The 140,770-nt window shown below is 39.0% G+C and overlaps 5 protein-coding genes and 1 long non-coding RNA gene across 7 annotated transcripts; 4 read left to right on the plus strand and 2 right to left on the minus strand.

Annotated features, from left to right (window-relative positions):
* The first annotated feature begins 3,755 nt into the window (after positions 1 to 3,755).
* LOC134302303 (uncharacterized) lies at positions 3,756 to 10,813 on the plus strand. The gene is made up of 3 exons (XR_010007514.1): positions 3,756 to 3,799; positions 5,215 to 5,382; positions 10,641 to 10,813. It is a non-coding gene; the product is annotated as an uncharacterized LOC134302303 (long non-coding RNA).
* A 4,869-nt stretch (positions 10,814 to 15,682) lies between these two features.
* Positions 15,683 to 28,674, plus strand: LOC134302672 (protein APCDD1-like). The gene is made up of 7 exons (XM_062987846.1): positions 15,683 to 15,749; positions 18,010 to 18,012; positions 21,127 to 21,310; positions 22,314 to 22,524; positions 23,137 to 23,451; positions 27,025 to 27,346; positions 27,806 to 28,674. Exons 1-7 carry the CDS (start codon positions 15,683 to 15,685, stop codon positions 28,267 to 28,269), a joined length of 1,566 nt encoding a protein of 521 aa, XP_062843916.1. The 3' UTR covers positions 28,270 to 28,674.
* A 2,409-nt stretch (positions 28,675 to 31,083) lies between these two features.
* Positions 31,084 to 44,907, minus strand: vapal (VAMP (vesicle-associated membrane protein)-associated protein A, like). Its single transcript, XM_062987422.1, has 6 exons — positions 44,779 to 44,907; positions 35,715 to 35,867; positions 34,899 to 35,002; positions 33,139 to 33,216; positions 32,607 to 32,789; positions 31,084 to 32,226 (listed from the first exon to the last, which is right to left on the minus strand). Exons 1-6 carry the CDS (start codon positions 44,834 to 44,836, stop codon positions 32,065 to 32,067), a joined length of 738 nt encoding a protein of 245 aa, XP_062843492.1. The 5' UTR covers positions 44,837 to 44,907; the 3' UTR covers positions 31,084 to 32,064.
* stk11 (serine/threonine kinase 11) lies at positions 44,897 to 70,648 on the plus strand. 2 transcript variants are annotated; one of them, XM_062987421.1, is made up of 11 exons: positions 44,897 to 44,908; positions 55,535 to 56,393; positions 59,351 to 59,434; positions 59,938 to 60,027; positions 61,122 to 61,254; positions 61,904 to 62,040; positions 62,641 to 62,768; positions 64,305 to 64,362; positions 66,438 to 66,634; positions 67,168 to 67,431; positions 69,880 to 70,648. In XM_062987421.1, exons 2-10 carry the CDS (start codon positions 56,110 to 56,112, stop codon positions 67,380 to 67,382), a joined length of 1,326 nt encoding a protein of 441 aa, XP_062843491.1. In that variant the 5' UTR covers positions 44,897 to 44,908; positions 55,535 to 56,109; the 3' UTR covers positions 67,383 to 67,431; positions 69,880 to 70,648. The 2 variants fall into 2 exon arrangements, with proteins under 2 accessions (XP_062843491.1, XP_062843490.1); XM_062987420.1 differs by lacking the exon at positions 44,897 to 44,908 and adding an exon at positions 53,725 to 53,845.
* Positions 70,649 to 74,949: 4,301 nt separating this feature from the next.
* Positions 74,950 to 86,534, minus strand: LOC134302697 (voltage-dependent calcium channel beta subunit-associated regulatory protein). Its single transcript, XM_062987876.1, has 9 exons — positions 86,486 to 86,534; positions 82,850 to 82,995; positions 82,398 to 82,459; positions 81,986 to 82,151; positions 80,713 to 80,881; positions 79,859 to 79,987; positions 79,287 to 79,524; positions 77,214 to 77,433; positions 74,950 to 76,848 (listed from the first exon to the last, which is right to left on the minus strand). The coding sequence occupies exons 1-9, from the start codon at positions 86,531 to 86,533 to the stop codon at positions 75,258 to 75,260; spliced, it is 2,769 nt and encodes a 922-aa protein (XP_062843946.1). The 5' UTR covers position 86,534; the 3' UTR covers positions 74,950 to 75,257.
* A 15,464-nt stretch (positions 86,535 to 101,998) lies between these two features.
* Positions 101,999 to 120,576, plus strand: LOC134302543 (midnolin-like). The gene is made up of 7 exons (XM_062987678.1): positions 101,999 to 102,566; positions 105,900 to 105,987; positions 106,104 to 106,166; positions 114,026 to 114,400; positions 114,961 to 115,081; positions 115,172 to 115,471; positions 117,601 to 120,576. Exons 1-7 carry the CDS (start codon positions 102,340 to 102,342, stop codon positions 117,861 to 117,863), a joined length of 1,437 nt encoding a protein of 478 aa, XP_062843748.1. The 5' UTR covers positions 101,999 to 102,339; the 3' UTR covers positions 117,864 to 120,576.
* The last annotated feature ends 20,194 nt before the right edge of the window (positions 120,577 to 140,770 follow it).

Raw genomic sequence — 140,770 nt, forward strand, 5'->3', positions numbered from 1 at the left:
ATGATCCTGTACTATGTGTAGCAGTTTCTTGGGCATTAAAAGTAAATAAATTTAATAGATTTTTTCTACATAGATCATAATGCTTTAATATATCATGCTCATGTTCTTCTCAAGCTGTCCAATCTAGCAGCTGCTTAAACAGGCTGGAGTGTTAATATCATCACTCCTGAGCCTCATCTGTCAGTGATAGGTGCCATCCGAGCCCGATGACATACCAGGCCTGAAATATGACATGTCTAATCCAGGCCTGCATTGTATTGGGTGTCCCCGACGGAGGTTTGATCCGAGCGCAGAGACAAGGCCGCGCTTGTGTGAATCCGTATCGGCCACAGAACCTCTCTTCAGCTCTTCTCAGATTCTATCAGCCCTCCCTGTCAGCGCCGGAGCCACAAGTAGCCCAAACACACTTTATACTTCAGTGCCACGCGTAGAGCGTGTTTAGAGATACAGAGCACAAAGAGCACTTCATAGCGATACACAGGAAATTCTATAGCCGCCGTATATTGACTTGTTTGTTTTTGGGGAGATGATTTGAAACATGCAGCTTTAAATCAGTTAAATAAGCTGAGTTTTTATAAAATCTGTGTTGTAAATGAGTCACTGAGGGATTGCAGTTAAACTCAAGTCTCCTGTGCCAATTCATACAGAAGGTAAGTATCCATGGGTGGTTTCAACCTAATTCATTTTTCATCTGTCTGCCTTTCGAGAAAGTTTTTATTAAATCCTGTCAGTCCCAATAAAACGTCATTTTGTTTGGCTGGGGATTTGCTCTATAAATGACCTTAAAAGAGATTTTAGTTACACTCATTCCTCTTTCCTTCTCTCTCTTTGAGGTTTTGGATGGCCACGCTGCTGTTTGTTCAACATCTGGCAATGATAATGCTGGAAAAGTTATTTTCTAAGCACTCTTACTAAGTGTGTTCTCTCTTTCAGTCATGTTTTGGCCTACAGCACATGGCCGTCCTTATCAACTGTTTGATGGTAAACTGGGGTCAATTCCTATATGTGCGCTGGCTCCGTTTTCAGGAGTTCTCACCGGCTTCTACTTGTGCATAAGTGTAACAATCTGCTGTACAAATGACATACAGATTGGAGGTTTTGTTGTTGTTGTTTGTGTGTTTGTGTGTTTGTTTTATACCCTTGGCTGCATCACCTAAGATTTAGTTCCCAACTACATTTGGAATTGACCTTGGCGCAGGTAGTGGTTTGGGTTTTCATGCCCAAGCAGCCACATCCTATTTTAAGATGAACATGCTTAATGCTTAGTATCAACTGATGTAAAGCATGGTACTATTGTACTATGGAGCCGTAAAATAAATATTTGAGTTAAAGTGAAACTTAAAGAGCTTTGAGCTCTTAGTCCAAAGGTTGAGAGTTTGAATCCTGGCTCACCTGCCATGCAGCCACTGTTGGGCCCTCAAGCAAGGGCCTTAATCCTCTTGGCTCCAGGGGCGCCATACAATACTACTAAACAAGCTGGGATATGCAGAAAAAGAATTTCATTGAACTGTACACATGTACAAATGACAAATAAAGGTGTTCTATTCTAAAACATGGCTGCATAAACCAGCTAATCACGCATTAAAGCAGCACTGTCCAGTTTAAGCTAGAAATAAATCAATATTTGCAGTTTTCTGTCAGCTTTTCAGCAGGGTGCTGTTGTTAATTAATGTTAGTTAGTGGAACTGTAATGTAAAGTGTTACTCACTATTGTTTTTACACTACAGGGCAAAAAAAATAGAACAGCATGTTCATCTTCTACATTTACTCAGTCTTTCTTCCAGAGGAAGATGCAAGCTGTTATATTTACGCCCACACCTCCTCCATAATCAAAAGCTGCCGCACCTGTGCTGTGTGGGAGAATAAAAGTGACAGTGGAAGATGGCGAGAGAGAAATGACTGAGGAGATCGTGTGGGAACGGCGATTCCGGCTGGCTGCAGCTCATCAGTAACACCATGTTTGACATGTCAGAGGGGCCCGGAGCAGGAATGAGTGACCCTGCGGTGCTCCAGATCTTCATTCATACACACTAACCCGTACCAGAGTCAATGATAACACTCCTTATATCATTACACACTCTTGTGTGTTTACACACCGCTGTGACAGATATGGACGTCCCTGGAGTGCCGAGGAAGTGGGCTGAGGAGGTGATTATTTGAAAAAGCCTGACAGTACTAAATCCTCGTGAAGGACTCCGTGATTGCTGCAAACGGTTTTCGGCTTGCTTTATTACCCATTGGGGCCAAAAATAGTCAAAGGTATGTGGACACCTAAACATCATATCCTATTATGAATTGTGGTGGAAAAAGCTTTAATAAAATACATCAGAGACTGGATTAGAGTAGAAAAGAGTTTTATTCTTTATGTAGAGAAGGATTGGACTGACAAAGTCCCACACTGAGACTGAGTGAGAGTGAATGTGATAAGATGGAAATGAAATCATCATTTTATACTTTTATACTCCCATCAGTGACCTTGTAGAACAGTGGAAGGTTCCATCATTAACAGTGATTTCTTAGCTTGAACCGGAACTGGTCTAAACCAGCTAGAACTGGGTTTTGTAGGCCATAAAAAGCATGTGTAACATTCCATTGTAGCAGTATTCTTAGAATATTGGAATATGACTACTTCCAATCATGCCCTAAATATATCTACACATTCTAGTGGAAATTAACAGTTTTTTTCAACAAGTTATATAACTCATTAAGTTAATTAAGTTTGATCTTTAGCTTGATCTTACCTTCTAATTAATTTGTTAACTGCCCAGATTTGCTTCTCAAAAACTCAGCCTTTTGTGGATGATGCTTTTGTACCAAACCATGATTACATCACCTGTTTAAAATCACATTATTAAGTTTTTTTTTTACTTCTTAACTAGCCCTAAATTGCCACCGCCCCAACTCTTTTTGGATTGTGTTGACTAGACAAAACATGACAAATCGTCAGTTCATTCTATCTGCACTGAAACAAAAGTCAAACTAAATGTAAGAAACGCTACATTTTTTTATTTGCATTTTCAGAATCAGAATCGGTCCTGGGTTCGATCCCCAGGTGGGCCGGTCCGGGTCCTTTCTGTGTGGAGTTTGCATGTTCTCCCCGTGTCTGACACTGAATTGCCCTGTAGGTGAATGGGTGAGTGTATGTGTGTATGTGTGTCTGCCCTGTGATGGACTGGCGCCCCGTCCAGGGTGTTACTGGTGTTAAACACCCCCACCACCACCACCACCACCACCACCACCACCCCCGCATCTCTGATTGGCGCAGTAAAGAAAGGGAGTAAGAACTAGAATCATAATGTTTATTTATTTGGCAAGTACCAGGTGTACAAAGGACCAGAATCTTTAATGTTGTGATGCTATTTAAATAACAACAGGTCATATTCAAAATGAATGTGTGTTTGTGTAGTGAGGAAGTAATGACATCTGGTCATGATTTATGTTTTATGTGATTTCAGGTGGACTCTGTGTGGGATTGTATCTATTGTTCCTAATTCAACTTGTATGTATAATTTTTCCTTGTGCAATCTTACAAATAAAACCACTAACGATTACAGACACAGAGACGTTACTTTAATCTCGTATAGCTCATAACGCTCATAACACACTGATTTACTGAGCTATTTTTGTTTTCATAGTTTAGAACATTCTAAATGGAATGCAGATGACTGGTCCCCCGCTGAGGCCTGCAGCTCAGAAAACATGTTGTTCAGATTTAACTTGAAACATCTTTTAAAAAACATGACCGTCCCCATGGTCTCCAGGGCATTGAGACTGATATAGATGGTTCCAGAAAGTGTCTGTAAGTCGGCATTTCGTGTCCTATTCCTAAATTGAACTTAACTGGATGAAATCTGTTACATATTTTGTATGATGTTCATCACATATGGAGTTTATTCACATTATTACTGTCATTCTTCACAGCAGGGGCTTCAGATTAGCTCAGTGAGCACGTGTTTACTCCTCCTCTGAGATAAATTCTCCATATCATTCATATCATTCTGCTTTTATTTATTATTATTTTTACTGTCTTCATCGTAGTAAATAACAATGTGCTTTTGAGCATACTGTGTCTCTCTGTGAGTATTTAAGCTCACTGTCTGGTGAAAAGAAGCGGTTGGTGACTTCAGTAATGTAAACAGGAGGTATTCGCTAGCCATTGAGGGGGTCATGTATTCAGCACTAATTGTGAATTAGAGTAGCCAATACACCTTCTGAATGTTTTAAGATTATTTATCTTGTACAATGAACAATATTCATCTGAATGTTAAATACTGTATATACAGAATAGAAAAAGACTATGGGTATCTGCTACCAACTTCTAAATAGATGTTCTCCAGATGTGTATTCTTATTGTGAGATCATGAATACTAAAACAAGCTCGCTCTCTCTCTCTCTCTCTCACTCACTATTTTACAATATCTGTGGTCAGGCCATCCTCTGAGATCTATGGCCTGCTGGCTGGAGAAAAACAGTCCAGTATCAGCAGAGAGCCATAAATCATCGAGTAATGAGATTTTATAAGGAGGGACTCAGCCGCTGAATAAACAGTAAGATTGAGAGAGAGAGAGAGAGAGAGAGAGGACCCAGAATTTGATGAGAACATTCAGATGGGATTTGTTCCTTTTTTCCACTTTCTTGAGATGTTTTCATTGTTAATGTTAATGCAGCGGTTCTGCCAACATGAAATTTATATGATGCCTTGATCCAAAGCGTGTGGGTAAAGCATGCTACATGTATCTACTAACACTAATTTCAGGTGAGGAAGTTGCCACTACTGGGCCCCTGAGCAAGGCGCTCAATCTTCAATTGCTCAAATTGTATTCAACTGTAAGTCACTTTGGATAAAAGTGTCTACTGAATGCCATAAATATAAATGTGAGGAATGAAAGAAGATAATAAAGACCAAAATAAAAAGAAAGCTATATCTATTTAAAACAAACTGAAGTATCAGTGGTTTATAAGTATTTATTCTCAATTTTCACTGCTTGGTTAACATCCAGTAGCTTATTAAATGAAATCAAACTTAATTTGGTTATTCCAGACTGACAACTTAAGTACATTTATTATGTCATTTTAAATCTTTACGGTTGGGTTAGCAGAGTTATTTAGCTAAATGTTCTTAAACTTCATTTCTAGTTTAAGCTTTTTGAAAATGTGGAGCAGATTTTTATTCAAGATCTCACTGTAATATTCTACAATTCATTATCCCATCAGTCCTGACGAGACTGCCTGTCCTTGCTGCTGAAAAGCATCTCTACATGAGGTTACCACCAACACGTTCCAGATGGTGCTATCTGGCTGATGTAACTTGGCTGATGTAACACTTGAAGCTCAGAATTCAGGCATTTAGTCTCATCACAGCTCAAGACTTCCCGGTCCCTGGTGAGAAGCCTTTAAAGTGTCATTTTGCAAATTATTTCAATAAGGAAATTCTTGTGACTTTTTCCACAAACATTTTATGTAACGTATTGAAGGTTCATCAGTAAAAATTACAGCTAACAATATTTGGTTGAATTGAGCCACTAAGTGAGAGTGAGAGTTGGTGTCACTGAAGCCATTTTAGCTAATTACCCTTCTAGCTTGTTGAAGTTTACAGGGACAGCTTGGCCTGGCAGTGATGTTTAAATTGTTTACATACTCACTTCTGAGAATGTTCAGTGGATTTGGAGAAGAAATTATTATTATTTTTTTATATCTCTCAGATCTTTCACTTATTTGAATGATTTTTTGACTATATTTGAATGTTCATGATATAATACTGTATCATGATGCTCCCACCTCCTTTCTGCACTGTTGGTATAATATTTTGGGATTATATGTGCAACCCTTGTTGTTCCAGATGTGCTAAATTATTGCTACAAAGTCTTCTGGTGTGGGTTGTGGAAACAGAACTGTTTCTCTGTTTCCACTGTTGTTCCTGCTACTTTCTGGTTATTCTACTATTTTTAGTGACTGCTGGGTTCTCTTCTGCTTTTCTGTTATAAGTTTGAGAGCTTGTTGGGAAATCCTGTGTGGCACACATATATAGAGACAGTTTGTGGTTCCATAAATGTTCATGTTATTGAACCAAGATTATTGAATTATTCAGTTAGTTTTACTGACTTTTGCTTTTCTTATTTCTATTATTGTTTAATAATTTAATAATTTCATTTATTTATTTAATGATTTAATAATAAGAACTTTATAAATCTTCTATACCCTTTGCTGCATAAATTCTTAGAAACAATTATTAACTTATAATTTAAAAGACATCTTTTTATATATAGAACAAATAGAAATTAATTGGCACGTTGCTGAGTGGGTGAGGATGCTACCATGGATCCTGAGGACCTAAATTGAAACTTTGTCTTCAGTCATGATCTGTGAGGAGTCCCAAAAGCATCGAAAAGGAATATTGGTTATTTTGGAAATCCTTTGGGTTTAACTAAGTGGGTGAGAGCTGCCCTGAAATGGATTAGTGCTCTGTCCAGGGTGCGTTCCTGCCCTCACCCAGTGTCTGTTCAATAGTCGGAATGAATCAGTATATAGAAATGAACTGTAAATTAAGTTTTTAAAATGTTTCAATCCAAAGCCATAAATGGTTTAAGGTGCCTGATGTAAGATTTGTGTAAACCGAGGACTTGATGGCAGCGATGATGAGGGAGCAAAATAATATTTGTTTTACACTAAATACACTCGAGTTTCCACTGGGGGCCCTGGTGGGGAGAAGCATGATCAAAATTTATTTTGTGGCTAAAAAACTAGTTCAGATCTTTTCTTTCTGGGAGGTTTTTGTGGAACATAAAAGTAAACTGCACTGGCATGAAGGGCTGTTTCTTATTTATGTACATAAACTAAAGTGGCTCAGCACTAGCTAGGCTCAACAGTATCTTCTCCAACATGGACAGTGTAGTCAGACACAGGAGAAGAGTGAGAGGACAGGGACAAAGAAAACGTTAAGACTGTAATATGATAAAGAGATTGCAAGAATGCTTGAGACAAGACAGGAATGAAAACGAGAGAGAGAGAGAGAGAGAGAGAGAGGACAGAAAGGAAGAGAGTCTAGGACAACTAGGCATTCACTTCACCACAGTCTGACTAAACACTTATGGAAGTAATTGTGGTTTTGGTTGTACTGAGAATCGATAGATTCCAGAGCCTCCACCACTTGACATGTACAAAGCGGCTTTGAAGCCCCTATCATACAAAACCGACCTTAAGGGGACACACACATTTAAATAGCTTCAAGCACAACAGAGGGTTCTGGTTGAAGAAATCTGGAATCTTAATCTGTGTTTAAAATGAGTTTCTTTGTTTAGAAAATAACTGATTATGTTTCAGAAAAAAAAGTATGTTGAGTTTGCAAATCTAAACTCTTCACGTTCAGCATGTTTAGCTCACAAATCTAAATTTTTTTTTATATGTTGGACACATTTGCATATTAAAACGTTTTTGCACTGAGCATGCTCACTTAAAAAACTGAACTTTTAACTTTTAAAATCACATAATACATCAGTTTTATGTTTACAAATCAATGTTTTACATTGCACTTACTTAGCTACCAAATTATTTTTCAAAAGTTCAAAATACTCACATAAAAATACTTATAAACACTTATTTTACATATTATAACACTTCAACATAAAAACACTTTACACATTAAAGCACTTTACAATGTAAACACTTTACACATCAAAACACATCAAAATAAAAACACTTATTTTTTATACATTAAAATGTAAAAAACAATTATACATCAAAACACAAAAATAAAAGCATGTCAAAATAAAAACACTTATTTTTATACATCAAAACTTTAAAAATAAAAACACTTATTTTTATATACATTAAAACACGTAACAATAAAAAAAATTCTACATCAAAACACAAAAATAAAAACACATCAAAATAAAAACACTTATTTTTATACATCAAAACGTTAAAAATAAAAACATTTATTTTTTTATACATTAAAACACGTAACAATAAAAAAAATTCTACATCAAAACACAAAAATAAAAACACATCAAAATAAAAACACTTATTTTTTGTACATCAAAACACATAAAAATAAAAACAAAATAAAAACACTTATTTTTTATCCATTAAAACACATCAAAATAAAAACACTTATTTTTTATACATTAAAACATGTAAAAATAAAAACACTTATTTTTTATACATTAAAACACGTAAAAATAAAAACTTATTTTTTATATTTTCCAAAATAAAATTACATAGAAAATTAATAAAATACATACAAAAAGAACGCTTTACACATCAAAGCACTTTACAATGAAACTCTTTAGTTTACACAGTAAAACTTGCACACTGAACATGATTATTTTACTAATTTACACTTTGTTTACACTGTTGATTTTTTAATATCCCATTGATTTAACCATTTTACACTGAGCATGCTCATTCACAAATCCATTTCACTGCGAGCCAGGGTTACCAGGGTTGAGACGGCCTAATACCTCACAAAGCACCCAGAGGAAACCCACACAGCCACATGCACAAACTGTGTAACACCCACTCTGTCAGCTGCCCAGCATTTAAGTCTTCTGCCAAATTTCTTCAGATGTTCCACAGATGACACATGTATAGAGAGAATACAGACCACCTACTGACCATCACACACACACACACACACACACACACACACACACACACACAGCTGGTTGCAGGTCCTCGCCTGTTCACCTGGCATTTGGATAATTGTGTGTAATTATTTGGATGCAGAAGGCAGATGAAGGGAAAGTGATCAGCAGTGCGTTTCCATATGGAAAACGTTTGAGTTATTACAGAGTTACAGTCACAGTCTTCATGTTCACCTTCATCATTACGTCTGAGACTTGCTATTAGCATTGTAAGATGTGTATGTGCTTTAAACCACTCAAAACATATTTAAAAATACATGGAAATCGCTCCTTATTGTTGAGTTTAGTGTTTCTGCCACACAAAATATATGCTTTTAACTTTGTGGAAACAGTTTGGGGAAGGTCCTGTTCCAGCATATCTGTGTCCCAGTGCTCAACTTTGTATGAGTTTAGTGTGAAAGAACTCCAATAAGCTGCACTGAGCCATGACCTCAATCCAATTAAACACTTTTGGAATGAATTAGAACATCATTTGTGAGTCTGGTCTTCTCAACCAGCATCAGTGACAGACACTCAGACACAAACATGCTCCAACATATTGTGGAGAGCCTTCGCAAACATGTGGAGCCTTGAAGAGCCACACTTACCTGACATGTCAAGTTTTCTCAGATTTTTAATCTCATTACGAATAATGCTTTCCATGTCTGTTTTACCACCACTGTATCCTGATCAGGGTCGCAGGGGGTCTGATTCATTGGGTGAAAGGCAGGAAACACCCTGGATAGGTTGCCAGTCCATCACGAGGCGTTTTCCTAATTTTCTACATTTCTTTTTTTATTTTGACCTCAACAGGAAACAGGGAAACCTGAAGCTTATTGCAGGCCCTGGCATCAAAGCGAGCTGTTTTACATGAATGGCATCACCTGTTAAATTGAGACCAGACAGCCGCTTAGATGCAGGTCCAAGGCCTGGGAAAATATTCCCATTAAACCACATCAAACTAAAGGGAATGAAAGATGCTTTGATTTAGTTTAACCATGGAGGTCTTATCCGTACAGGTCAGTCACGGTCAGGCATGGTGGGATTGTAGACACTATAGAGGGGTTGAATATTTGGCACAAGCTAAACTGTATGAAACACAGTGGCTGGTAAAGACGGCAAGAGGGTCAAACACGGGCATTTTTTCTTTTTCTCTTGGAGGGAAGTTTATAAAGGTATAAACAGCTACTAGAGGACTAGAGTATGTTTGAAAGTAAGAGTGATAAAACAGCAATGATTTTTAAATCCACTTTAACCAATTTTAAATGAAAAACATTACAAACACAAAAAAAATTAAAATTTTCTACATTATTATTATTAACTTTATTGTTTTGTTCATGAATATGTGCTTATAAGTGCTTTATCCAAATATCTGAACCATGCTCCAACAAATTAAGGACTGATGCATGATTGCACTGCATTACTTCTCCTTTTGTTTAAAGACACTAAACAAACCAGAGCACTAAATGATCAAACAGATAACTAAACTTAATAATGAGTAAAGCACAACACATTTTAGGTTTTTTTTTCCTTACCAATAAATGTAGTATTTCATCTTGACTGAATTGTTTCTGATATTTTGTCCACCTTCTTTATATTAAAAAGGACCGCCTTGTCCTGTCTTTCATCTTTCTAAATCTGGATGTGTTTAAATGATTTACAGCTGTGTGCAGATGTTGGCCATATCGCAACTCCGCTCTGGCAGGATGACAGCCAAACATTATTACGATCATCTCCTCCTCGAGTTTGGAAAATGTATTGTTTATCTGATAGCTTCTCCTCAAATTAAATACGTCGACCAATTTATTGTTATTGTTATTATTATATTGTAATGTAATGAATTATTATATTGTAATATATATAACTGAAGTAATTAAATACTGTTTTATGTGACATAAACCCATATCTCAAAAGATTTGGGTAACATCCAAAAAAAGCCCATTACATTTCTGCACCTGAAGAAAAAACCAGTAAGACATAATGGAAGGAGGATCCTTATGTGCAGGTGTTTTATTTTAGCAGGACTAAAGGACCTGTCAGGATAGAAAGGAAGATAAATGGTGCAAATGCTTGAAGAAAGCCTGCAGCCCCCAGCCAGGAAGTGGAAAATGGGAAGATCAGCTTTCAAGTCCAACAACAAAGCAACTATACAGTAGCTGAAGGACAGAAAGGTGAACAAGTCAAACATCAAAGCAACTGTACAATAAATGACTTAAATTAAATAAAACATCCGTCAACTCTCAGTTAATGATCAACTGTTAACCTGATTAGTCCTAATCATACCCTGAACAGCTTAAAGTCAGTGTTTTAGTAAGAATGGGCATTAATGGACATTAATAAAAAAAGATAAAGTGAAACGACAAAGAAGAATTCTTAATAAATGAAGGTATTTTTAAATAGAACTACATTGCATATCCTGGGGAGGGGGGTTACTAATACAAATTGAATACTGTACTAATGCAACTGTGATCATATGTAAAGTAAACATTCTACATATTTTGAAGTTAAAAATGAACTTACACTTGTAAGAAATTGAAGTACTAAAATGTACCTTGGCACGTCTCTGGGGTGGTCACTTCTGTTATGCAGTATTTTTAGTTCATATGTTTTAAATTTAGAGGTACATGTAAGATATATATTGTACAATAGTGTATAGATTTTTTAAAAATCTAGATTTTTTTGTATATAATGCATAACAATGTTGTATGAGGTATATGTTTAGATTGGTATAAAATATAATTATATATTATATTAAACACACCATACCAGTGTACAGTATATCAGCATTTTTGGTTATTTAAAGAAACCTTGTGGTAAACCCTTTTTAAACAAAACCGAATTCTGAAAGGGGAACCTCAGGCACTTTGATTACTGAACACAGACATGATTAACTCACCGTGACTTCTGTGCCTCTCTTCCCCTCCCTCGCTCTGGCTTCTCTCGTTTCTAAACTAAGCTGGTAAATCCCTCCTCTCTGCAGGAGCATTGTTCCGGATCCTGGCCTCGGCCCATCCGGTTTCCCAGAAAAAGAGAAAGAACTGAGGAGAGTGGGGATGAGAGCCGAGGGATGAAGTGAAGAAAAGGGTAAGGGGTGCAGCCACAGCGAGTTCCATGGTAACGTAGGGCACAAATCCCCCAAACAATGAGATTAATTAGAGACTCCATGGTTGACTGATGTTTCTTAATCATGATTTTATGAGAGGAACAGGGCTCTAGCATCTAATTTTAGAGGAGGCACAGTGTATAGTTACTTTATGACCATTACATCTACAATTTTGGCCTGACTAAATGTATGTGCAGTAAACCAGAGAGAGGTTTTAAATAATTGCGTAGTCCAGGTGTCTAAGAGTAACATAAACACTCTGTAAATTAACTAGCAAGTAATAAGTAATTGAGTTAATAATTAATTGAGTTAATACAATTCTTAATTCCTGAGTATTAGTCAGCCTAATAAACATTTGTGGTTTTATTTTATTATTTTTTAATCGACAATGCAAAACGACTCAGCAAATGAGAACATCCAGATTATGGGGTTATTATTACTCAATCATAATAAACCTAAAACCTTTATATGACCTACATTTTACTTGTTTCGGTAAATTTTATTGAGATTAAGTTTACTGGCAAAAGAATTCATATTGAAAGTATAAATAAGTCAAACATATTTGCCTGATTAATTAAATTATTCACTTAATATTTATACTATTTTATAATAAATGCATACAATCTAATTATTAAGAATTCTAAATTTCCAACACAGCAATTTAATAAGAGTTTAGTTACAGCTGTTGCTTCTAAAGCTGGTCCACTGGTAAAGAGCTCAAACTGGGATTAACAAACACTGATAAATAAATAAATGGTTATAGTCTTAACTGTACACCTACACAAACAGTAAGTGATGGATTGGGTGGAGGGAGGTGTCAGTAATTATAAATACACAATGCAGTAGGTGAAGCTTGAGAAATGGCCAAATGTATGTGATGTACACAACATATATGTGTGTGTAGGTAGGTATGTGTGTATGTATAAATGTATAACAACACACTTATATCAAACACATGCTGCACTATCCTTTAAGGAATTCACCCCAGAGAAATTTACTCTGGTACCTGCAGTGCAGTATTTGTTTGGGGTCTCAGGACATACGTTTGGGTCAGAGACTTCAGAGGTTGCATAAACCCCTATCCATGGTCCAGTGCTAGAGGTCACGCTCTAGAAAAACACAGATCAGGGGTTGAAAGTCAGGCCAGAGTGTCGCGTGTTTAGGTTTTCTAGGTTCCTGCTGAGCTGAACACCAGTGTCCAGGTGTTCTGAGTCTCATAGAAAACATATGGAAATGCGTCTAACACACACACACACACATACACACACTATCAACCCCATCCCAAATGATACACACATTCTTGGATGAACAAACCAAGACTCTGAAAGCGATTCAAAGAATTTTAAGCTTTTATTATTTAATAATGACAGTAAAATGCATTACATGCCCAAAATATGTGCACACATTACTACAAGCTTGTTGGACATCCAATCCAGGTCAATCCCTAGTGTTGAACGAAAAGGCCTAGCTCACTGTAGATGTTTATATTTAGTGGAGTTGAGCAATGGGTGTGGTTGTAACACTCAATAAATAGAGGGATGTCCACATACTTTTGGCCATAAAGCATATGAAGTGATTTATTAGTAAAAGTCTGAACATGAACTGTTTTAGAATGAGGTTAGCTCACACTGCAGTGAGGTCACTGAAAATCCAGATAATAATACACAGATCAGTCTTTTTCATTCAAGCCAAATGGGATTTCTTATCTAATCTTGTCTTTACTTAGTGAGCCCTGAAACCTCTGATTCCAACTGAACTATTCTCTGGAGAACGGGGAAGAAAAATCTGTGTGCAATTGGGGTGTGGATGCTATCTTTTTAACACTTGAAGTTTTCCCAAACAGAAAGCATTCGGTTAGAACAATGAAAGAAGAAAATCTGAGGTTGAAAGAAACAAATATTCATGAGGACACTGCTTTACAGCCTCTTTACTCTAAGTTTCGACAGTTTTACAGCTGTTAGTGCTCCAGAGTGAGTGAAGGACATGGCAAGAACGAGCAAAAGAGAGACCAAAAAAAATTTAATCACGTCCAGTTGTGGCCAAACCAAAAGATTAAAGACTTCTGAATTTACAAAAACTCAGAGTTTGGTTTTCCATGCGGTCACACAGCTATCAGAACTCCCACATTTTGTAGGATGTTGGCATTTTCTATGTAAACGAATCCGTGTTCAAATAAAAACCAACGACAACAAAACTCCAAAAACGTTATTTTAATATACAGTTCAATCAAATTTACATGCACTTCTGATATGAGGAGCATGAATTGTATATCATGGCAGGCTTGGGATTTGAATGATTTCTGCATGGTTTTTTCTGTGACTGAATAATTAGATGATTATAATAGGCTTAAAAGCTGCCCTGCGAGTAAGACGCTTCATTACTGCTTTTTCTTTATCCGTGTGATTAGCAACGTGCTTTATTTAATGCTCCAATTTTGGAGCAGAGGCTTCTTTCTTGCATTGCAGCTTTTAAGCCCATAACAATATGAAGTTCACTTGACTGTGGACAGTAAGACGTGTTTCAGCAGCTTTTAATTCATGACTGACATGTTTTTTTTTCAGGTTCTTAGATTGCATTTTACAACCCAGACAAATTCACTTTCTGGAAATTCCCTTTCATTTCAGCAATTTTTGCTGTGTGTTAAGACTTTACCTTGATCAGCTTTTTAAAAACCATGTTCAAGCATAAATTTGGTTGGACCTTTGACAATTTTTTTTGGTTTTCTAGCATGCATTAGATTTAGACTTGGCCACACCAGACACCAAAACACACTTGTGTATGTTGTGGTCCCAATTTTTGCACTATTTTACTTCTAAAATGCCTGTTAGCTCAGTCGTATTATTTAATACTCTTGCTCTGATTACAATGTATTAACAATAGATTGATTTTGTTCCACTGACATTACCACCTTATTTGCAATGATACAAAGAATTAAATATTGACCACATGCTATACACAGGAGTAAAAATATTGAAGCGATGTGCAGTGATGCATGTAAGACAAAGTAAGTGTTAAAGTGGCGCAGCTGGTAGAGTTGATGGAGCAAAAAATTTGGGTTCATAGGTCACCTCTCATCAAAGTATGTGAAGGGTTTTGCATGTTCTCCCGTCAACATGTTGTTCTTTTTTACTGTTTTACTGTCGCTGGGTAGCACTGTTGCCTCACACAGCAAGAAGGTCCTGGCTTCGATCCCCAGGTGGGGCAGACTGGGTCCTTTCTGTGTGGAGTTTGCATGTTCTCCCCGTGTCTGCGTGGGTTTCCTCAGGGAGCTCCGGTTTCCTCCCACAGTCCAAAAACATGCAAGTGAGTTGAATTGGAGATACAAAATTGTCCATGACTGTGTTTGATATTGAACTTGTGAACATTAATCTTGTTTAACGAGTAACTATTTTTGTCATGAATGTAACCAAAGTGTGTAAAACATGACGTAAAATCGTAATAAATAAATAAATTGATGTATATTTCTGAATGTAGATCAAAATGAAGCGGATAATGTGATAAAAATGAACGTACGTATGCATAAATATATAGAAAACGTGTATTGTGTTAAACAGGTTGCAAGACGTTAGCGTTCATTTAAACGACTTCGTTCGGAAGAATCGACTCAGTAATCGGTTCAGTGAATCGAATCCTGCACTACTAAACCGCAGAGCTCAGGAGCGATCCTGCACTAGCGCTGCTGAACTTGGAGTTGAGATGATTATTGGTTGAGTCTGAGCTCAGGTACAGTGTATTCACACCCCTCACTGAGTTAATGATGCTGTACAGAGGAAACGATCACATTAAGAGTATGAACAGAGGAGCAGAGGAAAGTTAAAGTGAGTTTAAAGCTGCGCGGATGGAGCCCAGAGTCGCTGTCTGAACTCGGACAGTTTCAGGAGGTTTTTTGGTTTTTAAACGTGTTTTATGTATAAAAGCATTGAGAGGAGGATTCAGTGACTGCATTCATTCTGCTACAATGTGCAACTGTGCGTCACTTTACTGGAGAATGGACTTTACTGTAATACTGCTTGTACTTACACTTGGTGAGTCTGATCTATTCAGTTATGTTCTGCATGCAAACCACAGTGTACTACAGACCAAATGCTCATGGGTCTCTGTCATGATGTGCATGTTTGTGTCCATATTTTGTATTAAATAATTTAATATATGTGTTACATATAGTATCAGGCTCTATAATAACTTGTTTGTGCATTTAATGCATCTATATCAAATGTATTGTTGGTATGCATGACATGCATGTCATGGCAGTCTTGGGAATTTCATTATTTCATCATTTTTTTAGTGACAAAATCACTAAATAATTAAAATTAGCAGCAGTTCTCAGTCTTTTCAGCCAGTAAGTTCATTTTATTGGCTCTAATATTTGGCCACCTCCAATCCTTAGAATAGCTGTCACAGTGTGAGAAGTTCCAAAGTGAATAAAAAGCCTAAACTAATAAAATAATGGCATGCAAACAACTTTAATTTCTTTCCTTTATTCAAGGAGTAAGATTTACCTACCTAGAACTGCACTTCAAAATAAAAAAAATAGTAAATAAAATATTGGGACTCCATCTGCAAGTTCCATGTGTGGTCCACAATTGTTGAGGCTAATACACCTGAAGTCTGTTATTAGGAAACTTGTCCTTATATATTTGGCTATATAATGTAAAAGCAGTGCGTGTACAGTTACATGTATGTATGGCTGATTTTATATCTGAATCCTAGCTGAATGTTATCATACACAGTTGTGTCAATCTTTTTGTAAGACATGAAATTTACAATAGCAGAAAGGTATTTCCTTTTATGAAACATATGTTTACATGAGATATTATTTAATATTTAATCAATTTTTCTGTAAAAAAAAACAACAAAAAAAAAACTATTTTTTCTGGAGTTGAAAGCTCTAATTTAGGTCTGCATGATGCTAACCTGGCACAGAGGAGAAAAACCCTAGATTACTGCCTTGCCCCTGACCTGTCCTGTCTGGTAGCACTGCCAGTTCAAATGGGGCCTAGAGATAAAAATCATCTTCTTAAATCCACTTAGCTCTTCAGTGTGTTTAAACGAATCTCAACGTTTAATTAAGTGGTGCATTATTGCAGCCTTTTCTGGCAGCCATAAAACCTCCAGCGTCAGGCCGGATTACAGCGTACTGTAAATTTATGGGGAAACCTCAGGATGAGGTCGAAGAGAAAAAAAACTGCAGCTTCAAGCACGGGCAGATGTTGTATTTTATGCTTAAACACACACCAGGACAGAAGCTGTAAGTGCATGAATAACAGCGTAATACTCCTCTAAAATGTTCAGTTAAAAGAGTAGTTCCTTAAAGATGCAGTTTGAACTTGACTGAATATTAAAATTACTTTGTAGTGATTTGCACTGATGCTTTTCTATAGGAGGACGGGTTTAGTCTCATCGTGTTAGACTTTGTCTCCTAACAATTACAATTCTGAAGATACTTGTAAAGACCTTAAAGTGAGGTGGAATTGTTAGAGTGAGACCAAACCCAGTTTGAGTTTGTTAACATATGTGGAAAATCCCATAATTTAATTAGATTTTTATGTTATTGTGAGTTTTTCCATTCTTTCTTATTGGTTGTTATTCTGGGCTTTTTGTAGAATAGTTTTGTAGAGTATTGCTCACGACCTCAGGGATCACGAAGAATTTCAGACATGCTGAAAAAATTAATGACTTAATAATTTATTGTTGACTGGAAAAATGGGGTTGCTGAGCTGTGCACACAAGTACTCATGCACCTGTAGAACCACAACAATTAGCATTCTCAGTTCCTAAACAATCAAAAAGTGTAACTAAAGTGCAGTTTGTAGAGGCTGGCGAACATATATATTTTTCACTTACACCTCAATTAAAATGCCTTTGAATAGATAAATCTCATGTATATGATCTGTATTAACCAGAGGCTAATAACACACTGTGCCTCGGACTTAGTGACAATAACTTGGTGAAAAACTTCATGCTGGTCTCCAATATCTTAGTTCTTACTCCAGATCTGGGAAATTCTGTGTGTCATCAATTTGCTTCCCAATTTCCCAATTCACTGATGGGATTTGGCCAAATGGAAATGTTCTTGGTGGTTGGAGAGTGGAGAACTGAGTTGGTTCTTTAAATGAGAGCTTGGGAAACAGTGGTTACAAAGCTTGGCTAACCAACCTTGAGTAACCAAGGCGGTTTGATTTATGAAATTATAAGCGTATTAGCATAAAATGGATTTGCAAATCCACTTTCTTCAGCAAAAGCAAAAAAAACATTAAAAAAAAATCAGACAGGCTCAGGCAGAAGCTGGTAGCTATTAAGAGGACAGTACAAACAAAAAACTGGCAGTTCACTAATGTACAGTAAATTCAAGTAAAGTTATGTCTAGTCATGTCCTCTTCATAGGTTAGGAACAGGCCAAAAGGTTTACAGGTCATAAATTCTTTGAATTCCTGTTGTAGGACATAAATACTGCTATAGGTCATAACTGCCCACCGTGGGACATAAATGTCAGCATGGGTCATAACTACTTGCTGTAGTTCAGTGCTCCTATGTTAGCTTTGGCGCTGTGTACCTTGCGTACAGCTGCGCAGAAGATACCGTTTAATTATCAGTTCTTTCCAGTGGCACTTGAGTACTATTTTTATGACATGCATGTGGAACCATCTGCAGTAAATCAGTATTATGTTCATCTGTCTAGGAGGGTTGGTCACAGGTCCAAATTCTTTTGGTTACAATTCAGGATTTGGGATGGAAGCCCTCTCTGCATATCGCATACCACCATTTGGAGCTCTCTATCTAAAAGCTTTGTAAATCCAAAACCCTTCTTAAAATGTGCAAAAAATTCAGAACTGAGACTGTGGGTCTAATTGACAAAAAGCCGTCAGCGTATTAACCCACTAATAGTAAAATCACCCAACAGCAGGTATGTCAGGTTGCCCTTTTACATTATCACATAGTGTTTACATAACACAAACCCTTCCGGGTTGCTTCTCCACAGTGGTTTCGGGTATCAGCGTTTGGAAGTATGCACTTGGCAGGCTTGATGAGTGTGATCGGTTGCAGGTGCAAATGGAGTCGGTATGTCCTCAAGGCTAAGAGGGAGAGAGAAAGAGAGAGAGAGAGAGAGGACATTCCAGCTGCAAAGATTAGAGAACACTGTGATATGAGATATAAGAAGAGTCTTCACGGGGTTTGCTCATCAATCATGTCAAGAATTCATTCATGCCTTTCTTCTTCAGCTACACAAAAGGGCATTTTGCCCTTGCTGGTCAAATTGCCCCGTACTTTCCCTCTAAACTGCATTTTTTAAAACTTTTTATTGGTGTCACATTTCAGTTTGTAATTGAGTGTCTTGTTAAACACTAGACTCACACTAGACTCTATCTTTAATGAGATTAAAATTTAGGGGAAACAAATTGCACCCCTTTCACACATTAGTGAACTTTTTAACTCGCTTTGGGACGCACCCACAAAAACACTGTGCATCTCATATGTAATCCCCGATGGCTAAACAATTGAACAGATTCCATGCCAAGCACACAGTATTTACATGTGGTTCTAGACCCACCCTGTCCCAGATCAGGATGAAGCGTTTGCTGGGAAGATGAGTGAATAAATGTAGAGTAACATTAGGGTTGATTTCAATGTGTTTACTCAACTAAATCTGTTAGATACAAATGGAACTACATTTATTAAAAAATGCGTACAGGGCGCCCAGGTGGCGCAGCGGGATATTCCGGTAGCACACCAGCACTGAGATTCTGAACTCCTCGGTTTGAAACTCCAGAAGTGTTGCCACCAGTTGGTTGGGCGCCATCTAGCGGGCATAATTGGCAGTGCCTGCAACAAACACGTTTCTGCTAGGGAGGGATGACCGGACTATGGGGGTGGGGTCTTCAAACGCTGTGTAAGGACCCAGATTAGCAGATAGAGAGGCGCCTGTGCAGAATGCATGGGTGAAAAAGGGTTCCGCTAAGGGCTGCATGCGTAAGTAAGGGAAGTTGGTAGTTTATGACCCCCTGCAGTCAATTGGTGTTCTGCCCAGGCTGTACATTCAGTGTATTATTTGTTTATTTAATTTGCTTCTTATTTAACTCCCTGCATGTGCTACGGACAGAGCAATATAGAGAAAAATATATAATATATAGAGAATATAGAGACAAATAATGAAATAACAAATAAAATGAATGCATATTAGCTGAGTATGTTTTGAGAGCGGCTATTATTAAATATAATTAAAAAAACATGCAGTATGGTCTGACATAAGAGTCAGAAAAGTAAATCCAGTACTTATTTACTAATGTGGTCAGTTACTAATAGCATGCAGAAATGCTGCTGCAGAGATACAGAGTTACTTGACTTTAAACAAAAAGACGTGTGGGTTAAAGAATAATCCCTTAATAGCAGGAAAGGCTGTGAGGTTCGAATAAAGAAGACTATTTTGAATAAACAGTTTATGAAAGAAAAGCCAGAGAAAACTGGACCAATGACATCATTAAGTCTGAATAAAACAGGGACGGAGCTCTAAGTTCTTCCATCACTTATTATTTCTGGGAGTTAAGTTCTGCATGAGCGGACACACTGACATCATTGTCTCAGATGTCCCTGTTTTTCTTGCTATTTGCTTTAACAATTGCCAAAACTAAGGACCATTAAGAATATTAAGTATTATTCGTGCATAGATTTTATTTTGGTAAGGGAAGGGGGTTAATTACGTCCAAATGAAAAGGTGCATTTTAAGGACTTTGTGCTCTGTATGTATAGCTTTATGTTTTGTTCCCTCACACCCTTTCTGTGACGTACTCAATCAATCATGTCTGGCACCAACAAACATGCGATGGTCAAAGTCACGTAGATCAGATTTTTTCCCTTTATCTAATGTTTGAGGTGAACTCTAACTGAAACCCATAACTCATGTCTGTGTGATTTCATGCCCTGCCTCGCAGCCACATGAACGGCCGCAGGGCAGTGACTTTTGACTTCTGACTTCATCCTTTGACTTTTCTAAAGATAAGTGGCCCAGACATGTAAACTCTATAACAAAAAGTCAAAAAGTATGTGGAAATCCTTTCTAATTAATGACTTTCTGTGTTAACATTCATGCCTGAGCTCACAAATGCACTTTTGAGTGGATAGCCAGAGATTCTCACAGACAAACCAGTGCAAAATGGGGGGAGGGCGATTCTGTATTAATGTTCATGGTTTTGCAATGGAATGTTGAACACGCTCATGCTCAGGTGTCCACTTACTGAAGTCCATGTAGTATGAAAATGTATGAGTTCATTAATAGACCACAAGTAGTCCAAAAAGTAGTATCATTTTTATAAGAGCAGCACATTCCTTAAACATGTTTTACTCATGGTAGCAAAAACCCGAGTGACATTAAATGCTAAGCATGTTTTTTTTATGTGTGTTTGTCAGGCTGGACAGAGAGCTCGTCTTTGTACGTGATGGATGGCCGATCTCCTCGTCTGGCTCTGGAAAAGAGTATGAGCTGGTCGTCCAAGAACACCCAGTGCCAGCACATGCTGAAGCATTTGCACAACGGAGCACGCATCGCAGTGCAGATGCCACCCAACATTGAGGGCCAGTGGGTCTCCACCAGGTGAGCGAATGACCTGAAATAAGATAGGACTTGGAAGCATGATGGTGGGAGTGCAAGACATAATCAGAACAAAACTGCAGATGATTTAAGTCAGGGTTGTTCATCTTTTTTTAAGCGACCCACAATTTGTCCATGATTTTTACCACAAAACAAAATATGGTTAATTAATAAAAATAGTGGCAATCTGGTCCCACTGTGGTTTACAAGATGTAGTGTAAAGCCTCCACAAGGGGGCATTCGTGAACAAATTTGTTTTGTGTTTGTGCCTGTCAAAATTTGTTTATTTAATTATGATTATTTTTCTCTGCGACCCATTTTTTAAGTTATTTTATGATTGTTTAGAGTTGGTCCTGGAGTCCCCGGCCCTGTAACATTTTCCTGCTCCCAGCACACCTGGAGGACTTAATAATTACCCTGGCAGAGGTGGCACAGTGCTTAAAATACTTAAAAAATTTTATTGAAAGTTGATTTGTCTGTCTAATTAAAATGTAATTCATTAGCTTATAAGCTAAGTCTGGTGTCTTGGAAGTGGTGAATACTTGAAAACCTGCAGAGCATTTTGCCTCCAGGACTGTATAATTTAGGCACATACATTAATCGAAGTGAATTTTACATTATGCAGTATATCAGAGATTAAAAAGTTTGATTTTTGAGAAAGCTAACAGTGTTCACTGAAGCTAAACGTTAAGCCCTCTTCTGTGGCGCTCCCTCCAGAGCCGTGCCCCAGAGCAAAAAGCAAACATCACTGACAAGCCAAACGGACGTCTCAGTGAGCTGGTAGGTGGTAGGCATGTTTGTTTGGGTTGTGGCTTTGAAGGAAACACAAAAGAAAGGAGCTTTTGCTTGTTTAGTATCAAAACAGCTTTAAACGGTTTACTTTATTTTTCAAAAAATTCCTAACGTCCCCAAACACAAAGAGCTTTTATTTATGTAATGCCATCTTATGATCTGAACGTACAACCTTTCACTCACACAAGTTCCTTCTTTTTTGTTAACCTGGCAGCTGTGAGGTGCGTCCTGGGCCCGAATTTATCACCCGCCTCTACCGCTTCCAGCACAACCACATGTTCCAGGCCCACCAGTTCTACTACGCAGACAACCACTGCACGGTGCCCACCTACACTCTGGTGATCTGGGGTCGGGTGCGTATGCGCCAGGCCTCATGGATCATCCGGGGTGGGACGGAGGCTGACTACCACATCCACCGCATCCAGGTGAGAGCTGGGATCATGTGTATGTACGACACTGAGATTATGTACGAGAGCATTAAAGCAGTATAACAGTTTGAATAATTAGAATTATACGAATTATAACGAATTATAATTGGGTGGTGTTTTGGGTTTATTCATAACAGTGCATTCTGCAGTACTTTATTCTTCAAATAGCAGGGTGATTGCCACAGTTTTTTGCAACATGAGGAAAAGATGAGATGAAAATTAAACTGTTTCTGCAAAACAGCAAACACTACATCTGGCACTGGTTTATTACCATCCTTACTGTGAAACATGGTGGTGGCAGCATCATGTTATTTGGTGTTTCTCAGCGTCAAGGACAAAGAGACTGGTACGGGTTGAGGGATGGATGAATGCAGCCCAATAATGAAAAAAAAAAAAAAAAAAAGTACATCTGTTTAGAGAGCTGAAGACGGCAGTTTAAATATTGAGTGCAGTTTGAGACAGTCTGCCATAACAAATGGAATCAACTGCCAACATCCAGGTGTACAAAATGTGAAGATGTATTCAAGAACACTTGCAAAATCATAAGCATATAGCATGATGTACGCTTATTAAACAGTGCTTATTGTGCTTATTCTACCAATAACCCAGGTTGTATGCCATTCGGCGGATGTAGCGGAGGAGCTGAGTAAGAGGATGGCTCAAAGCTGCGGGGCGACAGAATCCGTCTCACTGGAGCCCAACATCAGCTACGAGGTGTGCAGCGAGCAAAGCGGCTGCAACTGCTCACGCATTCTCAACTTCGCCATGCACGAGCTGCAGCTGCTGCGTGTGGAAAAGCAGTACATGAACAGGAACATCGAGCAGCCGGTAGAGGAGCTCTTCCTGGGTGATATCCACACTGAGCCCAGCCAGAGGATGTACCACAGACCCTCCAGCTATCAGCCACCGCTGCAGAATGCCAAGGTCAGTGTGTGTGACCCTCGCGATGGTCTTGTATCTGTCTTTAGAACTTCGCTTGTCTAAAATCAATGCTCCTCAAAACATTTCCAAAACTGTACATTTCATATGAATTCAGATCCTCATTTTAAACGGCTTCTCAAAAAATTTGACAGTGAAATCACTCCGCAGATTTGCCGATTTATTTTGTCTTGTCTCTATATCTTTATCCTCCAGCAAGTCCATGCTTGTCTAGCAGCTGTCTTATTCGGACATGTCTCAGAGTACCGGTCACTGCCCCGGAATTACCAGCTGTCTAAATAAGCCCAGCCTCATTTCAGATGATGTAGTGTCGTACACTCAATGCGGCCAGGCTGTGTTCTAATAATCTTAGTAATCATCATAAATGATATGTGATGTTATTGATAGTGTTGCACTAATACTGGTACCATGTATCCAACTGCTTTGTCTGAGCTGCAGTTCATCCATACTGTTGGTATTCCTCACAGGGAACACAATGTCCAAGCACTAAGCATTACAGTGTTAAGCCCCTCCACAACCTGGACATAACAGGCGGACCTGATTCTATCTGCCTGACCGATCTACATGTGGTATTTGCAGAATTCACAAATCCTTATGAAGTTTTCCAGCCAGTGCATTCCAGGACTGATTTCATGCATGCTTGGGGCAGTATCAGTAACCCCACATGAGCCAAAATTCCTTTTTTTTTAACATCTTTCACACTTTCTTTGTCTACAGAAAATAATTGCCATGTGTAGAAAGGACTTAAAGAAGATTTTTGAGCATTTTAGGTGATGCTTTAAATGCACAGTGTAACCAGCTTTAGTCACCAAAAGTACCAGGGTTCTGCAAAAAGTTTCCACATTTTTAAACTGTATTTATTAAGAATTTTAAAAACAAATAACATCACTTTTCTACACAGTCACCTTCCAATACATTTTTCCCAGCATCATACCAGCTTTTTAATGGCATCAGCAAAAAATGTTTTTGGTTGAGCGAGTAGCCACTGATGCACCGCTGCTTTCACATCATCATCACATGAAAATCTTCTTCCCCTTAAAGCTTCTTTGGGCATCCAAATATGTGGAAATCAGATGGTGCTAAATCCAGACTATAAGCGTCTCTCAGTCTCTCAAACACGACCGATTACTGCTTCTCCCACACTCACCGCTTCCAACCAAAATATAAAGGTGTGGAAACTTTTTGAAGATCTCTCGTATTGAGACACCTGAACATCGTGTCCATGGTGGCTTGTTAAAGTTACACTCCACACCAAAAATTGGGACATATTGGGTCAATACATAAATTGCAATCCAAACAGAACAGAAAACAGTGTTTTGTAACTACTCTGACCAACATTGAAGTAATAAAAGAACTCAAGAAATATATATTATCAAATATATATTATAAAATGTATTTATTTATTTTTTTAAATGAACACTTATTCTGAAAATAATGCCTAATTAGGACAGAGTAATTTAACTTTGGGACCTGAAACTAGCTTAAACTATTAAAAACAGCCTCTGACCATTCAAACCAGGTTTGTTCATAAGCTTACCACATGGTGCAGAATGATTTATCACTTTAAATTCACTTTCAGTATGAAAATTTGTAGTGATGTTGTAATCAAGAACGTTTTCATTTTTCAAGCTTTAAATTTCTGCTGAACAATAACACTTGACTGATTGATTGATTCGTTTGTTGGAAAAGTGGTAACTGTGATGACACTACATTAAAAGTCACACAGCCAAGGTTTGGTTATGGAGAATGCATGTCTAAATCCTTAATTTTATGTTCCCGTTAGCAATTGATGTGGCTGAAATAGCCAAACCCACTCATTTGAAAAAGGGGGGTCTACATACTTGAGCAACACAAAACAGAGAGCCCGCTTTAAAGAAAGATGTTCAGATAAACATAAGCTTTAAAAAATGGTTTTTCACAATCCAGTCACTCATAATTCCAAACAATAAGCCACAGTTTGGATTTATAGCAACGAGGAAAAGGAAAACCTTTGAAGCATGTGGCGCTGATTTCTATTGTAATCAAGCTCTGAGATTTTGTCTACACTTTGGCAAGGACAAACTGTAAATAACAGACGTTTAATGACTGTGCCGTCAGCAGTAAGAGCAACCATTCCTCATTTAGAGTCTTTATAGCTGTAATGACAATTCCATTCAAGAATCACAAATAGCACAGGCCCAGATTCGGACGTTTCCTCTGGATGCCAGAGTGCCAGTGTGTTCATTTGTGGTTATTGGGTGGATCAGAGTGGTATGGTCAGATGCCAGCAGCAGTCATGGCTGTTTTTCCTCTTTCTTATTCCTCTGCCACTACATTACATTCTCCCTTTCCAAAGTAGTTTAGTTCAGTCTGTGGTGGTGGTAGTGATGGGTCATTAATTGGCATATGTTTGTTAAAACTGGGATTATTCTATGTCAGTGTGTTGTAGACATGAAAAGAAAACGTTTACATACATGTGTAATGGATAATCACGTCTTGGCAGCTGGAACAGTTATGTACAGATCCAGAAAATCGCATCATAGATTTCTAGTCAGGAATGTCACCCTCAAAACCATTTCTAAGTCCCCATCTAAACAAACAACTGCCTGTAAGTCCAAAACACTTTAAGCAGTGTCTCTTTGCCAAGGATGAGTATAAAATCCAACCTGTCTGAGAGGACGTTGCAGATCTGCCATTAATAAGAAGCTGCTGTAAGTTTCATTGTACACTGTACACAGTCAAGACAGTTTTATAGCTATGGGCCTAGAATGTGCCATTTAAAAAAATCAGCATCTCATATTTTTTAATATCTTTTGTTCTTGAGGAGATGTTTGGACTGTAATGACCAGAACTACATTCAGAAGAAAAAAGATGAAGCATTTAAACTAAACAGCTCTGTACCTACTATCACTGCCAGGCCAATTATAAAAAGTTGTAAGGATATCATTGATATATATAATTAATATAATGTACCTGTTTTATGGATATGGTTAAAATGCCTAAACTCAGTAATCAGAAGGGGTGTCCACATACTTTTGGCCATGTAGCGTATATATTCCAGTTATCTTTGAAATCCCAGGATTCCCTTGACATATATGTCCCTCACACGTGTATATAACCTTTTAAACTCAACTGTATGATGTGGTGTTGAATGTGTATACATTTCATAAAGGCTGAAATGAACACATCTTGACCACACATGCGATTCCTCCTTGTGTTGAGTCTGCACTGGAGCCACAGAGACGTCTTGTTTGACCGGATTATGAAATAATTCCTTTTTCCACTGCCTTTTTATGTGGTTCATTAAATTGCAGTGCAGAAACGAAGATGTGTAGAATGGATGAACATCACTTGTTTGGTTAACAAACAATTTTGCTCTCATACTGGACAAACCACTTTGTTTAAAAAGGGGGCGGTCACTTCCAGTCAGGTTGTTTTTCCCTCAATACGTGCCTGAAGCCGACAGTAAATTAAATAGTCTTTGTGAAATCCCCAGTTTCTGTAAACTTGAGAAAGGAAAAGTGTCCTCATATTTTTGGAAAGTTTTAATTTATAACATGAATTGTCTTTCCCCTACAGAGCCACGAACAGAGCTGCACTGCCTGTCGGATAATCTCCCGGTCCGACGAGTTCCACCCTCCGATCCTTCCACCCCGTCCAGAGCTTACACTGGATCTGCACGGCCAGTGGGTATCGCAGAGGTGCGAAGTCCGGCCCGAGGCTCTCTTTCTTACCCGCCATTTCATCTTCCATGATAACAACAACACCTGGGAGGGACACTACTACCACTACTCAGACCCGGTTTGCAAGCACCCCACCTTCAGCATCTATGCCAGGGGGAGGTACAGCCACGGCACACACTCCACTCGTGTCATGGGGGGCACTGAGTTTGTTTTTAAAGGTAAGTGGGGGTACACAGACACCACAGCGACCTTGTCTTCAATGAGTCTGCCTCATTGGCTGCCTATCAACCTGTTGCGATTTTTGTTGCTTGTCCATCAGCCCACCATTAGATAACGTTTAATAAAGTCCTGGCTGTGACATGAACAAATGTTACAAAATAGTTACAAATTGTGTTTCGGCTTAATACTGAATAGTTCCCCTCCAGAATTATTGGCACTTATGAAATATGGTTGGGTTTTGAGTATAGTCTATAAATCAAAAATGTGTGTATACCAGCATGACTTTCACCATTCTAATGAAGTAGAAGAGTAGAAGAAAAACAATGTGCAAAACACCAGATGGACTAGAAATGTGTAGCTATACATAAACTGCCAATTAAAACAGGTACAAAGTTAATTGTACCTAATAAATTGCCAAATCTGTGCCTAATTAATATAAAATCCTTTTTTACATCTAGTGAACCACATGCATGTGAGGCCAATGGACCTGGGCACCACATCCCTGCTGAACGTCTTTAAAGGGGACGAATGTGGCGCTCAAGGCTCATGGCAGTTGGGAGTGGAGCAGGACGTCACGCTCACCAATGGCTGTATGGCGTTAGGGATCCGCCTCCCTCACACAGAGTACGAGCTCTTCCGAATGGAGCAGGACAATCACGGCAACTACCTGCTGTACAACGGCCAGAGGCCCAGCGATGGATCCAGCCCTGATCGGCCTGACAGGCGCACCACCTCCTACCAGACTCCGCTGGTTCAGTGCTCGGCTAACAGCCAAAGGTCAGAGGTCTACCCAGGGCACCATACAAGGCAACATAGGCAGCAGAAGCAGAGTAACGGCAGCAGCAGAGTTGGACATGTCTGCTGGATGAAAGCTGCGCTGCTTGTGGTAATAAAACTGCTGATGTTGCACTTCATGGATTGAGGGGGAAACTCTGTACATACGGATACAAGGACATTCAGAGAACTTAACAGACTCTGCTCATTTGGGAGGAAGTTTACTTGATGTACTCGGGCAGTCAGCTCATATTCTTGGCCCACAGTAAGAATGGATAATAAAACGGAGACAGAAAGAGTTCTGCCCTGTTTCAGAACTGGCGTCAAACTTCAGAAAACTGAAACTGCTGCACCACATTATTTGCACTTTAATAAAGCATGATTGAAAACGTACTTTTTAAATTACGTTTTTGGAAACCTGTATTTTCTACAGCAGCTCCAGACAATTTTTCCTGCTTCTTTTTTTACAACCTTCTTTTCTTTGTACTGAGGTGACTGATTCCTCTAGATAAATACATTGATGAAGATATTTTTATACAGTGTGTGGGGTTGTGTGAGTGCATTTTATTGGCAAAATAAACGATTTCAGGGCTGTGTTAAATAAAGAAATCGAAAAAGAACATGAAGTAGAATTTCACTTAAGAATTTTCTAATACCTGATTTCCTGATACTAATTCTGTCCTAGAGGTATTATAATATGCAGTATAATATTTTTTTTTAAAAGAGTAGCAATACCATTCGTCCTTCAACTTAAAAACAACAGGGTTTATTTAATATACACGATACACGCACGGTTTCGATGTTAATCTCTTATTGTGGCTAATTTCTAAATTATCCAGTCAACAGTAACAACCAGTCAACCAGTTTACTAAACTTTACCAACAAGGTCCAGCAGGTAACTTAAGATCTCTACAGAAACACTAAGCCATGATCTTAAGAAAATCCAGAAGGCTTACAATTTCCTCTTTGCCAAACTTTAAGGACCAAGACCGCCCCACCTGGGGATCGAACCCAGGACCTTCTTGCTGTGATGCGACTGTGCAGCCCACTTAGCCACCGTGCCACCCTGCCACCCTGCTTTAAGGTCAGAAAGGCACAAAAGGTCCTAAAGGTGAGACTTAATCAGCAGTTAATGAATAAAATGACCAGTTAATGCCTTCAAAGTATTCCTGCAAAATTGAATTGAGTTTGAGTCGTTGCTGCTAAAGGTAGACATTTATGAATGCATTAATATAACTTTTGTTTAATGATCTAAACTCATGTAGTGTGACTAATATGCAATAACAGGAGCAAGAGAAACGGGAGCTTTTTCACACATCAGTTTAAGTACAGATTAACCGAATATAACAATTTAATATCACCAACTACACCAGCAAACTGATGTGAAAATTACATAAAGCTGCTTCAGGTAAACACAGTGAAATATAATAATTCATTTGGTTAAGAAAAGCTTCTCTAAAGTCGTCCACGGTTTTACAAACAAAACAGTTCATGTGAACTGAGAGAACATAGCCAAGTAAATTGGTGCCATTGGTGGACTAATAAAGTGATGGTCTGGTGCAATCTGCTGGTAAAGCAGTAGAATTGCATGTCCATCATATAGACTGCACAGTTTTGCATTCAGGCATTTGCTCATTTAGTAAAACCAAATGCTGTCCTAAATTGTCCAAGTTGGATTTTTTTTTTCCTTCAAACTTTTTAAAGCGGTAACAGTGTTGACAGGTAACAGCTAAGTTTGGAGCTAGAATGCGACACACAGGCTGGAAAGTGTCTGTTCTAATTGTACTAATGCTTTATGATGTCTGTATGTGAGTGTAAAGATAAAACCAACAAGATTTTTCCATGGAGAAGATTTCAAAACAGCTGCAGCTTCATACATTCCACCAGTTCATATTTTCTTCTGCCAGTTACAGTTTGATTCAGGACTTCTTTGCCATGGTATGAATTGTCAGCTTAAAAAGCACACAGAGATTAATACATGTATTATAGGCTGTTACTGTTTAGGTTGTTTTGTGATTTGTTGAGGTACAGAGTATTATTTTGTTAATAAAGTTTATGTAGACCACAGCTGAAGTCCATGCATCAGTACCTATAAGTATTGTTGATAAGCAAAAATGTCATATTTGATTTTATTCCATCCATTCATTGTTTTTAGTTTTAAGTCAATAATGTAATTAAAGAGATAGTGTTACATTTTGTTATATTTATAGTGGAAAACATGTAATACCAGGGTGTAATTTACCACATAAAACCCAAACATACATGTAAGCCGGTAACATGTATTTATTACTTATTAGGTTTTTAATGTCATGTTTTACACACTTTGGTTACATTCATGACAGGAACGGTAGTTACTGCTTACACAAGATTCATCAGTTTGTCAAACACAGTCACAATTTTGTACCTCCAATTCACCTCACTTGCATGTCTTTGGACTGTGGGAGGAAACCCACGCAAGCTTCACACAGAAAGGACCTGGACCGCTCCACCTGGGAATAGAACTCAGGACCTTCTTGCTGTGAGCCACCAGTCGTTAACATTATGGTAAATGTTTTATGTTTACTCCAGGTTTACCATTCCTGTCTGCATGGTTGTGTAAAAAGTCTACACGTTGGACGCCCTACACCCTAGCCGGTGTGCTAAGCCTTTTCCAGCCTGTCTGTGTAGCCTCTTGCATTTGGGACTACATATGTGCATATGCATAAAATTTCCAACACTAAATTCATAAACTGTGTGGGTGAGGGGAAGGGAATGGAAAGCATTTACAAGTCTGTTTAGACGCCTAGCTGGCCAATAGCATCGCCGAGATCCAAGGTCCAAATAATGGCTAGAATATTTTACCCCAAGTGGACAGTAGAACTAAACTGTTAAAACTCTAAAAACATCCCTGTAAAACTCTGGTTGTATCCTAACAACATAATGGTTTGAATGTGTGTGGGGAAGTAAATTAAAACAGAACACGTTTTGTTTTTCCCACTTTATTTATTTCTTCAATGTTGAATAGCATGGGACAGAACAGGAGAGGTGTAGACTCAAACTTCAGTCAACATTTGCCTCGAGTAGGAATAAATGCTTTGTACTGAGGGAAAAATAAAGAACATTAATAATATTAAGAATATGATAACAGTAATAAAAGTCTGCATTGGTATCATTAGGGACAGGAGGGAAGAAAGACAAATATACAAAAGGAGGCATCTTTGTTCCCGGCCCAACTGTTGACGTTCCTGTGGAAATGGAGAGGAGGCATCGAGGGGTAGAAATAAATCTGCCGTCTTTCTGAGCACGCCGGGTGAAAATGATTCGTGATGTCTTTTTCGTGTCGTTTTGATGGAAGTTGCTTTTCCTTTTTTTTAAAAGGATTAAAATTACATTTACAATACAACTAACATTCCATTGTACGCTTAATAAAATGAGAGAGAGTGAAGTGTGGTGGTAGCAGGGGAACAAAAATATTTATTACACTGCTTTACTTAATATGTGGTTTTTCTTGCTTTTCTTTCCTGTGTGAGACAATTTATCACTCTAGTAAGCCACTGCTGTGTAATAAAGCTGTTCAGTGAATCGATATTCTGTCCATCGCACAAAGAAAAGAACATAACGGAAAAAAGAGAGAAAGATAGAGGAGAGAGTCTGTCTTCTGCTCCTGCTCGGCTTCTCTCTCTTCCTTAAATCTCTCTCTTTCTTTCTTTCTCTCTCTCTCTCTCTTTCTCTCTCTAGTTTGACTAACAGTGTGTGAAGCTGAGGACGTTATGATGCCGGACAGTTGGGTGTTTCTGCCACTGGCCCAGCTACCAATGATATGGCAAAGTCAACAGAAAGACTTTCTCCTTTCATCCAGGCCATGTGATCTCCCTCTCTTTCCCATTCTCTCTCTCTCTCTCTCTCTCTCTCTGGAACTGGTTGACAGGCAGGCAGACACGTCAGACTCCCTCACGTCGTCCATCTACAGGATGAACTTGCCGAGGAAGAATCCGATGAAGATGGCTGCTATGACGACCAGGAGCGATGGGAGGGAGCTGGTGGCCACATCTCGGCCCATCAGAGAGCTGGAATTGGAGGCCGTGTGCTCGGGCCGCTGAGCTTTCCTCAATCTCAAGCCATCGTCCTGGAAAAAAAGGTAAACAGAGAAACGATTCGAATAATTGATTTTTTTATGAATAACATTTACACATTTAAATGTATAAAATATTTGACAATACACCAGTTTTATTCTTTATTTAGTCATGCAAGAGGTGTGATGTTTTAATTTATAGCCTAGTGGTTAAAATACTGGACTAGTAATCAAAGATCACTGGTTCAAGCCCCACCACTGCCAGGTTCCCACTGTTAGGCCCTTATGCAAGGCCCTAACCCTCAATAGCTTAGACAACAGACTGTCACAGTACTGTAAGTCACTTTGGATAAAAGCGTCTCCTAAATGCTGAAAATGTAAATATAATATACATCACTCCACTCGTAGCTACGATCTACAGACTATAAAATTACCCTCAGCTGCCGGTTCTCATCCTGCAGCTTGCTCAGTTCACTCTGCAGCCGCTTGCACTCTTCCAGAACCTTCTTCATCTCTGTGTCATCCAGGGCAGCACTGCTCGGTTTGGGCACAGCTGATCCGTCCACCTTGGAGGAGGCCAGCATGGGCGCAGCCTTACTCACGGCATCCACGTCATTCTGAGATTGGTGTTAAACACAAGTTAGACATGTGACTTGACGTGTGGTACGATCCTACAGCTTTGCCACATATCTTAAGACTAATAGCCATATAATCTATATAATGATTTCATTCTGGAATAACTGTTTAATATTAAGATTCACTTTTCTGATTATGGAGGTGCTAGTACAAAATATAATACTACTGTAAACCAAGGTCACACTAGGTGTTTGATTTGCTAGGTATACTTCGCTTGATTAATGGCTCATCACAAAAAAGGTGTATGTAAGTGTGCATGTGGGTGCTAGTCTGCAGCTGTTAATATTAATGCCCATTCATTAAAATCTTCCAGAACATTTCTATACTCACCACTTCGTTTTCAGAAGGCAGCTCAAACACACATCTCAGTTTGGAATCCATGAGCTCTTCGGGTTTCGCTTCCTTCCACTGCAAAGATAAAACACAAGCATGCGATTCATCAGCTTTAAGAACTAGCAGCTGGAACCTTATCCCACAAACATAAACAAGCTGTTCAGGGACTGGAGTAGTAACGCTGGAGCACATCCAAGACACCGCATATTTACACATGCCAGCATATTTACACATGGGTGGCACAGTGGTCTAACACCCTAGCACACTACTGCGGGGTGTTTGAACATGCAAGTTTGAATCTCAGCAGAGCCGATGCAATCAGCAGGACCGGTCCGGGTGCCTGAGCATGGCTCTTTATGTGCAGTACGGCTCTGTGTGGGAACCCAACAATGGCAGCTGATAAGACGCGGCTGGAGACTGGACACGTGTCAGAGGGGACGCGCGGTGATCCAGCTCTCCTTGATCAGATCGGAGGTTGTGCAAGCAGCAGCGGATTCACAGTCGGGAATTGAAAATGACTCCATATGGAAGATTAAGGCGGAAAATACAGGAAAAAAGTCTTTGAGGTTAAAAGCAAGCCAGGAAAATGTCTCACACATTAGTGTAACACAGGTGCAGTGGCTGCTGGGAAAAGCACTCAGATTAAATCAACTAGTTTATGGCTGGTCTGGCTGAAATGTGGGTAAACGTTTTAGATTTTAGTTGAACAAATGAAGTGAAAACATGTGGAAAACTAGCGCCTGAGAACCCCAGTCCATGTTTATATTTCTCCTCTCATTCAAAGTGAAAAACATGGCAGAACAATCGCTGAACTAATAGCGTTTTCAAATAGTGTTTTTGCAAAGAAAACATGAGCTTTAAATACACGCCAACAATAAAACAAGAGTGAATGTGAGCTGCTTTTGCATGATTTACTGTACATTAATAGATAGAACTTATTTTATTGGCTATATTACTTTCTGAAAAGGTAATGCAACATTTTACTTTATAAACTGGTGAACTAATAAATCATAAAGTTATGTGACCAATACTTAAATATTTACATACAGACATTTAAGATGTAAAAAAAAAAAAAAACAAGAAGACTGCTTAATTGCTTAATATACACTATAAAATAAATGAATGATTTATTTCGGCTACTCCTGTTCGGGGTCGCCACAGTGGATCATACTTGATTTGGCACAGTTTTCAGGCCGGAAACGCTTCCTGATGCAACCCTCCTATTTATCTGGGCTTAGGTGCACTAATGTGTGCCCACAATGGCTAGGTTAATGTAACACCATGTGTCTTCTGTATATGTGAGCCCAGCCTGGGGTTTGAACCCCTGGAACTCAGGTACTGGGGGATTCTTATTAATGCCTGTGGTTTTGGGATGAAAAGCTAAGGCTAACATTTTAAGATCTGAAACAAGCGGAAATGGCAACATCTATGCCTTATTTGCACAGATTAGCTTTTTTTTCTCCAAAATGTATGTAAATAAGCTGATGAGTTAGATCAGGTGTATAGGAACCAGAAAAAAAGCAGAGCAGGGCAGGTCTTCACCAGAATCACCATTATGGAAAAGCTGACGGTGCAATAACAACATTGTCTTTGCTGCCCCCTACTGACCTAATTGAGCAATAGAATCAAACTGACCGCTCCAGTAACACATGATTACTGTACATGGGTGCAAAATATTGGAGGCTGCCGTGCTAACACTAAAAGTCTTTAAAAAGCTACTGTTTGATTAAACCAGGAGTGATCGGACAGACTCTTACCATGGTCTCTGTGTCTGAGACAGAAGCCGGTGCAAAGATGGTCTGCACCATGAATTTGTGTTTACTCTTCTCATTGGGATCGTAGTCAAACGGCTGCAGCATAACTGCAACAAGAAACCATAATTACAGAAAGGTGGGTCACATAAAAAATCAATACAAATTAAATAATAAGTAAAATCATAATTTAATAATTTAATACTTAAAGCAAATCTATAACAAAATTAATTGTGCAAAATGTCAAGGGGGTCTGAATACTTGAATCTATTGTGTGTGAGTTTTTATTTTAAAAACAATTTAACTTTAATAATAACTTTATTTCAGTGTTTCTCAAGCTGTGGTACTTGAAGCACCCCCAGGTGGGACTCCAGAGAACTTCCAACAATCGGTTTCAAAAAGTATAAGAAAGGTTTTATATTTCTATTTAAATAAAATTACGTGTAGGATGGGTAAATACTGAAGACAGTTCTCAACAGGATCACCCACTGCATTCAATGAACAGTAAAAGCTCACTGCTCATATAGGCAACTATATTAGCTACATACATGCTACTGTAGAAGTTTGGTGTGTGTGTGTGTGTGTGTGTGTGTGTGTGTACTAGGACTTTTAAGGAGTGGTACACAATAAATAAATAAAGTCTGAGAACACTGAGGGCACATGTTCACTCACCTACTTATACCCTCTGAAATGTACATTTTAAAATAAAAATGTATAAAATCCCTAAAAGCAGTTCTATTCATCATTTCATATGTTTATATATTCATCAGAAAATCACACAGGAGGTGAAAATCTTAACGCGAGGTGGTTGTTGAAGCTGACCTGAGATAGTGAGTGAGGCACCGGGGTCGATGGAACCGCTGTTGGGTCGTACGCAGTACCTGCGTGGCGCTGTGGTCTTCACTTTGAAACATACTCTTTTATCTGACGGATTTGTCAGCCTCAGGTTAGCCGTGACAACATCTGTAAACGGACCTAAAGAGAGAGTGAAGAAAGAAAGATTGATTTGAACAATTATTTACAGTCAATACCAAGGGGTATGGTTATTTGTCATGCTCTAGTATGGTTGCTTTTTCTTTCTTTTGTGTTACTTTTTTGTGTTGAATATAGTAAATATGGACACAGTTCCAATGTGTTTGTCTCTCTTGAGATGCAAGACAGACAATCGCTTGCCTGAACTCACTAATGCTAATCAGTTATGTGCACTAAAGGTACAGGTTACATAAACTACCCTGCGCTAGTGACTGCAAAGCTCAGCTGTTCAAGTGAGTGATTTTTTAATGTGAATGTAAATATCATCTCTCCTGGGGACAGTCGTAGCTCAGCGGTTAAGATACTAGACTAGTAATCAGAAGTTTGCCAATTTACTGGTGGGCCCCTGAGCAAGGCCCTTAACCCTTTAATGGTCTGCTCAAACAATACTTGGGTAAAAATAAGCTGATTGAAATAATCTTGTTTGGGCCGTATCTACGACGAGTGTTAAACTCAAAAATATTGGTAGATGGTTTTAAGAGAACAGCTTTTCTAACCTATATGTCAACCTGAAGCTAGTAGCTGAAAAATCATCAATTGTTTTGATAATTTCAACTGGTTGATAGAGGCTCATTAAAAATACTGTGTGTACTAGTAAAAATATTAATTGTTTGTCGTTGGCATAGTCCCAACACTAAATAATGCATATAAATAATCCTTAAAGGGTCAACCCTGTACTGCTTGACTTGTATTCAGTCAGAATTGTAAGTCTCTTTGGATAAAACTGTCTACTAAATGTAAATTTAATCATTTAAACCATAAACATGGAAGCCGTTTTTCAACAGTGGCGTCTGGAACAGCAATCTAAAGCTTTGTCCGCTTACTCCATCTGAGAAACCAACAGTGGGGGATAGAGAAATCCGAGAAAAAAAAGAGAGAGAAAGTTCAACTTGAACATGTTTACATTTCACTAAACATTGTTAGGCTGTTTCGTTCTCCTCCGCTCCTTTTTTGGTAAAATAAATGTCCCATTCTCTGCTTGATTCATGATAAATATAGACTAATTAACATGTTATGGATACTGTTGTATATACTGTATTAAGACAGCTTCATAGGTTGACACTTCTTTTAAAGATGCAAACTCTCAAATACGGACTCAGTAACGTACACTAAAACCACATGCTACACTTACTGTTCTGTTTCAGTGACTGCAAGGTTAAAAGTATAAATATTCCAGTGAATGACATTGTTACTCTGACCCTGATTACAAAGACATAGTTATAGACCCTACCATACACCATCTACTGTTCAGTAAGAACTAAGCAGCTCCATTGTTTCCTCACTACATGTTGGTTTACAGCTGGGCGTGACTGTTATGAAGCACTTTTGTTGAAATTCCAGCTGTGTAGCATTGTGCAAGAAAAATGAACTGAAAATCTTCCACGTCTTCAAAGCACCACAGAACCCCGTAATCCGTTGAAAAAAAATCCCTTAAATTGACTTTGGCCATCCAAAGTCCAGCTTTTAAAAGTGTTCCAACAGTAAATCCATCAGAACAGATAATATCTGTACTGTTCCCGACCACAAAAAGACAGGAGTGGCATTAAGGAAAAGCAATAAAAAGTCACATTATTGGGTCTGGAATCCACCCAACAACACTGAGTGCAAGGCAGCAATCAAATTCAGAGCAAAACAGATCGCAGTGTCACAAAGTCACCCGTTTATTTATTTATTTATTCATTCACCTACTTACTCAGTCAGCTAACTACTAATTTACCCACTTGGTCAATCACTCACCTTGTTACATTGCCTAGTAATTCACTCACTTCACTCACAGTCAGCCAGTCACCTGGTGTTTGTTTTGTTTTTTACAAAAATATTATATGGATATTTTGGATCATGCTCCAGTATAAAGGTAAAAATCTAACTATCATAACAAGACTAAACTAAACTTCCCTGCATCCAATGCTACAGTTCTTCAGGACTTCTTCAATTAAGAACTGGATTTAAAATGGATTTAAAAAGGAAAATCTTTATCGATTTTAAACATTTTTATTGCAAAGGCGTCGTGGCTTCCATTCACAGACAGATATGATAGTCCACGGCTTTGCTTACAGACATACAAGAAGAGACAGGGTTTCGTGAGACCACTCAGATCTTCTGACCCAGCGTGTCTCATATTAGCGTATTAGGCACTCCAAAATCGCTCCAAAACTATCAGATAAATTTAAAAGACTCTCGCCGGTCAGAGCAGGGGACTGAAGCAGTGATGGAAGAAGTTACAACCAGAAAAACTAGTTTGGGGGTAAAAATGCAAGAAGTGATAAATGTACTCATATTCGAGAAGCTGTGCAGCAACCAAACCTGCTGTCCTACTATGATGTTAACTCATGTTTAACTCGCACTAATACTGCACCTTGAACCGGTCAATGTCTTTATAATGAAATCTTAAATTTCAATTTAAGATGACTTAGCATAACTGTTGGGTAAAAGTTGATTTTTCATTCAATTTTTAATTCCAGTTTTATTAGCCACTTTATCCTGATAAGGGCACAATGCATGAATACCCTGGACAGGACATAAATCAATTGTAAGGCTTTTCCCAACCACCTCAGACATAGCCAGTCATATCTGTGTACATGCCCGGCCAGGCTAAAGGAAAGCTAAGATTCCAACCCAAATCTCGGCAGTGGTGGGCACCACCCCAGCGGCCATGTCTTCATTGATTTTAATTTAAAGCAACATTAAGTTAATGTGAAGCGGTTCAAACTGGCTAAATGATAAATACCTCAAACTACAAAATGCTTTTAAGCTAATGGCACATTTGAAGCAAATTTAAAAAGGATTCTCAATCATATTTTTATTTACTTTTCCAAATACTTCCAATTACCTTGACTCTAATGGCATCACACCTGTCTGATGCACTTTACATCCTGTTGGCTGAAAGCACCTCATCTCATCAGACAGACAATTATTTAAACAAATCCTACTTATCTTCAGCTTCTAAATAAATAGATGAATATACAAGATATAATTCTATGGAGCAACTGCATGTTTGTTTATTGGAGCTATTCCTAAATAAAATACAGACATGAAGCTGCATACAGACGTATAATAAACTGTCTATTCTTAAAGCACAGCTTCAATTACAAATGACAGTGTACTTAAGATAGTCAGAGGACTAGTCTACTAATGCCATATCTAATGGCCAGGGTGAAGATATTTCTGACCCCACATCTATCAGCAAAACCTTTACAAATGACTATAGATAAAAATATACTTCAGTGGCACCAATAATTATACTGTATCCATAACATAACAACAATCAAGATCAATCAAGAGTCACTATCAGCAAAATAAACTACCGATAATATGACAGCAGTGATACACACTTTTTTCCCCATTCCTTATTGTACCATCTTGGCTAAACAATTCTAATTGAGGACCACTGCTCTAGTACTCTATTTTAAATTGGTACTCTACAGATGTAAATGTGAATAATGTTGTTTCTCAATGAAATGATTTGGATATATTGTATAATATTCTGCCAACTTGGCAAGTCCATGTTTATTTAGCGCTGTTAAAGACGGCAGTAAAAGCGTGTTAAGCAAATAGAAACTCATACAGGATCAATCACAAGCCCATTCGATTAGGTACTGACCAAGCATAATTCTGCATAATTCATTTCTCTGGGAGCACTAAAAGGATTTACTGAACTTTTAACCCTTTTCCTCATTTCCGCCAGCCACTATGTTCAGTCCTAGATATTTTATCAGCTTGAGTTCCATCTGATGGGTTAAAACCACCAATTTAACTTAATAAATAAAAGGCATACAAGTGTGATGTTCTCCCTCCACCAGCCCCCTCAAACAGACTGGAGTTCAATCTCTGTCCATCTCTGTACTGGAAATTCAATCTCAAGAAAAAACTGCTAACGATGGATGGCATTACAAAAACAGTTTGTACTAGGAAGGCTGTGTCAGCTCGGTCCAGTTGTAAGAGCAGGCTATCTATCGCCTCCACTTTCACTCTGTACCAGTCTCCCAGGCCTTCCTGTCACTATAAATAACCCAGAGAGGAAAGGAGAGACAGCAGCCAGAGAGCAAAGGACAGAAAAATAGAATAAAAAAAGAGGGGGAAACAAAGACTGAGAGGTTAGGAACCCTGTATGTGTGCTGGATGTTTGCAGCTGAGACGATAGTCCTTCTAGTCCTTCATTAGGCTTTGGTGAGCACCAGTTCAGTTCTAAAGCTGGCTGGGTGCTGAAAGAATGGTGTAAATGTGAGCACCTGTGTGCCTGTGTGGGAGAATTCTACACTCCTGGTTAATGATACCAAGATCCATCAGTCAACTGGCACCTGCAGGCCAGAGTTTGGTAAGGTTTACTGCCAGGTCATAAGAGTATAGGTGGAAACCACAGCGCAGATCGAGTCGAGGTCGAGTGAGGGCTAGTAAATATATAACTTAAGGGAAGGAGGTGTTTACAGTGGCCAGATTTCAAAACCTCCCTGCATTTTTCTTAAGAGGGAGGGGTAGCGCTGGGTGATAGGAAAACATGATATAAGTCTTGTGTTATATTTGCTTTATGATATGCTTTGAGTACGCAGGGTGCATTCTCTTTTAAAAATGTCCATTTAGGTTTGAAAAAAGAAAATTTTAAAGGAGGCAACCTGGCAGTAGTGGGGCTTGAACCAGTGACCTTTTGATTACTAGTCCAGTACCTCAACCGCTAGGCTACAACTACCCTAGTTCAACAATGTCAGTCACCTTTGTGTGGCACGGCCTCTAAATTACTTATTTGTGAATATGCCTGACTACAGCTTATGACTTCTCTGTGCCCATATAAAAAGTGTTAGTTTTCCAGCCTGAAAACACAAAAGAGTGGTTTCTTACCAAGGTTGAAAAAAATACCAATACCCATGCTAAGAGCTTTAACAAGTGTGTTAATAAACACATGGGTAACACTGTCCAGCTCTTTTCTGTTAAGTGTTTTTTTATTGCTGTCTTTGTATTACATCTGGACAGATTTCATCTCAGAATTAAATGATATTTTGTGTCTTTTTAACCTTGTTTTGTGTATTTTACTTAATTCTTTGTACAGATGTAAAACTGCAAATGTAAAACACACACGTCTCTTTGGACCTTGAGTTTAGCATGTCTGAGCATGTGTTAAAGCGGTTTCTAAGCCAAAAAGGGGTCTAGGATTTACATAAAGTAGGTTTGGTTGTACAGTGTGTGGTACTTTAAAGAGAACTGGCAAAACAAAAAGCATTACTGTTTATAGATATTGTTAAATATCCATGTATAAATGTGGACATGTTCTAATTGGTTACAACACATTCCCCCACATGACCTACCCAAATTAAGCACAGATCTCTGTTTGGCCAAACACACTGATCACAGGATTAATTTATCTGATTACAGCAGATCTGGTCCAACTGCAATAAATCTATTTAGTTAAACTGTTGTTGTTTTTCTAAATCTTATGCTCCTTGTACAGACTACTGAGCTAACTCAGGCTTAACAAAAGCAAGTTTATCATTAATTAAATTACCTGCATATCTGATGGCGTTATTGTTCGCAGTCTTATGAGTAAGACTTTTTAACTATGCTTTAATAGGGGTTGAGAGCTCATTAGCTTGACTGTGAATCTTGCATAATTCAAAGCTCCTTCACAGACTGCTGATAGAATAAATGAAAACTAGAAAAGGTAGAGATGATAATCGTGCAGATTTGAATTCTGTACACACTCAACTTCCAAAGCCTACCAAGAAGCTTGGGTCAAGAAGCTTTTTATAACACACACACCTAACAATTCCAGTACCCCAGTTTATCTAAAAACTGTGAATCCTGGACATATGCACAATAATGAGTACGGTTATTTGAGACCCGGCTGCCTTCTGAAGGTTGAACGTTGCACCTTGCTTGGCAGGACATCAAATATTTATCATGCTGGCTATCTAACAACCTTCATGAACCTGAGAGGAGCTGACACTTCTGCTGTCTTTACCAGCTGCAGGAATTATACTTCTTTCCATATGCAAAGTAATTAGTCAATCTTTACTAAATCAGTGTGTTATCTATCCTGTTTGGTATCTTCTGAATATTTCTTGTATTCGGTAGTGTTAGTTAGACAATGTCTATGATGTACTTAAATTATGGTGTGTACAAAACTTGGCCTGGGCCTTTACTACTCTGTGAAAACAGGTGAGAATAGTAACAGGTGAAAAATTACTCATACATAGCTTCTGGGTCAGAAACTTGTTAGTAATGTTAATCAGTTTAACAGTGCATTAAGGAAACATTAACCTACAAACATTTTTACATTTTATAATAGGATCTTTATACCTTTAGCCAAACATGGTGGTACAATGATGGTATGGAGATGCTTTGCTGCTTTAGGCCATAATAAACAGAACTTGATCAGGTTCTGATCACCTGTGAAGTGAACTGGTTATAATCCTGACTTACAGTTCATGCTCAAAGCACTACAAAGTGGATTCATTAAAGTAAGTCTCTAAAGAATTTACTGAGCCAAGATTCCTTCACAGCAGCGTAAAAGCATGATATCCAATTCTCTGTGGTGTTTGGTTGCACTTGGATGCTGCTCGTGATGACACAACTAGTTCAAACGTTTAGGGAGTAAACTACGTTTTCTACATCACCATACATCTGATGCATAACCTTTTTTTCTTAAAAAAAGAAATACAATAAAGAATCACCTAAAACGGTGTTTGTTTTCCCAGTTTATTGTATTATTGTATTTAGGGATCACAACAGTGGATTATTCTGGTCCACACCCCCGATTTGGCACAGTTTTTTCTTCCAGATGCCCAGCCTGACGAAAACCTCCTTATTTTTATCAACCCGGTAAAGTCCAAGCAGAATATTCAGTATAAGTGACAGTTCACAGTCAGAGATTAATTTATTTTATTATTGCCTAATATATGTAATATTTGGGAACAAAGACTCAGGTTGGGAGCTCTGTCTGAATTGCATGAGCCAGTTTATGCCTCCCTAATGCAAAGGTCAAATTTTTTGCCTCCTTAATGCAGAGCTTAATGGGAATCAGTGTGTGACTCTCCATACGTGATACGGATCCCCATATGAACCTGCCTCTCCTAAGAGCTTGAGTCGAGGATTGCAGAAGTGGAGGCCGTCATACAAGTCGAGTAATTGGATATGACTAGATTGGGGGAAAACTGGGGAAGTAAATATAAACATTGTTTTGTAAGATATAGACGGCAGACAATCATCTCTGTGTAGATGCCCGGCAGGCCAATATCACAACTGAGATTCAAACTTCTCTCTGATCTCAGCAGTGGTGGGTTAACTTATAGACTATTGAGTCACCCAAATGCCCACTTCAAACTTGTAAAAAGAATGACAGCCTTCTCAGTAGAATAACCTGCACATGACTTTTCCCCATTCTTAATTCTTAATTTCTTCTAAAAACACTTACAAGTTTCCACTTTAAATGTAGAAGGAATGCACAGATCAACAACAAATAACAGATCAAGATTTTGAAACAGAAGCTTCTTTTCTTGCAAATTTACAGCTCACTTGGCTGTAGTCACCAGACCAACCACTGTTCATCGTACTTAATATTATGATCTGTTGATTGTATAGATGATCCAGGGACCTAAATTGCTTAGATATGGCTCCAACTGACATTGCTGACTGGTGGAAATCTATTATCTACTTTCTAAGACTTACACAGATGTACATAGACATATCCATTATAATGTGTCACAGTCTAATGGGTGCAGGCAAACTAGCCCTATTTATCTGGCCACTGCAAGGTCACCATCATAGGTGAGGACTTAGAAAAGTCAATGCTCAAGTTCAAATAGGTAACTTTACTTTCAACACTAACAAAATATCAATCCACGCTGCAGTGTGTATAATTTTGACCCAGACGATATTGTCATAATAATGTAATAACAACTCGGATGTGAACAAAGCAGTATGTATCTCAGTCATCTTAATACCAACATGCAATTACCATGACATGCAGTACATGTATATTACAAGAATATGTAAATTAGATATCTGTAAATTGTTAATCAAAATCAATCATTGACATGAGGTTGTCAGCTAAACCGTGTTAGGAATTAAAGTGGGTTTTAACAGGGTTTCAGTGAAGTAAAAGTGAAACCATTTAGGTGGGTCATCTTCTCTTTACAATAGAAAGAAATACATCTTCTAAGTGTCAGTGTGTCTTTCATATTTTGGTTGAAGCCCATTTTGACAGTCTGCTTGTCATTGACCCATTTACTGTCATTTCATTCTGGCAGCACTAGGTTAACTAATTAAACTGGGCTGTGTCCCAAATCGAATAAAACCATACTAAACAGTACACACCCAATAATGTCACTTCGATTTTAACACACTTATTAACTAGGGTAGAATGCTGTTTGGGGCGTTGGCACCGCTGTAATGATCGTGTGTGTGGAATGCACTGGTTAATTTTATAGCTACATCAGCACCTGCTAGCTGGCTAACCAGCAACATCCACGTCGTCGCTGTAACCCTATCCACTCTGGTTAAGCTAATGCTAACTGCTAGCTAATCAAAACGATGCCAAAAAAGCCGGGTACTGTCATAACCGAAACGAAAATGCACAGACTGGGAAAGAGAAGTGAAGTAAATACCAGCTAATAACACATTTGAACGAAATTATGAGTATTCCGATGGGTATAGTGTAGCTAACATGCTAACAACTCAGCTAGCTAGTCCGTGTGAGATTCAGCCGCACCTTCGTGTCACTTCAGCCCGGGGATCCGCAGCGGCCCTCCGTCTCAAACATGGCGCCGCTGCAGTCAGTCAGGGTGTGAAGTGTTTGCGCTCGGTTTAGTTAGAAATCTGTCGCTTAACAGATGTCAGTTATCCAGCGAAAGCGCTCCGTTCTTACCTTTAAATTTGAGGTCGGTAGAAGGATCGAGGATGAGGATCTGCTCCAGCTTAGACATGTTTATTACCGAACACCCGATCACTGCTTCCACACAGACACCGGGAGCGCGCAGCAATCCCAACCCTCACTGGTGACACACACACACACACACACACACACACACACACACACACACACACACACACACACACACACACACACACACACACACACACACACTATCTACATAACACACACACACACACACACACACACACACACACACACACACACACACACACTATCTACATAACACACACACACACACATTCTCACACTATCTACATAACACACACACATACACTCCCCTCTAGAGACCCACTCATTACATAGTATATATACATAAACACTTAAATACAAGCACACTATAGCCTATATACAGTATACACACACAAGCACATTCTCACACTATTTACATAACACACACACACTCTCCTCTAGAGACCCACTCATTATATAGTATATATACATAAACACTTATACACTATAGCCTATATACAGTATATATACACGCACACACAAGCACATTCTCACACTCTCTACATACACACACATACACTCACCTCTAGAGACCCACTCATTACATAGTATATATACATAAACACTTATATACAAATACACTATAGCCTATATACAGTATACACACACAAGCACATTCTCACACTATTTACATAACACACACACACTCTCCTCTAGAGACCCACTCATTATATAGTATATATACATAAACACTTATACACTATAGCCTATATACAGTGTATCACAAAAGTGAGTACACCCCTCACATTTCTGCAGATATTTAAGTATATCTTTTCATGGGACAACACTGACAAAATGACACTTTGACACAATGAAAAGTAGTCTGTGTGCAGCTTATATAACAGTGTAAATTTATTCTTCCCTCAAAATAACTCAATATACAGCCATTAATGTCTAAACCACCGGCAACAAAAGTGAGTACACCCCTTAGTGAAAGTTCCTGAAGTGTCAATATTTTGTGTGGCCACCATTATTTTCCAGAACTGCCTTAACTCTCCTGGGCATGGAGTTTACCAGAGCTTCACAGGTTGCCACTGGAATGCTTTTCCACTCCTCCATGACGACATCACGGAGCTGGCGGATATTCGAGACTTTGCGCTCCTCCACCTTCCGCTTGAGGATGCCCCAAAGATGTTCTATTGGGTTTAGGTCTGGAGACATGCTTGGCCAGTCCATCACCTTTACCCTCAGCCTCTTCAATAAAGCAGTGGTCGTCTTAGAGGTGTGTTTGGGGTTATTATCATGCTGGAACACTGCCCTGCGACCCAGTTTCCGGAGGGAGGGGATCATGCTCTGCTTCAGTATTTCACAGTACATATTGGAGTTCATGTGTCCCTCAATGAAATGTAACTCCCCAACACCTGCTGCACTCATGCAGCCCCAGACCATGGCATTCCCACCACCATGCTTGACTGTAGGCATGACACACTTATCTTTGTACTCCTCACCTGATTGCCGCCACACATGCTTGAGACCATCTGAACCAAACAAATTAAACTTGGTCTCATCAGACCATAGGACATGGTTCCAGTAATCCATGTCCTTTGTTGACATGTCTTCAGCAAACTGTTTGCGGGCTTTCTTGTGTAGAGACTTCAGAAGAGGCTTCCTTCTGGGGTGACAGCCATGCAGACCAATTTGATGTAGTGTGCGGCGTATGGTCTGAGCACTGACAGGCTGACCCCCCACCTTTTCAATCTCTGCAGCAATGCTGACAGCACTCCTGCGCCTATCTTTCAAAGACAGCAGTTGGATGTGATGCTGAGCACGTGCACTCAGCTTCTTTGGACGACCAACGCGAGGTCTGTTCTGAGTGGACCCTGCTCTTTTAAAACGCTGGATGATCTTGGCCACTGTGCTGCAGCTCAGTTTCAGGGTGTTGGCAATCTTCTTGTAGCCTTGGCCATCTTCATATAGCGCAACAATTCGTCTTTTAAGATCCTCAGAGAGTTCTTTGCCATGAGGTGCCATGTTGGAACTTTCAGTGACCAGTATGAGAGAGTGTGAGAGCTGTACTACTAAATTGAACACACCTGCTCCCTATGCACACCTGAGACCTAGTAACACTAACAAATCACATGACATTTTGGAGGGAAAATGACAAGCAGTGCTCAATTTGGACATTTAGGGGTGTAGTCTCTTAGGGGTGTACTCACTTTTGTTGCCGGTTGTTTAGACATTAATGGCTGTATATTGAGTTATTTTGAGGGAAGAATAAATTTACACTGTTATATAAGCTGCACACAGACTACTTTTCATTGTGTCAAAGTGTCATTTTGTCAGTGTTGTCCCATGAAAAGATATACTATCTATCTATCTATCTATCTATCTATCTATCTATCTATCTATCTATCTATCTATCTATCTATCTATCTATCTATCTATCTATCTATCTATCTATCTATCTATCTATCTATCTATCTATCTATACACACAAGCACATTCTCACACTATCTACATAACACACATAAACGCACACATACACTCACCTCTAGAGACCTACTCATTATACTGTATTGTATACACACTCATACAAATACACTATAGCCTACACACACACACACACACAAGCACATTCTCACACTATCTACATACCACACACACTCACCTCTAGAAACCCACTTATTATACAGTATGTATACATAAACACTCATATACAAATACACTATATCCTACACACACAAGCACATTCTCACACTATCTACATAACACACACACATACATACACTCACCTCTAGAGACCCACTTATTATATAGTATATGTACATATACACTTATATACAAATACACTATAGCCTATATACATGTGTATATATATATATATACACACAAGCACATTCTCACACTATCTACATAACATACACACATACACTCACCTCTAGAGACCCACTCATTATATAGTATATATACAGTACATAAACACTTATATATACACTTATAACAGCAAAAAACTGTTATATCAAGTTGAGAGGCAATTTGTCTGGGTGATTAGTGGTAATCGATTAGTGGTAATCCATGAAGCTGCAAAAAAACACTGTGTTTAAGTGAGCTGTTCGTCACCATGGACTTAGAGGCTGACATGCAAGAAATACACTCATGATTCAAAATCAGGACCTCAAAGCTTGACTAATGTCTGCTGGTGATGACATGGACAAAAAAAGAAAGAGCAGGAGCTTCTTACTTACACAGCAGCCTTTTTTAGCCCACAGCAATGTAATGCTTACTTGATTCTGGACAGTGTCACCCATGTTCCAGCAGCTTCTAATTCTATGCAGACTCTTATTTGGTGGTTGTAAGATTACATACTTACAAAGAAATTTGCACTTAGCACAAGTTAACAGTTTGCGTTTTCTTTTAGCCCTTGGCAGAAGGCCGCTTTTAAACAAGCTAAACGATTAACTTTCACTTTGTACTGCTGTCTTGTTTTTGAAACTAATTACTAAGTTTTTACTTCACAGTTTTAAAGGTCACTGCAAAATCTCTCAGGCAACATTTATATGTATATACGTTTTTAAATGTATCCCTAGTACACATTCAAAAGGTGCTCTGTAATAAGATACTATCAAAGTGATAATAAAATAAATTGAACAGCCAGTAAAGTCGCATTTACGAGACACAGGTTTATGAGATGTAATTCATAATACAAACTAACCTTTTTCCACCAATAAAAATGTGAATGAAAATTATGTACACATTTAAATAAACCAGATGGTGCAGCTGACCTGTGGTTTGAGTTGGTTGAGTTTATCTTTTCTTGATGGCTCTTTAGACACAGTGTTGTTTTACCTTGGTTGACAATCCTACATATTGGGTTCAATCTTACAGGTCTTGCAGGTGGTGAGGTATGTTCCGCCAGGTTACAGATAGATTGGCACCATGAGGACATCCTATTTTTAATAATATGTGGACATTAGTGGTGGACAGTAATCAAGTACGGTAACATGAAATGTAAATATCTGTACTTCATTTGCACTTGTAAGTAAAAACAAACTTAACTTATTAATGCTGTTAAACACACGTGACTGACAAAGACCTCTGTGCATTACAGCTTAACTGAATAGAGGTGAGTTAAGAATAGGGGTGGGTTACAAGTAGAGGTGGGTTATGAATACAGGTAGATTACGAAAAGAGGTGAGTTAAGAATAGGGGTGGGTTACAAATAGAGGTGAGTTATGAATACAGGTGGATTACGAATAGAGGTGAGTTAAAAATATGGGTGGGTTACAAATAGAGGTGGGTTATGAATACAGGTGGATTATGAATAGAGGTATGTTATAAAAACAGGTGGGTTATGAATAAGGGTAGGTTATAAAAACAGGTAGGTTATGAATATAGGTGGGTTACATGAAAACTGCAAACAGGCAGTTGTGTAATGTAAGTAATAATACTTCGTTACTTCGTACTTAAGTATTTTTGGACTATCTGTTGTTACACCGAGTTTATCGTGAAATTTGGTAGCTAAATGATGATGTGTGACGGTACTAAACAATAACAACAACAAATAAAACACAGTTGTCCCAAAAAGAGCACAAGTCCGGAAAAAGAGGAGGTATGGTCACTCCAGGTAATCGCTTCTCAAAATAAAATGATGTTAAAATCCACTTAACTGCTGCAACTGTAGTGAAATGTCTCCATCTAGTGAAAATGAAGTTTGATTTTTGACTCTCATAACATTTCATTGTCGTTGTTTTACCACCGCTTTATCCTCTTAAGTATAAAGCAATAAGCGTTTGTTTCAGAAGCTTATAATTCATGGCAGACCTGTTTTGTGGTTTGGTGGACACATTAGTACAATAGAAAACAATAGAAAGTAATCTCCTCTGCAAGGTTTTTGTTTAATTACACATGCTTTATTAATTATAAAACCAGTCCAATATATTGAATGTGGAATTAATGTACAGTAGAACATTAGATGAATGCACACAGTGACAACAAAAAACAAATGAATGGTGCCCAGCTCTGCCCTACACTGAGTTCACATTGTTATGTAAGTTTGATGATAAAAATATAAATTATTTGCAATCATGCTTTTACGGAGTTCTTGTTGAACTGATTGACAATTCTCTCAAAAGACTTTGATGATACTACTTTTGTATCCAATCATAACACCCTCATCGGTTACCACTTCCACCTGCTTATCATGAAATGTTTCAAAACTGTGTAACTTGAAAATTCTAAACAGTTTTTACAATTATTTTGCCCTACTTTTATTAGTAATGTGTTTACATTTACTAAATACAATCAATGTGATTAGCTAAAACTTTAAAAGTCATTTCTTTGTACTATTATCAGTTAAATAAAGCTTCAAGAGGATTAGCAAATCATAGATTCTTGCTTTCATTGCATTTTACAAAATGCCCCAACTATTCAGGAAATGGGGTTTGCGTATCTAATGTATGTACAATGTTGATCTGGGCAGATCTTCTCCTTTTTGGACCAAGAAGTATGTGTTTATTAGAATCCACAAATTGCAATGACATACTGTACATCCTTACATGTGGTAAGTAAACATACAACTTCAGCAAAACATCAATAATAAAACGCCAAAGGACCTGCAACCTGTTTGCAAGGCCGCAAAGTAAATGCCTGTAACTGGAGCTTCAGCTTGAGATTCTCTGGAGTTTACACTTGTTAAATATAACCACTGGCCAGCCAGCTAAGCAAAACGAGCCAGTAGACGACCCAAGCCTAGCACTGGCAAAGAGAGCACTCTTACTCTGGGCTGGCTGAGCAACTTTGACCTCATGTGGCAGTAGATATGTGTAAAGTGTAAAGAGGAGCTGAACATACTGGAAATAAAAGGACAATTACATATACTGAATGTATACAGAGTGTTCAGTATTTACAAAGATTATAAGAAGTATGTACAGCGAGTGGAAGGAGGAGCGTAAAGTAAAGTGAGAGTCAGGAAGAGTGTAACAAGTAAAAGAAATAAGGGTGTGTAATGTGTAAAGAAAATGTATGAGGAAGTATAAGATACAGAGTGTAAGTTAAGGGAGTGTAAAAATACCGAAAATATAAAAGGCTGTAATGTACAGAGAGTTTAGGCCTGTTACATGCACAGAGAATAAGGCAAAGTGTAACATATTTTGGGAGTAATTGAATTGTAATTAGACGTAATTGAATTGTAACATACTGGAGTTAAACTGGGAGGAATATAACATACTGGATTGTAGATCGAATTGTGTTGTATTGGACTTCAGGGCAAACTGGTTTTTGTATTGTTACGTACTGGAGTGTTTACAAAAATTAAAGTAACGTACTGGAGTGTTGACTGGTTTGTATTGTAGGGTACTGTAATGTAAACTGGTTTGCATTGTAGGGTACTGGAGTGTAGACTGGTTTTCATTGTAGGGTACTGGAATGTGGACTGGTTTATATTGTAGGGGACTGAAGTGTGGACTGGTTTGTATTGTAGGGTACTGGAGTGTAGACTGGTTTTCATTGTAGGGTACTGGAATGTGGACTGGTTTATATTGTAGGGGACTGAAGTGTGGACTGGTTTGTATTGTAGGGTACTGGAGTGTGGACTGGTTTGTATTGTAGGGGACTGAAGTGTTGACTGGTTTGTATTGTAGGGTACTGGAATGTGGACTGGTTTGTATTGTAGGGTACTGGAGTGTGGACTGGTTTGTATTGTAGGGGACTGAAGTGTTGACTGGTTTGTATTGTAGGGTACTGGAATGTGGACTGGTTTGTATTGTAGGGGACTGAAGTGTTGACTGGTTAGTATTGTAGGGTACTGGAGTGTGGACTGGTTTGTATTGTAGGGTACTGGAGTGTGGACTGGTTTGCATTGTGGGGTACTGGAATGTAAACTGGTTTGCATTTAAGGGTACTGCAGTGTCGACTGGTTTGCATTTTAAGATACTGGATTGTTGACTGGTCCTCATTGTAGGGTACTGGAATTTAGACTGGTTTGTACTGTAGGGTACTGAAATGTAGACTGGTTTGCATTGTAGGGTACTAGAACGTAAACTGGTTTGCATTGTAAGGTACTGGAGTGTTGACTGGTCCTTATTGTAGGTTACTGGGGTGTGAACTGGTTTGCATGTTAAGGTACTGGAGTGTAGACTGGTTTTAACTGTAGGGAACTGTAATGTAAACTGGTTTTCATTTCAAGGTACTGAAATGTAGACTGGTTTGTATTGTAGGGTACTGGAGTGTAGACTGGCTTGCATTGTAGGGTACTGGAATGTAGACTGGGTTGCATGTTAAGGTACTGTAATGTAAACTGGTTTGCATTGTAAGGTGCTGGAGTGTTGACTGGGTTACATTGTAGGGTACTGGAATGTAAAATGGTTTTCATTTTAAGGTACTGAAATGTAGACTGGTTTTCATTGTAGGGTACTGAAGTGTTGACTGGTTTGTATTGTAGGGTACTGGAGTGTGGACTGGTTTGCATTGTGGGGTACTGGAATGTAAACTGGTTTGCATTTAAGGGTACTGGAGTGTCGACTGGTTTGCATTTTAAGATACTGGATTGTTGACTGGTCCTCATTGTAGGGTACTGGAATTTAGACTGGTTTGTACTGTAGGGTACTGAAATGTAGACTGGTTTGCATTGTAGGGTACTAGAACGTAAACTGGTTTGCATTGTAAGGTACTGGAGTGTTGACTGGTCCTTATTGTAGGTTACTGGGGTGTGAACTGGTTTGCATGTTAAGGTACTGGAGTGTAGACTGGTTTTAACTGTAGGGAACTGTAATGTAAACTGGTTTTCATTTCAAGGTACTGAAATGTAGACTGGTTTGTATTGTAGGGTACTGGAGTGTAGACTGGCTTGCATTGTAGGGTACTGGAATGTAGACTGGGTTGCATGTTAAGGTACTGTAATGTAAACTGGTTTGCATTGTAAGGTGCTGGAGTGTTGACTGGGTTACATTGTAGGGTACTGGAATGTAAAATGGTTTTCATTTTAAGGTACTGAAATGTAGACTGGTTTTCATTGTAGGGTACTGAAGTGTTGACTGGTTTGTATTGTAGGGTACTGGAGTGTGGACTGGTTTGTATTGTAGGGTACTGGAGTGTGGACTGGTTTGTATTGTAGGGTACTGGAGTGTGGACTGGTTTGCATTGTGGGGTACTGGAATGTAAACTGGTTTGCATTTAAGGGTACTGGAGTGTCGACTGGTTTGCATTTTAAGATACTGGATTGTTGACTGGTCCTCATTGTAGGGTACTGGAATTTAGACTGGTTTGTACTGTAGGGTACTGAAATGTAGACTGGTTTGCATTGTAGGGTACTAGAACGTAAACTGGTTTGCATTGTAAGGTACTGGAGTGTTGACTGGTCCTTATTGTAGGTTACTGGGGTGTGAACTGGTTTGCATGTTAAGGTACTGGAGTGTAGACTGGTTTTAACTGTAGGGAACTGTAATGTAAACTGGTTTTCATTTCAAGGTACTACTGTAGACTGGTTTGTATTGTAGGATACTGGAGTGTAGACTGGTTTGCATGTTAAGGTACTGGAGTGTAGACTGGGTTGCATGTTAAGGTACTGGAGTGTGAACTGGTTTGCATGTTGAGGTACTGGAGTGTTGACTGGTTTGTATTGTAGGGTACTAGAACGTAAACTGGTTTGCATGTTAAGGTACTGGAGTGTAGACTGGGTTACATATTAAGGTACTGGAGTGTGAACTGGTTTGCATGTTAAGGTACTGGAGTGTAGACTGGGTTACATATTAAGGTACTGGAGTGTGAACTGGTTTGCATGTTAAGGTACTGGAGTGTGAACTGGTTTGCATGTTAAGGTACTGGAGTGTGAACTGGTTTGCATGTTAAGGTACTGGTTAGGAATGAATTGACGCAGGTTGGCATTAGCATTGCGCTGTGAGACACGGGGGGAGGTAAACAAGATGGCGGCTGCCTTGAACCAGCTGCAGCATTAAGATCAGAGTAAAGGATATCTGAGACTGCAGTGACAACAGAAAGGGAAGAAAATCTGAATAAATGCATCGTGTACGCTTATTAGTATCACTGCGCTGAGGTAAGACTTCTGTATTTAACTTTTGTTTTACGTTTCTACCTTGAACTCTTGTCATGCAGCAACTGTTTGATTAGCGGTTAGCAGGTTAGCTTAGCACTGGTAGCTGGCTTGTAAACATGGCTAACAAGCTAACACACCGTTTCAGCGACTAACTTGTTTTTTTCCACCGAATTATTCTCACACCGTGTAATATGCTGTTTTATAGGACAACTTTTTCTGATATACTGACTGGTAAAACTAGGTAGGTTACATTTAGTAAAGCAAGCCCGGTTCGGTTTGACAACACAGCGGCTGGTGGGTAACTTAGCGCTAACGACTAAACAGCTTATAGTAAATAGTTTTAGACCTCAGTGCCCAACATGCGGTCATTTAATCATTAAAAAAGCTGAATTATTTTAGTTATGGTGGTGGTATGAAGGTAGACGGTCATTTAACGTCTGCAAAACTGTTCACCTGCTTTGAAAGTTGTATATTAAGGGTCTCAGGATAAGCATAAGACTAACTTTGGTATTATTCTAGTAGGGATGGATCACATACCCTCCAAAAGTCATTGATATCTGCGGCAACAACACGAATATCTACAGAGAGAATATGCTCAACAAAAGACATTATAATCTTGCAAGATTTATTTGTCGAACATTAATGTGCTTGTCTCTGTACATAAGGGATTATGCCCAACATCAACAGAAAGTAAGCATATATGTGCTTAAAATACATATATATCCAAAGAATGTCCTCTGTTCTTTTTGTTACTCAGCAATACTATTTGTTTTATATTTGTGATCATTTTGATGAATAAATAGATGCAACCAACACCACTGCAATAATTTGATTTGGAGATTTTTTTCTTAATGCTGTGTTAAAACATGTATAAACCCAGTATTTTGCATATATTGGTAACATAAGCTTTAGAGAGGCTACTCAGTTCACTAGAAGCCTGCCTTTTTCTGTTTTCAACTGTGGAATGTACAAGGCATGATAGCAATCTTTAAAATAGTTTTTGTTCATGTGGAAGATTTCTTTTCACATGTTCACAGCAAAGCATGTTATCCGAGTTGCTACCTGTTGTTTACGAGTCAGTTAGTCTTGGGAATGTTATGGCGTGTTGTGAATGGCCCACGTATCGCCAGTATCACAATCCAGATAACTACCTAGCCAACAAGTCTAAAAGCAATTAGGTTTTGTTTTTTTGTTCTAAATGGGTGGATTGGTTTGAGCTGATATGAAGAAAGCTTTCCAGACCCAAAACACATTTTGAGCTTTACCAAAATGTCCATTTTGATGGACTACAAAAGCAGAACTCCTGTCAGTCCCAAATAAAAAATCTCAGGCTGCAGTGGGCACAGTCTTAATAATACATCTTAATTTGTTCTGTGACATTTAGGTGGTAGAATCAGCATAGTTGGTAGGCTGATAGTTAAAGTTAAAGTTTTTTGATATTTTAAATTTGATGTCAGTTGTAGTATATTGCGGGTTTAAATTGGTAGTGCTTTTTATACTTTTATTGTAACTCACTGTAGTAAGTAACTACTGTTGTTACATTGTCTACATTGTTTTAAATCTGATCTAGACCCTTGCAAACAAAACCTGAGTAAAACAAAACATTAGAATAAATATAGTCTTGTAAGTTAACATTTTTCCATATATTTTATTACTAATTAATATTGTATTCTTTTGTTCTTTTCCCAGGCTTTGAATATGTTTTGATGTGCTGGTAACAAACAGTCTTAAAATGACAATTGGAACAAACCAAAGAAGCGCTGTTAATACTCTGGACCTGCATGTGTATTGCCGTCATCGGAGTGAAGACGTGTGACTGCCTGATGGACCTGATGATCTAGATTGCATCATATTGTGGAAAAGAAAAAGCTATTTTTATGCTGCTGATGTTGTCGGAGATGAATAAGTGTCCAGTCATACCAAATGTTGGCTAATACCAGCCTGGACTCAGCTGGACAGTGTTTTGGACAACCAAAGGCCAGTGCTCTACAGTGGTGGTCTTTATTCTTTTTTTTTTGCTATTGTCTATTGCACCATACCTTTAGCTGCCACTCAAGTTTACTTTTCGTTTCCGTCTGGGCCAGTTTAAAAGCAACACCATCGTTGCACATAATGAAGCATGAGTTTTCCCTGATGCCAATATAGATATTCCTACAACCCAATTAGACATAAATTCCTGTTTTACCAGGAATACAACCCACTTCCCTCAGCAGTACCGGACACTGCCAGAGTAACTGAGGGAAGAAGTTAGTCCGAAAGAAAAGATGAGTGTCGGTGACCTCCAGCACTCAGTGTACATGCCTGAGAATGAGCTCATGGGCATGGACACCTTTATTCATCGCATTGACTCCACCGAGGTGATATACCAGCCTCGACGCAAACGCGCCAAGCTGATCGGGAAGTACCTGATGGGTGATCTTTTGGGGGAAGGCTCGTATGGCAAAGTAAAGGAGATGTTGGACTCAGAGACTCTTTGCAGACGAGCTGTCAAGATCCTTAAGAAGAAGAAACTGAGGAGGATTCCCAATGGAGAGGCCAATGTAAAAAAGTAAGAATTCTTTTTTTTTTTTCTGTCCAGTGCTCTCAGTGGTTTATGTTGCTGCAGTACACTTTCTGATGATTGTGCTGTATTAAAAAGAAACTCTGGTTTCAGCGTTGCACTGTTAGTTTGCTCAGCACTCAGACATGCTTTGCTCAGACATCTACACTTGGTCCATAGTTTTCCATAGTAAGTTTTGTATTTGCATTGTACATTCTGTGAGCATTTGATTGTATTGGTAAATCAGATAGTGGTTAAGTAACCTGCATCAGCCACAGATTCATTACAGATGTAAATGTTTGCTTTGCTTGAGCTTCTTACAAAAACGCTTTTCTTTAGGGCACTTGGGTGGAGCAGCTAGTTAAAAGCTTGACTGGATGGTAGTTCACCTCCCACTGTTGACAAGCTGCCATGATTAGTGGAACAATATGGACTTGTGTTCACTACCCAGTATAAAGATGTGGCTGGCAGTTCATTACATGTTAACGTGTTTATACGAGCGTTCTTCAAAAAATTTCCTCACTTTTAAAAACTCTATTTATTAAGAATTTCAAACACAAATGACATCACTTTTCCACACAGTCACCTTCCGATGCATTTTCCCAGCGTTGTACCAACTTTTTAATGCCATCAGCAAAAAATGTTTTTGGTTGAGCGTGTAGCCACTGATGCAGCGCTGCTTTCACATCATCATCACATAAAATCTTCTTCCCCCTAAAGCTTCTTTGAGCGTCCAAAAAGGTGGATATCAGATGACGCTAAATCCGGACTATAATCGTCTCTTAGTCTCTCAGACACGACCAGTTACTACTTTTCCCACCCTCACCGTTTATAACCAAAATATAAAAGTGTGGAAACTTTTTGAAGATCCCTCGTATGTGTCCAGTAAGGCTGCTGTGTGGTAGGTGGAGGTTGTCAAAGTAGGGGAAAAATTTTTTAAAAAAAGGTTGCCAGGTTGAATTTAAGGCACTTTTTTAAAAATTTGTTTGATGAGTTAAATTCTAGATTAATTGTCTGATGTTTGGCAGTATATTTGCCATGATGCATGCCAACATTTTTATCCCTAACTGGTTTTGAAGCAATGGTTTTCAACCATGCAAACACACCATGCATTTTAATAATAAACTGCTGCAGTGTGGAAACTTAGGACGCCTTTTTTACGAAGTGCTTTGGGTTTAGAATTATTTTTAAAATTCTCCATTTGTGTGTGGGTGTCTCGGAGCGTGTGCTCATTATTCCGTTGCATTGTGTTTCTGTCATTGGAATCTTCAAGGACTGTTTGGACTATTTTTGTGTGGAGCTGCATAAATAGCTGACAGTGGAAACCAAACAGTTCAATTTTGCCTTATATAGACTAATACAATGGCATAGTAGCCTTGTTACTCACTGCAGCAATTAGAATTCTTGGTGTCTGAAGGCTGCATGCCTTGACCGGCTGAAGCATGCTGCAGAGGGCCGCATTGCATAACACAGCTTCCGTTCCTATGGTAGCATCTCAGAATCCTGGGTACGAGTCTAGACTCTAGCCTTGATTGTCAGGGTCATTACATTTGAGCGAGAAGGGAAAGACTTTTATTTTGTAACTTGTTTTTGAAAATGGTCAGTACCATTAAATGTGCATCTACAGTAGTATAGAAATGCTTATTCTTTAATTTATTCTATATTTAGCTCATTTTGCTACATTCAATTAGTATATCAGAATATTTATTGATACAAACAAGCACACATGTAAAGTTTAAATGAGGAAAACTTTTCTTTTCATTATTCAACCCCCAGCTTCAGTACTTGGTGAAACAACATTTTTACCCCTTCACCTATTTTTAACTTATATCCAGCAATTTCGGTAAGTGTTAACAAGCTTCTGACACCTTTAATGTGGAGCCTTCACCTTTTCTTTTTGTGCAAAAGCTTCCACCTCGTTTGTCTATTAAACTTAAATCTAAAGGCTGAGAAGGTCACTACAGAATATTCCAGGACTGATTCCTTCCATCCCTGATCCACCTCCATGCTTGACCGTAGGGACTTTTAAATGTCCAATGCATTCTTCTTTCATATCCAACAATAAATCCGCCATGCTGTTTTAATGAAATAAATGTTGAGAACATATAATGCATTCACTAATCAGTGATTTATTACCCTGGCCACCCTACCATTTTTGTATGATTCACCAATGTGACTTGAATAATAAACTCCAATTAAGATGTAGTGAGTACATGCAGTGAGTCACTTCCTTTATGTCTCTGTGCTGTTCTCAGAAGTCTTACAAATGTAGCTGTGACGTTAGTTGTGATGTTCACCCTCTTTCTTTAAAAAAGACATATTGCTGCAGCTGTCTGTCTATTTGCAAAGTTAGAAAATGACATAATCTTCTACTTAGCGGTAGCGATGCAGTCAACGTAATGTTTTGACTTAAAATTTGTCCAAGGCACTCTAAAATCTTTATAAGTCTTTTTTTCTTGTAGTTAAGTGTCTCTTAATCACGGGGTTTCTTTGTGTTTGCTGTTCACCCTTATAACTGCGCTATTTTTCATCATACAGTTCAGTAAAACTAATTTCATTGTTAATTGCATAGATAACAAAGTCTGAAGAGAACATCTCACAATTAAAAAGCCAGAAAATAATACACATTGTTTAAAATTGAGTCTCATTGGTGAAAAATCCTAAGTTAATTAATCTAATGAAGCATTCCCCTTAGAACATAACGGCTAAATAAATGATCTACAATAGCCCTAATAAGTTTTATCTGCACTTTATAGAAACGTCTTAAAATTGATGTTTTCATTTTTTATTTGCATCCCCCTCAAATGTGCATCATTTCTGTATCTGAGTGGAGTAGAGACTTATCTGTTGTTTTATTTACTGAGATTCACACCCACAATCTTCTGATTGATACCCTAAAGTTCTTCCCACTAGGCTGCCACCATCCCAAATGTTTTTATTATAATGTACTGTGTTTTTCCTCACAGGGAAATTCAGCTGCTACGGAGACTACAGCATAAAAATGTGATCCAGTTGGTGGATGTATTGTACAATGAAGAAAAGCAAAAAATATATCCTTTCCAAAGCATGTCTTTCCCTTTTCTCTTCTTCTGACGCAGATGTGATCTAATCACTTTTTACACTCTAGTCTCAGTTAATTCTTGGTGTTTCTTCACATAGGATCTTTATCTTTCTCTATAAATGAATCTGGACTGTGTAAAATGTGTATGCTATCACCTACATGATTGTGTAACACATTTCTAGCTGTTATTTAGCTGCTGCCAAATTGTCTGCAACAAGGAATGACATCAAGACTTAAGAAATCTACAAATAACAATATAAAATATAAAAATAACAAAATATAAAAGTTAAACAAACTTTAGTTTGATGGTTAAACAAGTCGTTGGGTCCAAGTCATGTCAGAATGTACATAATGATCCCTACGTTTTTTGGGACAGAAGTATTATTTGATTTAGTAATTTTGCTTACAAATGTGTAATGTGTTAATTAAAAAGCATTTCTTCTGGTTTTGTTTCACAACAATGATGATTTTCTTCCTTGACCATACCAATACGTATATGGTAATGGAGTACTGCGTTTGTGGCATGCAGGAAATGTTGGACAGTGTTCCAGAAAAAAGATTTCCAGTATTTCAGGCTCACGGGTAAGGCAGCATTGTTCCACTGTTTAAATTATAACACTTGTTTATATATTATTGCTACAGAAAATCTTTCCACGATGTTTAACTTTTTTGGATTGCAGATTTTCTGGTTCTCCAAATTCTGCCATCATGTTTTAACACACATTTCTCTATGTATATGCTATAACAGCCTCCGCTCTTTTGGAAAGGCTTTCTACACGTTTTTGAATGATCTCTGTATTTATGTACATTTTAAGAATTAATTTAGGAGAGGTGTCCACATACTTTTGACCATTTAGTGTTTAATATTTTACATAGTATTCTACCCAGTGTTTTATACAGTTGATTGCTTCATGTTTTTTAAATTTTTTTTTATTATAAGGATGTCAGTGAAATTAACATTACTATAATAAGAATTCATGCCCTTTGGTCCTTGTAATATGAGTAACACCAAGGGAGCGTCTGCGAGTTTAGAAGAAAATGTAATGAAGGGATATTGAAGGAGGGTATAAAAATTAACCCGTGTGACACCTTTCATTTGGCTTGTTAAAAATAAGTATTGTGAACTTTTATTAATATACCTGCCCATCAACACCGGGCCAAAAATGTGGTTTGAGTGATGAATCATTCTCAGCACAGCAATGACAAACGTTATGGATATGAAAATGTAGAACATGGTGCTGGTACAACAGTGTAGATGAATTTTTTCTAAACCTTCATGTCACTGTTTTAGAATCAGCCAGCAAGCAAAAATATCCTTAGCATTGTGTTCTGAGCCTGAGCAATGAGCAACGATTAGAGGAGAATAAACTCAAACAATACACCTACAAGCTGTACCAGCAGGCTAGGAATTGTTTAATGTAGCAGCAAATAAGTGTGTTTAAATGACAATCACTGCTGCACCCTGTAGTAGAGAGAAACTCACAAACTTACAAAACTCACTCATGAAGAACACATACATGGTAGATACATCAGACAAATTATAACTTGTGGGTGATGAGTACAAGGCAGGATAACAAAATCCACGTGCACCTATCTGTATTACCACTGCTAGCTTGACATCTGCTTTTAAAACCTTTCAGAGGAAAACTGTTAATGCAACCCTTCTTGTGTCTCAGGTACTTTTGCCAGCTTTTGGATGGCCTTGAATATTTACACAGCCAGGGAATCGTTCACAAAGACATTAAACCGGGAAATTTGCTGCTGACCACAGACGGAGCTTTAAAGATCTCAGACTTGGGTGTAGCAGAGGTGAGATTATTATTACTGATGCCTTTTCTGGTAACATTAAGAGATCCAACAAAGTGCTCTAGGAGCTACTACAATCTGGCATCTTCACAGGTTTTTTTTCTTTTGGCTGTTCCTGTACGTGCTGTGTGAGACAATCTGCTGTGTTAAAAATATACATACAGCAGTTTGGATTGATTGATTTTGATTGATTGTTAATTTGATGGTATAGGACGTTTTTCAATATCTTTAATATTTTTTAACCTAATGGCTTGGTGTCTATATTACTCATCAGTGATTGATTGGCTACAGCTAATGGGTGGTAATAAATACCTGCCTACACATGTGATTCAAATATTATTCTGTATCCATACATAATACATAATGCTTCTGATGAACTGTGTACAACCTTGTTTGGAGACCCAGTGACAATTAAGACAGTAGGTTAACATCTGATTAGTGTAAAAGCCTTTAAGGATTCACACTGTGTTAATTTACTGCTAATTAATGGCTCTGTTGTCAGAAGCACTCAAGCCTTCACTTGACTACTCTAGTATTAGTCATTTAGATTTGCGTCAGACATTGAGTTCATTGCTACCTCACTGCAATTAATTCTTCAAATTCTTCAACACGTTTTATGTGTTCTTTTATTTGGGTTTCCCTATTACCTCAGGCTCTGCACCCATTTGCAGAGGACGACACATGTCGGACAAGTCAGGGCTCACCGGCGTTTCAGCCTCCTGAGATCGCTAACGGCTTGGACACATTTTCAGGGTTTAAAGTGGACATCTGGTCTGCTGGAGTAACACTGTAAGTAACACACAGACACAGATCAGCATTGTTAGGGAGAGAAAAACTGTATTTAGTTAAAGAGAATTGAAATGTCAGTAATTCACAACTGTTCACCCTCCTTTCTTTAGCAGAAGGTTTTACAGCAAATTTTTTGATACATTCTTTTTGCACATGTTCAAGTTTGGCTAGTTACTCTTTAAATCATTTAAATAATATCAGTTTTTAGATCTCATCACAGTGTAAGATAAGCTCTAACTGCTCAAGTACATCAAAGGAAAACTAATCTTATCAGAACACACACAGCATGTTTTTGCCACAAACATTAATTCTCACTAAGGGCTTCCTCTGGGTAACTCTTTATAAAGGACGTTTAATGTCACACCTTGGACATGGCTGATCCTTAAACATTCACTTTTGTCACATATAAGGACTACAAAACAAATTCTCCTCTAGACTTCTTTTAGAACGCTAACCTGCCCTATGCAGTATGGCTGTAGTTTCACATTTTTACACCCGACTGAGTGAAGAATTTTCAGTGTGTTTTAAATGTACCCATTTTAAAATGTGTGCTTTTCTGTGATGAACCTGAAATCCTAAACCGTGTGCTTCTCCTTGCAGATACAACATCACAACAAGCCTGTACCCATTCGAGGGGGATAACATTTATAAGCTATTCGAGAACATTGGTAAAGGAGACTACACTATTCCGGAGGAGTGTGGCCCACTGCTTACTGACCTATTAAAAGGTATGAAAGATACTCCCGGCAGTCATTCTAGCGTACTTTATTATTACATTAATAATCAACTGGTGGATGTTTAAGAAGTCATTACAAAGTCCTATATTCATTGTGTAGATCTGCAGGGCCAGATTAAGACAAGATTACATCTGGTAAATGTCTTTGTAAATGTTGCCTCTGAAATGGGCTAAAAACAAGCACTACTACATGCACAGTGGTACTAAAACCAACCCATTAAATACTGGATGAGTTTGAATTAAATGGAAACAAATGCTGTGTGAATTTAATTTGAACTAGAACGGTGCTAAAACCCTTAAACACTTTTTGGAAATATATTTGGTTATTTGATTAGGTTCTTCTGCTGGTTTAAATTAAGCATTAATGTACTGTTTTGTATTTTACTCGTGGTGATGTGTAGCCTGAAATACAAATTCTATATTATATATTTATATCATAATTATGCATTTACTTTAATTGTGGTGAGCAGAGACACTTATTTCTTTTTTTTTTTTCCTCTTTAGAGATTTTTGTTAATACTACAATGCCTTGCACAAAATACTTAGAGCTTCATGGTTGTCACAGGCTGACATTTGTCACACGGGTTGAGTTTGTAATCAAGTTTAAGGCGAAACTGCTCTATGCAGCATTTTGTGGATTTGTGCACTAGATGGCACTCTGCCATCATTCTGCTATATCTACTGTATATACTCTATGGACATATACTGTTTACATTCTGAGTCATCATAGCTCCCTAAGGCACTCCCTCTGCATCATTTTTTCTTAATCATTTCTTAATTAATATATGACTGTGGAGGTGAAATGTTACCCTTACTTGAAATAGAAAAACTCAAACTGCACACACACACACACACACACACACACACACACACACACACACACACACACACACACACACACACACACACACATACTCATACTGTCTCAATGGTTTCATGCCATTTATTATAAGTTCTGACCTTTAAATGTACCGCAGTTATTTTTGATGGGTTTTTTAAATGAATGTATTTGTGGGATTGTTTTCATTGCTCAGATCAGTGCAAAAACAGTTACTGCAAAGGTTTTGCACATGACTAAGAAACCAAAAGCCAAAATCTTACTCTAAAGTTTTAGTTAGTATTAAACACATAGCAGATAAGCAGTGTTGTAGCTATAGGGGTAAATGGTAGGGGGCACAGTAGGACGTATTAACAGTTAAGTGTGTAAAATTAGTGAATGCAGATTCTGATAGCAAATACGGGAACGTGTTCTCCTCTAATGTACTTACTTGGTACATGGGCTCTGTCTCTCTCTGTCACTACTTGTTACCATCTTTACCACTTTCTTTCACCAACTCACACATTCATCTTCATCCAGGCTCTGTTTTCAGTTAGCTTTGCCCTCGTCATGTGCCCTTGAGGCAGCTCAGCAGCTAATGGCCAATACAATTTCTCTAATAATGAATCTGTGACTCTGTTGCTGCTTCTATTATTATATTCATCTTGCTGTAGAAATTCCTTAAGTTCTTTGTTCGCTTGTGTTTTGCAGGAATGCTTGAATATGATCCTGTGAAAAGATTCTCAATACAGCAAATTAGGCAACACAAGTAAGTCAAGCTTTTATTTTAATGTCACGTTAATGAAAACATTGTCACACTTATTTCTACCTACCATGCATGTAATTACCATTTATTGTAAATTCAATATCTCTCAGTAATGAGAAGGCTAATCCAGTTATAAACCATAATTGAAATAAATGTTAGAGGTAAACAGTTTAATTTAGTTAATAAATGTGGTGGCTTAATGGTTAATTAACTAGATTACTGATCAGTTGGTTAAGGGGTTCAATGGCAACTGCTTTTAAGTCTCTTGACTCAATATGAACTGTCCACAATTTAGCCTTGCACATTTTTTACCTTTGATTAATGTGCTTTGGTTTTTTGATGGTATAAACAAATTGTTGTAAACATATTTGTAAAATTCATTAGGCACCTTTGAGATTTGAATTTGAGAGCATGAGGTTTCTGAGATGGTACACTAGTGTATTATACTGTTGTTGTGCATTAGTGTATTGTACTTACTATCACAACATTTATACTATGTCATTTGATCCCTTAAATGTATGTAAATTAAATGAAAGCCAAAATGACTGTGACCAAGTTAAAAAGTAGATATTCCTACCTTTAGATTGGAACTTCAGCTGATCTAGAAATGCTGTTTTGTTAAAACAAATCAATGTTGTACCTGCTGGAGAGCTTTCTACAAGTTGCTGACCATATTACTTGCCTCCTTATAAGCACTTTCATGTTCATATTCAGCAAAAGTTCTCTAAAATATCACAATGTTTAGTAGCACATTAAAACAATTAGTGAATAGCTACAGATGAGGTTATGTTTAAGCAGATCACACATACTGTGGTGCTTCTTCCTGCAAAAGGAGAAGAGAATAGCAATGATAGAGTCTGAAATGAAGAGCAGAGTGGGAGGAGATCAGAATAGAAAAATGAGCCGAGGAGTAAATAGGTTAGATTAAAAGGGGAGGTGTAGGAATAGAAATAGACAAACTGTAGGAGTGAGTTGAGGGAAATTGAGTGGCAGGTAGGAAGTAGCAGAAAATAGGGAGGGAAAAGCATCTTGATTGAGAGACTGAGAGCTTTATATACTCAGTTTAATGAGCTCTGAGAAAGAAGAACCATGATTTCTGTGATTGTTAAAAACCTACTTAATCTCCAGTGCTGATTAAATTTGGCAGAGCTTTTAATATGTGGAGAGAGAGAAATGAGTTCTGGAACAGAAGGATAGGAGCAGGGGGCAGAGGGATATAGAACAAAACACAGGGGGAGGGACAGAATAAATACGATTCGGTGGACCAGCTTAGACCTGGATGACCATTCAAAGACCTTACATAATATTGTAAAAAGTTTCAGAAAAAATAAAGTCGTCTTAGTCAGTGTTGGGTAAGACCTGAAACCACTGTTAAATGTGTGTGACCTTGAACCCTCAGACGGCAATCCATGAGAAACCATTATGCTGCTCTGGGACAGTGTTAGACTAGTGGGTAGAGCTTTGGGCTATCAATTAAAAGGTTTAGAGTTTGAATCCCAGCTCTGCCGTACAGCCACTGTTGGGCCCTTGAGCAAGGACCTTAACCCTCTTGTCTCCAGTACAGTGGCTGACCCTGCGCTCTGACCCCAGCTTCCAAACAAACTGGGATATACATGGAACGAATTGTATATATGACATAATAAAGGCATTCTATTTTATCGTAGTCTGTAAATAGGCACAGGGGCCTGCGAGTACTTTGGAAAACGGTTTACACTTAACAGTGTCCATCGCTGCATTACGAAATGCTTTGTAGACACAGATCCAGATCTATTGAAAATGCATAATAAAGAGGAGAATCAGACAACAGCGATCATGGACTGTTAAGCAGGCGAATTAAGAAAGAATTGCCGATAATTGCTATTGGCATCCAGGTTGTTCAGGAAATTCTTTTTGCACTTTGTTCAGTTAAATAAATATTCAAGAGAATAAACAATTCTTGTTTTTATTGCATTTTACAAAATGTCTCAACTTTTCCTCGAATTGGGTTTGTAGAAGTTAGAACGAATAACACTGTGAGTTATGAGTGTTGATTAGATCACTGTTGTTAACATCTGTATGTGGGTGCTGCTTTGGTATAGTTGGGTGAGGAAGAAACACCCACCTTCGGAGCCGCCCGTACCAATCCCACCCAGTGCAGAGACTCGTGATGTCTGGAGGAGCATGACAGTGGTGCCCTACTTGGAAGATCTTCATGGTTACGGTGAGGAAGAGGAGGACGACGACATGTTTGACGGGGAAGACGACATCATCTACACTCAGGACTTTACCGTGCCAGGTAAACACACACTTACACACACTCTTGGCCTTTCTGTTTAAATCATTAGCATCTGCACTAGTTGCCTTAAAGGCTTAGAATTGAGGGTTTCAGGGAGTATTTAAACTTTTTCTAATTGTTATATTTACTTCTTTATATTTGCTATATAATTTATTAATGTATCTGTAGTGTGGATGGGTAATTAAATTATGTAAGTGTCCTTCTGTGTATTTTTTAATTTTTTTTAATTTTTTGATAACATTTGCTCACAGTGTCTTTATATATAGTTTATTTGATAACTAATGGTTTAGAATGTTCTGAAAATTGGGTGACTTAACCCATATAAATAGGGTTAGTTTGACTGCAGTTTGCAGAACTTAAAAGACGTCTTGTGGAGTCTTAGTCTCGGCAGGTTAGAACTGACAGCATAGTAGGCGGTTGGTTCTAATTATTTGGCTCATTGGTGTATCATCTTATATGTATGTTTTAATAAACAGACACCTTATAGATCAACATATTCATTAAGTAAATGTAAGTGTTTTATCGGTTTACAGGCCAGGTTGGAGAGGAAGAGGAGCAGGAGATGCTGGAGGAACCTGTTCCAGAGCGAAGTCGTGCCATGGTGAAACCGGTTTGCGTAAACGGGACTGAACCGGCGGCTCTAAAGCCCAAATCGGAGCGGCGCTCCAGCTCCTCCTCCAACCCCTCTCGGAAGGGAGTGTCTACGGCTAGCAAGATCCGCAAACTCTCCACCTGCAAACAGCAATGACCTCGCCCCCTTGTCACAGCTCCACCCATCTGTCGCTTTCTCTGTACAGGTGAGCGTAAAGAAAGAAAGGTATTCTGGGAAAACTTCATAAAAAAAATAAATTCATGAAATAAAAATCTCCTGCCACAAACTAATTAATTGATTAGTTGTTGGTCCAGATGTTTCTGGATCGGTGAGGCTTAACGTTGAATTCATTTCATTTTAAAACGTCATTACTCTACATTAGTTGTGTCTTAGACTAGCCTGCACAACAAGCTGAAAAACTGGGTTGTCTGTTAAAAAAAAAAAAAATATTTGGCAACCCTATGTGTTGTGGTGATGTGCCAAGTGACATTGTGAGGGATTAAATATGAAGTCCTGTGTAAAAAAAAGTTTTAGTTCCCTTCCAATTTCTTATTTTGTTCTTTTTTTGCTAATTTGCCACATTTGAATCTTCTAACTAATTTTTATATAAGAAAAAGACAGCACTACACACAGAATATATCTTTTAAATGATTTTATTTATTAATGGTAAAGATTTATTCACAACCCAGATTACCCCTGTGAAAAAGTAAACACTGCCTTGGATACTTAACCAACCAGTTAACCAATCTCAATTGCCAGTTGGGTTCAGTTTCATTAGCCACACTCAGGCATGACTTGCAGACCTGTCGGATCTAAACGTTATTTAAATTGAACCTGTCTGGCAATGTGAAGCAGCCTATGCATTGGAAGGTGCACTTCAGTGCGTCCTCAGTGACAGTGATGCAAAATTGCTCTATTTGTTTCTGAATAAACAGTAGTGTGGGTTGGAAAAGCATAAATATAACATAGAAACAAGTATTTTTGATGTCTAAGTATTAAACTATCTCTTAAATTGCTGTGACGAATGAATAACAAGGTCCAGTCCGTAGTGACTCATTGTTCACACTGTATGTTCACCCCTGCATCATCAACCCGTGTGCAGGGCTTCATGTGTGTGTAAGAAAATGCACCACTGAATGACGGCTAGAAAGCATAGAATAATGTGAGGGCTAAATCTACAGTGGAGTTTATGCTGGCCAGAGGAGCACCAGCTGAAGTGAGTACGTGGGTGTGAGAGAGTGTGTCACTCACATTAAATGAGAAGCGGCAAACTCGTGTTGTCGTGCCCACTGTAGCCTCTCGCACTGATAAGCTACGGCAGTCGTGATGACTCACTCGCTCTCTCCCTGCGACACCCCTCCCTCCCTCTCTTATCCGCTCACGTCACATCATCTTCCATCTGGCAGTTCACCCTAATCCACACTACTGACTCCCCCCGGGGGTTTCTCCGACAGGCGGGGGTGCTCGGGACCGCGAGGGCCAAAGCTTGCGTGGTGGAGGGGAGGATGTTAAAATGCTTTTCTGATTCCTTTCACACACTGCAGAGACAGTATTAACTTTTTATGTGGAAGCTGATGATGACTCAGACTCTTCACTTAGTGATAAAAGGTGCTGCTGGTGGGAGTGAGAGAGGACAAAGCCTGGATAGATTTCTGCATCTAAATTTAGCAGCTAAGCATAGGATCTAAAATATTTTTATATTTACTATTCATTCTACATTAGCTGGTTTTAGTGATGTAATGACCTTGGGGCTATATGTAAGAGTGGCTGTTTTAATTAGTGCAGAAAAGGTAAATATTCAGATTATATTAGAATTATTATTAATAATAAATCCTAGACTCATTTTGAATTAGGGAATACTCTCAAAAGGAAGTATTGATACCATGATGCTATTTCTAACATGCAATCTTTAATTTTTTGTCATGGACAATTTTGTATCTCCAGTTCACCTCACTTGCACGTCTTTGGACTGTGGGAGGAAACCGGAGCTCCTGGAGGAAACCCACGCAGACACGGGAAGAACATGCAAACTCCACACAGAAAGGACCCGGACCGCCCCACCTGGGGATTGAACCCAAAACCTTCTTGCTGTGAGGTGACAGTGCTACCCACTGAGCTACCGCCGCAGTGGGTTGTTACTTTATATTAATGCTTAAGGGCCGCTCGCTGGGTAGCACTGTCGCCTCACAGCCATAAGGTCCTGGGTTCGATTCCCAGGTGGGGCGGTCTGGATCCTTTCTGTGTGGGGTTTGCGTGTTCTCCCCGTGTCTGCTTGGGTTTCCTCTGGGAGCTCTGGTTTCCTCCTACAGTCCCAAAACATGCAAATGAGGTGAATTGGAGATACAAAATTGTCTATGACTGTGTTTGACATTAAACTTGAACTGATGAATCTTGTGTAACCAGTAGCTACCTGTCCGGACATAAATGTAACCAAAGTGTGTAAGACATGATGGTAAAATCCTAATAAATAAATATAGATACATATAATAATGCTTATGGTTTTGGAATGGGAGGTCAAACAAGCTCATGGTCAGGTGTCCACATACTTTCGATCATACAGTGTAGAAACATTATACAAGAATACATAAAACATGAATGGTTAAAATGTGTACAAACCATGTATTCATTATTTTTTTTATTATGTTTTTTCCAGCTTCTTCTGTTTTTGGATTTCCAGCCATGAATTTGCGCCACAGTTTCTGACACATGCTTTGCCATGGACTATGAACCCTAGAGGAAACCAGGACGTGTGAATATCAGACTTTTTAAAGGTCTTTTCCCTGGAGAGGATTAACTGATCGAGTCAGGGATGCTGTTACTGAGGAAACTCCTGTATTCTCCTGCCCTGGATATTCACTCTCTTTCTCTTGCACTGTAAAGCATCAGAGTTATTGTTTTGGAGTCTCCTTCTCTCTTTCTCCCTTTACATTCACTCGCTTTTTGCCAACGATCACCACCCAAAGAGGCGTGGCCAAATTCCTCTTATCCCCTTTGTGCCAGGCTGCTGGTGCCCATCAGATCTGACCTCAATATTTAGTTCTTTAGACGATGATTTTAATTTGACAGTAGTGAACTGCAGTTTAAGGTGTACATTGAATTATATTAAAAAATGGCATAAATGATGACAAAATATATCATTTATTATGTAAAAGCCATGGTGAGAATGCAAATGAGTGATAATTATTCCCCTATGATAAAAACTGCATGCTATGAAGTGCTTTGTTGGAAAAAAAGGGTCTGAACTGTACTGGCAATGTACGTGGTGCCGACGCCTGCTCAGTGCAGGAAGGTTTGGTTCAAGTTTTGTTTTGTCTTACATTAGGTTTCTGCTTTTTTTTCTTTCTTTTTTTTTTTTTTTTCCCTTTTTTTCTTTTAATAAATATTTTTTAATTATTATTTATATAAAACACCTCCCAACCAAACCAGTTTCAGTGGTCTTGTTTATTTTGTCATCCATAAAGCTGTTGTTTTATTTATTAAAAGATAATTAAACTATTTCTATTCATTTGTGCCACGTTTGTGCTGTTAAAAATAGTTTGTGCTTAAGTTTATATGTTAGGGTGTCTGCAGTCTTCAAACGATGCTAAGCAGTCAGAATAATTAGATTAAAAAAAACAGCTTCTAAACTGTTAGATTTCTTAAGGTTCTACATTTAATTTGATGCTAGGCACTATCGTATTAAGTATTTTTAACACTTTGAATTAACTTTAACATTGTGTATTCCTTCTTAAAAAGAAACTGAGAGCCAAACCAAAAGGGAAATCTGAGCTTAAGAGAGCGCTCCTGTTTCCTCAGCAGAGATGGGGTCATTGTTAGTGCCTGACCTCTTAGGTGCTTAGTGCTGTTACCATAGCATCAGTCCATCCTGTTGGTAATGCTGTGGACATTAATGGGAAGTAATGGAGTACATTAATTGAGGAATTCAGTTCCATCATTTGTTTCCTTTCTTGACTATAGCTACTCGCCTAACTTTTCAACTTTTGCTCCACTATTATAAAGACTTTACCTAACATTTTAAACGTTTTCCCCCCCCTCATTATAGCTTAAGAAAACTTAATTATAATGTGGCAATTGTGTACTTGTATTTGACTCGGCTAGTCACCACACATCATTTACAAAGTTTCCTGTTTGCTTCTTTAATTAAGGTCTAAGGGTCAGCTGTTGTTCGTTCTAAAGTATTTATCGATCATTGTAATATCATGAGTTGACAATACAATCTTGTATTGTGTAAACAAATTTTTTTTCATAACCCAGATTTTACTTAATGCGTGAGTCAGTGATGGTCTCTAGTATTGATGCTCACACTAGTTCTATCCTCCCAATTCAGGCATTTTCAATTCCCATTGGAATTCCTCTCCACTCTCAATTATTCACCGTCTCTGTGCAGGTGCCTTCAACCACTCAGCAGAGGTCGCAACTGCAGCAATAATGGGGAATCTCACAGATCCATCGACCATCTATTCTGGGTGGTTTGTATTGCTGCAGTGTAATACACTAACCCACCACATCAAAGAGCCTGAGCTTCAGAATTTGACTCTCAGCAGTACTACCAACAAGGTCAGATAGTATTTCTCCTCCCTGTCACTGAGTAGTGAAGGTACATGTAGAACATAGTGTGATGTTCTGTGTGCACAGTGCTGGTCTGCAGCCATAATTGGGGGAGCAAGCACCAAAGGGATTGTTAGAAGGAATCAGTAGAGGCTTTTACAAATAAATATTATAATATGTAGTTTTAATACATTTGTACAGGTTAGTTCTAGCTGCCAAATTTAACTGAGTTATAGAATACCAATTTAATAGTCTGCTCTGTGCATCATATATCTATAAGCAAACTATTACATGACCGGCTTGAGGTTCAGATTTATGTAATGTCATTTTAAAGTTCCTGTCAATGCCTTACTTAACCTCAGGCTTGTGAACATGTCTGTCACTGTTCTCATCACTCTCATATCATCGCTATTTAAAAAGCTGTCTTTTCCTTGATGCTAATCAATACGTAATGTGAGAACTAAAAGAAAAATGAATAATGGGCCTGGTATTGATTTCTGACTGACCATGTTCCGTCCACAAGGACTAGAAAAGGCGAACTTAATATGCTTCAAGTGTTTGGGTATTGTGTAACAGATTGTCTATGAGCCTCCTTAAAAGAAACACCATAATAGTATTTAGTAACGATCTGACCCAGATTATTAACAAAACTAAACATTTATCACAGTGAACCAGTATAGGAAATCTTGATATTGTCATTTGCAGAGATTACAATAAACCAGCTGTGAGGAAATGTTGTGGCACCTCTGAATGACATATTTTGTTGACTTTTAAAGTAAAGAAAGATATAAACACAACCTTTGCCGTACATTTATTTAAAATAATAAATTTTCTGCCAATGTTCATGCATACTTTCTTTATAAATATAAAAATAGTAAGAGTGACTCCCCTAAGTCAGTATTTAATAAAACTGTGCAAACAAAGTCTTTTTTTTTATTGTTTTAGGAATTTTTACCCACTCTACCCTGCAGAACACTTCAGGTTCTGAGATATTCTGGGCTGCCTCGAGTGCACAGCATGTTTAAAATCTGCCCACTGATTTTCACCAAGTTCAGGTCAGGGACTGTAAACGCCATTCCAAAAGCGTTATCCTGTGTTTCCTAAATTGGCACTTGCTTCTAAAAATGCCTCTGGCTCATCTAGACGTTGTCTTACACACTTTTTTACACACTTAACTTCCAAGGTTTTCCTTAACTATCATTTATTTATGTCAGTTAGGAGAGGGGATGTTTAGCTGTAAATACTTAGATATATTCTTATAGGTTTTCTCTGCTTCAAAACCATCAATTAGCTTCATTTTAAGATCATTGTCATTTTAGAGGAGATTATTGTTGTTGTGTGTTCGCACAAGGATTGGTCTTAAATTTTGATTTGAAATTCTTAACCCACCTAACATGTTAAGCATGAAGTACGATACTACTTGTATTCAAACTTTTATTATTCATCAAATATTAAGTACCTTAAAATATATCATACAAAATATGGCAAAGGTGGTGTTTACTTTTACTTTTAACTTGAAAAAGTCATGATTGTTTTTTAATGAAATGCAGGATCATAATGGCCATTAAATGTGTCTGTTTGAGGTGAAAAAAGCTGAAGGATACAAACCTGTATTATGTATGCTGTATGTGTATTTTTAACCCAGCAGATCCCATCATATTTTATAATAACAGTAACTTTTTGAACATCAAAACATGGTGTATGTAAACCTAAACTGTACATGTTTTCCCTTTTTATAGAACATATTACAGCAAAACAAAATGGCATTGATACACACAGTAATTAATTCAGAGTAAACAAAGGCAATAAATTATATTAATGAATAAAATAAAAATGGACAGCATTATCTCTCAGGATTGATACCAGATTAATCAAATGGATTTATTACAATGCCACAATTAAATGAGACAAAGAGAGTGAATCACAGGAAGTAGTAAAGTGAAGTTTCGTTAATTAAAAGTGTTGTGTTCATTTAATTTCCATCCCCATCATTTTTGAGTTATGCTATTGACATTTACAAGAGACAACTCTTCACACGCATAACATGCTGTGCTAACAACAAAAAAGGTTGAAAGGGCTTTATTAGTGGTATAAAGTAGTATTAAAATGGGGAGTTCTGAATAAATGACTATGATCTTAATTCCATATGGATAAGGAAAAAAGGATTATGAAACAGCAAAGCGGTAAAGCTGCTGAAGCCGGACCCATATTTGAATTTAATTTAATTATAATTAAGTTACTGAGAAACTCCTGACATCCTCTGGGAGAAGCAATTTTTATACTGAACGTTTCTTCTCAAAAGGGAATAAAGCTCTGCACTGATTCTACTGTAAATTTTAATTAATTAACAGAAGTGCAAAGTGAGTGTTTATCAGCAGAAACCATTTACAAAGAGACAGGTCATTTGGGAGTCATCTTTGCAAATCTAATCTCGGAAAAAGTCCCAGTTTACAAAATGTCTTGGGATTTGGGAAACCTTTAGAGGCAGTGACTTACTGACCAGAGGGGCCACACTTTGCGGCATCTCTCATTAATGCTACAAAAGCAGCTCTGGAGATGATAGAAGTGGAGTTAAGGAGTCAATACTAGGCTGTACATGGCAGATGCAGGAAACACTGTAACTTCATATTTAGCTCTGTCTGATCTATGATTAGTTCTTTACATTTGTCTCATGCTGTCATATATTTTCCCCCTTAATAAACAAAACTGAATTCTAGAAATGTAAATCCTTAGAAGGATTGTTATAGTTCACAGAAAAGGCAGTACTTTGGGGTCAATGTGGGATAAGAAGACACTTAAAATAGCTAAAACACACCCAGAGAAGTGCATTCTGTAAACAATATTAAGTCTATTAGGATTTGACCTGTCAACAAGGTTTTTCAGCTCCAACTACATACTCCTATACTAGACTTTGGGGATTCTGGATTTTATAAACATTTATGTTGGTTGGGTCAAAATAAAAGCTAAAGAGTAAATATGTAACTCCCTGTAATATAACCAGCATTGTGAGCATTAAACACTTTCCATTTATATTGAAATCAGTGACCCATCTGCAGTTAAACCCATATATATTTATTATTACTTCGAACCGAGGTAAAATTAAACCTTTCAGAAAGCACCCTTATTTATCTTTTATCACAGTGCAGTTTGTGAGAATTATAATTGACCTCTTTAAAAAAAATGTACACACTACCTTTTAAATGTAATTGTCTGCATATTAATCTCTACTATATCTTCTCTAGTTTGAGACAATAGCATGCCCTGTCAACCCTGCATTAAAAAACAGAGTGACTGTCGATACAACACATGCATTAATAATGAGGACCTCTGAGATTATGGGAGAGGGAATTGGCTTGCTTTCATACTTTAACCTTACAGATAAACATGATTCACCTCTTCCACAGTCTCTTCCATACTCTGGGGTTTCCTGCTAATCTAGACCGTCTACTCATCTCAGTCAGATTACTGTTGTTCATCAGGCTATTAGTCCTGGTTATGATCTGGAGAGACGTGGGTCACGGATACCATGCACTCCTGACTGCTTTGAGTCTTCCTCAGGCTGGTGTACAGCCAATCATCTAGATTGCTTACCAGTTTATTTGATGGGCTGGTGTCCACTACACTATGCATGTAGTTTTTGTCTATAGTGTCCTTCTCGAAGTGATATATATTTTCTGGATTCTGAATGTCAGCATCCATATGTGTGTGCCATTGGCTATGTCCTGTAGCAGTACCACAGTCTTCCAGTATCCCAAAACTATCCATGGCATTGTCTTGTGAAGGGGTAGAAAACAGCATGATGGGATGCCCCTCTATTGCTGACTTAAGTCGAGGACTAGTATTGTTACTGCTGTTGTTTGAGTTGTCCTCAGGTGCCGGACCAGAGCCTTGTTCTTCTGGTGATTCTGTGCTTTCATTGGTTGCTCCCTCGCTGACCTCCTCGTCTGCAGCACTAGCAATACGTGGAAGGGTACTGTGGTATCGTGTATCCAGTGGGTAATTGGCACTGTCACCCCTCCGCAAAGTGTAGCTACGCTGTCGCTCCAGGGAGTATCGTGCACCTCCAGGGTCGCTGTACTGCTTGGTGCGTTGCCACTGCTTGCGCAGGTGAATCCGTGAGCGATGCCGGTGGCGCAGCAAAGGTGAACTTTGCTGATCAAACTGAGGATCGTGACGTAGGAATTCATTAAAAAGTGCCTCTGTCCTTTCATCAATGCTGTAGTCTCTGCGACGGAAGTGTTTCCTGGCTTTGGTTTGAGCCTGTAGTTCGGGCGTGTCTCTGACTAAGGTGCTTGGTTCACTTTGTGGTACAGTAGAAGGAGCCTCTGACTCTGTGCTAATGCTGCCTTCCGATGCCTCTTCTTCCAACTCCTCTTTAAACAGCCGAGTCTCAAAACTCTCACAGACCGTCTCCTTCCGGCCAGAATTAGTGAAGAATCGACGACGTTCTGATGCTGTCTTACCAGGATTGCTCCCAAACAGGCGCAGTTCCTCAGGTGCCTTGCATGGAGCCTCGATGGAAGCGTAGCCGCTGTCCATCTGCAGAAGCTTCCGGCTTCCAGCTTCACTGTCGGCGCCTCTCTCCGAATCCACGCTATTCCTGCCATTCCGCCTACTACTTCCTTCTCTAATCACGTCATCATATGGCAGCTCGTTATCCTCGTCAATGTCATCATCGATGTCTTGTGATTGGTAACTTGTCAAGCCTGTTCTAGAGGCACCAGGGCCTCCTAGCGAAGAGACACTGTCAGCATCACTACGTGTGGAGTCTCTGTCATTGCTGCTAAGGTCTGAGGACGCATACTGTTCCAGTGATGCACGTAGGTTCCAGATGTCCCGGTACATGTTGGGATGATCTAGGCTCTCCTGTCTTGTCATCAAACCAAACTCCAAAGTTCCTTCATGGCTAATGCCTTCACCTCCTGTTGCTCCTAATATGTGCTCATTATTCTCCCCATTTTCTTCTACTTCATTTTTCACCTGAGACCTAATGGACTGCGGGATCTTTTGTTCTATTTGAGCCCGGCTGTCTTCAGCTCCAGGGTTGACCTCCAAAACAGCCTTCACCTCTAATCTGTGGGGTATGAAAGCAAGGTAAAGACAAATTAAATGGCTGTAGCAGTAGGAGCTGAATTATACCGGTCATTTGTAACAAGGCAGCATTAGTCAGCGTAAGCAGCTTTTTAACTGATGGCATGATTATAAATGTGGTGCCAGGAGTCCTTTCTGTTCTACCTAATCATAAATGATTACCTTGTTCATCGTTTCCATTGATAAATAGAACTGCACCTAAAATATCTGGTATATAACATTCTTTGAGAGATTAAATACTTTACCACTGTTGTTAGTTAACTGGAATAAATAACAATTTTAAAGTAGTGCCCAGACTATCAACGCTAATGCAGGAGGCCATAAGTCATGTAAGTAAAAGTGCTGTACCTGCTGAGTGGGGCTGGCGGCATCGAACAGCTTACACTTGATGTTTCCAAGGATCTGGCTGAGAGTCGTCTTGGGGGTTCAGTGTTTGGGTGATTGGAAAGGGCACACAACAAAAAATCCCTTCCTCCGTTTGCCACTTGCTGCTGGGAATCCTCCTCCGCCTGATCTAGAGTCTCACTTGCTGCCCTTTGCCTCTGAAATGCTCTCCTCCTAGGAGAACCTGTGACAGACGGAGGCACTGAGAATGTAAGTGAGAAAGCAAAAGCCTCTAATTTCCTATTACATTATGTTTGGTAATGTTGCAGGGGAAAAAAATAAAGGTATGCACACAAGGAACAGAAAAGACCACGTCATCATGAGTTCAGCCTGTCTGAGCTGTGTGGTTGACCGGTGCTGTAGTGATGACAGGATGTAATAGGATCTAGAGCTCATTAGAAAGAAATGATCATGTCATATTTGCTGACCTGTCATGTCATGTTTAGCATAATACAATTGTTACATCATTCATTAGCAAGCAGAACGTCTCTATCGTTCCTGCTCTGTCTGCGCCTACTCCTGAGCTTACTGTCAGCCTTCATTTAGTTATCAGCAGAGCTACTCTACCTACACACGTTATTGATCCAGGAATGATTGGTCTCAAAGGCCTTTTCATTGAACCATGCGTAGTGCTTAAGCCTGACTTTCCAATAAGTGTTGTGTTGCTCTTGAATAAAATTTCCCAGTTGAGTCATCAGGGAACACAGTCAACATTTTTTCTCTCATTTGCTCTCAAAAACTTCACTATGTATACTGGTTTAACTGTTTTATAAACCTGAGTATGGCAAACATGGTTCCTAAAACTTTTCTAAGAACTGAAAGGAAAAACAATTCAATAGAGTAATCACTGGTGTAATTACAATTGAATTTCCAGTATGGTGTAATACCGGTATTATAATATGTGCTAATGTGTACTTTTCATGATACAAGCAAAGCCAGCCACCCTTTTTAATCATGCAATATTGATGAATACATGGTTTCACACTGTGATAGATGACATTACGTTCGCTCATTACGACCACTACTTTCCACAGACAGCAACAGCATTCTGAGTGCCAAAACATGTGTACACTGGTTTGATTGGTGTAGAGTTTTGTGCTCCCATGTGTTCAATTGAGTTACGATCTGGTGTGTGTATAAAAACAATAGCATAAAATTTCTTTTATTTTCACACGTATAAACCATTCAGTGATGTCTCATTTCCTGTGGATGGAAACAAAATATTAGAAAGATATGAATTCCCCTACAATATAATGTTTCAATACACTGACCAGGCAATTAGCCAGAATCGGGTTTGTATCACTTTGCAGTTACCCTTCACTGCAAGATGACAAGTATGCTCAAATTGTGCCAGAGATATGCCCTGCATAGTATAACATAGCTAGTGGTCCTCTCACTGCAGGAGTCACGCATTTAGACCACAAATACACTTCGCTTGTCAAATATATGGTGAAACATTCCTTATCTGAGCATTTTAATTATTGCAATGTCTGTAGACCAGTACCTATGGTTGCAGTTCTAACCTTGGGGTCTGGGCACCATGTGGGCTCGCCTAAGAGACTCAGGAGTTAACATGGGGCTGTTAACATCCAGCCCCATGCACTAAAGGGTTCGATGCACTGTGTGTTGTGACATGTTGTTGTGTTGTGGCACCTCATCACCAGTATTTAAATGACCTACAATTCGAGCTAAAGGACAGTACAGCATTGAGAGAGCTTCTCTTGATCCATACCGGATGCCATAGTGTTCATGTCCACTGGCATCAATGAATCTTGGCCAGCCAACAGTCTGTTGGCAGTTTGTGGTTGTCCTTCCTCAGATCACTGTCAGTGGGACCACTGTGAGCACTTGCCGTTTTTGAGATACTTCAACCAAGTCACAATCAAAATAGGACTGTAATGCACATTTTGGAGGGATTGTCCTAATGCTTTAGCTCAAAAATAGCGTAATTATGTTTCCATTAAACATTATTGTCTTGATTTAATAATGACTTGATTGTTCTACAAAGAATGACCAGGTTAATACAGCACTCCTCACCTCTCATGTCCAGACTGGCTGCTCTGTTCCTGCTATGTAACTTCCACTTTTTGATGGTAAAGTACGGGCTGGCTCCTTCCAGACTTGCATGGCGCCTCAGTCGGGACAAAAAGTGAAGCATGCTGCCCTGCCCTGAAGACGAGCCACCTACTCCTATAGCTGTTTCATGTGGTTCTGCTGCTGGGCTGAACACATGGTCACCCTCCATCCTTAAACCAGCACTTCCCATCCCGTCCATCTGAGAAAAAGGTAGACATGGTAAATAGTTTTGCATCACAAATGCTTTGTGCAACATATGACTGGCAAGCAAGAGCTTTGGACTAAAGACAAAACTAAATTTCTGCCTTTTTCACTTTTAAGCCTTGCAGTCTGGGAGATGTGCAAAGTTTTCCTCAATAGGAGACCAGTGCTGCAGAGTAATGAGGTAAGTCTGATGCAGGTAAAGAAGTTCAGGTAGTGGTGACTTATAAGTGAAGATATAAAGTGCCACTTTTCGCCAGTTCTTCAGAAAAGTCTACTTTTACAACAATATGGTGGCTTAAAGGTATAATAAGAACTGATCTGGTACTCACTGTCCTTGATCTTGGTGTTTCAGAGCTGCCTTCACAAGTTATGGAAGAAAAACTGGTGTCTAGTACAGAGTTTAGCGTGTCTCCAGGCAGTGCACAACTTGGGTTCTCAGGTGGGGTACTCTCACCAGTCTACAGACACACAAATCCAAGTATTGATGCTTTCTTATAGAATACAAGTGTTCAAGCATTCAATGTGTATCCCATGGTAAAACATGTTGCTATGTGTATATTTTGTCATAATTTTAGAAAACTTATAATAATATGGCAAATAAGTGGCCATATATGGGTGCCTAGGTGGTGCAGCGGGATATTCCGCTAGCACACCAGTGCTGGGGTTCTAAATTCCCCAAAATTGGCAGTGCCTGCAGCAGACAAAATTGCTATTGGGGGGAAAAAAACAAGTAAAAAGAGGGCAGGATCTTTAATTGTCTGTCTAAGGACCCTGGTTGGTTGGCTACGGTAAAATTAGAAGAAAAAGTGGGGAAAAGGCACAAATAAAATAACAAAAAGTGGCCAAATATGAAAACTCTCTTATGGATGTACGTGAACTTTTGACCTTGATGTCTCTTAAGCGAAGCGTGTGCACATACAGTACGCATTATAGATGAATTAACTTGAAGCAAACCACTGACCCCTATTTTAAGTGGACCAGCTATCAGTACCCAGACTCACTAAAATTGGAAGGAAAGGACCTGGTGCATTAAACCACCATTACCAACAAACAAGCACATAGCAAATGCTGAATGGTGCACATTAAACACACATTTTCTCACCTACACGCCACACTTATGCAATTTTTGTGCTCTAAAATGGCTTTGGAATGGAGCGTACCGATGTGATTACACGTGTGTTACCTGAAATATAGAAATGGAAGGTTTGTGATGCTGTTCTCGCAGGGTGATGCTATTCTTTGGTGAATCACACTCCATGATGGTCAGGATGTTTAGCGCTGGAGTGGGGATGTGTAGGTGGGTCAAACGAGCCTTTTTCAGATGGTGGAAGTCACCCTCTGTAAGAGTATACCTGAGTGAGAGAGGAACAAACGTTATCTAAATGATTTAAAGGAGGCCAGCTTGAAGCTGAAGCTTTACAGGCCTATTTCCAGAGATGCAATGTCATAAAATATAAGTACTTTATTGCTGTATTTAAGTATTATATATAGCTTACTACATTTTAACACTCATTCTAGAATTAAACCAGCTTTTTAATTTGTTAACAGACTTATAGACATTTTAAATTGCACTGAGGAGTTTGATCCATAAGCTGTCTTCAGCAGTAGTGAGCAAACCAAAGCTCTAAAAGTAGACTTACAATTTCATTTATCTCTATTAAGGGTTTTTGAAGGCACTCTCATCCCTTTTGTATTGGGCATGTTGCTTATTCAATATCAAGCAGTAGCTACATTATTTTATATACATGAGCTAACAGATGTCCAGACTGACCAGAGTCGCTCTAATCCATACAAGTTAAAGCAATGCTATCCTTTCAACCCAGAGAATGGACCTATACATGCTCTCTTGGACTCCTGATCCACAATTTTGCTGCGCTACTGTCACAATTTTTTGAGACAAATCATTTTAACACCATATATATATTTTTTTAATTATATTAATAATCATTTTTTATCCCCCAGTCTAGTCATGTCCATTTACCCTGATTGCGTCCTCTATACTGATTCGACCCTTCATCGCTGACTGAGGATGCCTCTCAACTGACATACGCCCCCTCCAGTATGCACAGTCAGTACAGATAGTGCATTTTTCACCTGCACGAGTTGAGTTCATATACTTGACGGGCACTGTGCACGGAGGGCCACACCCCCATCAGCATTATTCCTCAGCCCTGTGCAGGCGCCATCAGTCAGCCAGCAGGGGCCGCAGTCGCACCAGTTATGAGGACCTATGATCCGACTAACAACCCTGAACAACAGCCAATCGTTGTTCATACTGCCGCCCAGCCTAGTCGGAAAGGCAGAGCTGAGATTCGATACGATGTATTCGAAACCCCAATTCTGGTGAGCTAGCGTACTTTACCGCTGCACCACCTGAGCGGGAACACCATATTTTTGGTCCTTGTTTTTTTATTCTTGATTTAACACAGTTTGCCACATTCATTACACTGCCTGACCTTCGACCTTTTTCCTGGTCCTTCTTGTTCTGCTCGTACATAGCCGCCTCGTTGAAGGAAACACGCCGGCCCGTGTACACCGCGGACTGGAATCGTTCTGTGTCTGCTTCACCGTGACAGCTGGAGGAGGCCAGAGTGTCTGCACTCTCCATCCTGATGGTAATATCTGAAAAACATGAAGAAACAAGAACATGAACAAATGTAAATTATGCACCGGTCCTAACTGAACTAATTGTCTTTATAGTTTGTTCTGTAAAACAAACATTACAAAGCTAATGGAGAAGCATGTAGTTGGGATTCTATACAAAATTGACCACACTGTTGTTCATGTTTTATTCATTTGTTAGGGACATGTACATAAAGACCATCCATTCTTGTATCTCAGTATATGTCATATATATTTAGTCCTTACCTTGAGTAGGCTGACTTTCCTCCACATATGTGGTGTTGGTTTTCTCCAGATCATCACTCGCTCTAAACAATTACACACAAATTGCAAAACAAAAATGAATTATAATTATTATACTTTCAACTCAGTAACTAACACAGAATAAATCTGCTTTATGGCCACCAAAGTCTTTGTTCACTGACAAAATATGCATACAGTATGTTTTTACATACACTATATGTCCAAAGGTATGCAGACACGCCTTTGAATGATTAAGTTGAGGTGTCATTGCCAACAAATGTGTAAAATGAATTATATAAAATATGTAATATTTTTCTAACTTTGTGACAACAGTTTGGGAGAAGCCCATAAAGAAGCCTGGTGTAAGGAAATTCTAATGAACTGCAAAGAACACTATCAAAGAAAATACTGCCTAAATTTCATAACAACAATAATAAACAGTCATGAGAGATCACCTGGAGTAACGGCGTCCACTCTGACAGCAGCGATGGCAGCAGATGAGGAGGACAGAGAGCAGGACCAGTGTTCCTCCAGCAAACATAGACAGCATCACCAACAGCAGCGCATAGTTCTCCTGCCTAGCTGAGGCCACCGGTACATCCTACACACACACACAGAGTTCATATAACAAATCAGAAAAGTAAAAAACTATAAGGGTCTTATCCATTAGTATTCACATAATAAACACAAAATGGTGTAAACAAAACAAACCAAACCTTTAAATGATGTTTAAAAAGTATTTACACCCCTGCAACTGCAACTCATGCAGTATACACCAAAACAAAAACATTAAAAACAAGTAGAGTATCCAAACGTAAAATAGAACCACCTTGGCAACTCTAACAACCTCCACTGTTCAGAAAAGGCTTTCCACAAATTTGTGTCTGTTGGAATTTGTGCCCACCAATCAAAAGAGCATTTCAACCAATATTTGTGCATGGGGGACTGAAACAGAATTGTGTCTTTCTAGAAATGTTGCCACAAAGTTTAAAGCATCTCATTAATTTAAAATAATTTAATGTATACACATTTAGCAATGAATGAAATTGAAAATTTTGAACTCTACTAGTTGGGGTGTCCGTATACTTTTGGCCATATAGTCTACATTGTGTGGAAACACATTTAAGTGTACTTTGTGTGTGTGCGTGTGCGTGTGCGTGTGTGTGTGTGTGTGTGTGTGTGTAAAACTGTGAGGCATCAGAGATCAGAGAGTGTGAGAGATAAGGGGAAGCACATGCAGCTGTTTGGTCTAAAGGTGCTCGTCCAGATGTGTCCCTGGTACGGTGTTATTAAATGGGCTTTCCATGGCAAAATCTGACAAAGCATGTGATACCAGGAGAAAAAATTCCTGCATTTTCATTATTTTAGATAACTTCATGGAAAAAAGCAGATAATGCTATGTGCTAGTCTGTCACTGAGATCTCATCTTGAGTTTAAATCTCAGCTGAGCTTTTGACTGACTGGGTATCCATACACTCACATAACATCACAGCTTTTCAACAGGGTTTCAGTTAGGTGACCGTGATGGAACAAGAAGTATTGCAGATAGAAAATGCATCAACTTTTAATTACCGTGGACTCACTTACAAATCAAAAGCTACATTTAAAGCTTAGAACTGACAGGAGAGTAAAATCTCATGAAATAATGTTATGAACAAATAGAAATTCAGACAGGAACACCATCTGTACACCCACAAGGATTTAAACACTGCCTGGAAAAGCAATGGAGCAAAAAATATCTTCCAAACAGCCTTATGCTGCAATTCCCAACTGCTTCTTTATTACCAAAATCAGTTAATTACGCTATGAAATGGTCCCTCAAGCAGTCTGCAAAAACAGCTCGTTATAGCCTTTATTTCAGTATTAAATATAACTTGTACTTTTTAAAATTCATTTATTTATGTTTTTCTTCTATCTGGTAGAGGATGGATGACTGCTGACACCTAGAAACACTGGGCACAAGTAAGTACAACACCCTAGACAGGGCACCAATTCATTGTAGGGCAACACACACACTCACTCTGTCAAGGGGCAAACTTGTTCATTTTATGCATTTTTTGGGGGTTGGTGGGGAAACCTGTAGGAAACCCCAACAGACAGAGACATGTGAAACTTCTCTCAGACAGTAATGATCAAATGCAAATCTGCAGCTATGTACCTGTGTTACTGTGTGGCACCTACTGTACCAGCTGAAGCCTGACTGCTTCATTAAGCGTCTTTGAGTATCTTGAAAAGCGCTATATAAATAAAATGTATTATTATTATTATTATTATGTAAACTATTTAAAGTTCACAGTGTTATTAAACCTAAAATCCGATGCATCTTGACACCAATTAAAAGAACAATTATAATTACATTTGCACTTCACAGTTAATTAATAAGTTCTGGCTCATAAGCCTGAGTCTGTGGTCTGTAATTAAATCGGCAATGAGATCCTATATTTAATTTTGCAGCTCATTTGAATAAAAAATGAGGGCAACAGCTACTAATTTTAGCATTTAGGGCTATAGTGATGGATGCTAGTCACCAGTGGTTTCGAGAAGCAGAGGAAAATGTGCATGGTAGATGTGCAAGGTAAGTATTAATTTTACTTGTTCTTTGATGTTTGTGACATATCCCAGCATTAGCCAAAGTCCAAAAGCGGCAAGATATTAGGGCTGATATTAACCAATGCCTGATTAGATTTTATATATTTTATATATTATCTTTGATCTTATCCACTGACATTATAATAGTATATCTAGCAATCAAAAATGAGCCGTATAAGCATAACAAATTTCTGGTTTACTGTTTTTAAGCTAGTTAAAGTGTTGTCAAAATGAATTTGCCACTTCTTACGTTTTTCTATTTGCATTTGTGTCACAATAACAAAAGGGGGTCTTTTTACAAAATGTAAAACAACATATATGAAAACAATAAAACACAAAACACAGTTTTATTTAGACCTCACAAATGCTTGTTTGATTGACTAGACAAAAGTCTTGTATTTGAAGCTGGAGTGGGTACTTAGCAGGGGTCTTAGACTATACGACTGTTTGGGAACACTGATCTACAAGGATGGATTTAGAGCAAGAAACACTATAGGCTATATTACACTATAACACACTGTGACATTTCATCTCACTAAAACAACATCATTCCTTTCACGCCATTCAGTCCTTTATTGGGTGCAGTTAAAGCTGCACCGAATGATAACATCGCTTAACTTCACGACTCAGGCAGATAGGAGTTCTGACAGTAATGTAGGCAGCAACTCTGGTGAGCGAGATAAATAAAAGAAAAGTCATACAGCGAGAGAGGAATTCCTTTAGGCCATCTCTAGCATTTTAAGCTGCTGTATTGTGATGCAGAATTCAGGCTTAAAATGCAGGTTTTAAAGCAGAATATAGATGATGAGCTGGTTTCATAATAAAGCGAAATGATTAGCATGGAGTCTTTACTAAGAAATGGCAAAGCTCATCAATTTGTTCATGTTCACTAAATACTTTGTCCTGCTCAGTGTTCTGATGGGTCTGCCACCACTTGAGAACATGTGGAATACACCGTAAAGAGGAAACATTACATGGTAAGGATTCATGGTGCAACCTCATAATGAAAGACTATCAAGTATGGATTTTTTTACATGATTGCAGCAGCTCAGCCCTGTTTCTGGAGATCTTGTTTCAACTTTGATCTGGCTTAACTTGATTTGATTGTTGACAAAACAGCCCAGATGTTTCTGTTCTTGAAAGTTGTAACTGGGCATGTTCTACGTTCTGGTTTAGAAGCATTTTGCATGATGTAAGTCACCTGTAGCCATATTTGCTTCATTTGTTTGTAATTATTGTATTTTCTTATTATAAAAAAGAACATGATAAAATAAGTAAATAAATTAGTGGGAATTACATGCTTTAGCAGTAATAACCCCACTCTAAAAACAGTCCTAATTAAAATAAATAAAATATAAAAATAAATACTTTTAGAGTCACCATTACTTGTTTGCACTAGGCCTGTATTTTGTTGTTTAATTATTTTACAATATTAAAGTAAGTAATATTTGTGTAAGTAAGTACATGTGTAATCATTATTATATGAATGCAGAGGTACTTACTGTGGCGTTCTCCGTGAGGCTGGTCTGCAGTGGTGGCTCATCGCTCATGGTCCTGGCGACAGTGTGCACTTCCTGGACTGGGAGAAACACAAAAGTGACAGGCTATCCAAAAGACCATGACTTTTCATTTATTGTTACCAGTGCAAGTCCTGCTGACTCTGCTAATCTGCTAGCAGCTGCATTACAGTCACTTGGCTCATACGTTTGCTTCTTCCTCTTTTTTTAAAACCCTTAGTTTTGGGTTTGTGCCAGAGACACGTATGCCAAAAGATGCCAAAGCATCCAAGTTATGGATACAGTGCGCAGTGGTCAACGCTTTTGCCTTTTTAAACAAGACGCCAAACAAAAGACTTCATAATAAGGAGGGATAGTGGAAAAATCACATTAGCTGACAGACGACCTTAACTGCTGAAGGAGGAAGACAAAATATTTATTAGAAGATTTAACTCGTCCATCAATGTCATTTCACTTCCTTCCTCTTATCAGTTATTTTGATAAGTGCTGGCTTCTAATGATGCTTTTTACAGGGCTTTATTGCACAAATTAATAATAATCCCTCAGTCAGTTAGAGAAAGAAGATTCTGCTTCTGCTTTATCTTTGTCTATGTGATTATCAACAATCTTTTGTTAAGCATCAAGGTGCTAATTTTGAAGCAGCCCGTTTTATATTGGCACCTTGAAGCTCAACTGTAGTTTGTGGCTAATCACTTGGACAAAACAAAGCAGAAGTAGGGACTTCCTTCCTCCACTGGACACTGCCTGTGGTGAAGCTGGTTATTTCTGATGGAATCATACACTCACAGATTTACTCACACATTAATATCTGGAAGAAAAAAAATGTAAATTCACAAATCCACTTCCTGCATGTTTTTGGGAGTGTTGTAAACCAGACTATGGAGAAAAGCTGCACGCCCTGGCAAACATTTACTCTGTCTCTTACCTGGATGAAACGGTTAATTGATAAACATTTAATTAAATACCTTCACTGTTAAAAACATGTGCATGATTCACTCTGTTAACTTTTAATTCTACATTGCCTAATTATATATTTCATATAATGCTTGTACCCTCACTTTTTAATGCATTAATGCACTTGTAATTATTTTAATGACAGACTAATTACATTAAGCATGTTAATAAGAGTTGCCCTAATAAACACAATGTTGCTGTTTGGTTAAAGCACTTTCCTCCAGGCAATTTGCTCCTAATAAGTTCCAAATGAGCTTTCCAGTCTTTGTAGGCACTAAATAATCAGAATATTGTATTACATCATTTTGTAGGCACAGTAAACACAACGTTCATAAAAACATTAACATGGCAGTTGTAACTTGTGTTTGGACTGTAAAAGCTTGGTAAGTGCTCCTGACATAAGGGTTACAAATGGAAAAAATAAACTAACAAATGAGTGGAGAAACATTGAGAAACAGTGCAGACGCTTCATGACTATTCTACCACATAATACACATAATACAGTCAAGCTATTAACCACCTAACATGCTCTGCAGCACTTGTCACATGTTAAAATGCTAGTTTGACCAGTCAGTCCTGATATGGATTCAGATGGCAAAAGATAAAATCTTAAATCTCTAAAGAAGAGGATTCATCTCTGGTACAGAAGCTTCTTCTATAGGGGCTGTTTAGCCACCTAATGTTTTAACTAATGTGTTCCATATTAGTGTGTGGCTGTGTGCAGGTGTGGCCTACACCAAGAGGACAGGTCTGTATTGTTGAGCTATACAGTAAGGTGTTTTGTGGCTTTGCTAGGCTGTAGCAGGCATTATGGTATAAGTTGACTTTAACTGCATAGATGACGATCACTGCAAATCAATACGAACTCCAGGATCACGGCCCTCCTCCTGCAGGGTACGATGGTAACTAAATGGTATAAGAAAATGCAAACCCCATTTCCTAAAAATGTTTTTAAAAGTAGTAGTGTAAAATTTAGAATGTAGATATACACCCACCTACACACACTTACAGAGCAAATGGAAAACAACCAGGCTTTGAAGAACATGAGCACTTCAAAGCCCACCTGTCCTGATTACACTCATCATCATTTTCTCGTCTTAAACGAAAACACAAATGCACCCTGTCCTCTCTGTCTCTTTCTCTTTTTATTCTCCACATTCATTTTTTATTCTTCAAAATTAATGTTAAATGTTTTATGGGTAAAAATGGTCCTAATCTAATAAACTTGTTAACTCAAAAATGAAAGAAATCCATATGCCATAATTATTGGCCCTTTCCAGGTCTAGCTGTCTTCGCTGAGCCCACTATTTAATAAAATGCCTTATTGTTCTATAAGATTTCATAGTCATGCGATCAGTTTACTTCAATTTAGGATAAGATTTCCTAAGTTAATTAGCCACACATACTTCATCAATATTCATATTTTCGGCCATTAGAAACCCATAGACTTATTTACCTGTGGACAGTGACAAAACCTAAAAAAAAAACCTTAATAAACACATTCTAAAAAATATTAAATGAGTGCAACCACGGATAGATCTGCATGGATAGATATGGCTTCTATAGAGCTACAGAATCCACATATTAAATTATTTCTATCACATCCTGACACGTCCTCTCTTCATTCTGACAGAAATATACAGACTTGGCTACAGTATGAATACAGTGTTATATAACACACTAAGCTTTTTTTTTGCACTGATCTGTAGAACAAGAAATCTGTTACACTATAGACTAGGGTTTGTGCTAACAGCTGTGCTAAATCTTTGCATACAGATCATGACAAACTAAATATACTAAACCCACGGGAACGGTTGAGTCTCTCAATAAATAGCCATCTGACTATTTAACTCCAGCAACAACTCATGCATGGTACACAGCAGCCATAAAACCACTCCACCTGAATGTACTGCAAACATCCAATTCATTTTCCGGCCAGACCATTAACAAGCATTAACATGCCTCCATCCTCGCCCCCTTGCATACAATCTCCATTAAGCCCTGTCGTAATGGCTCCCGAGCATGAGCAATGCACGCTGACTCCGGACCTAGAGTGGCCTGTTCCTGGCTGATGTGTATTCATGAGGAAAGAAAATCTCAACAGGGCTGTAAAGCATCTCTAAAGGCTGCCTCTTTTTTAAACACACACATTTCCTCACCCAAGAACGACTCAATTTATTGAAAAGTCACTTGGGTCAAGAACACGTAGACCGAGGTGTAAACAGAATAATTTATTGAAGCCGTTAGGCTATTGTAAATCACAATTAACTGAGGTCTATATCACAACAAATTTTCCTTTTTTTGATGAAAGAAATTTCCATTTCTGTCCATTCAGCCTTTCTGTGTGGAGTTTGCATGTTCTCCCTGTGTCTGTGCGGGTTTCTTCTGGGTACTCCAATTTTCTACCACAAGCCCAAATACATGCATTCAGGCCAATTGGAGCTTGTAAAATCGCCCCAATTGTGAGTGTTTGTGTGAATGTGTGTGTGTTAGTCTGCCCTATGGTAGACTGGCAACTTGTCAGTGGTGTTTCCTGCCTTTCACCCAATTAATCGGACAGACAATGAATAAATGCATGAACTGTTATGTATCATAGTATCATTGTATCAGATGATCATGATAAGTTAAGCTATAAACATTTTCAGTTATGTTATACACCGACCAGGCATAACATTATGACCACTGGTCTGCAGTGGTCAGTATCTATTAAAAGTGGTCCAAGGAAGGAACAGTGGTAAACTGGCGACAGGGTCATGGGCGGCCAAGGCTCATTGATGCACGTGGGGAGCGAAGGCTGGCCCGTGTGGTCCGATCCAACAGACAAGCTGCTGTAGCTCAGATTGCTGAAGAAGTTACAGCTGGTTTTGAAAGAAAGGTGTCAGACTCCATGCCGCGACAGGTCAGGGCTGTTTTGGCAGCAAAAGGGGAACCAACACAACAATATTAGGAAGGTGGTCATAAAGTTATGCCTGATCGGTGTACAAAAAGAGACAACACATTTTAACAATTGACTGAAATTAAAAAAGAATATAATAGGATTCACAGATTATTCAGACCATTTGTAATTCTAATCTTATTCAATACATGAGTAACTGACAGTCAACATCAACTGTCAGAAATTTGTAGATCTGGTTTCCATGAATTCACAAAAACAAATAGCCTGTCTCTTTGTGAGGTGTAGTAGTATGGTAGAGACTGTTCACAGAACAAACTAAAACTAAAAATTGTAAAAATAGGTCCATCTCATATGAATTGAACATACTTTGGACTTCAGTGTGGCACACCATAAAGTGAAGAAACCCTAAAACTACAGTCACACTGCTTTAGACCAGCATTGAGAACTTACTTGTCATATTAGAGGGTAAATTTTTAGAATGATTTCAGTGAAAATGTCACTCTGACTGAGTATCAAAAGTCTGTGGCTGCAGCGTAAGCCAATGTTCATGAATCACCAATATGTGTTTAACCAAATAGCTTATACAGAACAATGCAAGACAGAATTATTTCAGCTTGGATTTTATGTATTTAAGATGTATTTGTATTGTTGATTTGACTAGGAACATCAATCCACTATAAAATGTGGTGGTGTTCGCATTATGTTATGGAGATGCCTTTTTGCAGATAAACTAGCTGTGAAATGCATAGTGCATTCCATTCTCCCAAAAACCTTGGAAGCCACTTGGAAGTTTGTTTTTAGACAATGAAGCAAAGCACTGTCAGCAAAAAAGTGGTTTAAAACTAAGGGGAACATCTATGTCCATGAGGGTCCTGAACTTCACCTTATCCTGAACTCAGGGTCTTAAACTTCACCCTATCAAGCATTAAAATTATCTTTGGTTACCACCTGACCTGCCAAAACACCATATTGTGCATAGGGTTTGGAAGCAGATTTGGAGTAGATTTTCCAGGGCACTGTACACAGAAAGCTTTTAATCTTGTGAACCTTCTTATAACAATAATCTGCTTTTTGTTTTTTTGTCCAGCAAACCTATACAGTGAAATGGAACAATCTAGCAATGCGCTTTTTTGTGTATGTGTCTGGTTTTGCACCTTGTGGGGGGGGTGGGGGGGGGGGGGGGGGTGTGTGACTGAGGATCCCCATTTCTCAGTAGGAGAACACTTGCGCATCCCCAAACCGGCCAATGGCTGGAAACACACTCAAGTGTGTCTTCTACTAAAAACGGCAGCATACACACGAATGAAGACAGCAGAGATAGAATACTCAGTATTATTCGTTTGATTGTCGCTCTATTATAGCTACATTCCGGGCTGTATCTTTTCCAGCATCAGGACCAGAGCGCCTTATCCGCCCGCATCCCAGCATCACTAAGCATGCAAGTGTACCCAGCGTGTTCAGCATGACATTTCTACATCACATTTCCTAATATGCATCTGATAGACCATAAAATGCGATCCAAGATACAGCCAAGACATGACAACAATAATGCCAGGCTGCAAACCCATCAGAAGTGAGGAGAGCATCACTCACCTATTTGGGATTCATGTGCCTCCTCTCTGGGTGCATCGCTTGATTTTTTTGCTCCTGAAGCTGAACGGAGTTATGAATGAAGCTCAGGCAGTGATGGACACGCCCACCAGCCGTTTGTGTATCGGTACCACGTGACACCTGGAGGTGCGGCGGGATTCCGACGCGCACATTGAGGGCTGCGTCCCAAACCGCATACTATCCTTACAGACAATATGTGGGGTGCGCGTACACAAGAGTTGGACGATTTATCATTAGCAAAACACCGGGGGCCGATTTTACCTACGCAGCAGAAAGTTCATTGCATTATAAAACTCACTTGACTGTGAACATTAGACATCTTTTTTTACTGGGCAGTTAAGGTACTGGACTAGTCATTGAAAGGTCGTTGGTTCAAGCCCCACCACTGCCAGGTGGCCACTGTTGGGCCCTTGAGCAAGACCCTTAATCCTCAATTGCTTAGACAATACATTGGCACAGTACTGTACTTTTTGAATAAAAGGCGTCTGATAAATGCCAAAAATGTAAATGATACTGGACACGACCCTACGCAGCAGAAAGTTCATTGCATTATAAAACTCGCTTGACAGTGAACATCTTTTTTCCAGTAGCTTCTAATTCATTATAGACCTTTGTTTTTGATGGGTTTAACCATCCGGATTCTGACCAAATTCATCTAAGATTAACATTTACATTTTCAGCATTTAGGAGACGCTTTTATCCAAAGATTTACAGTACTGTGACAGTATACTGTCTAAACCATTGAGGGTTAAGGGCCTTGCTCAAGGGCCCAACAGTAACAACCTGGCAGTGTTGGGGTTTGAACCAGTGACCTTTTGATTACTAGTCCAGTACCTTAACCACTGGGATTAACCACTGGGCCTACTACTGTAAGGTCCTGGGTTCGATCCCCAGGCGGGGCAGTCCGGGTCCTTTCTGTGTGGAGTTTGCATGTTCTCCTCTTGTCTGCGTGGGTTTCCTCCGGGTGCTTCGGTTTCCTCCTACAGTCCAAGGACTTGCAAGTGAGATGAATTGGAGATATTAAATTGTCCATGACTGTGTTCGATATAACCTTGTGAACTGATGAATCTCGTGTAATGAAAAACCACTAGGCTAAAGTTAGCCAGGTTTATGGTGTTTATTATTCCGGGCTGTCCTAATTTGGCGCAATGTATTGCCCAGATTTTGTGGACATTATAGCATGTACTGTATGTCATCGTTTTCTGAAAGCTACTGAGTACACACGGAGCAGTGTGTAGATTACAGTTTGGGCATGTTGACTATCTAGTTCACTAGTTTACGGATTGGGACGCGGCCTGAGAGCTCGAAGTGCGTCAGAGGATGAAATCAGAGCCGCGCTGGTCAGATGATGCTGACACACTCGGTCCTCCTTTGTTCAGTCTGATTCAGAAACACCTATCTGCTGAATGGGGACTTCAGCTAAATATAGATCCATCATCTGCGACATAAACAGCCTGATCTACGTATAATTTAATATATTTAATACCATCCACTGATGATTTGCTGTAATGAACCTTTTATCTATCGTTTAGAGATATTTACAGTGATGCTTGAGAAGAATATTAACATTTGGGTTCTCATTTGGGTGAAGATGTGTGGAGTCTATGTCTGTGTTATTGTCCATGAATAGATCTTTGTTCTGTTTGATCCTGCGGTGATTAAAGCACTCGGTCACTTAGTTCATTTCCGCTGAGAGAATTGCAGTTGGGACTGTAATGATGTGCACAGTGCGTCACTTTCTACGCAATAGGAGGTGCACCTGGAAACAGACATCAGTGATGTAGAATAGAGCTTCAGGAAAAAAGCCATTAGCACAGTAAAACAGCCCTGCATACTCGCAACACTGGCAAATCGATTACATTAAACAATTAATAATAATAATGTAATTGTTTATTTCCTGTCTGTCTCTTTAATCGTGCAAAAATGAACGCTATGTGTTCTACATTATGAAAGAGAAGTCTTGGAATTCTGTAGATAGTTTGCGCCATCGCCTGGTGGATCTTTGAACAGCACTGTGTTTGTTTAGACCTACGATTTGATTTTTAATGCTGTCAGAGGTTTTTGACAGTAGGCTAGTATATAACATTATAATATACACCGATCAGCCATAACATTAAAACCACCCCCTGGTTTCTACACATAATATCCATTTTATCAGCTCCACTTACCATATAGAAGCACTTTGTAGTTCTACACAGAGGCGGTTCTGGGGGGCTGTAGCGGGGGCCAGTGCCCCTGTGACAACCAGCTTGGCCCCCTCTACGGCCCCCCTAGGAATACATTTACATTTTCAGCATGTAGTAGACGCCTTTATCCCAAGCGACTTACATTACAGTTACAGTATACAACTGAGCAACTGAGGGTTTAGGGCCTTGCTCAAGCGCCCAACAACAGCAACCTAGCAGTGGCGGGGCTTGAACCAGCAACCTTTGGATTACTTGTCCTGTGCCTTAACCATTAGGCTACGGCTTGCAGTATATGTAACTCAAATTGAATATGAAAAAGAAAAGGACTGAGTAAATGACATTTAAGCAGAGCAAATGCCTTAAATGGTGATCCCCCCCCCCCTTCTTTACAGAACAACCTTAAATCTGACTTTTTAATTCTATTTTTATTGCTAATGTTCTGTTGTAGATCTTGTGGCAGGCAGACAGATACAAAATTGAAATGTACCTAAAAGAAACTACAGTCTTTATTATTATTATCCAAGGGTAGTACTTCCTGCTATTATCAGTTGGGGTCAGTGTTGTATTGTTTTTATTGGATCATAACTATGTCACTTCTTAAACAACTAGGAAAGTCAAATGAATAAAATGCAACTATACATTATTAATTTATAATAAACTGGTAATGGAACATCTTTGTACATGATATCAGACACTCATCAATCTGTGATCAGTCAACCAAATGCAGATCCTACAAAGTTATCTCTTGGACAAAGATGCTTCCTGTGAATTTCCTGTGAAATTGCCGGAACTGGGCACTTTTTTGAAGAAGTTGATTTGTTTCTCTTGCCTAATATGGGATGTGGCTGGGAACATACAGGCTTGTACTTCTCTTTATCACATATCACACAGAGATCTTACAACACCCACAAACGACTAGGACCTTTCTTCCCATTTCCTTTCCATACTGATTTGCTGTGTGCTCCAATTATCCCCCAGACTTCCAACCCACTTAACCATACTAACCTATTTCTTGTTTATTAAGACCTGGAAACTGCAGTTTATTAGTCTAAAAGAGGTCTTGAAAGTTCTATGGAAAGAGAGTCCAGGAGGGACTTCACCATAGAGAGTTCACCATATCACACTGCCACTGGATTACTGAGAAAGTACACACCTGTGTATACAAACCCAACATGCTGTAAAATAAATACACACCTGTATATATATCAAAATTAAAACATTTTTATTATACGGTAATATAATATCCTAATTTACACATTAGACTGTCTAGGCTTTGTTTGTAGATTCAAGTTGAATGAGTCACCTAGCAATTGGTATTGGATATGGGCTGGTTCACAAACCTCTTGTCAATGTTTGAGCAGATTTAGTTGATTAATAAAGAATTTAGTCCCTTGTGTTTTTGCATAGCTTATTGGATTTTGGTTTTGGATTTGATTTTGAATGCATAGAAATGCAGTATAATGTAACCATAAAGATAAAGTGAAAACATGATTTTAGAGTTTTTGTAAATGTAATAACTGAAATCTCTTTTTTACAAAAGTATTCATATCTTTTTTTTTGGCTTGTTGGCTTTTTGTTTCGGCTACATGTTTTTGGTCATCAGCGTGCTGTCATATCCCAAAGCTGAAGATATTATTTCACTACATATCATGTGCAATTTTTACAAAAACAAAACTCATTGAACACTTGTTTCTCCTTACTGTATAGTACTATAGTATTAAAAAACCTAAAGTTTTGTTTCAGTCATGAGAAAGAACATGACTCTGTATTCAAATGTTTCAGTAAGCATCCAGTCTGTTTTTGAACAAAAATAATATTGGACCCTAAGCAGGATGAGTGGACACACAGGTGCTAGACAGACATGCTGGCAGTAAAATACTGCTTGGACAGACTGTGTGTTTGGTCAGGATGAATAGATGGACACAATGCTGGTCTTTTGTCAGTTTTTTCCACTTAAACCGAGAAAACTGACACCTTAATAATAGAAACTGAAATGTGTGCAGCACATTTGTGTGTCAGGTGGTGTGTGTATCAAATCGTGTAGAGTTTGGTATGTACTTTCCATGTCTGTGTAGGTATGTTCTTTCCAGTATTCTCCCATTATCGCCTCAGACATTGCCAATCATGTCTATATGTAGACGCACGACCTGCTGTTAGCACAGCTGGGGATACGAAGCCTGAATCCCAGTAGTAATAAGTTGGTGTAGTTTACCACTGCATCACCTGAGTGACTAGCCTATTAGTTTAATATAATTATCTTTATAAGATAATGCTTCACAAATAACACAGATTTCTTACTTTTTTCTAAAGTAAATTTAAGTATGTATTTGTAGTGTATTCAAGTAAAGATTTGTTATTGTATGTTTGAACACAGTACTTCCAATGTGTGACTAAGAAGAGTAAATCTAAACATGACTGACCTCAACCCAACAAATGTTCATGGTATTATGCTTAAATTCCTGCCATGTGGTCCTTTACTGTCCTCCACTGTGTCCATGTGTGTGTTTATTTCATGTGTTGTTTATCTTGGCTTGTCTAATAGTCGTTGTTGACTGGCCTGATGGCGTGTCAGACACACCAGACTGCGTGATTCTTCTTGCCATCACTTGGGAAAATTCTAGTTGTAACAGTACATGGTGTTTTGGTTTAGCAATTCACAAAGAACAAAGTGTGTGACATGCTACAATTCATCACATTACAATTAAATTATACATGATCATGCTACATGTAATTTATTCATACAATGTTTTTAAAAAGCCACATTCATGACAGAAAATGGACAAACAGACTGGTTCCACATTGACAAAGGAGTTAAATAATGCTGCATTCTGTCACTATTTAATCTGTTCAAGTTCAAGTAGGACTGAATGAAAATTATCAGGGATTTAAGACTGGTGGAATTAATGACCTTCAGTACATGGATAATCCAACACTTATTGCAGATAATAAGGAACTGAAGGCCCATATAAGTTTGAAAAGGTCGGACTACATCTCAATATAAAGAAAACAAACACTTTACTATTAATAGAGACAATGTCATGGTGGATAGCGTTTGTCTACTTGGATTAATCATTAACAGCTAAGGATCTAGCACTCAGGAAATATGACACAGACTGCACATTGGCAGAACAACAATAAAGGAAAAGGAAAAGACCTTCAGATGAAAGATTTGTCTCTGCAAACAAAGATCAGAATTGTCCCTATTTTGTCTTTATTGTTCTGGAGAAAAACAATATATATGATCAGCAGGACCATACGTAATATATAAAAACTGACTTGACGGCAAAGGAGCATATTCAAAAACTTGCAAAAACTGGATACCCTGACCATGGACGGAGAACCAGTACATTGCAGGGTATCATACACTCACACATTTATTTACTCAGCCCCACCCAGGGCAGTTTAGAACAGTAGGTCCACCTTCTGTATATTTTTGGGAAGTGAGAGGAAACTAGATTTCCCAGAAGTAACTGACAAGTAAACAGGTGATGAGTGACTCAGCTGGAGTCCTAATTTAATCCTCATGGAACAATGTGAACAGTTACTAGACATATAGCACTGCTTCCCAACTAACCGGACAGAATTTTAAGAATGTTAAGTATGATTTTATTAGACTTACACTTAAGGCTGATGTGAATTATCTGACTATAATTAGCTGGGGGCAAATTATAATTATAATTATTTCATTATAAGGTGGCCTAACCAAATACTACCATATGGACTTAATTATATCCATATAAACTATGAATTGTTGACGTTTCTTTTTTAAAGAGACACCATTTTCTTTCTTTTTGTTTGTCCCTAAAAGAACGGCTAGGGTTAGGGTTAGGGTCAAATTAATACAGATTTTGGGTTGTAACTATCTAAAGAGAAAATGTCATACCAGACAGCACATACAGTATTGATAAACATCAGGTTTTGTCTATTGAAAAATCATTAATAGCTAATGCCGTATGCTAAGGTGAACCGGTGCACATTCCTAAGCGGTGAGGCACTAGCAGAGCGAAAAGGCAGAGGAAGCGGGGGAGGGGCAGAACAGGAATGTCTCCACATGGGGATCCACTGGCAGAATCCGGCTTGTCCCGGTTTCTCTGACGTCAAAAATTGCCAAGATACAAGCTCAAGCCAAAAAAGGCTTAGCTCACGCTGGTCGATCTCCCAGATCTGACATGTTGCTGACATCACATCAGACGTGTGCTGCGTTAGCATTAACAAATTCTGCAGGGTGAATTAAGGTCAGAAAAAATGCTATTTAGACAGATTTAAAAGACAAGGCTCCTGTTTGATTCTGTGTGATGATTTGGTAAAAGAAAAACAGGATATATTGTCATATTTTAAGAACTGGTCTCCTGAAGTGAGTCAGTTAGTATGCATTGTAATAGATTGATAGTTTATAGAAGTCCACAAGACTTTAATAAATGCATACTTGATCATTCTTGCAAACTTTAAAAAGGACCTTGTTAGGCAAATTGCTAGGAAAATTTTGTTTTGAAATGCTTTAGAAATGGACAGATTCATAGATTCAGTTAAATGAAACTCATTAAAATCAGACACTTGTGCAAAAATGTGTTACATTACAGATATTAGATCAGGACATTTCAGTTGTTAGCTATGTGGTGGGACGCCACAAATTTCCACAGACCCACTCCAAAAACTGGTGTTCATGTGTATGAATCGGATTCCCAACAAGCTCACAGTCAAGTGTTTACATTCCTTTGGTCAGCAAGTGTATATTCCAATAGAGAATAATAATAATAACAAAAACCAGAACAGTGAGCGAGAGAGTTGGAGTAAGGAGAGAGTAACAGTAAAATCAGTGTTAAAGACACTCCTACACAGTCAGAGTTCCTCTATTTAACTCTGCAGTTCATCGTAGGAGGTAATTGGCACTGGTGATTTGACTGTGGCAAAAGAGAGAGTAGACAAACTCTCTCTGGAGAGAAAAGAGAAAGCGAGGGAGAGAGATAGCATGAGGAGGTGGGCAGTGAGGGCACTGACGCAGCCGGCGAAAGGAAGAGAGACGGAGAGAGAGAAAGCTATTTTAAGCCTGTGATAGGGAATAGTGGAATATTGCTGCTGTGTCTGCTGCTTCCTACGTCAGGGCTTTGGCTAACCCATCTAAACATACAGGATAGGCACACACACACACACACACCAAAACAGAAAACAAGACCTTTATGATCACTTACTACATCTCTATATTGCCAGGCAGCAATGGGTGCAACGTTTCTATGCAGCCAAAGCGATGCTACTTTACTGTAGTAATGATCTGCTGGTGGGCATATATATTTTATTCTTTGTTTCAGCTAAAAATATATGACAGATCTTTGGTACTGGCACTGGGGCATTACATGCCATTTAAGAAAACACATAAGAGACATTTTTATTTCACAGTCAAGTAACTAAATGTGGTTGTGTGAAGAGAACAATCAAATAATAAAGTTGCTTGCATGGTCGTGCCAACTTTTCACTTGAAACCCCTTGAAAAAGTATGGTGGATTTTAAAACTGTCTATGAGGATGAGCCTAATATGCATAGCTAATAAAAGAAAATGAAAAAAGCCAAACTGCAACTTCTAATCATTTATTACTAAAGATATCTCAAAGATGGAACTACCAACAACAGCTTAGCAATTAGGTGCTAATGTTGTTTATCTGTGGTGTCTAAATACTTAATGACTACTATTTATAAAAAGGACAACTGCTTGTGCCAGTGCTAATCAAGTTCCATTCCTTCCACCCACCTTGCTGCATTTCAACAAGGCTAGTACATCCTTACCCAGCCTGTAAACAACCCACATGATCAAATGATGCTTGAAAGACAAACCAGTCCTGTTTATCCCGACTGATGGGTGTGGGGCCACATTTCAACCCCATAATCTAAGGCCTAGCGACAGACTGCATCCTTATTTTCTTGTCCAGCTGCCAGAATAAACTGATACACAAGTGAATCACTTTACTGTAACCTGGGCACGCTACGCCCAGTTTGTACGACAAACACGAGAAGAATGCTGTTTCCTAAGGCCAGAATGTCCTGATCGAAAGCCTCATGGGTCTGGCTGTTTTGATTACACATTCATACTAAATTCCTTACTGGCTGACTTGGCTCAGTGAGCAAGTCTTTCGAAGGCCGCCTACACTTACACTAACACTCGAGCACTCACACAGAGCTGGACGGGCAGCCGAAATATGAATAGCATTTGGCAGGATAAGTCTGAATAACAGCTTTACAATACAATTACAAACTAGCAGACAACGTGTGCCACTTTGTAACAAGGAAGTTGGCTCAGCCGGGAGGGCACACCCATTTAGCATTACACATTAAGTGAGTTCAACTGCAAAAAGGTGAGTAAAAAAGTTCATCTGGTACGCATGACTCATTGCTCTTGTTACAGCAGACGGCTTGTGCTTTGTGTTTGTCCTTACATGACCTTCATGTCATCCTGTCAACACCTGTCTACACCATTTACAGCAAAACCACATCAGATTCACGCTTTTAAACATGTTTTTACTATGTTTTTATGTGCTTCGATGCAGCTCACATGTTACATTAAGTTGCAATAGATTTATGTATTTTTTAAAAGAGTATTGTAAAAGTTATTTTGGGCGGCACAGCGGCTCGGTGGGTAGCACTGTCGCCTCACAGCAGGAAGGTCCTGGCTTTGATTCCGAGGTGGAGCGATTCTGGTCCTTTCTGTGTGGAGTTTGCATGTTCTTCCCGTGTCTGCTTGGGTTTCCTCCGGAGCTCTGGTTTTTACTTAAAGCAGGTTACTAGTGTGACCATATATAATCCAAGAAATTTGGGTTAAGGGCCTTGCTTAGGGGCCCAACAGTGGCAAACCAGCAGTGACAGAGTCTGAACCAGCAACCCTTTGAATACTAGTCCAGTACTGTAATCGCTGAGCTGTCCTTTCGTTATTTGATTGATTGATTGATTACTTTACTGATCCCCAAAGGGAAATTGAAAGTGTTACAGCACTCACTCGCTCACTTTCTTAACCGCTTATCCAATTAGGGTTGTGGGAAGGTGCTGGAGCCTATCCCAGCTTTTCAATGGTCGCAAGGCACACAGTAACACCCTGGGTGGGGCGCCAGTCCATCGCAGGGACACACATACACACACCCATTCACTTATAGGGCAATTCAGTGCCTCCAATTAACCTGACTGCATGTCTTTGGACTGTGGGAGGAAACCGGAGCTCCTGGAGGAAACCCACACAGACACGGGGAGAACACGCAAACTCCACACAGAAAGGTCCCGGACCGCCCCGCCTGGGAATCGTACCCAGGACCTTCTTGCTGTGAGCCACCGTGCCACCCAGTGTTACAGCAGCAATTTACAATTATCACAAGCATCAAACAATGACATGACAATGTAGTACAGGATTTAAAAGTAATGTAATGCAAAAATAAGATATCTAAAAAATATAATAATATAAAAAAGAATAGAATATAAGATAAACACAGAACTAAAACTAAGGGGGTCATTTCTTATTATGCTTATGAATACATACCTATGTGTTTCTATTTATAGTGGTATTATTTGCACAAAAGTGTTTGAATATTTGTTTTCCCCAACTGTATATGTTTCGTTGCTATCCAACCCTGTGGACAGATTATCAGAGGGGCTGATAAACTGTATTGTACACATTAGTAATTACAGTCAGTTATTGTATACCTGCCTACTAACTGCACCAGGTGTTTTTTCGGTTTGAGGACCGGTTGCCAGGTTACGGCTGGAGTTCAACTGTTATGAATGACGAGTGTGGGGAGGTTAGGAGCTCTCTGATTGGCTGGGACGGTTCTGTCGTGAGAGGGGGAGGGCGTCAGTGAGGGGGGCGTACTCTACATGTGGGTGTTGCGCAAACGCACGCGATTGGCTAGATTTCGAGTTAGGAGTCGATACGGACGATTCTATTGGTGGAGAGTCGCGGTGGGCTGGATTTAGGATCGGGTCTGTGAACAAATGGAGCTCGGTACGCGTGTACGGCTCGAGATCAGACGGAGAAAGAGACAGAGAGGACCGGCAGCGAGACTCGGTACGTTATTGGCTCATCGGCTTCAGATCTCTGCCTACATCCCACCGGACAGTGCGGATTGTAACACCGCAGGAGTAAACAAACATCTAATCCAAGGAGATCAGCGCAAGTTCATCCCGAAACAAGCGGAATACTGAAGTGGCTCGCGAGTCCGATGGAGCGGCACGCCGACACGCGCAGCTGCACCGGTGCCGAAGCGCGCGCCCGCTGTCCAGATCTGCTGCACCCTGACCACTGCATGCATCTGTACATCCAGTCCACCACCGGCACCCAGTTTGAGCTCGCCGTGCCCTCAGAGGAGACGGTGGAGGGACTGAAGAGGAGACTTTCCCAAAAACTGCGAGTACCCAGAGACAGACTGGCACTTCTGCACAAAGACACGTGAGTGCCTGCGTACGACCCCCTGCATATAACAGCTACAGTCAGCAGTTTTTTTGTTTATTTATTATTAGTATAACGTCATGTTTTTACACACTTTGGTTACATTCATGACAGGACGGGTAGTTACTGGTTACACAAGATTCATCAGTTCACAAGTTTAACACAAATCAAACACATTCATGGACAATTTTGCATCTCCAGTTCACCTGACTTGCACGTCTTTGGACTGTGGGAGGAAACCGGAGCTCCCGGAGGAAACCCACACAGACACGGGGAGAGCATGCAAACTCCACACAGAAAGGACCCGTACCGCCTGGGCATCAATCCAAGGACCTTCTTGCTTTGAGGCGACAGTGCTACCCTGTTGACTGGGTCACTCAATCATTTATTTTCCTCATTTAAAACCCCTCCAGCATTGTGTTCTTTCCAGTTTGTGTGTTTATTCATATATTTCTCCAGCAATTCTGACCAGAATGGCAGTCAGTTCTTTAAAAATACATTTTTAAAACCTAATACTGCCTTTTAATAACTGTAATGTGGCAAATTTGCACCAAAAGTGTTAAAGTTGCACTAGAAAAAATTCAACCACTGGACCGTGCAACTTGCTCAGTAGCTGTCACAGTAGCTACTATTTCCCTTCTAGTATAATCATCAAACATTGAGCTGTCAGGGTAATGTTTGCTTTTAATGGTGTATGTTCAATAAATGATCATATAAAGGTATGCTTTACTATTACTAATATGTGCAATCTGAGACAAAAAATATGTAATTTATTTTTAAAACACTGTACTTAGAGCAAAAATACATTTTTGTGGTGGCACGTCAGTCATGTTTCCTGTCAGCTCACAAAACCCCACCACCTCTCACATTGTAGCTTTGGCTAACATCTGGCAAATCACTTATGGTACCTTTAAAACACTGCACACTCGGTTGTGAAATTACCAGTTTTGAAATTACCAGTGTTCAATGAAGTAATTTTAGTTCTAGTAGACTAACGGTTAAGCTTATAGAGCTGAGCATGCTCAGCCGTGCCACGTCTACAAGCTATAAACGCTATGTTATTTGACACATCATCCTATAATATAAAAGCAATAGCTACAGTATATCCACTGTGCAAACACCAAATGGCAATGTGCATGATGTGGCCTCCAGTAGTTTAGATAAAACTGATTATCTGATTCGTGTCACAGTTCACCAGATCATTAAAGATGATGTTTTCTTATCCTGTAAGCCTAGGAATTATCATGTCTGAGTTATCCTAAAAACCTGGGAAACCCTGACCGATGACATCACTGTCTCTGTATTAAGCTGGGACAGGATTCAATCCCCATAACAAAGCAGCTGCATAAACATACTCCCAGTACACTCCCAGTCAAAAGTATAGACAATACTGGGAATGGAGTGTTTTCCCTTTATTTACATGAGTCTGCCTTTTAAAAAATAATATATAGTCATCTTGTGTCTGTTGAGGGCTTAGGTAGGCTGATGGCACGGCCAAGACTTAAACTCTGGTGTCTGTGGTGTGGTCAGTGCATTTGTTTGCTGTGCTGCCTGAGAGTTGTGCAAATCATTGTTACCATTGTAATTGTAGGTTTTAAGTACATGTGTGTACTGTAATCTTCTTGGTTCTAGTGTTTCTTAATTACCTTACATCTGACACATTAATGTAAGATTTGGTGACCCGTCTGTTGGTCAAAGTAAAGAAACGTCTGTTGTCTGTTAAAGGAAACAGACAGCATGGAGCTTGCATGTGAACCTATAACAAAAACAGTCCTAATTGTCACTGTCCCACCTGTTATGGGCTGACGAAGGCTTGTTTTTTCACACTCCGATTCCGATGTAATAGATTTGATGTCAGCTTGTACTGGTTCTAATTTAATAATGATGTCCTTGCAGTATAGATTATGAGCTGAGATGCTGCATGCAGTTTGTCACAGGCTTAAATAAAGAGTTCCTTAAAATAGTTTCTGTCCAGTTCCTAAATGGTTGATGAGTAATGTCAGTCACACGCATTCAAGTTTGTAGCAATTCAGCAATTTAGGACAGTGTCACCCCCAACATTAATACTGAAGTCTAGGACATCTATAGTTACTTGTATTTCAGTTCTTAGTCAGACCATATAAAGTCCAGGTGTACGTTATAAGACAATAGAACGTAACTGACCACATTCATGAATGTTTTCTTAATCATACACTGAGTCTGGAACTGTCATATCTAATCTAAGAACACACAGCTGGTTTCTACATCAGTGGTACAGAAAAGGAATAACATTCAGCCTGGACTGTGTCAAACATACAAATGACGTAAGAGTTTGCCACAGGCACTTCAGTAAATGGTACTGAGGTGGAGTTTTTATAAACTGTTATAAATGCTGGGCTAGTTTCCCAGACTTTCGGGCTGTATGTCATATTGAACAAAGGTAACACTTAAGCTTTTGGACCTTCGTCTGGTAAAAGGCTTTTCCCCCTGGTTCATGTGAGATTCCTTCCATTGATATTTTCTGTAATGAATACTTAACTTGACTGGAAAATGTTATTTGAGTCTTTAACACTAAGCTTTTTATGGAATATCTTGCCTCGACTCTATTGTTACTCACAGTGACATAGTCAAGATGTCAGGATGATTGAATGTCAGGAGTGTTTTCTTATTGTTTAAGTCCTCTGCCTTTGTGATTATCCACTGATCACAGCTTCCTGTTACCCACCAGTGTCAAACTTTAAATAGAAAATAGCAAGACATGTTTGGTTGGCCAATTTCATTACTTTATGTACTGCTTTAGAAGCAGACTGCTTTCACACAGCAGAATCTGTATCAAACTGCCTCAAAGCAAAGCCTAGTCCATCATTTAGGATGACCACATATTGCTTCCCAGTAAACACACCCAATCTATTTTCACACATGGCCTGGCAATGTTTACACTGGGTCCAAATGGTCTGTGGTCATTGTCACCTCTGTTCCCACAGCTTCTTATTTATGGCAGACAAATTCCCAGTTAGTTATCAGTAGTTTGGGTTTCATATCTGTCCTTAGCGAAGAGACCACTGTTCCACATACGTTTCACTTGTAGAAAAATGTTTGTACTGATGATCTGAAGTTTCTGAAGTTTCTTTGATCTTCTTCTCGAGATCTATACAGAGGTTCCTAGACTATTCCATCGTAATGCTTGCGGCTTTAATGTGTGCAGATAAACTAGCTCTATTTGCATGGGCACCGAGAAGTCAGCAGCCTTTGTTCATTCCGATCAATAATCACCAAAAAGCACTAAAACTATGTTCAACTGTAATTAAAATATATTGAACATCTACTTCACAAGCTTTTTGTTTTGTTGTGCAGGAGACTGAGTTCGGGTCGGCTCCAGGATTTTGGGGTCACAGACCGAAGTAAGTTGACTCTGGTGCCATCGGTGGAGGCAGGATTAATGGTAAGTTGTAAAAATAGGAATAACTGGAAAATCTATGACTGTATTACCAGTTAAATGACAAATTTATTCCATCTACTCCATCCATGTTTGCTAACTTATTGATGTTTTTAACCCAGTCTCAGGCATCTAGACCGGAGCAGTCCATCATGCAGGCACTTGAGAGTCTAACAGAAACTCAGGTAAGGAGCAAAACATGAGTGACCGACACCCAGACCAGCACAATACACAATTCAGAGGAACAAACACCCACGTTACAGGCTGTTGCATGGCATTTCCCACCCGCAAACTCTTACTGAAACACAGGCACACCCACAGACGTAAACATCAGTCTACATGTGCACATACGGCATTACCATTTCACTACAGTACAACTAGCACTATAAGACTCTCTAAAAACTGAAATAATATGCTTGATGATGGTTATCTGGTCACCAGTTGAGGAGGAAAAAGCTGATATGTAACTAAATAACACACAGGTTTAATAAAATGCAAATTAAAAGTGCAAAAATACCATTACAAGTGTATATAAACTTTAAACCTGCACTGTATACACATTACAAAGCACAATTTCACTACTGTACAACGTACTACTGTATTTGTGATGTTTGTGTACGGTGTTGTATACTGTGTGGTGAGGTATAGTTTTCATATTGATTGTTTTGAGGTTCCTAAGTAATCTCCTTTGGTTTCATTTAAATGATCAGTAGCTTACTATCAATTAAAATACAGACAAGCTAAACAAGCAGTAGAGCTGCATTTTGTCATCATAATCTATAAAAACTGACTGGTCACATGACCAAAATTTGGAAACACCAGATTATCACACCCCTGTATGCTTGTTGAACATCAATCCATGTCCATTGATATGGAGTTAGTCCCCATTAACTCTAGTAGCGTGTAAATTCAGCTAACTGACTTCATGGAGGGTGGCATCCTAATACAGTGCCACATTGAAAGTAACAACGCAATTTCATTTTCTAATTCTGTTTAGTTTTTGTTTTATATGTTGAAGAAGATACAACCTAAGAGGGCTACTTAAACCCGTGCCTAGCTGGGTACGAACTGTGCTTTTTATGAATGTAGCTCTGTGTGTTAAAGTCAGCTCAGGATTTTCATGTAAGCAAATTTCACAGGGTGTGTGAGTCATGTTGCTGAGGAAATGGCAGTCTGCCCGTTTAAATGTCCGTGTGTGTGTGTGTGCACCACACCATGCAAGCCCAGACAAACTCCACCCACTGTGTAGTATGAGTAGATGAGTTTTGGTTTTGTTCTGTGTGTGTGGTCAGGTTTTGCTTTGTGTGTGTCTAAAACTGATCACCAGGGTTTACCTACTTACCTACTTATCACACACATACAGGCTGGGGATGAAAATATATAATTAACATATATTTGGAGAAACATAACTTGTACAAAAGGATTTGGCTTAAATAATTTGGGTCCACTTGTCCCCTTAAAGGTAAGTGTCACTGCAAAAAAGGACAAATTTATTGTGACCATAATCTCATCAACATTTGGTCACGTTTTTATTCTATTTATCGTACAGTTCTAGAGATGCGCTAAAGACACGTTGATCACAATACAATGGACCAAAAATACCTACAAAGATGCATTCTGTTTCCCAATGTAACTGGACACAGTCCCCGCTGGCAGGTCTATGTGTACAAACATTAACACATTTATTTTTACAAACACAACGTCTTATAAATGTATTTTAGTCATGTAGGGAAATTCATGCAAACATAATAGGTGTAATTTATGTGAGAGTACTCATTAAGCCCCTTTAATCATCGAGGGTGCACGTCCTCCCTGATCCCCTGCTTGTTACACCCTTGCAGACGCACAAGTGCGTGCATGTATGGTATTTTTAAGCTACAGATGTGGTTCGGTGCGAGACTCAGGCATCGCCTCTGTCAGGAGAATCTTCTTTGCTGCAGATATTTATAACCTGGAAATCCTACCCGTGTGTGTGTGTGTGGGTGCATGTAACCACTTGTGCATACCTGTATCTGAGGAAAGGTTTCCTTCAGTTTTACCTTTTTGTAGTGTGTTGACATGCTTGTGTATGTGCCTGTGTGTCTGCGCACACATGCAGGGGTGGGGAGTTCAGGAAGCATGTTTTTTTTTTTTTTTTTTTTTTTTTTTTTTTTTTTTTTTTTTTTGGTTTTTGCATATGCGACGTGACTGCTTTTTCCACTCAGACAGAGACTGAGACTAACCGAGAGTGCGAGTGCTAGAGCATCAAGGTTGAAAAAACTATTGTATACGAGTGAAAGTTTTCATAAACCCCTAGTGTCATGTACATTGGGGGCTTGTGGTTATCCTAAAAGAGGATATTCCCAAAAAAGAAGAAATGCTTCATTATATTTTGTGATCTGTCAGAATAGTTTTGTATTGATTTGTAGCTTCTCAAAAGAGGCAATTGACCAACAAATCATGTTGTTATGTTTCTCTTTCTGCCAATGTGGAGTAAAATTGAGCAGTCCAAGCAATTGAGGGTTAAGGGCCTTGCTCAAGGGCTCAACAGTGGGTTTAAACCAGCAACTTTCTGCTTACTAGTCTAGTACCTTAACCGCTGGGCTGCAATTGCCCTTATTAGACTGGCGCTCACTGGTCAATCGTTTGCTTTAAAAATGTGATCCTAACCAACAACACAGATCATGTGCTCAATCACGCCCTGGTAATTGGCCAACACAGATGGCATCCTGAAATGTCACGGGCAGGATGGTGGTACGCCTTTGTGTTCACCTGCAAAATAGCATTTACATACTCCTGCTTAACTCTCAATAAATGCTTTCTTACTCGATTCATCCCTTTTCTGTTCATTTTGTTATTGTTTGTAGAACCAGCTGCCACCTCTCTGTTTAGATTTAAATTCCTTCTTTCTCTTTCACACTTGCTACTAACTCAGCAGGAGATTCTCATTGATTCACAAAAGGCGAGCAGCTAAAACAGGCACTGAGGGAAGCATAGTGTGTGTGGAGTGTCTATAAAGATTTCCGGAAATATCGAACCAGTTCTCTGGTGATGAAATAAAGAACCGTGCTGGATCAGCTCGGCTCTTAGCAGGACTGCTCGATTTGATGTGATTGAGCCGGAGTATTGAATTTTCTTCATCAGTCGTAGTGAAACCCCCTTCCCCCTCCTCATGCACACTCTTAGAAACATCTGAACAAGCGTACGTCCACGGACACAAACGCTCCATACACAGTCCCAGATCTGTGCTATTGTACAGGGTGTGAATTAGGAAGGGCGTGATTTGTATTCAAACAGCCCCCCATATGCAGGCATGCTCCATTCAGCTTTGCTACATGTGGGTGGGTGCATGTCAGAGCTTTACTTCTATTGATCACCATATGGAGGAACAGACCGAACGGAGATGCTTTCCCGAGCTGATAAGATGAACACGCTGCTTCCGTGGTGAACCGAGTAGAGGGCAAAGATAATTTAATGACAGCAGCCGTGCGCACACACCTCAGCACGAACTAAATAGATTTCCTAGCTTATTGTATTTTCTCACTGATGGTCCTTTCTATATGGTCAGATAAGCTTTTTAAAGAGCCTGTGTTTATATACAGTGTGTGCATATGTATAAACTATACCTATAAGGTCAATGAGCTGCATTTAGCAGATGTTTCCTTATCTTTTCTATTGATACGTATTAATCTACAGGTAATTTGTTTGGATGTACAGTTTGGATATTTGGGTCAGCTTTAATCTTAAGTCCCTAGACAGATTTGTTAGGTTTTAAGTAGTGTTTAAATGATTTCAACACCACTGGTGTTGGTTTTAACACATTCTTCCCTCATACAGTTCAGTTATGTGAAACTACTTGTGCTCTGGTCAACTGCCTGTTTCCATTTAACACCAGTACCTGTAAAAGTAGGATGAATTCTACAGTGGTTGTGGGAAGATGACGTGCTTTTTCCATATGCAGCCACAGGTAACAGTAAACATTAACAGCAGTTATGGTAGTGGAATCAGATACTGCTACTGCTACTAATACTGCTGAGCTGGACCAAACAAATAAAAGGTAATTGTTAACAGCTGAGATCTTATCAACATTAATTGACAGCATTAATCAGAGCTTGTTTGGGTTTATTTGCTGTAACATTTGTGTCCAGAACAAGTTTGGATGTTGAGTAATGGAGATGCTATTGGGTTTGTTTGGGGAAATGGTGAAATGGTGAAATGGTGAAAAGGTTTTGTTTGTGGTCTAAACACCATTTGTGTTGGGTTTATTGGCCTGACTAGTAATTCTGTTGGTTGTTTTGTTTGTGAACCTGGAATTGCTGTTTGGTTTGTTTGTTGGCAGGTGATGCTAGTGGTTGTGGTGTAAACAGAATTTGTGTTTGTTGGTTTGAATAGAGTTGATATTGAATTTGTTGGTCTGTGTCTGTGCGAAGGGTGACTACTGATTTTGTGGGAATGGGGATGTGATTAGCATTTGTGTTACATTCATGTCATGTCCTGACTAATCCCACTATTGGGTTTGTTTGTTGGAATGAACAGGCTATTGGGTTTGTCATAGATTTGATATTGGATTTGTTAGTTTGAATAGTGCTGCAATTGGGTTTGTCGGTCTGAATAGAACTTGTTTTGGGTGGTCAGCACTTCAGTTTCTGAATCTTTGTCTTATGTAACAGTGGAAGCCCAGTACATCTGGTGTTTCAGCCACTGCCCTGTTTATTGCCCATCGTTAGATCTATTCCACAGCTCGGGAAATGATTAGGCTTTATCTCATTCTTCTGTTCTGCTCTCTCTCTTAGTGGGTAATCTGCAGTCCAAGTCTGCTATAATTGGAAATCATTGGCTCTTAATAGCACTGTGCAGGCAGTGGGAATTAAGGGCCATCTGTGTGGCCTCAGGATCAATGGTGAAACGGCCGTGTGGAGGCTCTGACCTCTCTCACCCTGGGTGGAGCTCAGTCATGCAGTTATTTACCTGCTGTAAATAAAGACAACCAGAGATACATGTCTAATCTTGTGTGTGAATTTGCATATTTGCTATGCCTTCCTGGCATGAGCTGTACATGACTGAGTGTTGATATGGGTGTGTGTGTGTGAGTGTGTGTGAAATGAGGTTTTCAGTGGGGGTTAGCTTGCCAAATCGGTGTGATGTATACAGAAGGGTCAGGGTCGTGATTATTTTTGGCTTGTTTTCGCTACACATCTTTGTGTGTGAAGTGGTCAGCATTGTGACTGGGCTTTCCCAAACATAGAGGGCATGAGGAAGGCTGGGATGATGGGGGAAGGGCTCTGAAAAATCTGTTCTCAGCTCTGTAAGCTTGCTAGTGGGATCCGAGCTTAATAGTAATTACCCTAATTAAAGATAGACCCGGTGGTGAGCTCATGATTTAGAAATGGTCTGCATAAATATGAAGCAGAGATCTTGTTCAGATCTGGGTATTGTCCGTTCATGTTCACGAGGGATGTAATAACAATGTTGTAGCATGATTACAGGGTGATGTGTGATAATTAAATGTTTGGTATAATGTGGTTCAAGATCTATGAAGGTAAAGCACTAAAGTGAGCAGAAGTAAGTCTTAAGAGGTTCTTGAAATGTCCTCATACCAGCCCTGATGAAGATACCCCTTGCAAAATTGTCTTTTTATACTTTACAGAGAATAACCTGGTCATGCTAGCTTTTAATAGGTCAAGTAGAAATAAGTACATCTCATTTAGTCAAAGAATGAAAACATATTCCAGTCCCACTTTGTTCATACCTTTTGCTAGGCTCAACTTAACGTTTCTATATCAGAGTTTCGTCCAACTTACTGACTGCAGGATCAGAAAGAAAAGATAACTTTGAGTTTTGCATTTGAAGCTAAAAGTTTGATGGTGCTAAGCTCTTTATTTCAGAGCCTTTCTTATATTTCCATCAAACAAAGACACGCTGCTCCATCTGACAGGTTGAACACCCCTGGCTCTGAGCGCCTCCCCGTCTCTGTGGTATTTTTCTCATCGTCTTTTCCCTCCCCCTCCCTCTCATTCTTTCAAAAACAGCCTTTAAGGGAGGGATGCCTGCAAACGATTTCTTTGAGCTTCAGGCTTTCTTAAAAGTTGCAGACACCCCTACCTTCCCCCAATGCCTTTTTTTTCCACTTGCTGCCTTCATTTGCAAACGTAGACTCACAAGCATACACCCACGTACAGTGTTTTCCTTCGCCTCCATCTGCTTCTATCATGTCGTGTGATCTGCATACCAACAGGCCTTCTTAAAGAAGCAACCCAGACTTTTGGCTCTCAGAACTCACTTGTAAGGGACGAAACAACTCAAAACACAAAAGCATAGTGCACACTCTGCGATTTTCAGCACTGCTTTTTCACTTATGTTTTTTGTCGGAGATGCCTGCTTTGAAAGTTCCTGCTTTGTCAGTGACCAGACTTCTTCCAGAATCGAGAGAGTCCCTGTCATTAAGCCTCAAATATTTTCAAGCATGTTTAAAGTCTGTCATTTAGTGTTCACTGCTCAGTAACTAATCAAAGTCCCAATGATTACAAATGACCAATGGAACATCTAGAAAAACTATGAATGGGTGTGAAAAAATATACATATATTTATATATAAGCGCTTACCACTGCATGTTTCATTATGGTTATAATATCCAAAACTCACTGTATCTGGCTGCATGTAAAGCAGTTGAGTATAAAACAGTAGGGCAAAAGTGCTGCCCAAATCCCAAAGTATTTACTAAATAGTGTGCTAAGTTGTTTTTATGATCATTGATGAGGTTAATATTGTCATCACACTGCACAGTAATTAGAGGGGAGTTTGAGACTAACCTAACCAGCTAAGTTAACCAGTCAACTCTGGTCTATGTGCTGATTGACAGAAGTTTTGGATACTGTAACTAGTGAATGGTGAATTTTTGCATGTTCCCTGTAAGACAGCCCTCATTCTTTAGTGTTTGGTTGACCATAGACGGTTTGACCATACAGTGTATTAACAGCTGCTCCTGCTGGCTGCACCTCTAGCACATTTCTAATTGATTTTTTTTTTCTCATTAATACTTTAAAGAAGTACTCCAGGATAAAATACTACAAGAACAAAGAGTTCATTTCATCCTACTAGGTTTCCTTTAGTTAAAACCCTTAAGCTTGGTCTGTACTGCACACTTATGAAGGATTGCGGTGGGTATTGTTGCACCGTGTACTGTATGTACAAGCAGTATTTACTACACAAAGAGAGAAGACGTCAGCGGATGTGAAGGCTTAGAGTCCGTCTTGTGAAAGGTTACTGTGGATTTTGCTGCCTCCTCTTGTTTCACGCTCCGCCCAGAGCCGTGACTGATGCTCAGCGAATACAAGAGCCATCAATCAAACTTAAAGCTGCCTGCCCACATACAAGCTGAATAGCAGATACAAACACGTATTCACACACCTACACGTGGGTAACCTTTACGCTTAAGGTTCCCAACAAACTGTTCAACTGGAGGAACCAGCTGTTATAATAGAGAACTCAATTCTGTAATGTTTGGACATTTATTTTGTCTTACTGTTACTGATTAGGGTCATTTTCAGTCACATCCTTCACTCGCATCCTTATTCTCTTATCACTACTAGCACATGATCTTTCTATAAACAAACTGATTAGTGCTCAAACATTTAAATGTCATCCGAGCTGAAATGGCTCTGTTTCTAATACTCTGCACATTGTCCAGCATTAGTCACACACATACCAGCTCTTGGTATTATCTCTTTTTCACTTTGTATGCCATGTTCCAGCCCCAAAGAGAATCAAGTTTTGATAAGCGTTACTAAACTGGCGCTGACTTTACCCAGGGCTATTTGAATAATCTAGTTTTTTAAGGGCCTAATATGTTTTATTAAACATTACCAAAACAATAAATCTCAATTGCTTTAGGGCATTAAATGAGGGATCTTTAAAAAGCAATAATAAACAGCCAATTAATTTATTTATCTGTGCCAGTGCTCCATTCACTGCAATGTTTTACATGTGAGTTATCTCCCAAACTCCTGTGTGTTGTAAGAAAAGAGAAGTTACACTAACGTTCCTCTCGTCTCTCCTCCTTCCCCAGGTCAGTGACTTCCTGTCTGGCCGCTCACCGCTCACGCTTGCCCTGCGAGTCGGGGATCACATGATGTTTGTGCAGCTGCAGTTGGCCGCCCAGCACTCGAGCACTCAGCAGTGTGCTGCCCGAGATCCTTCGGGAACGACCGGTACACCCACCGTGTCCTGCGGGGGCAATAGTGGGCACCCTCATATCACACCCGCTGTGCACAACCAGAGGTCGTCGGCCATGCACCACCAAGCTCACCGGGCTAATCATGGTCAGCATGCTCACTTGTCAACTCCATCTAGTCCTACACTCTCTCCAAGCTCTGTGCGTTATCCTGACCTGGCTACTAGTGCTTGTAACCCTGGCCCCAGAGCTGCCTCGCCTTACCAACAGGTAATTTTCATTAGTATTGATAGTATAAAAAGTAAAAGCATAAATAGTATGTAAACATTTGCATTTATTGGTGTATTTACTGCATAATATTAAGAATAGAGTTTTATACTGGTATCTTGAAACGCAATGTCAATTGGTTCTGGGAGTGGCATTGAGTTTTAAGGAGTATAAGGATGTATGGGGAAACCTGTTAATGCGTTCTATGGTTGGGTGGAACTGCATATATTTTAGGCTAATGTAAAATACTGGGGTTGTTTTTGACACTTATACACTGAAAATAACACTGATATAAAAAACACTAAAACTCCATGCCCTTCATTTTCAATTGTATTTCAAAGATTTTGATTACCTCCTTGCTGCTGGGTTACTTTCTCTCATTATCTGTTTCCTTCCAGCCCTCTCAGCTTTATTATAATTTTCTCTTCAGATGAGAAACCACTGATCAGCCTTTATGTAATGTGTCAAAACATCTCCCTAATGAGCAAGGTGTCTGCATGACTTCATCCTTAAACTAAGGAAAAATGCATTAATGCACAATTTGGATCTGTGTGCCTTTTCAGGGCGACTGTGGGACTCAGAGTTTCAGTGGGAGCTCCAGCTCATGGCCTAGTCATAAGCCGGGTGCAGTGATCGAGAGCTTCGTTAATCACGCCCCTGGGGTTTTCTCCGGGACCTTCTCAGGTAGCACACTTCACTACACCTAAAACCTACACCTGATTCTAAAGTCTAAGACTGAAAGTATTTTAATATAATATTTCTCTACCTCTTTAGGCACTTTGCACCCAAATTGCCAGGACAACAGCGGCCGTCCACGCCGTGACATCAGCACCATCCTGCAGATCCTTAACGACCTCCTGAGTGCCACACGTCACTACCAAGGCACACCGTCCGCCCTGGCCCAGCTCCGATGTCATGCCCAAAGCCCCGTGTCTCCTCGGGCAACACCGCCGGCTTCACCATGCCTGCCCCCTTCACCCACCGCTATGGAACTCCCATCAGCGACATTCTCACCATCCTTACCTACCTCAGACAGACCAGTTCTTAGCCACACCCGGATGACTAAACTGACTGGTAAGTCAGAGTTAAGATGTAGTCACATGCACAAAGATTATTTTCTTCTCATGCTGGAATAGGGCGACACTGACCAGTCTGGTGGACTCCCATGCAAAAAACATGTTCATTCAGGTTACCAGCAACAAACTGTTTAATTGTTCAAGCTTTAGATTGTCAATTTTGAAGCAGGAGCTTTTTGTGTATGACACGCTACTGAACACATGATTATGAAGCTTGTTTGACTGTGGAAAGTCACGCCTGTGTTCCAGCAACTAATTCATGAAAGACTTTTTTTGTGGTTTTCTGATTTCATTTGACCATCCAAAAAGTGCTCCTAGTACAATGTGGGTATTATTCAAAAATTTAGTTAGAACACATAAATTTTCCCCCTCAGTTGTGAACAATGAGAAATCCAAGCCCCTGATGTTAAGAATTGTGTCTGTACCTTATATATTATTTGTCTTAAACATTTTCTCAGCTGTTTTTATTTCACTGCTCCAAATCTCTAACCTCATCTGTCAAACATGTGCACAGACTGCCTGCCAGTCTGCTTTTGCCTTATATGGAGCACACGCGCACTCATATACGCACACACATAAGCTCATTGCTGACAGACTGTGCATTGTGGGGGCGTCAGCAGGCAAAGCACCATAAAGCTTCATTCCTAAAGTGTTTGAGTCGTATTTGAGCAGCTCTGTGGTCAACAGTGCATTTAACCCCAGACTTCAGGACTGAACAGACTTTTTTTTTTTTTTTACTCACACACAGGCAGACTGCAAAATGGGAAGAGGAAGGTCTGTTTTTTTACTACTGCGAGCTCCACACACACCTCCACACACACACACTCACACGTGAATGGGCCCTGAATGGGCTGTGACCCATATCCGAAGTGCTTGTGATAATCTTTTCCACTTGCACATGCATACAGATGGGTTACCAATTAAGGTTAATACCCACTGCAGTCAAAAGCAGGTCAGCATGACTGACCAGAACAGCTTCAGTCTCTGAAACTGTACTGGGGGTGGGTTACAACATTCTTCCCAAATGTATTTATTTGGGTAGGTAGGTAGCACATAGTGCTTTTGGCTGCTCCAGTATTTAGTGGTCGCCACAGCAGATCTGGTCTGCATACCAGACTTTTTTTCCTGATGCAACCCTTCTATTTCTATCCGGGCTTGGGACCAGCACCAGGAGAGCACTAAGTTGGCCTCCCAATGGCTAGGCTGTTTCAGCCAAGGATGACTTGCCTGACAGTCACTTTTTTCAATGTCTCTGCACACAAGTGCCCATGGTTTATGTACCAAAGATCTTACTTGGATCTTTTTTAGTCATCTTAATTGTGAATTGTGCCAGTTTAGCATTTTCATTCATGCCACAGGACATTGTTTGGCGTCCAGTAAAAGCCTGGCATCAGGGTGAGAGTTTTTAGGGGCTTATTTATGTGCGATCACACTGTGTGTGTATATGTGTGTGCTTGCAGTGGAAACATGCTGATAAAGTTTAAATGATTCATGAGCTGTGCCAGGCCCGTGGAAAGAACAGACCTTTTTCTTCTCCAGTGACCCGAGACTGCATCCTGTCTTCCGTGCTGCTCTTGTCCTGCGGCACACTTACATTTCCAGCATGCTCAGTGCTCATGCATGGTTTTGATTACTAAAGACAAAAAAGTGCCATAGGCTAACACCTCTCACCAGTTCTCTTTTCTGTATACACTTATACAGGATCTCCACTGTTTAAGACTTGCTCCTACTGTTGTGTGGCATGTTTAATAATGAAAGCAAAGCTGAGTGGGTATAGTGTGGAATTCCTTACACTGAATGTTGGGGCAGCCTGATGCCAAAACCTCATAAAACATAAAACATGCTCCTGAAAAAAAAGCAAAGTTCATCAACTGTGCAATGATGCACGTCCATCTACACTTTACTGCCCTATACAAATATATAGCAGTCGCTATAAACAATTGTTAATTAGAGTAGACAGGAATTTTATCCCCTTCATCCGGAGAAAATGGCTAAATTGCTGCCAGCTCATGGCCACGGATGGCCGATGGCATTAAAAAGGATTAAATTCCCAACCCTTGAAACATAAGGCAATTGCTTTTAATATTGCAGCAGCATAACATTAAAATAATTCTCTTTTTCCTCCAGGTGAACCATCCAGGCAGACTGAAAACAGGGCGACACGCTGTAAGGTGGAGCGTCTGCAGTTGTTGCTCCAGCAGCGCAGACTCCGGAGACGGGTGCGGCGAGAGCCACGCGCTCCCTACCACTGGCTGAGCGATCGCAAAGCAACAAGGAGCCACAGCAACAGCAGCCTGAGCAGCGACAGCTCCATCGATCTCGACTACGATGAGACGCTCTGGAAAAACGAAGTCCAAGCTGACATGGCATCAGAGTTCGTCGTGGCCTGAAAAGGACGAAGAGATTAAATACAGCTGAAAGAAATTGTGATTCTGATGGGGGGGAAAGGAGCATGCCTGGCATTGGTGTAATGCTGAAATTCATGGCACTCAGATGGTTTGTTTTGACGACAAACAAGCAGTAAAATTGGACTAGGAGGAGTTTAAAAAACAAGCATGAATTCTCTGAGCTCTGGAAAAGTCGACACTGGTTCATACACAGTCATTAGTTTCGGACACTATTACACTTGCTCACTGGACAGTCTTAATGTTAATGGTGGTGGTTTGATGTTCAAAAATGCGTCATGTAGCAGTACAAAGCAAGAATTCAGGTGTTTGTCTCCAGTTGATTTCATTTTGCACACTTCCTGACCTGTGAGCATTAACATTTTTTTAATTGCTTGAAAGTCTTGGTCAGAATGACCCCAAGAACTTAAAAGCTGACAAATTTAAAGCATTTATTACAGACACTTTGTTCTCTTGTTTTTATTTATACCTGGAGCCACCATTTATTCATTCTGTGTACTGGACTGTTTTCTGTGTTTCTGTATCTGCTGGTTAAAGTATTAAGGTCATATCACAGTGCCTCTGTTTACCACGTACGTCATTGAACTGAAGTGTCAGAAAATCATGTCTGGATATTTTTTTGCTGCTACGAAGGAAGAGCAGAAAAGACTCCTGCTGTTTAGGTTTTGGTTTCATTTTAACTGATCAATTTTGGAAAGATTTGGGAGTAGCATGCTTCTATTGCAAACAATGTCCTTTTTAAATTACGTCTGGCTCTGTAGCATCATCTTAGTTTGGAAAAAGGAGGTGGGAGTTTTTATCTTCCCTGCAATTTAAATATCCATTTTGTTAATAACTAGTATAATAATAATAATAATAATAATAATAATTAGTATTAGATATCAAAACAATATTTTTATTAAAACTAAATTTAAGAGTGTACTTAAAAATACAGAAATGCAACTGTAACTTTGAAATTGCTTAGATTTTGGTAGTATCATGCTATCATTGCATTTTTTTTTATCTCCCCTGTAATAAAACTATTACATTTAGACAATGACATTATTGTGGTAAGAACAGGTCTTTGGCCAAACCTTTGTTTGTTTATTCATTAGCTTTTAAATATAGAGAACATTATTGGATCGTGTCCACTAACATTTACTCATTTGGCATTATCTGTGATACAACTACGTATTATAAAATTTCTATAAAACTAAAACTTGCATGAGATGACATTAATATAGAACAAGGCTTTATAAATGTTTATTGTAACAGTCCCTTTAACCATCCCGTGGAATAACCTGCACCCTTTTGACTGCTTATCAGATCAATTTTTCTGAAATTAGACTTACATTGTGATTATGCAAAGTAAATCCAATCCAATCAGACCGAGTAAATGCTCTAGAGAGTCTCAAAGTTTTTCCTCTAAGTTTTTTTCCTCTTAACACAGCAGCAGACATCTGCCCTGATAATCACAGCAATCTGGACTGCAGTCATCAAACCACAGTAGCTAAATTTTCTGGAGGATGAAAAGGAAAAAACAACAACATGGCTGATCCAGATAAAACTAAATAACAGACTAAAATCTACAGAAGGTGTAATTACAAAAAATTTCAGTGTAAAAATAGGGCTACTTTTCACTTATACTTCGGTACATTTGTTTTTATGCCACATCTTCTGTAGGAAATTGGCTTTAAATGGCTTTCTTTTAGGCATATAGTGCACTATATAATTTGTGGAGTGCCATTATACTGGTCTATACAGTATGTAGTGAACAGGATTTCTTATTAAAACAGCAGATTGATTAAATGAGAAGCTACATTAGTCTGAATATTCAAAATGCCCAATTCTTTAATGAGTTTTTCTTGAGTTTTAAAAGATCTTAGCAAATCTTTGCTGCGATGTATCTTAAAATTCACAGAAACGCAGTAAAAAGGTGCAGGCCCTGAAAACTGAAGGTGTAACTTGCTTGTTTTCTCAAGCACATACATATAAGATTAAAAAAGAAACTGGTATTAGGCAAGTGCGCCTGAACAATGTCCCTAAGATGAAAGGAACAAAGACATTTGTCACCTGTCCAGTCAACCTCTCGTGATAGAAAATAATGGGGAGTCTGTTCTGTTCTGTTTTTTTTAAACCTGATTTAACGACTGTCAAGTGTCTCTGAGCTTTTGTTCCCTGTTCATGTGTCTTGCATCATAAAAACTGTATGTAAACCTGTCTGTAAACCTGTACAAATGTACGAAAGAAACGAAACAATTTTACAATGTCAAATGTCTCAGCACCAAGTTCCCTCTTCGGTTAGCAGGATGCATGAAATATAATTAATGTTAGATTGAACTGATTGCGTAGTAAATTAGGAAATATGTGTTCGGTTGAGATGTTGCTTTTAAGGCTGATGCTGTGCCAGTTTTCATTCATGCTGCATTTTCATTGTCTTGTGAACTCACAGGTAAGGAGCCTCCGCTTGTGTAGCACATTTTTTATAACCGTTTTAATTTATAAAGCCGATTTGGTAACTGTGAAAAAATTATCTTTGACATTTGGTTTTGTGTGTTTTATCCCCTTATTTCTAAAAATAAAAACTGGTATTGTAATAAATAAAAATACAACTGATTTTTGTTCATAAGCAATACATTTCAATGTGGCTTGCTGTAAATTTTTTTCTTTTGGTTGGTTGGTTTTTAGGTAATAAATTTAAAACAAATTTAATGATGAATTTTTTTGTGTCTATTTTGTCTTTTTTGCACCAACACAAATTATACAAATTATGATTGCTACTATGGAAAGTACATCACAATAAAATGATTAAATGTATGAGAAAACTTGGTCATTAGCAAACTGTACCTGCAAAACATCACAATTTGGAGTTAATTCTGGAACAAAACTGCAGGGATTTACTTTAATTCAGCCACCCATGACAGTAAAGTTAAAAACTGATGTTCTGTAATAAGACCTGCCTGCGTTTGATGTTTTAATTCATACCAAAGACTGGTATGGATAAGACTGAGGTCAGGTTTCTGCTTTTTACAGAACAAATTCATTATTTAGGTCTCTTTATACATAGTGGCAGTATCACTGAAATGTAAATAAAAAGTGCTCAGATAGCACAGATTAATTACTAAGTTGAGAAGTTGTTGTTGGCAATTAAGATGGTACAGCAAAAGTTAGCTCAATTCCCAAGGTAAATTGTCTTCAATTCTCTGGTGTTACAAGGGTACCTCTGATGGACCCTCAATTTCAAAATCCTCTATACAAAATTTAAGTTAGATTGGCTAAGGTCTGCGTCTTCATTTATTTTTAAAAAACTAGTCAAGGTATTTTTCTATATTGAATTGATTACACATTTTTTATTCTTTCATAATGTATCCCAGTGCATTTATTTTGCCTTCGATAATATTTAATAGCCCACAGAAACTTCACTGTGGGTGTGGTGTCCTTGGAATCATATGCACACCTTTCCAAATTATTGCCAAGTAGTTTTATTTTTGTTTAATCTAAACCTTGTTCTGATTAGATGCAGATATAATATTTTTGCAAAGGCGATTTACATAGGATATAAAAAGTAAAAGATTGGCAGTTTATTATTATTCAATATTGAACTGTTGTTCCTGCTGCTATCAGGTTATCCTGTAACTTTTTGAAAGATACTGCTGATATCTCTTTTACACCCTTGTTAATTCTTTGTTAGTCCTGCATGGCACACCTGTCCAGTCCCTGTTTGCAGTAATTTATTTTCCACATGCAGGTGTTTGCTTCTCTGACGTTTCCCATTTGTTTGTAACTATTTTTACTGTGGGAAGCTCCTCCTTACCTTTTTCATGATTGCTACTCATTAGTTAAAATCTTCCCAATTCTTGGTCACGTTTTTAATTATGAAATCAGGTGCAATTTGCATAGAGACATTAATATCTAGATTTGTATTTATTTAATTTCTACATTTGAATAAAGTGTACAGTAAGATACAACTTTTGAATTAGTTTCCTGTGTTGAACATGCTTATAAATACTTTTTGTAGTACAAAGATAAAATTATTATTCATTATTTGTGTAAATGTAAAATGGCAAAAACAAAAGTGTTTGGATATTTCTTTACCCATATACAGGGGTTGGACAAAATAACTGAAACACCTGGTTTTAGACCACAATAATTTATTAGTATGGTGTAGGGCCTCCTTTTGCGGCCAATACAGCGTCAATTCGTCTTGGAAATGACATATACAAGTCCTGCATAGTGGTCAGAGGGATTTTAAGCCATTCTTCTTGCAGGATAGTGGCCAGGTCACTACGTGATGCTGGTGGAGGAAAACGTTTCCTGACTCGCTTCTCCAAAACACCCCAAAGTGGCTCAATAATATTTAGATCTGGTGACTGTGCAGGCCATGGGAGATGTTCAACTTCACTTTCATGTTCATCAAACCAATCTTTCACCAGTCTTGCTGTGTGTATTGGTGCATTGTCATCCTGATACACGGCACCGCCATTGGATGCACATGGTCCTCCAGAATGGTTCGGTAGTCCTTGGCAGTGACGCGCCCATCTAGCACAAGTATTGGGCCGAGGGAATGCCATGATATGGCAGCCCAAACCATCACTGATCCACCCCCATGCTTCACTCTGGGCATGCAACAGTCTGGGTGGTACGCTTCTTTGGGGCTTCTCCACACCGTAACTCTCCCGGATGTGGGGAAAACAGTAAAGGTGGACTCATCAGAGAACAATACATGTTTCACATTGTCCACAGCCCAAGATTTGCTCTCCTTGCACCATTGAAACCGACGTTTGGCATTGGCACGAGTGACCAAAGGTTTGGCTATAGCAGCCCGGCTGTGTATATTGACCCTGTTGAGCTCCCGACGGACAGTTCTGGTGGAAACAGGAGAGTTGAGGTGCACATTTAATTCTGCCGTGATTTGGGCAGCCGTGGTTTTATGTTTTTTGGATACAATCCGGGTTAGCACCCGAACATCCCTTTCAGACAGCTTCCTCTTGCGTCCACAGTTAATCCTGTTGGATGTGGTTTGTCCTTCTTGGTGGTATGCTGACATTACCCTGGATACCGTTGTTCTTGATACATCACAAAGACTTGCTGTCTTGGTCACAGATGCGCCAGCAAGACGTGCACCAACAATTTGTCCGCTTTTGAACTCTGGTATGTCACCCATAATGTTGTGTGCATTGCAATATTTTGAGCAAAACTGTGCTCTTACCCTGCTAATTGAACCTTCACACACTGCTCTTACTGGTGCAATGTGCAATTAATGAAGATTGGCCACCAGACTGGTCCAATTTAGCCATGAAACCTCCCACACTAAAATGACAGGTGTTTCAGTTATTTTGTCCAACCCCTGTATGTATTAATTACTTTTATTTCTGTTATAGGTGATACACTTCTGGAATACAGTAGATGTAATGTGTGTTCTGATACTTTTAACTAGTAAAACAATGCTTGTTTAATGTAGGAGTTTTGTAAAAGTGTTAAAAGTGTCTGTTAAGTCTGGTAATGGTTTTCACACACACACACACTCACACACACTTACAGGTGTGTATTTTGGCCGTTGCTACAGGTGTGTTTGTCGGTTGTTGGTTTAGCTGTCGCTGTGGCTGTTTGTGGCTGCACAATCTCTGAATGTCATGTGTTAAAAGAGGAATAAGGAACACACATGAAGTCACAGCTTCACACTCACTGAGCTTCAGATCACATTTTCCAACAGACAAAACATTTCACGTGCTATAACACAGGAAAACACTTAGACAGTGTGCTGCAAGGCCGGAAGAGGTTACAGAGCTTTTTACTTCAAATGCGGGATATTAATTCATTTATTTTCACTAACCACCTGGCCTTGGTCAGTGAGTGTGGTGACAGGTCAACTGCAACCTTAAACATCAGGTTTAAAGCAGAAACAAACTGGGACAAGATGCCAGTCCATACCATCCGTCTTTCACACGCTCACTTACTACTAAAGGCAATTTAGAGCAGCCCATCCACACTGTGTTTGTTTTTGGGGAAGTGGGAAAAAAACTAGAGTACCAGAAGAAACCCACATAGACATGTGAACATGAACATGGGACAGTGGTAGCCTAGTGGGAAGAGCTTTGGGCTATCAATCGGAAGACTGTCGGCTCTGCTGTTGGGCCCTTGAGCAAGGCTGTCTGCTCCAGTGGTGCCATACGATGGCTGACCCTGTGCTCTGACCCCAGCTTCCAAACAAGCTGGAATATGCGGAGAAATAATTTAATTGTACTGTACACATGTATGTGTATATATGACAAATAAATGTATTCTTCTTATTATCCTTCTTCTTCTGATTAAAGTTATTTGAATGAAACACTGGGTTGTCAGGACCCATGTCACTCTTAGGCACCCGTTTTATCAGCCATACCACCACACAGCTGAATAACTAAGGGTTAGGGTTAGAGTTAGGGTTAGGGTTAGGGTTTCTCTAAGTACATTGACATTGACAGTATTTTTTTGATATGACCTTTTATCAAAACTAAATTACTACCAATAGTTTTAAACCCACCAATTTTAATAGCTTCTTACAATTTTGGGATTTAAGCTCACAAAAATCCAGTCACAATCAACAGTGCCCTACAAATGACCACCCTACTTAAGTGGTCACTTAATGTTACTAGTTAGAAAGTTTGAGATGAGTCTACAGTTTACTAAAATGACTACTCCCAAAATAAAAAATGGTACCAGTGTTAGGCAGTAGCATGTTGTCTTGCATCTATTTAGTCTTTATTTTAAAAAAGGAATTAAAGAAAATCAGTGGTGGGGTTCCAATTTTCTTAATACAGAAAAACATACTTGTTTAGGTTGTCGTTGGGTTTAACATTCGTATTATTTGTATGGCTAGATAGTAATAGCTGTTTTACATTCATTTCTTTTCTGTTATGTGGAATATAAACATGATTAATAAATTACAGTTAGGTTGACCAGTGTTGGACAGCAAACTCAAAGTATGCTCGGCTATAGGCACAAACAAGAAAATGTAGCAAACGGATCTAACTGACAGCCACAATATGAGCCAAAATAATAATTAACTGGGTTTGACTGTGTACAATTAATACAAATAAACAACAAGTTTAAAGCTTCTATGTTTCATAGACAAAACGTCTTTGTTTTGTCTACAGATTTTCAAAGCACGCAGGTTTGCATTTCGATAAAAAAGGCAAACAACAAACTGAAATATGTTTAGCACCTGTCTGGTAAACCATAAAAGTGTGTGTGTGTGTGTGTGTGTGTTTGTGTGTGTGTGTGTGTGTGTGTGTGTGTGTTTCATTATGCATGGTTGTCCACCTGTCAATAGGTTATAGGTTATTTTCCTAATGCCATGCCCTGCCCGCTGGGAAATGGCTATGATTATCATGTTCAGTATAATTTGGATTTGCACTTATTTCATTCTTAATAATTCTCACTATCCAATGATTTGAGCAATTCCCACAGGAAATATCAGATCCTGGCTCGTTCAAGTCCACCTTGGCTTTTCTGAAAAAGCAAATCTAATTAAGATGGTGACCATAAGAAAAGGTTGGGGGTGTAAATGTATGGGGTGGAGATTCTCTGAGATGTTGGAGTAATCAATAGCCCAGGACGTGCTTTATAATGACTGCATTAGGCAAGAAGTCGAGGATCAGCTATACCATCGACGTGTTCATCACAAAGCAATGACCAGATTGTGGATCCTGTGATCATAAACCACTCCACACTTTTATCTGCATAGACGATTCACAGTCTGGGTATAATGAAGCAATTCAAAGGTAAAGTTATTTACCACTGCAATGAGCTGAGCTTGCCTTCTGAGCTGGAGTAACTACTTTAATGGACCAGATCAGTTAATGTTAATGACAAAGCCTGACCTTACTGAAGTGCTCCTGGAGTCTGTTTTATAATTGCACATTTTTTAGCTTGGAAATGTGTTTACACAGACATAAGTGAACACATTAGATCATTCAGAGCTGTAAACCTTTCCACTTGTGTTCCACTCACTGGATTGGGTGTAATGACTTGGGGCTTGCTGTTGTTAGCTGTGGTGCTTGTGATGAAGTGTTTAATCTCAATACACCAGACAAAAAGTATCTGGCCACTTTCACACTCAAAACATGTGGAAATACCAGTTAACTTTACCACAAATTATCCAGCTTTGAGGCAGTAAAAAATGCGAAGTTCCACAGTGAATTTGAATTAGTACCCTTTCTTACAAGGCTGTCTTAGTACAACATTAATTGTTCCTTATTACACAAGTAATACAGGGTATAAAAGCAGGGCATCAAGCAGGGCTGTATTTTTAAACTGGCACTGGCATATTTAAAATTATAAACTGGCACCCTGTCCAGGATATTCCTGCCTTTTGTCCAGTGTTTTCTGGTGGAACCAGACCTGCTGTAACTTGATGAAGTTGATTAAATGAAATGAAGGACATGAAAGGAACTTACTCTGTCTACTATGATTGCAAAATGTAATGTTTTAAATCTTAGTAAGCTGGCGCACAGTTATGTAGATACTTCCCTGAGAGGGACAACAAAAACTGCTGCCTATACCTTTCTTACTGCTGCACTTCACTAACTACATTCTAAGCCAACAAGCCTTAAAAAAAACCCTGCCAAGTCTATAAATTGCATAGGAAATAATAATTTAAGAATTGTATAGGATTAATGCAGTCTGCAACAATGCTTCCATGCCCTGACTAGCATGAATACTAAATACAGACATTGAAAACATTACAAGACTGTATAAGAACGATTACATTATATAATATGAAACTGTCTTTGCTTTGTAAATGTGTAGGTGTACAGAGCTAAAGGGGGAAATCAGACTGAGATTTCAGGTATCAGGGATACAAAACAAAAGAAGTCTCATATATTCCAGAACTTTCCAAAGAATTAACAAATCAAAGATTTTTGTTTAATGCATTTTACATCATTTCCAATATTTCCCTAGAAATTGGGTTTGTAAAAATAATTGAAAAATGAATTTGTGGCTTTTAAAGCCATTTTAAATGTTCGTTAGCTCTTCTTTGGGTGTGGACATACGAATTCAGCCTGCACCTATAAATCGCTGAGCTCTGTCTCTGAAGAGGGGGATTACTGCAGACCCAGGCTGTGTTTGGAGTAGACTCAGGGTGCCCTCTCTGATCAATATGGGTCACATCAGTATTGGGCTGACATTACATATTGATGTTTGCATGTGTGTTCTTCTCTCTGATGAGCTCCAGACTGACCTGTATTCTGTTATTGCCTCAATCGTCATTCCAAACAGCTCCACCAGCCACCCAAAAGGGCTGACCTCATCACAGATACTGAAAGAACGTCATTTCCACCTGGATAAATACTGGACACTGATTACAGCTCTCAGGTGTCTCTGCTTGTAGCAGTAATGGTGCATTTAGCATAGCAATCACACAGCAATTTAATCAACTGGCACACCTGAAAACTTCTTAAACCACACGCATTTACTCATGCCAAATGTACAAGCATGTTTACATTATCAACAACAAAAAAGTCCCAAAGCAAAGCGTGTAAATCCAGTGTTGGCTTACTATATTCATGAGTGTAGATTATTTAAAATGGCAAATAAAACCAGATAAATCAAATACTGCACAGGGTTTTAATTTTTTAAGTGAAAGCTTTGTTGTGTCAGGTCTGTCAGGTCCAGGATGACTTTACACTGTGGCCAAATTCACATCTGAATGTCTACAGTGTAACAGTTTTGGATTGGTCTAGTTAAATTCCTGAGTTTAACAGAGAAGTTGGGATTGTGAGAGTTGTGGCAAATATGTCCTACAACGAATAGTTCATGCATGCAAACCTATCAGTGTATTTGAAGTTCTGCAGGGTAGAACAGGCTAAAATTTCTCCACAGCAATGTAAAACACTAATAAAAAGACTGATATCAATTTACAGAAAGTGTTTAGGTTAAGTTATGTTACACAATTTTTATGTTTTACCACCACATTGTGGTCAGGGTCACAATAGGTCCAGATTCACCTGAAACACTGGGCATTAACACACCTCAGACAGGACACATAGCCATCGGGGACCTCCGCGTGTGTAGACACCCAACTGGCCGATAGCATTGCTGAGTAGAACAATGGATCTCAGCGGAACTGGGCTAGTGTAATTTACTGCTGGACCATCATTCAGGATGACAGATATTAAATAAAAGGGAGTCAGAAAAGGATATATGACTTTTTATACTGCTGTATGTGAGTAAATCTAACAAGAACAATTAAATGTTTGCCTCCTTTCTCTGATTCTGGAAACAGCGTATTATAAGTGCATAAAGGCACCTACATCTGTTCCTCCATATGCTGCATAAAAAGCTTGAAGCCAACACACAAAAAAACCCAAATATTTTCCTCATTGTGCACTGAGGCTGAAAGCAGAGCACTCTCAGCTCAGGAAGTGAAAACTGCTGCCGTCACTGAACAGGAAATGATGGCTCTGTGCCTTCCCGTCTACGTTGTGCGGGCAGATTATACACATTTACTGACCCAGAGAGAAGCAAACAGAGCCCATGGTTTACCCAACTTCCTATAATGATGTTCTGCCTCATCAGATAAAGACAGGGGGTTGGGGGACAGGAAGTGAACATTTCCTCAGTGATGCAGCAGATCCGGTCTCGCAGGGTCTTCTCTGTTAGCACACCAGGGCTTTTCACAACATGTTAAGAAATGCATCATGAAGAAATATGCTGTCACATGCATATCAGGCTCATTCATTTCACTTGTGAATGACTCAAACATAAAAACATCCTCATATTAGGTTTTTTTTTCATATTATTAAATTATTTCAATCTTATCTCTTGGGTTGCAGTAATCAGGTCATACAAACCTAATTAAACCTAATTTATAAAGCTCTTAAAACCTTTTGTGCAAATTTTTTGTGTTAAAGTTGTTTGCAAAGGCAGTTTAGAACGCAGTAATGATACACAGTTCTTACACAATATACATATTCCATCAAAATGTGGACATTAAGACATCCTGTGAACCCCCCACCCCCAGAATATAGCCTACACCCACAACAGACCCTCTTGGTGCCCCGCTTTCCCCCAGCATGCTGTTATTCATCACACAGAAAAGAGGCTGCCCTCTTGACCTCTGCTCCACAATGGGTTGCTCCACTGGTGCCATATGTCCTTTCAACACAAACTTTTAAGGCTGTGAAACACCGTAATAGCACTCAAAATGTAAACATAGTGCACAAAAACGTACTGGAACCCCAAAGACTTCTACAAATAAAATGTAATGCTTTACAGCATGTTTTTCATCCAAAGTTTTTCCAAATATTAAGCAACTTTTAAGTGGCAGTCCAAAGCAAGTATAAATATAAGGTGACATTGACTTATTTATACATCAACATGTGGAATATCAGAGAATACACAAATTAGCTCATCTTAGTAACCTTAAAAGTAGCACTAACCCTAAGTAATAATAACTGAGTCAAGGTGTGTGGGTTAGTGCCATGTTTTGGGTATTTCCACTCTTTGTGATCATGGGATGGATTCGGGTTTCACTACGTCCCTAATTAGTATAAAGCGCTCAGGAAAAATGAATGAGTACCATCTATTATTGGATTAAAGCCTCTATATTCCACCTCTAAGCCATCTTCCAGGAACACACACACACTGCATCTACTTTAGGCCTATATGCGGTGACCAAAGTCATTTTCCCAAACTTGCATAGGTGACCACGGTATTGTTTTCCTCAACGGATGTGTCTGATCTGTCAAAATTGCGTCAGGTTTTACTGTACATTGTTGCTTCAGCCATGACATCATGCACAGTGTTTGTAAAATATATTTATATTGTTAAAAAGATAAGTCTGGTTGTATGGTTTTAATAAATATACTACAAAGTATTTTACAATAAACAAGTTGGCATGAAATTAATGATGCAAATAACCTGATTATGTTAATTAAAAATTATAAATTTTTAAAAAGAGTTTTCAGAGAACACATGAGTATTCCAAGGTCATCTGTTATACTTCTCTGGGTACTTCGTGTACTGCATTTGGAAAATTACTATGAATCGCTGAGTTGTGTGTGTGTGTGTGTGTGTGTGTGTGTGTGTGCGTGCGTGCGTGTGTGTGTGTGTGTGTGTGTGTGTGTGTGAATAAAGTGACACCTCTTGACACAATCATGTTCTCTGAAGGCTACGAACATCACTTCAAGTTGCTTAGCAACTCCTCCAAAATAGCTTTTTAAGAGCTAGAGGAGAAACACCACACACACACACTTTTGTTTGATGGCCTATTTTAAACTCCCCACTTGTTCTGGTCCTCTCCTTTCCCAAAGGTTACAGTATTTTTAGAAATCAATGTTGTATTTTTCCTTTGTGTCATATTCTGTTTCTGTTGACTTTTTTCTGTACGAATCTCTGTGTGTGTGTGTGTGTGTGTGTGTGTGTGTGTGGAGAAGGTTCTCCATTCATTTCATTGAGAGCTTTTAATGAAAGTGCTTGTTCTTTTACACACTCTACTCACTGTCATAACAGTGACATTTTGATGGCACCTGTCACATTTTCACCTGCAACCATAGTGTAATAAAATGCTAGCTATTTGGCAAAGGAGTCTGTCATGTTCTTACTTGTGAATAGCTTACACTAAGGTAAAAAGAATAGTCCTAACAATTAAGCCCCTGAGCAAGACGTCTTAATTGCTTGTATTGTATTCTGTTACAGTTGTAAGTCACTTTTAATCAAAGTATCTGCTAGGGCGGCATGGTGGCTTGGTGGGTAGCACTGTCACCTCACAGCAAGAAGGTCCTGGGTTCGATTCCCAGGTGGAGCGGTCCGGGTCCTTTCTGTGTGGAGTTTGCATGTTCTCCCCGTGTCTGTATGGGTTTCCTCCGGGAGCTCCGGTTTCCTCTCACAGTCCAAAGACATGTAAGTGAGGCAAATTAAAGATACAAAATTAAAATCTATTCTTCAGCCTTCCACTGATGCTTGCAAACACATTTCACATTGCCATGCAAAACAGCAAATTAACGAACTATACCTGTATTACCATTATATTTGTCATTAATTATAATTATTTAACATTTATTTATTTTATCAGCATTATATATCAAATACAGCTAATGCCGGATCTCCTAAATGTATTTAGTAAATTAATGATTGTATCATTTTTTAATTTCTACATAATTTAATTTTTCTATTCTGAAATCTGATTATACCTCATAAGTCTAAAATAAACGTTGCACTGAGAGATACATTATTATATTTCCTTTCCTTTGGACATCAAGTTCCATCGTGCCATATTGACAGCGCAGGTTACAGGATGCCTCACGGTTTAATTATATTGTTTATGCTGGTTACTCTGAACTTGTCGTGTCACAACCTGCACATTGTTACTCCAGTGAATGCAGACTGTTATTTGGAAACCCAACCCTTCTTTTTTGACCTGCAGCCTGTCCTGAAACAAAGTCATTTCCTGTTTAGCACACATACACACAAACATACAGAGACAAAAAGCATCTGATTCTTGACCGCATGTGGGTGGTGTGTGCGTAGGCCAGCGTGGGCAGTTTCCTAAGCAACATATTTTGAGTCTGAGCGGGCTGTGTGTATTGGTGTGTGTGTGCGTGTGTGTGTATAGTTGGTAAAGTTGTCAGAAGTTTACCTTTTACCTAAGTAAGAACAAACATCTTGGGATTGTAATGATTTCTGTAATTGTTATTTTCTTTGACTAAAAGATTTAATAATAGTACACATACTTTGATCCTTTATACATACCTTTCATTGTATATATGTATATATATATGGTGGTGTAGGGACATTTAAAGTCCTTTATCCATGCAGTATGGACTCCTAAATTGTCATTACTGCTGATTGGCGTTAGCATTCTGTATAATGACGTATCATAATCATATTTTACAGTAGGCATGGTGTTGCTTAGTCAGTGTGACCTGGAGATGCCACATACACACGCTGTTAAGGAATCAGACCACCAGTACACACCAGTACACACCCAGAACCATCCCAGTAGCAATAAGAAACTGACTACAAGGTAAGTGGTACATAAGTATGTGCACACTTTTGTGTTTTAAATGGATATAATTGGCATTTTCATCAACTTTTCTACTTTTAATCAACCATAATAATGAAATGAAAACAAGTAATGGATGTTTATAAAGAAATGAAATACCTTGGTTACCAAATCACTCACTCACTCACTCACTTTCTTAACCGCTTATCCAATCAGGGTCGTGGGAGGTGCTGGAGCCTATCCCAGCTTTTCAATGGGCGCAAGGCACACAGTAACACCCTGGACAGGGTGCCAGTCCATCGCAGGACAGACACACACACACACACACACACATACACACACCCATTCACCTATAGGGCAATTCAGTGTCTCCAATTAACCTGACTGCATGTTTTTGGACTGTGGGAGGAAACCGGAGCTCCTGGAGGAAACCCACGCAAACACGGGGAGAACATACAAACTCCGCACAGAAAGGGGATCAAACCCAGGACCTTCTTGCTGTGAGGCGACAGTGCTACCATGCCGCCCTACCAAATCATTTAGACCCTTTTTTCAATACTTTGTAAAAGCCCCATTGGCAGCATGTGACAAGCTTTGCACATGTAGTTTTGGACAGTTCATCAGTCAAGGGTCTGAATACTTTATAAATCCTCTGTATGTTACTCTTTTCAGAAAACTAATTGAAGACTTTAGGAAATACATGTAGGGTGTTGTATTCAGCCAGTAGCTTTTAAGTATTTCGTCCAGTCTTATTAAGAATGTAAGAACTTTGTAATTGGAGTAACGTAGTCAGTGTAAGGTGTGGAGGAGTAAAAGGGGTTATGGAAGTAAAGAGTACATGTTATTTGACAGATTGCCCATTACTAGCTCTGCATGTTCTACCAGGGGGGATGGGACATCTTGTTCCTGTACTTGTTACCGTTCCTAAATCTGTTCTGCCAAGTCAAACAAACAGACTGGAGGTTTAGGGAGTTAGTAACATAGCTTTCAAGGACAAACAGATTAAGTGAACTGAACCAGTAAAACTTGGACTGTTTAAATAATGAAATGCCTTGGCTAATTATCAGCACAAAATCTCTCCCAGTCATTCTCTCTTTCTCACTTCTACCTGCTATTGTCTAACTTTTTAATAAAAATAAATTCTAGTCTGTGTAGGTCAAGGCTGGAAATCACTGTTAAATTGCTGTGACCTTCAAGCCCTCTGATGGCCTTTCATGATGAACTGTCATGCTGCTGTGATAAATATAGACACATGGGCTCTGGAGTACCTCAAAAAAACATTTGCCAATTAACACAGCCTCTGTCCCAACTTTATTTGAGCGTGTTGCAGGCATTACATTTTACATTTGTTTAAATTGACAAAATACAATTAAGTCAGCCAGGGAAAACATCAGAAATCTTAGTACTCACTCACTCACTTTCTTAACCGCTTATCCAATTAGGGTCACGGGGGGACGGGGGCGCCAGTCCATCGCAGGGCAGACACACATACACACACACACACATGCACACACCCATTCACCTATAGGGCAATTCAGTGTCTCCAATTAACCTGACTGCATGTTTTTGGACTGTGGGAGGAAACTGGAGCACCCAGAGGAAACCCACTCAGACACGGGGGGAACATGCAAACTCCTCACAGGAAGGACCCGGACCGCCCCGCCTGGGGATCAAACCTTCTTGCTGTGAGGCGACAGTGCTACCCACCGGGCCACAGTACTTTTGTCAGTTAAATAAATCTTCAAGAGAATTAACAAATCACAGGTTTTCTTTTATTGCATTTTACAAAATGTTCCAACTTTTCAGGAAATGTGGTTTGTACTTTTGCCATAATCAAGTTTAGCTGTGGCATTTAGTCATAAAAAGAGCCTGTTAGCGAGTCAGGGTTCATTTTCTTCAAAAAGTGTAACTGTGTTTCAGTGTGTAACTTTTTGTAAGCTTTTACATTCATGATTTCTACCTGTTAAATCCTTATTGTTGCTGTTTTATCAGTTCATTAAAGCTAATTGCTGCCTTACAGTTCTCCCAGGCTTTGTCCTTTCAAAGGGAATTAAATTAAAATCCATGACATTCTTCTGTTATTATATTGGTTTAGTGGCACAATAGCAAAACATGAACTTGGATTCTAAACTCTGTGTTATTATTGTTTATTGTAATAATAGGCCAGCTTATTGATTTAGAGCTGTGATTAAACTCCACAGTTTCCGGATCTAATTTAGAGCTTTTTTCAATCCTAAGGAAAAGATAAACACTCATAAGCCAATCGGAAATAAGGATTTTCTCGGATGTGGATGCCCATAGTATTATACACAAACACACACACATTTCCAGGCTGTGTAACAAAAAGGTTATGGGAGTCATAAAGGACTTCAGGCACAGAGGTCAAAAACTCCTCTAAAAGACAAAAATCTGTTTTCAATAAAGAAGTCTTGAATTTATCTAATCTACGACCAGGTTCACTTTAACCAAAATCCAGTTCAAAGACATAATGACCTAAAAATGTCAAAAAGGAGGAAGCTTTTCAATGTTTAAAAAGCACACACACTTTTGAATGATGTTTTATAGCATGATAACGTGTTATGAATTCTGAAAAAAAATCAGGGTCCCCATTAAACAAAGCTGGTCATGTTCAGCACTCATACTTACTGGTGGGCAATAAGCCAGTGACTAAACATTAATAATGAGCACTCGCTGCAGTTCTTGCATTACATTTAAGTGTGCAAACCCCTGCTTTTAAATAACCTCTTTAACCTACTTTAAAAGCTTTATGGGGATGCTCTTCCTCAAGATGCCCTCCTGCAGGCTAGGTGCATTCCTTTAAAAATTACTTCATTTCCTTCGACTTTACAAGCCACGTCCCCCCGGCTTCTGTGTCATACAGACTATACGATGTACTGTTGATGTCAAAAGTTTACAAACCATTGGAAAGGACGTAGATCGGCAGGTCGGCGGTTGGCTGCGTGGCACAGTTCTAGTAATTATAATGAAGGTAAATGAGGTTTCTAAAGTTATCAAGGAAAGAATTATTAAACAACAATTAAATGAAAAAACTACAGAGCCATAGCAACCACCTTTTTTAGCTCTGCGTTTCCCTTCCAACACCCCACGCAAATATTCTCAGCTAAAAAAGAAGCACAAAGGGTTGTATCTAAATTTGCACACAAGCATTAACACTACTCAGAAAAATGGTCGGATAAAACAAACAAAAAAAAACTTTTGGAAATAGGAAGTATAACTGGAACAAGAATTTAATCTCATTTGACAAAATATTAAATCTGGATGTTTCAAACAGGACTAAATAAATCTGGTTTTAAAAAGGTGAGGGGATGGGATTCCTGAATTCCTTCCTTACAAATACAATACATTTACGATACAATACAAATTCTATCTATTTACCAAAAGAAGTCCGAAAGAAGCATGTCTGTAATGTGACCAGCAGCAAGAAAAAAACAAGTCAGTCTAGCTTTGTTTTATTCAGATACTGTTATTTAAACTATTCATTTTATTGGCTTCTTATGACCCTATTTGCAATATTAAGACAAATATTGATCTGTGTACCTTCACTGACAAATCAACAATATGGTTAGCAATAAAGCTGCTCTCATTCATTCGTTCTTTCCTGAGGGAGATTTCCGCTCTGCCCTGACGCTCTCTGTCATTTCAGTAGTGAGAGAAAGTGCTTGTGCAGTGGGATGACAGGAATGTACAAGAACATATAAGACTAAAACAGCAAAAGAAAGAAAGAAAGGGGTGTGGGTGTGCACACAGAGATGGGAAAAGGGTTCAAACAGTAAGAGTGGGATGCTGAGGGTGGAGGAATGTCAAGAGTAGGAGACAATCACTGTAAATAAGGATAAAAGGACAAGAACAATGACACAAGAGACAGAAAGACTGAGAAAATAAACACATTAGTGGCCTCTACTTATTTTGGTCTTGCCTAAAATACATATACTTACATATACTTATATGTAGGGCATGTACTGGATTTGATGGCAGCCTTGAAAGTATTATTATTATTTTATTTTTTAACCTCTGCTGCACACACAATAGTCAAGCTGTGCATGAAGGACCACAGACCAGAACACACCTTTTCTAACCAGTGTACAGCCAGCCAGTCCTCTTTAAACAGGACACTGGGAGATTTTTACAGAAAGAACTACACGAATAGAAAAAGCCCAGGTCCATAATTAATGCAATAAAGCAAAAATTGATAGATTAAATTATTTTGTCTTTTAGATTAGATTTAGATAGGAAAGTTTTTTCTTTTTTATTTGTTTTCAGCTTTAGTTTTGTTCAAGTTGCATTTTATGAGTCAGTAGAGAGTGGTACGTACCTTGACACTACCTAAGTATACATTAAATGTGTTCTAACTTGTTTCTTTTAACCAAAAGATTAATATAAAGCAACTAGTTTTGCAAAATGTTCTTACACAAAGCACTTGCAGTACACTATTTTATTCCAAACAGGTCTTTAAACTCCCAAACATTAGGTATTGTAGCTTTTTTTGTAGTATCTTTAATATAATGGCCCATAATTAAAACACAGAAGTAATTGCAGACGCCCTTTTAAATACAATACTACTTGTGCTTTATCTATTACACGAAAACCAAAAAAGCATTTTGTAGTTTCTATCCACACCTCCTTTATCATCTACATCTTCTCACATTGCAGGAAACTCCGGTGTACCAGCCATCTAATTTGCTCGTGTTTATATCTTGTTCATTGTTTCATTTTCACTGTATGGCTGGGATTTTTTCTGTCACAGTGAGAGCCAGTAAAGTCTGATCGCTTACTGTAAGTACACGTTGACATGATTACTTTCATGACAAAAACTTCCTTTTTCTCATAGGAACTGTAGCGGCGTCTACTTTACATGAAGGCAACAGCAACCACAGAGTTGCATAAACTGGGGCTGGACAAGTGAAATGTTTAGCATGTTGTGTTAATGTTAGACTTTCATTAGGTATGATGTGTGATTCACATGAGGAATTACTTCAACATATGTCACAATAAAACTTAATGTCAGAGGAACTAATTTACTACCGTTAATTTTCTGGCATGTTTTTGGTCCTAGTCCTAGAGGAAACACAAACTTTGGGAGGAAGAATTAGCTTAATGATCTGTTTAAACTAGACTGATCTGTACTGCTGGCTTCTTTTTGATTCAGTTCAATTCAATATTCAAGTTTTGAATGAACATCGTCTTTTTTATATATAAATATAAATTAATTTTAAATGTGATGCCTGTAAGACACTCAAAATGTCTCATATATTTCTCTAAAATTATAATTTATGCCTCCATGTCAATAGTGCCTGATGTTGCCAGATGTTGGCACTCACCTGAACACAGCCCACATTTTACTGTCTTTTGGTCCATCTGAGATGAGCATGGGCCCAGAGAACTTGCTGCATTTTTGTGTAGAATAGATTTTTGCCCTTCTTTTTGCATAATGGATTTTCATGTTACATTTCTTGATACAACAGATTCTGTGTTAAGTGTTAATAGTTTTTCAGAGTACTCCTGAGTCCATACGAGCTTGCTTAGCTCATGGTTGCATCACGGTTTCTCGTGTAATGCCATCTGAGGAGGTCACACACATTCAACAGTGATTGCTGTCCAGTCATCTTTTTAGAAACCTATGTCCATTTGATAATACCACTGATTAGACCAGATTTTTGCAGTCTGGTGTGGAGAAATATACTTTTTGAACTGATTGACAGTGTTGGGTGAATCAAATGGTGTCATTTAAATGTTGTCCCAACATTTTAAGTGTGCATACATCAAATTTAAAATTTGATTATGCTTACAAAATACAAAGTTGGTCAGTCAGAACATTTCTTTAACTATTTGTCAGTGACATAAAGGTTTAAGAGAATTAAATTAAAAATTCAATGACAAAATTTCCCAGTTTTTGCATGAATGGGGTTTGTATAAACCACTGTGAAAACCTGTCCACAACCTCTCCTTTTCCATGTAAAGTCAAGTAAAAGAGGCCATGCAAATAGACAATATAATGTGGGTGTGTGCGTTTGTGTATTCGGTCTTAGACAAATGACTCAGTTTGCCAGAGGTGGTACCAACAGCGCTGACTCTGTCCTTAGTCGTGTGTGTGTTTCTTCCCAATCCTATCTGTTATTATTAATCAGTGGGTGACTGATATTATCTCCCTGGCCTGCAAATAGCACATGGCACTTAGTCATCATCACACTGTCACACAAACACACACACACACACACAGACACTCACCAATGTACCCACACCCTCATGCACACCCACACACAGGATTCACAGAAATACTTTTTAAATTCTCTACTTCCTCAGTCTTTCTGCTATATACCAGCTGCTTCAGTTTGTTAATTGAAACTCAGAACTCATGAGCTGACCGATTTGATATTTTTACAAACTCTCTTAGATTTCCAAATGTGAAAGAATTGGCAAAACAATGTATGGAATTTGTTTGGAACTCAAAGCGATGTGAATTGTAAACAGCATTAGTGTCAGCATTCTCCATTAAGAAAAGGTTTGTGAGATATGTCAGTATCACAAAACATAAGATCATGTGGACACAGGCCGAAAGCTTCAGATAGTGTTTACATTAAACATCATAATGAGGAAAGTGTGATCTAAGTGACTCTGATAATGTCAGAAACTGCACAAAGGTGTCAACACTTTATAAGAATTTGCAGAAAACAAAACATTCAGCCCACCAAACACCTTACTGAAGAGAAAGTTCAAAGCCAAATGGACAGGCTGGGGAGGGCTGTAGTAACTCAAATAACCACTCTGTAAAACCGTAGTGATCAGAAAACATCTCAGAATGCACAACACGTCCAACCATAGGCTACAGCAGCACAGGACCAAACCAGTTTCCACTCCTGTCAGTCGAGAATGGGAATCTGAAACTACAGTTGGAACAGGGTCTTAATTTGTGCTGTAATATGAAGATGGTATAGTCAAAATTTGCAGTAAACAAACTATGGACCTAATATACCATTGTGTCAACAGGTCAGCCTGCTGCTGATCGGACCCTTTAAGACCAACTGTATGAGCTTTGTTACTGATCATCTGCAATGCTTCGTGGCACAATTTATCATCTTTTTTATTAAAAGCTACTTTTAGTATGATTATGTGCTATTTTACAAAGCATAAGTCATCTAAAACTGTTCTTTATTGACCTCCCCAGTCACCAGATCTGAATCCAATAGAACACTTGTACTGATGTTGTACTGTGTTGATTTTGAAACAGCAGCTTCTTTCATGCACAGCAGCCTCTAAGCGTATGGTAGTTTTAAGCTCACTTGACTGTGCACAGGGACCCGTGTTACCGCAGCTTGTTATTTATGGCGGATCTGTTTTTTATGGTTCTTGGAATACTTCCAATCATGCTGATTAATTTTCACTCAGCATAAGGTACAGTTTAGGTTTCCTCCCCATCCTCTGTTGTCTGTACTGTAACCATACAGATGCAGTCAGGTTAATTGGACACAGTGAATTGGCCTATAGATGAATGGGTGTGTGTATGTATGTGTCTGTCCTGCGATGGACTGGTGCCCCGTCCAGGGTGTTACTGTGTGCCTTGCACCTATTGAAAAGCTGGGATAGGCTCCAGCATCCCCCCGTGACCCTAACTGGATAAGCGGTTAAGAAAGTGAGTGAGAACTTTCTGCACCAATTCAAGTTTTCTTTTTATTTTTTGGACAAAGACATATGCACCTTCACAAACTTTCTCTCTTCTGTAGACGTACACTTTCATCTTCTGCTCTCTCATCTTTTTTTATCTCTATACTTTAAAGTATCTCACCCACTCACTCTTTTTTCTGCTCTCTCTCTCTCTCTCTCTCTTTTAGAGGTTAACACTTCCTTACTGTACAAGCTTACTCTTTTCCCTTCATGTGAAGTGTACTGGTTTTATGCAAATGTTTTCTGAGAAAACAGGACATTGGCACTCAGATATTTTGTGAAGTGGGCCTGTTCTCTCTTTTCTAAACACACACAAACACACACTCATGTGTTAAAGCACATGCATGCACATGCACGCACAAGCGAAATCTTTCACAATTTTCACCAACAAATGCTTTTCACTTGCTCATGCCCTCGCCCCTCTTCCTCACACGTACTGTCATAGCTCAGAATCGTGTGTGTCCGGTCCTGCATGTTTCACTGTGACACACTGAGCGTGATGGGGCAGCCGTAACACTTCCTCCCTCATTCTGATTCCTCTGGACAGCTCACACTTGAACAAAAAGACACATCGTATAGCTCAGAAACACACAAACATGCACATAATTAATCATCGTACCCACAAGTGTACATTAACTCACTCAGATTCACACATTCCTACCTATGCTTAATTGCAGACTAACTACCTCTCGCTGGTGTGGCTGATGATGGCTGATGTGCTATTCGGTTCTTATACAGTCATAATTTTCTCTCAGTTTTGCAGAGTTCTTAGAAATGCTGGCACTAATCTAGAACTCATGCACATGATCCTGCTGCATCCAATTTGCAAGCCCTATAAACATGCCATGACACATCAAGGATTTCTTAAAAGTGTTTGAAATAAATAAGGAAAAACAGAAACTCATCCTAGTACATCATGAGTTTGCAATGGAACATTTGTTCATTTGGTACAGAACCTTTTGGTATGTGGATTTTTTGTGGTAGAATAGGTTCTTTAATTTGACTCCAAATCCCTAATTGTTAAATAAAAAGTCATCTGTAAAAGTGGGGAAACACTGTGGAGTGAGTTTGGTTCCATTAAATCCTACTTTGAAGGTGAAAAAGTTATTTATAACATACCAGCAGTTATCCAGCTAATTAGTAAGCTCTTGTTAAAAATGAATATGAAATAGCTTACTGGTTTAGCTTTCTAGCCAGCTATCAGACTTGCCAACTTTATAGTTATAATACTGTATAACTACACTGC

Source organism: Trichomycterus rosablanca, chromosome 25 (genome assembly GCF_030014385.1).
Source record: "Trichomycterus rosablanca isolate fTriRos1 chromosome 25, fTriRos1.hap1, whole genome shotgun sequence".
NCBI classification, from domain to species: domain Eukaryota; kingdom Metazoa; phylum Chordata; class Actinopteri; order Siluriformes; family Trichomycteridae; genus Trichomycterus; species Trichomycterus rosablanca.

Bases quoted from the DNA above. Each gene is read 5' to 3' on its own strand.
- LOC134302672 (XM_062987846.1), top strand. From the start codon at position 15,683: ATGTGCAACTGTGCGTCACTTTACTGGAGAATGGACTTTACTGTAATA. The intron at 21,311-22,313 runs GTGAGCGAATGA...TTAACCTGGCAG, and splicing joins GGCCAGTGGGTCTCCACCAG to CTGTGAGGTGCGTCCTGGGC. The intron at 23,452-27,024 runs GTCAGTGTGTGT...TTTCCCCTACAG, and splicing joins CACCGCTGCAGAATGCCAAG to AGCCACGAACAGAGCTGCAC.
- vapal (XM_062987422.1), bottom strand. From the start codon at position 44,836: ATGTCTAAGCTGGAGCAGATCCTCATCCTCGATCCTTCTACCGACCTC. The intron at 35,868-44,778 runs GTAAGAACGGAG...CTCTCTCTTTAG, and splicing joins TACCGACCTCAAATTTAAAG to GTCCGTTTACAGATGTTGTC. The intron at 33,217-34,898 runs GTAAGAGTCTGT...TTATCTTTGCAG, and splicing joins TCTCAGACACAGAGACCATG to TGGAAGGAAGCGAAACCCGA.
- stk11 (XM_062987421.1), top strand. From the start codon at position 56,110: ATGAGTGTCGGTGACCTCCAGCACTCAGTGTACATGCCTGAGAATGAG. The intron at 62,041-62,640 runs GTAAGTAACACA...TTCTCCTTGCAG, and splicing joins TGGTCTGCTGGAGTAACACT to ATACAACATCACAACAAGCC. The intron at 64,363-66,437 runs GTAAGTCAAGCT...GCTTTGGTATAG, and splicing joins CAGCAAATTAGGCAACACAA to TTGGGTGAGGAAGAAACACC.
- LOC134302697 (XM_062987876.1), bottom strand. From the start codon at position 86,533: ATGAGCGATGAGCCACCACTGCAGACCAGCCTCACGGAGAACGCCACA. The intron at 79,525-79,858 runs GTGAGTACCAGA...CCTTTTTCTCAG, and splicing joins AAACACCAAGATCAAGGACA to ATGGACGGGATGGGAAGTGC. The intron at 76,849-77,213 runs GTACAGCACTTT...CATACCCCACAG, and splicing joins CCGCCAGCCCCACTCAGCAG to ATTAGAGGTGAAGGCTGTTT.
- LOC134302543 (XM_062987678.1), top strand. From the start codon at position 102,340: ATGGAGCGGCACGCCGACACGCGCAGCTGCACCGGTGCCGAAGCGCGC. The intron at 114,401-114,960 runs GTAATTTTCATT...GTGCCTTTTCAG, and splicing joins CTGCCTCGCCTTACCAACAG to GGCGACTGTGGGACTCAGAG. The intron at 115,082-115,171 runs GTAGCACACTTC...CTACCTCTTTAG, and splicing joins TTTCTCCGGGACCTTCTCAG to GCACTTTGCACCCAAATTGC.